General features: G+C 60.7%; 6 protein-coding genes and 1 long non-coding RNA gene across 31 annotated transcripts in view; 3 read left to right on the top strand and 4 right to left on the bottom strand.

The window, feature by feature from the left end:
- The window catches only part of FSTL3 (follistatin like 3), a 7,998-nt gene extending 7,251 nt beyond the window's left edge, over window positions 1-747 (bottom strand). For all 4 annotated transcript variants that reach the window (XR_012428142.1, XM_074025127.1, XM_074025128.1 and 1 more), the window contains exon 1: window positions 614-747. Coding sequence is in view for 3 of the 4 variants with exons in the window: in XM_074025127.1 (XP_073881228.1) it covers window positions 614-716 (103 nt within the window). In the remaining variant the exon portion in view is untranslated. The remainder of the gene's footprint in view (window positions 1-613) is intronic.
- Window positions 748-18,691: 17,944 nt separating this feature from the next.
- On the top strand, window positions 18,692-33,808 carry RNF126 (ring finger protein 126). Of its 8 annotated transcripts, none has more exons than XR_012428145.1 (9): window positions 18,692-18,859; window positions 28,702-28,760; window positions 29,283-29,346; window positions 29,821-30,032; window positions 31,543-31,605; window positions 31,723-31,792; window positions 32,330-32,500; window positions 32,894-33,009; window positions 33,098-33,808. XR_012428145.1 is itself a non-coding variant. In XM_015440341.4 (9 exons), exons 1-9 carry the CDS (start codon window positions 18,785-18,787, stop codon window positions 33,245-33,247), a joined length of 903 nt encoding a protein of 300 aa, XP_015295827.1. In that variant the 5' UTR covers window positions 18,692-18,784; the 3' UTR covers window positions 33,248-33,808. The 8 variants fall into 8 exon arrangements, 3 of the variants coding, with proteins under 3 accessions (XP_015295827.1, XP_015295828.1, XP_005587373.1); XR_012428146.1 differs by having other exon boundaries at window positions 29,788-29,951; XR_012428143.1 differs by having other exon boundaries at window positions 29,788-30,032.
- Window positions 33,809-34,510: 702 nt separating this feature from the next.
- On the top strand, window positions 34,511-37,365 carry LOC141409172 (uncharacterized). The gene is made up of 3 exons (XR_012428150.1): window positions 34,511-34,690; window positions 34,798-35,011; window positions 37,233-37,365. It is a non-coding gene; the product is annotated as an uncharacterized lncRNA (long non-coding RNA).
- Window positions 37,283-40,997, bottom strand: FGF22 (fibroblast growth factor 22). Of its 3 annotated transcripts, XM_074025130.1 has the most exons (4): window positions 40,756-40,997; window positions 40,389-40,404; window positions 38,346-38,449; window positions 37,283-38,246 (listed from the first exon to the last, which is right to left on the bottom strand). In XM_074025130.1, exons 1-4 carry the CDS (start codon window positions 40,967-40,969, stop codon window positions 37,987-37,989), a joined length of 594 nt encoding a protein of 197 aa, XP_073881231.1. In that variant the 5' UTR covers window positions 40,970-40,997; the 3' UTR covers window positions 37,283-37,986. The 3 variants fall into 3 exon arrangements, with proteins under 3 accessions (XP_073881231.1, XP_005587372.2, XP_045235720.2); XM_005587315.5 differs by lacking the exon at window positions 40,389-40,404 and having other exon boundaries at window positions 37,283-38,269; XM_045379785.3 differs by lacking the exon at window positions 40,389-40,404.
- Window positions 40,998-41,148: 151 nt separating this feature from the next.
- Window positions 41,149-67,559, top strand: POLRMT (RNA polymerase mitochondrial). 9 transcript variants are annotated; one of them, XM_074025105.1, is made up of 22 exons: window positions 41,213-41,263; window positions 49,104-49,208; window positions 49,730-49,825; window positions 52,193-52,800; window positions 57,196-57,326; window positions 57,609-57,795; window positions 58,913-59,062; window positions 59,499-59,663; window positions 59,732-59,902; window positions 60,110-60,334; window positions 60,639-61,427; window positions 62,700-62,822; window positions 63,103-63,225; window positions 63,444-63,623; window positions 63,882-63,968; window positions 64,068-64,181; window positions 66,024-66,079; window positions 66,209-66,307; window positions 66,907-67,000; window positions 67,118-67,203; window positions 67,286-67,362; window positions 67,458-67,559. In XM_074025105.1, exons 4-22 carry the CDS (start codon window positions 52,402-52,404, stop codon window positions 67,505-67,507), a joined length of 3,306 nt encoding a protein of 1,101 aa, XP_073881206.1. In that variant the 5' UTR covers window positions 41,213-41,263; window positions 49,104-49,208; window positions 49,730-49,825; window positions 52,193-52,401; the 3' UTR covers window positions 67,508-67,559. The 9 variants fall into 9 exon arrangements, with proteins under 9 accessions (XP_065391223.1, XP_045235717.2, XP_073881206.1 ...); XM_074025107.1 differs by lacking the exon at window positions 41,213-41,263 and adding an exon at window positions 48,489-48,613 and having other exon boundaries at window positions 66,928-67,000; XM_065535152.2 differs by lacking the exon at window positions 41,213-41,263 and adding an exon at window positions 48,489-48,613.
- Window positions 67,560-67,620: 61 nt separating this feature from the next.
- HCN2 (hyperpolarization activated cyclic nucleotide gated potassium and sodium channel 2) lies at window positions 67,621-103,921 on the bottom strand. 3 transcript variants are annotated; one of them, XM_045379783.2, is made up of 8 exons: window positions 103,230-103,921; window positions 86,918-87,341; window positions 83,117-83,278; window positions 80,795-81,013; window positions 77,504-77,650; window positions 71,491-71,731; window positions 71,106-71,270; window positions 67,621-68,973 (listed from the first exon to the last, which is right to left on the bottom strand). In XM_045379783.2, the coding sequence occupies exons 1-8, from the start codon at window positions 103,859-103,861 to the stop codon at window positions 68,297-68,299; spliced, it is 2,667 nt and encodes an 888-aa protein (XP_045235718.2). In that variant the 5' UTR covers window positions 103,862-103,921; the 3' UTR covers window positions 67,621-68,296. The 3 variants fall into 3 exon arrangements, with proteins under 3 accessions (XP_045235718.2, XP_065391225.1, XP_073881209.1); XM_065535153.1 differs by lacking the exon at window positions 80,795-81,013; XM_074025108.1 differs by lacking the exons at window positions 67,621-68,973; window positions 71,106-71,270; window positions 71,491-71,731; window positions 77,504-77,650 and adding an exon at window positions 77,908-77,937.
- A 5,554-nt stretch (window positions 103,922-109,475) lies between these two features.
- BSG (basigin (Ok blood group)) lies at window positions 109,476-121,815 on the bottom strand. Of its 3 annotated transcripts, XM_074025116.1 has the most exons (9): window positions 121,710-121,815; window positions 114,422-114,769; window positions 112,914-113,070; window positions 112,114-112,196; window positions 111,806-111,954; window positions 111,425-111,701; window positions 110,558-110,582; window positions 110,302-110,369; window positions 109,476-110,187 (listed from the first exon to the last, which is right to left on the bottom strand). In XM_074025116.1, exons 1-8 carry the CDS (start codon window positions 121,774-121,776, stop codon window positions 110,306-110,308), a joined length of 1,170 nt encoding a protein of 389 aa, XP_073881217.1. In that variant the 5' UTR covers window positions 121,777-121,815; the 3' UTR covers window positions 109,476-110,187; window positions 110,302-110,305. The 3 variants fall into 3 exon arrangements, with proteins under 3 accessions (XP_073881217.1, XP_005587354.3, XP_073881216.1); XM_005587297.4 differs by lacking the exon at window positions 114,422-114,769; XM_074025115.1 differs by lacking the exons at window positions 109,476-110,187; window positions 110,302-110,369; window positions 110,558-110,582; window positions 114,422-114,769 and having other exon boundaries at window positions 110,629-111,701.
- Between the last annotated feature and the right edge of the window lie 13,040 nt (window positions 121,816-134,855).

Below are 134,855 nucleotides of genomic sequence, written 5' to 3'. Positions count from 1 at the left end.
CACAGCCCCCTTCCCAGAGTGCTCGGTGGTTCACAGACACTGCCAGGGACCAGTTTGGGGAATGCAGCACCTTGGCACCCATCATAGGGGAAACTGAGGCCAGGAGTGGGGCCGTCTCCTGCCTGGCGCCTCCCGGCAAGTCCCAGGTGTGAGTCTCCATGCCTGGTCTACCCAGGATCCGGGGAAGCTCTCAGCCCCAGCTGGAGGGCCTGGCTCCAGACACCCAGCGCTGCCTCTCAGGGCACCAGGACCGACCCAGACGGTCGCGGCTAGAACCCTGGCTTTGCCGCCTACAGTCTGTGTGACCCTGAGCCTCAGTTTCCCCATCTGGAAGAGAGATGAAGAGAGCTCCGGCACTACTGGGATGGCACGGGTTCAGGGAGGGGAGAGGTAGACACTAAGCGCTCAATAAATGTCAGCGGTCATTGTGATTAGGAACCTCTGCTCTGTTGACCTCCTGGTGACCCCCCTTCAGACCCTCCCGGCTCCAGCTTGCGCCGGACACCGCCCTCGCCCCCACCGCCGCCGCGCCCCCCGACGTCCCCCCGGCCGCATTCCGGGCAGCCCCACGTGGGTGGCCCGCCCCGCCCGCCCCTCTGGCCGCCCCACTCACCGGGCGCGGGATCCCCCGAGCCCATGGAGCCCACGAAGCCCACGGCCCAAGCCAGGGCCCCCCAGGGCAGAGGCCAGAGTGGCCCTGGCGCCCCGGGACGCATGGCGAACGCAGAGACGGCAGCGGCACCGACTTCCTAGCGCGCGGCCGGCGCTCCCTATAAAGGTCCCGCGGGCCGCGGGCGGGGCGGGGCACGGGGCGGGGCGCGGCGCGGGAGTGGCGGGGGCGAGGCCGTGTCCCGCGCGGGGTGGGCAGGCGCCGGGCCCGGCCGCTGCGGGGGGCAGCTGGGGGCGCGCGCCCGGGTCCCCTCCCGGAGCCAGAGAATGCATCTGGGGAGATGTGGCTGGACCCAGGGCGGAACTGGGACCGGGGTGTGGGTTCGAGGTGGTGGCAGCCTTTTGGGTGGATGGAGGGGCGGTCTCCAGGAGTCAAAGTGGGTGTGGGGATCTTCAGTTGCAGGGGTGGTGGTGAGCTAGCGGGGACCCACGAGGAGCACGTCTGTGGATCCCTGCACCCCGTTTCTGTGATTTGCATGTGGTCACTTTCATAGTCTGAGCCCCCCAACCCGGCCTCCTTGGTCCCGACCTGCCCCACACACCCAAAACCTCAGCTGGATATGGTTCCCTGCTCATGGCGCAGGCCGCCCACCCGTCCACCTGGCCGCTGGAGCCGGCCTGTGGGTGGGGAGAGGTTGGGTGTGGGACAGAACGGGGTGCGGCCGGGACAGACCCAGAGACACAGCTCCTTCCAGCATCGTGGACAACAGCAGGCCTCGCCCAGCCAAGGTCCCCAGGGAGGCCACTGTCTGTGTGTGTGCGTGTGTGCGTGCACGCCAGGCCTTTGTCCTGGGCCCCTGGGCAACTCTGCCCCCAACAGCCTTCCAAGCCTTTGGGAAGGTTCCCCCAGGTCATATCAACAAGAATGTTTACTAGGTTTTTTCCTCTCCCTCCGAGATTCAGCAAACACTGTTTCAAACACTGTTTCCAGCAGAGGCGTTTCCCACAATTTATGACAGCGACATCTGCGTGGGCCTGGAGGCGCTGTGTCCGGGGGGCTTTGCTGCAGCCAGACACATTTTCTACTTGGGACTGATGCTGCGGTGGAGGCCTCCGGATCTGTCAGGGCGCCCGTGGCGAGCTCAAGGGTTCTGCGGAGCCCCTCTGTTCCCGCTTCTAAGGAACCATCAGTGAACATCTCTTGTTGGCCAGAGGGGCCCTGCAGGGTGCTGGGGTGCCGTGGTGACCAAGGCAGACCCCATCACACGCTCACAGAGCTCCTGGTTTGGAGGGGCCATAGACAGCAAAATGCAGAGACAAATTAATCTGTAACTTCAAAGACTGGTAAATGCTTTCAGGAAAATAAAGAAGGTTGAGGAGATGGAGAGCAGTTGGGTGTCTCCTGGGGATGCCTGTGTCTGGCCGCTGGCTGTTCCGGCGTTGCCCACCCCCCAGGTGTGGAAACGGAGGCGTCCAGCAGCCCCACGGCACAGCCCCTTCTCTGGCGTAAGTGAGACCTGCGCCCACGGACGACGCACCTGTACCTTTTCCTCCACCTCAGCTGCCCAGCCTGACTGTGTCCCCTCGCAGCCAGTGGCCAGGGGCCAAGTTCCTGCCCTAGTGGCCGTGAGGGGGACACCCCGCCGTCTTGACCTGGCCTTGGCCTCTGGCATTCCCCTGGGAATCTCCCCGGGTTGGGGAGCGGGGCAGGGACAGGACCCTGTGTTCTCACTGAGGGTGTGCGGGGGCTGGACAGTGTGACCTTGGCCAAGACCTGACCCCGCTGTGGCTCAGCCACTCCGGCCTGGGCTGTGCGAATCAAAGGGTCATTGTCTGGCTGGCGTGGGTTCCGGCCCTCTCCGGGGAAACCGAGGCCAGCTGCCAGTGGCCTCCTGCTCCCGGCTCTGTCTTCCTCCCTAACCCAGAGGCTCTGTGGGGTGACCTCAAACAGGTCACTGGCCTTTTCTGGGGCACTGCCTCCTCCTGAGACCCCAGTGACGACCTCCCGGCTCTGCCCCTCTTCCTACCCTTTCCAGCCCCGAGGCCCATCCTAGGACCTCCACCCGCAGCCTGGCCCCCGTGGCCACTTCGTACCCCAGCTGCCATTATACTTCTCCCTGGCTCAGACACCCACCGTGGGTGCCGTGGCCTCTGCTCACCCCCCCAGGCTGCTGTCTCCCTCGAGGTAAATCCTGACAGGTAAACAGTAACAATCGGCCAGGCGCGGTGGCTCAAGCCTGTAATCCCAGCACTTTGGGAGGCCGAGATGGGCGGATCACTAGGTCAGGAGATCGAGACCATCCTGGCGAACACGGTGAAACCCCGTCTCTACTAAAAAATACAAAAAACTAGCCGGGCGAGGCGGCGGGCGCCTGTAGTCCCAGCTACTCGGGAGGCTGAGGCAGGAGAATGGCGTAAACCCGGGGGGCGGAGCTTGCAGTGAGCTGAGATCCGGCCACTGCACTCCAGCCCGGGCGACAGAGCCAGACTCCGTCTCAAAAAAAAAAAAAAAACAGTAACAATCCAGTGTTGTTCTGTGGTAGAGGATGCCCAGATAGCAGAGGTGCCCCAGGCCACACCCAGGCCTGGGGGAGACTGAGGAGGGCTTCCCAGAGGAAAGGGATGTTCAGGTTGAGACGAACGTTGGTTGGAACGGCAGGGGTGGGCGCTGGAAACAGACGCTTGTGCTGTGAGTGAGTGGAAGTGCAATTGGGGGTGGTCAGCAGAACGGCGGCCCCAGAGACCACGGGGCCCTCATCCCTGGAACCTGTGGGTGTCCCACCCTTCCCGGCCAAAGGGGCTCTGCAGGGGGGACTGAGTTGAGGACTTTCACACAGGGGCTCATCCTGGGTTATACAGATGGCCCACTGTCTTTGAAGCGTCCGTAGAAGAGGAGATGCCTGGCCGGGCGCGGTGGAATCCCAGCACATTAGGAGGCTGAGATGGGCAGATCACTTGAGGTCAGGAGTTCGAGACTAGACTAGCCAACATGGTAAAACCCTGTCTCTACTAAACATACAAAAAAGAAAAAGGTGCGCATGGCGGCGTGTGCCTGTAATCCCAGCTACTTGGGAGGCTGAAGCAGGAGAATCGCTTGAACCCGGGAGGCGGAGGTTGCAGTGAGCTGAGATCGTGCTCCAGCCTGGGCAACACAGTGAGACTCCATCTCAAAAATAAAAATAGCCGGGCGCGGTGGCTCACGCCTGTAATCCCAGCACTTTGGGAGGCCGAGGCGGGCGGATCACAAGGTCAGGAGATCGAGACCACAGTGAAACCCCGTCTCTACCAAAAAATTACAAAAAATTAGCCGGGCGCGGTTGTGGGCGCCTGTAGTCCCAGCTACTCGGGAGGCTGAGGCAGGAGAATGGCGTGAACCCGGCAGGTGGAGCTTGCAGTGAGCCGAGATCGCGCCACTGCACTCCAGCCTGGGCAACAGAGCGAGACTCCGTCTCAAAAAAAAAAATAAATAAATAAATAAATAAATAAAAATAAAAATAAAAAGAAAGAAAAGGAGACGCCTGCCCTCTATGGTTAGAGATGGGATAAGAGAAGGACTTGGCTGCCATTGCGGGATTCGGAGATGGAGGAAGGGGGCTCGAGCCAGGGAATGTGGGCGGCCTCTAGGAGCCTGGAAAGGCGCAGATTCTCCTTGGAGCTGCCAGAAGGAACGCGGGTCTGCCAGCACCTCGATCTTCCCCCAGCAAGACCCGTGTGGAACTTCTTTTTTATTTTTTTTTGAGACGTCGTCTCGTTCTGTCGCCCAGGCTGGAGTGCAATGGCGCGATCTCGGCTCACTGCAACCTCCGCCCTGCCGGGTTCAAGCGATCCTTCTGCCTCAGTTTCCCGAGTAGCTAGAATTACAGGCGCCCGTCACCATATTAGCTAATTTTTGTATTCTTAGTAGAGACGGGGTTTCACTGTGTTGGCCAGGCTGGTCTTGAACTCCTGACCTCAGGTGATCCACCCGCCTCGGCCTCCCAAAGTGCTGGGACTACAGGCGTGAGCCACCGCGCCCGGCCCCCATGTGGGACTACTGACCTTCAGAACTTGTGCAAGAGAAAAAATTGTGTGTTTTACTTATTTATTATTATTATTTATTTATTTTTTTTTTGAGACGGAGTCTGGCTCTGTTGCCCAGGCTAGAGTGCAGTGGCGCAATCTCGGCTCACTACAAGCTCCGCCTCCCGGGTTCACATCATTCTCCTGCCTCAGCCTCCTGAGTAGCTGGGACTACAGGCACCCACCACCGCGCCCGGCTAATTTTTTTTTGTATTTTTTTTTTTAGTAGAGATGGGGTTTCACCAGGGTCTCGATCTCCTGACCTTGTGATCCGCCCACCTCGGCCTCCCAAAGTGCTGGGATTACAGGCGTGAGCCACTGTGCCCGGCCTATTATTATTATTATTATTATTATTATTATTTTTGAGACGGGGTCTGGCTCTGTTGCCCAGGCTGGAGTGCAGTGGCGCGATCTCGGCTCACTGCAAGCTCCGCCTCCCGGGTTCACACCATTCTCCTGCCTCAGCCTCCTGAGTAGCTGGGACTACAGGCGCCGCCACTACGCCCGGCTAATTTTTTGTGTTTTTAGTAGAGACAGGGTTTCATCGTGTTGGCCGGGATGTTCTCAATCTCCTGACCTCGTGATCCGCCTGCCTCAGCCTCCCAAAGTGCTGGGATTACAGGCGTGAGCCACCATGCCCGGCTATTTATTATTTTTATTTTATTTATTATTTATTTGAGACAGAGTCTTTACTCTGTCACCCAGGCTGGAGTGCAGTAGCACGATCTCGGCTCACTGCAACCTCCACCTCCCAGATTCAAGCGATTCTCCTGCCTCAGCCTCCCAAGTAGCTCAGATTACAGGTGCCCACCACCACGCCTGGCTAATTTCTGTATTTTTAGTACAACACCCGGCCATTTTTATCTTTTTGAGACAGGGCCTCACTCTGTCGTCCAGGCTGGAGTGCAGAGGTGAAATCTCGGCTCACTGCAACCTCAGCCTCCCGATTAACTGGGATTACAGGCGCCTCCCACTGCACCCGGCTAATTTTTTTTTTTTTTTTTTATAGAGATGGGATTTTGCCATGTTGGCCAGGCTGGTCTGAAACTCCTGACCTCAGGTGATCTGCCCACCTTGGCCTCACAAAGTGCTGGGATTACAGGTGTGAGACACCACACCCCGCCCGTGTGTTGCTTTAAACCAGGAAGTTTGTACAGATTTGTTATAGCAACTATGGGTGCCCACTGTGTGCCAGGCCCGGAGACCCTTCTATGCTTGTTTTCTTTTCTTTTTCTTTTCTTTTTTTTTTTTTGAGACAGAGTTTTGCTCTTGTTGCCAAGGCTGGAGTGCAGTGGTGCGACCTCGGCTCACTGCAACATCTGCCTCCTGGGTTCAAACAATTCTCGTGCCTCACCCTCCCGAGTAGCTGGGATTACAGGCATGCACCACCGGACCCAGCTAATTTTTTGTATTTTTAGTAGAGACGGAGTTTCACCATGTTGGCCAGGCTGGTCTCGAACTCCTGACCTCAGGTGATCCAGCCGCCTTGGCCTCCCAAATTGCTGGGATTACAGGCGTGAGTCACCGCACCCGGCCTATGCCTGTTTTCTTATCTGTAAAATGGGCACAGACCCCAGTGCTACAGGTTCCAGGTGGGATGTGGACAGTACCGGGCGCACAGTAGGGCCACAGCACGCATGCGTGGATTCCTGTTAATCACCTAGTTAATAGATGCTCGCCCAGGATGGGAGCATGGTGAGTCCCCTTTGCTGCTTGCCGGGAGGCTGTGAGGCAGGCACCCCATTTATAGGCGGCAAATGAGGTTGGAGGGTGGGAAGTGACTTTCTTGGAGTCACACAGCCCTGCAGAGTCGGGACTAGGGTCAGCACCGAGTTCACAAGCTTCCAGGACCCGTGTACCTCCCATGCACGACGAGGGCCGGCCCAGGGCTGGTTCCCCCCTTCTGCTCCCAGCACCGTATTTTCCTCTGGGGAATCATCTCCAATCATCCCAGCACAAGGGACCCCAGGAGTGGACACCTGTGCACGCCCAGCCAGTGAGTGAGGCTTCTCTGACACTCAGAAAACCAGGCTGGGTGCGGTGGCTCACGCCTATAATCCCAGCACTTAGGGAGGCTGAGGCGGGCAGATCACTTGAGATCAGGAGTTCGAGACCGCCCTGGCCAACATGGTGAAACCCAGTGTCTACTAAAATACAAAAATTAACCGAGCGTGGTGGCACATGCCTGTAGTCCCAGCTACTCAGGAGGCTGAGGCGGGAGAATCGCTTGAACCCAGGAGGCGGAGCTTGCAGTGAGATCGCGCCACTGCACTCCAGCCTGGGTGACAGAGCGAGACTCCATCTCAAAAAAAAAAAAAAAGAAAAAGAAAAAACAAAACAAAACAAAACCACCAGGACGAGTTAGCCCTGGATTTTTTTTTTTTTTCAAGGCGGAGTCTCACTCTGTTGCCCAGGCTGGAGTGCAGTGGCGTGATCTCAGCTCACTGCAACCTCCGCCTCCCAGGTTCAATCTATTCTTCTGCCTTAGCCTTCTGAGTAGCTGGGACTATAGGTGTACGCCACCACGTCTGGCTAATTTTTGTATTTTTAGTAGAGATGGGGTTTCACCGTACTGGCCAGGCTGGTCTCGAACTCCTAATCTTATGATCTGCCTGCCTCAGTCTCCCAAAGTGCTGGGATTACAGGTGTGAGCCACCATGCCTGGCCAACAGCCCTGGAATTTTGCTGGGAGAGGGACAGGGACACCTGCTTCCTGCTGGGGCTGGAAGGGTGTGAGCCTGAAGTTGCAAGTGGCTCTTTCTGATGGCTAGGGAGAGGCCAGCCCCATGGGCCACAGAGCCACAAGGGACAGCAACAATTCTCAGTGACACTGGAGGTCGCTGGATCCAGCTGTGCCTGAACTCCTCCTCCACAGGGAGACGAAGCCAGTTTAAAGCAAGTTTCTGTTCCTTGGAGCTGATAATAATAACCACCTTTGCAATTAGTAGGTTTGCATTTATTCAAGGGGAGCCTTTAGGACCCAGAGCAGCAGGTTCTGTGGGGCTCTAGGGGGGGTCACTTTGCTCTACCACCTTCGGCCTCCAGGATGGGATGTGGATCGTGGCTTGGTACAGAACACTCAGGGACACCCGGTCCCACCTTCCTGAGCCTGAAGATACTTGGCATTGACTTATTGTCCATTGTCTGCAGCCTCTGAGCTAGAACTTGCCAACCCCTGGGCTCCAGGAAGCAAAGCCTTGCTGGCCTCTCTGGAGCCTGTGATGCTGATAACCACGGCTCAGGCCTGAAGATCTGGCCTGGTGGGTGGTGTGGGAACTCTGGGAAGTGAGCTGAGTCCTAAAATATCCCCATCGGCAGGGTGCGGTGTGAGCCGGGGCCTAAAGCAACCCCACTGGCCGAGTGCGGTGGCTCACGTCTGTCATCCCAGCACTTTGGGAGGCTGAGGTGGGCGGATCATTTGAGGTCAGGAGTTTGAGACCAGCCTGGCCAACATGGTGAAACCCTTTCCCTACTAAAAATACAAAAAAATTAGCCGGGCGTGGTGGTGCACGCCTGTAATCCCAGCTACTCAGGAGGCTGAGGCGGGAGAATCACTTGAACCTGGGAGGCGGAGGCTGCAATGAGCCAAGATCACACCACTGCACTCCAGCCTGGGCGACAGTGAGACTTCATCTCAAAAAACAAAACGGCCAGGCGCGGTGGCTCATGCCTGTAATTCCAGCACTTTGGGAGACTGAGGCAGGCAAATCACTTAAGGTCAGGAGTTTGACACCCAGCCTGGCCAACATGGTGAAACCCCATCTCTACTAAAAATACAAAAATGAGCTGGGCGTGGTGCCAGGTGCCTGTAGCCCCAGCTACTAAGGAGGCTGAGGCAGGAGAATTGCTTGAAGCCAGGAGGCAGAGGTTTTGGTGAGCCGAGATCACACCACTGCACTCCAGCCTGGGTGACATAGTGAGACTGTCTCAAAAAAGAAAAAAAAACAACAAAACAGACAAAAAACACCCCCTTCAGAGGTACTTCCACAGCTCAAACACCACCCATGGCTCCCGACGGCCATGGGACCAGTCGAGGTTTATTGGCCTGGGTTCCTTCCTGCTGAACCTGCTCAGTCCAGGCCTCTTCCCACAGCATCTCTCCATGCTGGCCCCCAAGCATCCCCACCCCATAAATGGCTGTTCCCTCTCCCTGATGAGGGACCTGATTTTGTGTGAGATTCAGGCAGCCAGATTTCTCACAAGGGAGCGCCCTGCCTCAGCCCCAGAGGTGAATACTGATTGGTCAAAAAAGATCACAGTGATGTCAGTCATTCCTCTTGCTAGTCATTGGTTCAGGCACAACCATGTGACCCCACTCTGGCCAATGACAGAAGGGGCCGCCTGTAGCTTCGAGGCTTCTGGGAAACCCACAAACACCCAGACTGACTGGGCTCGACTCATTATAGCTTGATGTATGAGCATGCTATCTGCTGCTGTAACAAATGGACCCAGAGGTAGCAGCTGAAAACAGCACAGGTGAATTACCTGATGGTTCTGGGGATCGGAAATCTGACATGTATCAGGGGAACCTGCCCCCAATATTTCTTTTTTTTTTTTTTTTTGAGACGGAGTCTCACTCTGTGACCCAGGCTGGAGTGCAGTGGTGTGATCTCGGCTTGATCCCAGGTTCGTGCCATTCTCCTGCCTCAGCCTCCTGCATAGCTGGACTACAGGCACCTGCCACCACACTTGGCTAATTTTTTGTATTTTTTAGTAGAGATGGGGTTTCACCGTGTTAGCCAGGATGGTGTCGATCTCCTGACCTCATGATCTGCCTGCCTCGGCCTTCCAATGTGCTGGGATTACAGACGTGAGACACCGCGTCCAGCCCCGCCACCAATATTTCAACGTAGGTTCTTTCTATTTTCCATAAGTGTCAGCTGGCTGAGAAATAAAGAGAAAGAGTACAAAGAGAGGAATTTTACAGCTGGGCCGCCAGGGGTGACATCACATATTGGTAGGACCATGATGCCCACCTGAGCCTTAAACCAGCGAGATTTTATGAAGGGTTTCAAAAGGGAAGGGGGTATAAGAACAGGGAGTAGATCACATGCTTCAAAAGGCAAAAAGCAGAACAAAGATCACATGCTTCTGAGGGAACAGGACAAAAGGGCAAAACCAAACTACTAAGGGTCTATGTTCAGCGGTGCACGTATTGTCTTGATAAACATCTCAAACAACAGAAAACAGGGTTCGAGAGCAGAGAACTGGTCTGACCACAAATGTACCAGGGTGGGATTTCTCAACCCTAGTAAGCCTGAGGATACTGCAGGAGACCAGGGCATATCTCAGTCCTCATCACAACCACATAGATGGACATTCCCAGAGTGGCCATTTGTAGACCTCTGCCAAGGAATTCATTTCTTTCCCAGGGTATCAATATTAATATTCCTTGCTAGGAAAAGAACATAGCGATATCTTCCCGACTTGCACGTCCGTTTATAGGCTCTCTGCAGGAAGAAAAATATGGCTCTTTTTGCCCCAACCCCATAGGCAGTCAGACCTTATGGCTGTCTTCCCTCGTTCCCTAAAATCGCTGTTATTCTGTTCTTTTTCAAGGTGCACTGATTTCATATTGTTCAAACACACGTTTTACAACAGTTAACACAATTATCACTGTGGTCCTGAGGTGACGTACATCCTCAGCTTACAAAGATAACAGGATTAAGAGATTCAAGTAAGACAGGTATAAGAAATTACAAAAGTAGGCCAGGCGCGGTGGCTCACGCCTGTAATCCCAGCACTTTGGGAGGCCGAGGCGGGCGGATCACAAGGTCAGGGGATCGAGACCACAGTGAAACCCCGTCTCTACTAAAAATACAAAAAATTAGCCGGGCGCGGTGGCGGGCGCCTGTAGTCCCAGCTACTCAGGAGGCTGAGGCAGGAGAATGGCGTAAACCCAAGAGGCGGAGCTTGCAATGAGCCAAGATCGCGCCACTGCACTCCAGCCTGGGCGACAGAGCGAGACTCCGTCTCAAAAAAAAAAACAAAAACAAAAACAAAAAAAAACAAACAAAAAAAAGAAATTACAAAAGTATTAATTTGGGAACTGATACATGTCCGTATTAAAATGAAATCTTCACAATTTATGTTCCTCTGCCGCGTCTCCAGCCGGTCCGTCCGTTCGGGCTCCCTGACTTCCCACCACAGACATGAGTCTTGCTGGGCAAAAATCAAGTGTGTTTGGGGACTTTATTTATTTATTTTGAGATGGAGTCTAACTCACTCTGTCTCCCAGGCTGGAGTGCAGTGGTGCAATCTCAGCTCACTGCAACCTGTGCTCCTGGGTTCGAGTGATTTTCATGCCTCAGCCTCCTGAGCACCTGGGATTACATGGAGGCACCACCACACCTGGCTATTTTATTTTTTTTTTGTTTTTTTTTTTTTGTTTTTTTTTTTTGAGATGGAGTCTCGCTGTGTCTCCCAGGCTGGAGTGCAGTGGCGTGATCTCGGCTCACTGCAAGCTCCACCTCCCGGGTTCACGCCATTCTCCCGCCTCAGCCTCCCAAGTAGCTGAGACTACAGGCGCCCCCCACCACGCCCGGCTAGTTTTTTGTATTTTTAGTAGAGACGGGGTTTCACCATGTTAGCCAGGATAGTCTCGATCTCCTGACCTCGTGATCCACCCGCCTCGGCCTCCCAAAGTGCTGGGATTACAGGCTTGAGCCACCGCGCCCGGCCTATTTTATTTTTTTTTAATGAGACAATGTTTTGCTCTTGCTGCCTAGGCAGGAGTGCAATGGCGTGATCTTGGCTCACTGCAACCTCCGCCTCCCAGGTTCAAGTGATTCCCCTGCCTCAGCTTCCCAAGTAGCTAGGATTACAGGCGCCTGCCACCACGCCTGGTTAATTTTGTATTTTTAGTAGAGACAGGGTTTCTCCATGTTGGTCAGGCTGTCTCACACTCCCAACTTCAGGTGATCCGCCCGCCTCGGCCTCCCAAAGTGCTGGGATTACAGACGTGAGCCACTGCACCAGGCCTTTTTATATTTGTTTGTATTTTTAGCAGAGATGGGGTTTCACCGTTTTGGCCAGACTGGCCTCGAACTCCTGACCTCAAATGATCCACCTGCCTCGGCCTTCCAAAGTGCTGGGATTATGGGCATGAGCCACTGCTCCTGGCCTTGTTTGGGGCCTTTATTCTTTTGATCATGGTGCTCGATGCCGTTGGGTGGATGGCTGGTTTCGGCAGACGTTTGTGGCACGGGCCCCCCGCTCCTGGCACGCGGCGGAGGCTCCACGACGTTTGATGAAGGAACAGTGGCCCAACCATCCCTGCCAGGATGAGGAGTGGAGAGAGGGACTGTTTCCTTCCCCAGGAGGCAGCCACAGTCCAGCCCCAAAGCTGCCACCTCGGGCAGTTGGCCTCCTCCCCAGGCCTCAGTTTCCTCATCGGTGCAATGGGGACAGTTGTGGTTCTTTCTGCCCAGGGGGTTGGGAGAAGGGAATGCACAGCCACTTGGTCTGCCTGGGACATGGTCTACCTGGGACGTGGTCTACCTGGGCTTGGTCTGCCTGGGACGTGGTCTGCCTGGGCTTTTGGTCTACCTGGGACGTGGTCTACCTGGGCTTGGTCTACCTGGGCTTGGTCTGCCTGGGACGTGGTCTACCTGGGACGTGGTCTACCTGGGCTTAGTCTGCCTGGGACGTGGTCTACCTGGGCTTGGTCTGCCTGGGCTTGGTCTACCTGGGCTTGGTCTGCCTGGGACATCGTCTACCTGGGCTTGGTCTACCTGGGACGTGGTCTACCTGGGCTTGGTCTACCTGGGACGTGGTCTACCTGGGCTTGGTCTGCCTGGGCTTGGTCTGCCTGGGACGTGGTCTACCTGGGCTTGGTCTATCTGGGCTTGGTCTGCCTGGGACGTGGTCTACCTGGGCTTGGTCTGCCTGGGACGTGGTCTACCTGGGCTTGGTCTACCTGGGACGTGGTCTACCTGGGCTTGGTCTATCTGGGCTTGGTCGGCCTGGGACGTGGTCTACCTGGGCTTGGTCTATCTGGGCTTGGTCGGCCTGGGACGTGGTCTACCTGGGCTTGGTCTGCCTGGGACGTGGTCTACCTGGGCTTGGTCTGCCTGGGACGTGAGAATGAGCCGTGTTGACATTCCTTTGAGAATGTCAGGCGTGGCCCATGTCATTCCTTTGAGTCCTCTCAGTTCGTGTTGGCCAAGGCCCCCAGGGTTCATGGGGACGGGATCCTGAATTGAAAAAGGGGCCAGGAGAGCTCATGGAACCAAGCCCACATCTGTTGAGGTCCCTGGTGAGAGGAAATGGGAGAAACAGGGTGCCATGTGTGTGGAACCAGGGGTGGCCAGCGGGGCCCGGGGCAGGGTGTGAGTCTGTGCGTTTGTGTGCGGTGGTGTTGGTGCCCGCTGGTCAATCTGATCAACGTGTTACTGCCTTCAGGGAACAGCAGGCTGCTTTTTGGTGTGTTTGGGATAAAGGTGGGGCCAAGTACTGTGGCTCACACCTGTACTCCCCGCACTTTGGGAGGCCAAGGTGGGAGGATCCCATGAGCCCAGGAGTTGGAGATCACTCTCGGCAACATAGCAAGTTTTTATCTCTACAAAATAAAAATTTAAAAACAAATTAGCCTCACGCCTGTGATCCCAGCACTTTGGGAGGCTGAGGTGGGCAGATCACCTGAGGTCAGGAGTTCGAGACCAGCCTAACCAACATGGAGAAACCCCGTCTCAACTAGAAAGACAAAAATTAGCCGGGTGTGGTGGCGCACGCCTGTAATCCCAGCTACTCGGGAGGCTGAGCCAGGTTAATCCCTTGAACCCAGGAGGCAGAGGCTGCAGTGAGCCAAGATTGTACCACTGCACTCCAGCCTGGGCAAAAAAGTGAGACTCCATCTCAAAAATAAATAAATGAGGCAAATTGTGAATAATGGGGTCAGGGTTCAGGGCACACAGGTCCCTTTGTGGTACGCCTGTAGCTTTTCTGCATCTTGGAAATTATTTAAAATAAAGTTAGTGGCCGGGCACGGTGCTCACGCCTGTAATCCCAGCACTGTGGGAGGCTGAGGCGGGCAGATCATTTGAGGTCAGGAGTTCAAGACCAGCCTGGCCAACACGGTGAGACCCCGTCTCTACAAAAAATACATAAATAAAAAAAGTTAGCTGGGCGTGGTGACAGGTGCCTGTAATCCCAGCTACTCAGGAGGCTGGGGCAGGAGAATCACTTGAACCCAGGAGGCAGAGGCTGCAGTGAGTCAAGATCGTGCCACTGCACTCCGGCCTGGGTGACAGACCTAGACACTGTCTCAAAAAAATATAATAATAAAATAAAACAAAGTTAGCAACACCCAAACAACTGATCAGGAGAGAGGAGAGTCGGGAGATCTCTGCTTACAGATGTGAGCCACCGCGCCCAGCCAAGCATCTGCTTTCATAGCTGTTCCAAGGAAGTGCTGAGAAACTGGGAAACAGCACCCCCATCTCACAGCACCCGGTGAGACTTCGGGGGTCTCTCAGAGCCTCAGAGGGGCCTGGGGGTGTCCAGCGTCCCGCTCCCAGGTCTGTCCCATCGCCGGCAGCAGCAAGGTGACCACTTGGTCGCAAATGGACACTGGAGTGCCCTGGAAGCCCAGGGCCACTGGGTTGCACACAGACACTGGCCTGGCACTTGGGTTGCTCCGGCCCGCACTCCACGGTTAGACTGGGGCCGGATGGCCAGCAGGTGGAGAGCCCAGGGGCCTGGGTCTGATCAGGGGCCGGGTGGCCAGCAGGAGGGGCCGAGGGTCCTGGGTCTGATCGGGGGCCGGGTGGCCAGCAGGAGGGGCCGAGGGGCCTGGGTCTGATCGGGGGCCGGGTGGCCAGCAGGAGGGGGCCGAGGGTCCTGGGTCTGATCGGGGGCCGGGTGGCCAGCAGGAGGGGGCCGAGGGTCCTGGGTCTGATCGGGGGCCGGGTGGCCAGCAGGAGGGGGCCGAGGGTCCTGGGTCTGATCGGGGGCCGGGTGGCCAGCAGGAGGGGGCCGAGGGTCCTGGGTCTGATCGGGGGCCGGGTGGCCAGCAGGAGGGGGCCGAGGGGCCTGGGTCTGATCGGGGGCCGGGTGGCCAGCAGGAGGGGCCGAGGGGCCTGGGTCTGATCGGGGGCCGGGTGGCCAGCAGGAGGGGCCGAGGGGCCTGGGTGTGCTATGTGTTGTTGTGTTGTCCGTTAAATTGTGTCCACGACGTGGAGCTTTTGTGAGAATTAAACTTCAGGCCTGGCACGTGCTGAGCCCTCTGTTCTGTTCTGTTTTGTTTTTAAAGATGGGGGTCTCTGCTGGGCGCGGTGGCTCACACCTGTAATCCCAGCACTTTTGGAAGCTGAGGCGGGCAGATGACCTGAGGTCGGGAGTTCAAGACCAGCCTGACCAACATGGAGAAACCCTGTCTCTACTAAAAATAGAAAAATTTGCTGGGCGTGGTGGCGGGTGCCTGTAATCCCAGCTACTCAGGAGGCTGAGGCAGGAGAATCGCTTGATCCCGGGAGGCGGAGGTTGCAGTGAACTGAGATCACACCACTGCGCTCCAGCCTGGGCGGCAGAGCGAGACTCCATCTCAAACAAAACAAAACAAAACAAAACAAAAAAGATGGGGGTCTCCATCTGTGGCCCAGGGTGGAGTGCAGTGGTGCGACCTCGGCTCACTGCAACCTCTGCCTCCCAGTCAAGTGATCCTCCTGCCTCAGCCTCCTGAGTTACTGGGATTACAGGCGCCTGTCACCACACCCAGCTCATTTTTTTATTTTTAGTAGAGACAGTTTCACCGTGTTGCCCAGGCTGGTCTTCAACTCCTGAGCTCAAGCAATCCTCCCACCTCAGCCTCCCAAGGTGCTGGGATTACAGGCATGGGCCACTGTGCCCAGCCTAATTCTATTTGTGTAGAGACAGGGTCTCACTATGTTGCTCAGGTTGGTCTTGAACTCCTGGTCTCAGGCGTGAGCCACTTCGCTCTGCTTAGTTTGATACAAAATCCCTACGTTCCTTCTCATCCCACTGTGTTTCCAGCACCTGCCTGGGCCCAGCACACAGTAGACACTCACCAACTGTTCATGCATTTGGGAATCTACTGAACACCTACTGTGCGCTGGGCATTGGCCTCACATACGGGGAGACGCCATTAATAACCCACAGATGGGCCGGGTGCGGTGGCTCATGCCTGTAATCCCAGCACTTTGGGAGGCCAAGGTGGGCGGATCACCTGAGGTTCGGAGTTCGAGATCAGCCTGGCCAACATGGTGAAACCCCGTCTCTACTAAAAATACAACATTAGCCGGGCGTGGTGGCACATGCCTGTAATCCCAGCTACTCGGGAGGCTGAGGCAGGAGAATCGCTTGAACCCAGGAGGCGGAGGTTGCAGTGAGCTGAGATCGCACCATGGCACTCCAGCCTGGGCTCCATCTCAAAAAAAAAAAAAAAAAAAAAAGAAAAGAAAAGCAGGGGCAGGAGAGGGGACTTGGGGAAGGACTACCCGCAGAGGGAATGGCCTTGCAAGGTCCCAAGGTGGGAAACTGCTCAACCCACCCAAGGCGGCCAGTGAGGCTGGGGAGGGGTCAGCGAGGGGCAGGTGACTCAGGGCAGGCAGCAGAGCACAGGGAGGGCTGAGGAGGTGCAAGGGGTCCTCACGTCTGCCCCGAGCCAACGGAAAACCCTCAGGTTCTGCCGCCTGCTCAGAGAGGTTAAGCCACTTGCCCAGGGACACACAGCCAGTTCGGGGTTTGGTGTCGTTTTGAACCAGGCCTGCTGCTCCTACACTTCTGCAGCGCGAAGGCTGGTGCGGGGGCTGGGTCTGGGAGGCCTGGTGTTGAATCTGCAAGCCTTGCTCCTCCCCGGCCTGGGGTTTTCCTGGATTCCCAGGGACGGGGCCCGTGCGCTCTCTGGTGGTCAGAGCAGGAATGACTGGATTCTCGCTGCTGAAAAGACGGACAGGAAGGAGGCTCAAGCCCGTCCCCAACCTCCGACATTCAAAACCCTAAATGCAGGGCCGGGCGCGGTGGCTCACGCCTGTAATCCCAGCACTTTGGGAGGCCGAGGCGGGCGGATCACAAGGTCAGGAGATCGAGACCACGGTGAAACCCCGTCTCTACTAAAAATACAAAAAATTAGCCGGGCGCGGTTGTGGGCGCCTGTAGTCCCAGCTACTTGGGAGGCTGAGGCAGGAGAATGGCGTGAACCCGGGAGGCGGAGCTTGCAGTGAGCCGAGATCGCGCCACTGCACTCCAGCCTGGGCGACAGAGCGAGACTCCGTCTCAAAAAAAAACAAAACAAAACAAAAACAAAAACAAAAAAAACCCTAAATGCAGGACGGGCTTGGTGATTCACGCCTGTAATGCCAGCACTTTGGGAGGCCGAAGCGGGCAGATCACCTGAGGTCAGGAGTTTGAGGTCAGCCTGGCCAACATGGCGAAATCCCTTCTTTACTAAAAATACAAAAATTAGCCAGGCGTGGTGGTGCCCGCCCTGTAATCCCAGCTACTGGGGAAGCTTAGGCAGGAGAATCACTTGAACCCGGGAGGCGGAGGTTGCAGTGAGCCGAGATCGTGCCATTGCACTCCAGCCTGGGCGACAGAGCCAGACTCCATCTCTAAAAACCAAACAACAACAAAACAAACAAACAAACAAAAAAACCCTTCAATGCACAGGCTCCAACTCTTAATTCCTCAACAGTCTGGCTCCAATGCCTCATTTTGCAGGAAGTCCAACTCCAATCAAATCCTGTTCATCCCTCAAAACCCTGGTTCCAATGTCCTTTCCCCTCGGAAGCCCTTTCTCTCTCCCGAGGCAGAGCTGGGGTCACCCCTGAGTCCCATACTCCGGTCCAATCTCATGGGGCCGGGGGTCTCTGCGTGCCTTCAGCATAGGGTCTGGTATGCAGTAGGTGCTCAATGAGCGTTGAGTGAATAAAGAAATACATGCATGAGGCCGGGTGCGGTGGCTCACGCCTGTAATCTCAGCACTTTGGGAGGCCGAGGTGGGCGGATCATGATTCAGGAGTTCGAGACCAGCCTGGCTAAATATAGTGAAACCCCGTTTCTACTAAAAATACAAAAATTAGCCAGTGTGATGGCACACACCTTTAGTCCCAGCTACTCGGGAGGCTGAGGCGGGAGAATCGCTTGAACCCAGGAGGTGGAGGTTGCAGTGAGCCGAAGCTGTGCCATTGCACTGCAGCCTGGGTGACAGAGTCAGACTCTGTCTAAAAAAAAAAAAAAACAAATACATGCCATGATTGGGCCAGAACGAACCTCAGACATGATCCTGGCCTGCGCTGGGTGTTGATACCGTGTCTACTGATTAAATTTGGAAGTGGGGATTAGGTTTCCTGCCCTCTCCGCACCCGGGAGGCTCCTGGGCCGTTAGCCTCCGGAGCATCTTGGAAACAGGGCCACAAGCCACGGACCTCAGCCTCTATCTGACCCCACGGGTCCCAGCCAGGCCCAGGCAGCGCCCTGAGCCCCCGTCTGCCTGTATTCCGCAGCGCTGAGGGAATGCCTGCTGTGTGTCAGGCGCTGCTGTGGGTCCAACAATCCCTTCGCTGCGCAGCTGACCTGACGGTGCCACGGGGCAGGAGGGCAGCAGAGGAGCCCTTGTAAGCTGACATTTGAGCAAAGACCTGGAAGAAAGCCACGTGGGGGTTGGGGGAGCGCTGCACCGGGAGGGGGCGGGGAGAGGGCGCCTGGCGAGCCCCAGGAACAGTGGGGACAGTGGGCTGAAGCACCATGAAGGGAGAAGGCGATGAGGTAGGGAAGCACTGAGGGACACGAGGACCCTGGCAGCTTCGGGAGACTAGGAGGGCCTCGGCTCCATCTCGCGCAGGCCCCGCTCCTCGTCTCTTCCGCCGCCTGGACTTGGCCCCGCCCCCGTCGGAAGCCCCACCCCCGCTGGAACCCCGCCCCCGCCCGGAGCCCCGCCCAACGGCCGGGCCTATTTTGTCTCTCAGCGGCCACCGTCGCCCTGTCCGCGGCCGGCCGAGTGCGCAGCCTACGCCGCTCCCGCGTCCGCTCTCCGCCCCGCGTGCCGTGCGTGCCGTGCGTGAGCGTGCGCGGGCGCGTCGGCCGGCGAGGGAGCAGCAAACGGCCGGCGGCGGGCGCCGCGCGGGGGGCGGGCGGCGCGGAGTAGGCGGCGGCGGCCATGGCCGAGGCGTCGCCGCAGCCCGGACGGTACTTCTGCCACTGCTGCTCCGTGGAGATCGTCCCGCGCCTGCCGGTGAGGCCCGGGCCAGGGCGACGGGCGACAGGGTCTGTGCCACAGGCCTGAGGCAAGGCCGAGGCCGCGGCCGGGGTGGGGGTCGCTTGCGCGAGCTGGCCAAGATAGGGAAACTGAGGCTCGGGGCAGCGCCGGCCCAGGCTGGATCCGCGGGGAACCCGGGCGGTGCGGGCGCGAACCCCGTCCTGCACATGCGGGAAACTGAGGCCTGGGCGGGAGGCGGGGCCTGGCCGGAGCGGCGCAGCGGGATCGCGGCTGGGTGACCCCACATCCGCGGCGTTCCCGACCCGAGAGGCCGCGAGGATCCCAGGTGGGACCTCCGAGTCCGGTGAGCCTGGTTTTGCAAACGGAGAAACTGAGGCCTGGCGAGCAGAGAGAGGGTATTGCTCGGTGGCGCGGCGCAGGGCAGGGGCCAGGCCTGGCGGGGCCTGGAGGAGGGGATGGCGGGGCTCGGACCCCGAGAATAACGCCAGGGGACCCCCGCCGAGCGCGTGGTCTGGGGCGCCGGCGCCTCGCTGCAGGTTCGCCTTGTGGAGCCCTGGCCGCCGCCTTGGAGGCAGGCCCAGGCCCGGGAGGCTCCAGGCACCGTCCCGGGGTCCGAGCGCGGCCCCCCGGCGGGGCTTTGTGACCGGAGCCTGCGTTCTTCCCCTCCCGGGGCTTGGCCGGGCAGCCCACTCCTCCTCGAGGTGTTTACAGCCACCCCTCGCCCGGGAGGACCCTGGGCCTAGGCGTTCCGAGTGCTACTTCCTGCTCGTTCAGGGCAAGGTTCCCCACGCGGCCCTGATGTCACCTTGGGGGAGGTGGGAGCTGTGCTGGTCGGACGTGCTATTTCCAGGCCCCTTTTCCAGGGTTTCGGAGTCAGTCGGTGTGGAATGGGCTCAGCAGTCTGTATTTTTAATATTATTTTTAGGAACACGGTGGTGTTGCCCAGGCTGGTCTTGAACCCCTGGGCTCAAGCGATCCTCCTGCCTCAGCTTCCCAAAGCGCTGGGATTACAGGTGTGAGCCACCGCGGCCGGCGGTGGTCTGCATTTTTAACCCGTGTTCCCCTTCCCCAGGCTGACGTGGGAAGTGGTGATTTAGTCGAGCCACGCCTGCTTGATAGATGGGGAAACTGAGGCCTGTGGTGGCTCAGCAGGAAAGGGGCAGAGCCGGCTCAGTCCGGAGCCGCTTGACGAGCTTGAGGGGAGCAGCTGCAGGAGGTGGAGGGGTCTGGACTCCCCACCCCGTGCCCAGGGGAAGAGACTGCAGGCATTGAGGATTTACTGTGCTGTGTGCGTTGCCGCCTGGCTGTTGCTACGCTTTGACCCCTAAGGGGAGCCCAAGCCCCCAACAAGCAGTGCAGAGACCCAGGAAGGGGCTGGAGGGAGTCGGGAGAAGCCGCCTGGCTGGGGTCACAGAGGAGGAACGAGTGCTAGAGTGGGGTATGGCAGGACAGCGGTGCCAGGCCCAGAAATGGAGAGAGAGGTGTGGTTTCCTCTCTACTGAAGCCACCGGGTTTCCCCTCCCCCGCAGGAGGAACAAATAAAGTGAAATCTCGGATGTGGGGTGAAGGCTCTGGGGCTGAGACTGAGCCTTGCCTTGCTCCTCTGTCTCCCAGGGGTCTCGCTCCTGCTGCTTCCCGCTTCCTGTCCCCACTGGCCGTGACAGGAGGGGCTGGTTGCCTGACAGCCTGCCTGCCTGGGTGAGTTGCAGGGCAGCCCCTCGCAGCCGCTGTGAGCCGTGGGACAGGCCCTGGGAGGCCCCCAGGAAGGCCGAAGTGGTGGCTGTGGCGGGGGGGCCAACGCTGCCCTGACCTGGCTGCACACTTAGCTGCTCCTGGAGCCTGCACAGGACTGGTGGCCTTGGACAGGGAGGACCCTGACCTCCTCTGACTGTCACTGGGCCTGGCGAGGCTTTCCTGTGGTCACAGGATCTCAGTGGTGACAGGTAGTTGTGGTCTTTGCCCTCACAGACTTTACAGGCTGGCCAGGGAGCCAGCATGGAACAGTGATTGACAAATATTTAATCATGGACGTTGGTAAATTCCTTAAGAGCAAATAACTACAGGGAGGGCTGCCGCAGGACTGCCTGTCTCCACCCCACAGGTGATCCAGAGGGCACCTGCTTGTGCCTTTGGAGCAGGACGCAACAAGGCGCCCGTAGACAGCGTTGTAGTGTCAGAACTTCTTTGTGCGTGGCGAGACCCTGTCTCTACTGAAACAATTAGTGGGGTGTGTTGCTGCGCGCCTGGAGTCCCAGCTCCGGGCGGGGGCTGCGGTGGGAGGAGCGCTTGAGCCTGTCAGGTGGAGGTTGCGGTGAGCCGTGATGGTGCCACTGCACTCCAGCCTGGGTGACGAGCAAGACGCTGTCTCAAAAACGAGTTTTCTGTGCTGGGAAATGGGCACACCTGGTTCTGGGGCGGGAAGGAGGGAAGGCTGCTCCGAATCTGGTAATGGGGAAAGTCCCCAGCCACAGCCAGCGCCCTCGAAACGGCGTCTCTGCCGATGGGGAGCTTGCGCGGCAGCTGAGTCTGAGGCGGCGGTGCTGCTGCTGAGACACCTGGGCTGGCTGGCAGGACACTCCTGCCTGCCTCTGACGCAGAGGAGACTGGCTGCCCGGCTGCCGTGGGCTGTGTGCCTGCCCACAAGGGCTTCCCCCAGGCAGCTGGGCTGTTCCAGGCCTCCGTTGCCTTCCTGGGCTCTGGGATCAGGCTGAGGCCCCACACGGCTGGGCCGCTCTCCGCTGGGCAGCCTGGGCCTCAGTCTCCTCACCTGCGACGTGGGTTTGGTGGTACGACTCGCTCCCCATGGCATCCGGTGGGCACGTGTGTGCAGAGTGGCCGGCACCTGGCTGCTCTCCTGGTGACTTGTGAGGGTGCCCTGAGCGGGGAGCCACACTCGCAGTCGGAGGCTCAGGCGACGGCACAGGGGCGACAATTGCCCCCACGAAAGGTGGTGACGAGGCCGGGCACAGTGGCTCACGCCTGTGGTCCTGGTGCTTCGGGAGGCTGAGGTAGACGGATCACCTGAGGTCAGGAGTTGAGATCAGCCTTGGCCAATATGGTGAAACCCCGTCCCTACTAAAAATACAAAAAACTGGCTGGGCGCGGTGGCTCACGCCTGTAATCCCAGCACTTTGGGAGGCCGAGACGGGTGGATCACGAGGTCAGGAGATCGAGACCATCCTGGCTAACACGGTGAAACCCCGTCTCTACTAAAAATACAAAAAATTGGCCAGGCGTGGTGGCGGGCGCCTGTAGTCCCAGCTACTCGGGAGGCTGAGGCGGGAGAGTGGTGTGAACCCTGGAGGTGGAGCTTGCAGTGAGCCGAGATTGCACCACTGCACTCCAGCCTGGGCGACAGAGCGAGACTCCGTCTCAAAAAAATAAAAATACAAATACAAAAAATTGGCTGGGTGTGGTGGCGGGCACCTGTAATCCTAGCTACTCAGGAGGCTGAGACAGGAGAATTGCTTGAACCTGGAAGGCGGAGGATGTAGTGAGCTGAGATCGTGCCACTGCTCTCCAGCTTGGGCGACAGAGCAAGACTCCTTCGGGGAGAAAAAAAAAGAAAAAAGAGGCAGTGACGAGAGCGTCTGGGTGTCTAAGGAAAGGAAGCGTCAGCTGGAGTGGGGCGTGTGGTGGCAGGAACCAGACAGGCCAGCTGGAGCTCAGGCCGCAGGCGGCTGCTCAGACCCAGACTCGACCCTGCTGAGGAGGTGCTGAGTGCGGTGCTGTGACAGTAGGGTGTGGGCGAGAACATCCGGTGGGCAGGGACCTGCTGAGGGCACTGAGCCCCCGGGAGCCGGGCGGGCGCAGGGAGGTGGCCCTGGGTGCCGTCCCTGTCCCTGAGCTCCCTGTCTCTGGGTGGTTCCTAGGGTGGTCTCAGCTCTGCCTGCTCAGCCCCCCACCCCTGAGGGCCTCTGCAGTGTCCCCGAGTGGTGAGAAGACAGTGGGGGTGCTGGACCCTGCTGCCCAGGGTGGGGAAGAGGCGGTGTGGGCGGGGAGCCACCGGGAAAGTGAGGGCTGCTGTGGCCAGTGTCACCGATGGTGCCGGTCAGGAAGTCTCCCCAGCTGCCCCCCAGCCCACCCTGTCTTCTCCTCGTCCCTGCAGCGGCCTGGCCCTCCCAGGCCTCCTGAGCAGCCCGGACGCGAGTCTTCCCGGGCTGTGCGGCGTCTGTCTCTGGCCTCCCGAGCAGCCCGGACCTGAGTCTTCCGGGGCTGTGCGGCGTCTGTCTCTGGCCGCTGCTTGCTCTGTGTCTGCGGTTGTGCCAGATGCTGTGACAGTAATAGCCCTGCCTCGCGAGCGTCCGGCCGGCACCCTGAAACGACTCCGCACAGCTGGGTTCTCTGGAACTGGCTCCCTGCAGCACCCTGTGAGCATGGAGCCTGGCGTTGTGATCGGGCACCAGCAATACCCAGGGAACCTGTGGGTGTCGGCTGACCTCTCTGTCCGGCCGGCTGGTGCAGGGGTCTGCCTCAGGCAGCTGCTGGTGCTGAATTTCCTCGCACTCAGAACTCTGCCACCACGAGGACCTTCCCGAGCCTCAGGAGAGCTGCGGCACCCCTGGCACCGGCACGGACGGGCACGTGTGGGGTTCCGGTCCCCAGTGGCGGTGCCTGAAGCCACCTGGGAAGGAGAAGGCAGAGTTCGGGGTCTGGGCCGAGGCACCCGCTGGGGTGTGAGGTGGGGCCCCAGCAGGTCTAGGCAGCGGCTTCGCTCACGCCTCGTCCGCCCAGCTTGTCCCGGGAGTGCGTGGTGCGTGGGGCCCAGGGACAGACAGTGTGAATGTGGGATGTGGTGGCAGCTGCTGAGGGCGGGAAGAAAGGGGTGTAGGCGCCACACGTGTCCGTGCCTCTGCGGCTGTGGGGCCCACACACTGTGGGTGAGCCGGGAAGCTTTGGGCATCCTTTAGGAAAACAGTAGCCCGCACGGGGCTCCCACTGAGGCCGAGGGCCACGCCGTCTTCCTCCCTGGGTCTCCTGATGCGCACAGCTCCTTGAGGGCCCTGCCGCCCACGGGGGCCGAGTCACTGTCTCCAGGCAGTCAGTCCTCTGGGGCCTGCAGGTCCCCAGCCCACTCCCCTCCACACGCCTGGCCCTGGGCCCTCAGGACATGGACCCTATGCAGGCCCTGTGGATGAAGGGCCCCGGCTGCCCTGCCAGGTCCCACCCAGGGATGAGGCCATCGCACCCCTCGGGGTGCACAGGTGGGGCCCGGCACCGGCAGGCTCCCGCCGCCCTTGCTGCCTGGCCAGCTGTTGCTATGGTGATGACGGGGGTGGGGGGGAGTGATCTTACCTCCTGCACGTGTCCTCCGAGGGAGAGGTGAGCAGATTCACAATCCTCAGCTAGGACCAGAGGCTCCAGTGGGGCCTCTGTTGGGGCCCCCAGTGCGTGCTGCCCCCGGAGAAGGTGGGGCAGCTCCTCCACCAGGCCCCCTTGCCCAGGCGTTTCTACCTGTGGCTGCTCCGATTTAATATGAGATCAAGCGACCTCTCGGCTGTGCCCTTGGAGGAGGAGGGTGGCTGGAGACCCCCAGGTCCAGCCCCTCCCACCACCTGAGAGTAGAGGCTCGGCCTCTACCCTGGATATCTGGGATCCACCTGTGACTTGCCTTCGTGACCAGAGCCTCGGTTGCGGCCTTTGGTGGCCCTGGAGGGGCTGGCCAGGGGCCTGAGGGACAGCCCAGAGCCCTGACAACACCCAGGAGCTGGGTCACAGCCCTTGGCGGCCGGATTTCAGATACGAGTGAGTCCTCCATGACAGGGCGGAGGCTTGGAGCAGAGAGGTGACCTTTGAACCACCTGGGGTGGGCATGCCGGCAGCAGGGCCGACACGCACAGGCCCCGACTCCCGAGTGGGTGCTGCAGGGAGAGGGTTCTGGACGGTGCTGTGGCACCAGGTCCCACGGCCGCTACGGGCAGGACAGCGGGGGCCAGGAGGAGGCCAGGGCTGGGGCAGACGAGTGTGTGTGTGGCCGGGTTGGGCTGTCGTGAGCCCGCAGTGTGGGTGGCGGGAACTTTCCGTGCGTTGTGCCCTGGACTGAGATGGGAACCCAGGAGCCCGATAGAGAGCCAGGTGATGCAGAGGGGCTGAGCTCGGCACATTGGGACCGGAGCGGCTGAGCGCTGTGCCGGCCCCCGAGCAGCTGGGATTACCGGCGCCACCACCGTGCCCGGCTAATTTCTGTATTTTCAGTAGAGACGGGGTTTCACCACGTTGGCCCGGCTGGTCTCAAACTCCTAACCTCAAGTGATCTGCCCACTTTGGCCTCCCAAAGTGCTAGGATTACAGGTGTGAGCCACCACACCCCGCCCCCCCTTTTTTTTTGAGACGCTGCCTCACTTTGTTGCTACAATCTTGGCTGACTGCAGCCTCCACCTCCCGGGTTCAAGAGATCCTGCCACCTCAGCCTCCCGAGCAGCTGGGACCACAGTCGCCTGGCCCATGTATTTTAATAGCTTTATCTCAGTGTTTTCACACACCACACAACCCACCCGGTGAAGCGTTTGTGGTATGTTCATAAAGTTGTGCAACCACCACCACAGTCTAATTCCAGAGCATTCTCACGGCCTCAAAAAGAAACCCACCTCGTCCCCGTCAGCCGTCACTGCCCGTCCCCTCCGCCAGGCGCCGGTACTGTCTCTGCGGCTCGGCCTGTCCTGGACATTTCACAGACATGGGATCACACACTGTGTGGCCTTCTGTGTCTGGCGTCTCTCACTGGACATCATGTCCTCAAGATGCATCCCCACCCGCGTGGCCTGGTCTGGGCCTCACTCCTTTCCGTGGTTGAGTCGTGCTCTGAGGTTCCGGTGGGCACTGGAGCTGCTCCCACCTGCCGGCGACGACGATGGACACTCACCTGCTGGTTTTGGCCCCGTGAACGAGGGTGGGCAGGTGTCTTCGTTTCTCTCGGGGGTGGGCCTGGAGTGAGGGGACCGTTCTGGCCCCGTGAACGAGTGTGGGCAGGTGTCTTCGTTTCTCCCGGGTGTGCCTGGAGTGAGGGGACCGTTCGCAGGTCGTGGGGTTGTTCCATCTGGGGGGCTTCTGGGCTCCCAGCAGGCCTGGATGGGGTCTCGCATCTCGTCCTCGCCGGCCCCGGGAAGTGGCGTCTCGCTGGGGCTGGCCGGCTGTGTTTCCCGGTGCGCGGTTTAGAGGCGTGTCCTGTGCCGGTCCTTTGCCCGTTTTCGGCTGGGTTATCTGTTTCTCTTTCCCTTTGTTTTTTTTTAGAGGCAGGGTCTGGCTCTGTCACTCAGGCTAGTGCCGTGGTGGGACCACAGCTCACTGCAGTCTCGACCTCCTGGACTCAAGCCATCCTGCCTCCTGCCTCCCCCTCCTGCCTGCCTCCCCCTCCCTAGTAGCTGCAGCTACAGACCTGCCCCAGCACACCCAGCTAATTTGGTTTTGTAGAGATGGGGTTTGGCCACGTTGGCCAGGCTGGTCTCAAGCTCCTGGCCTCAAGTGATCTGCCCACCTTGGCCTCCCAAAGTGCTGGAATCACAGGCATGAACTGCACCTGGCCTGGGCTGTCTTTTCTTTTTCTTTTTTTTTTTTCTTTCTTTTTTTCTTTTTTCTGAGATGAAGTCTCGCTCTGTCACCCAGGCTGGAGTGCAATGGCGCAATCTTGGCTCACTGCAGCCTCTGCCTCCCGGGTTGAAGCAATTCTCCTGTTTCAGCCTCCTGAGTAGCTGGGATTACAGGTACCTGCCACCACACCTGGCTAATTTTTGTATTTTTAGTAGAGGCGGGGTTTCTCCATGTTGGCCACGCTGGTCTTGAACTCCTGGCCTCAGGTGATCCACCCAAATCACCCAGAAGTCCCCCAGATGGGCTCCCCCTCAACCTACGACCTGGCCCCCTCACTCCAGGTGATCCACTCGGCCTCCCAAAGTGCCAGGATTACAGGTGGGAGACACCATCCCGGCCAGCAATTTTTTTTTTTTTTTTTTTGAGACAGAGTCTCAGCTCTGTCTCACTCCAGGCTGGAGTGCAGTGGCCGCGATCTCGGCTCACTGCAAGCTCTGCCTCTCAGGTTCACGCCATTCTCCTGCCTCAGCCTCCCCAGTAGCTGGGACTACAGGCACCCGCCACCACGCCCGGCCTATTTTTGTATTTTTAGTAGAGACAGGGTTTTACCATGTTGGCCAGGCTGGTCTCCAACTCCTGACTTCAGGTGATCCACCCGCCTCGGCCTCCCGTAGTGCCGGGATTACAGGCCTGAGCCACCGCGCCCTGGTGATGGCGGAGTGTGCCGAGCATTCGTGGGGCCTGGGCTGAAAAGCGTGTGTTGCTTGCCGGCCTCACCAGGAGCCGGCAGCACTTTTTTTATATTTGTAGATGGTGCGTCTTTACTCTGCCCTCACGGTGGGTTCGCGTGCATCTGGCATCCTTCGCTCGCCCTGGCCTTAGTCCCTCCCCACCCAGCATGTGCTTCAGTGGCAGGAGCAGCTGAGGCGGGCACCGTGTGGTGTGGGCAGGGACCCAGCTGTCGGCCCTCCCCTCGAGCACTGCCCGCCAGACCCCCGTTTCTCCCCAGAGTCAGCGGGTGAGGCTGGGATCTTGCTTGCTGGAGAGGGGACCACAGCTGACTAGGTCCTAGCCCCCGCCCCGCTGGGACTGAACAGCCCCTGTGGAACCTGCGTCCCCAGAGCCTGGGGTCTGCATTGGCTCCCCTCACAGCAGTACCCCTTGGACCGTGGGAGTCTCGTCTCCCTGTTTTTGTCGGTGTTACCTGGCGGTGATCTCGGGACCCCCGTGTGAGCCCTTTCCGTGATGACACGTGCCGTGTGAGGCCGTTTTCACGTCGCTGCGGTGGAGTACTTTCCGTGATGACACGTGCCGTGTGAGGCCGTTTTCACGTCGCTGCGGTGGAGTACTTTCCGTGATGACACGTGCCGTGTGAGGCCGTTTTCACGTCGCTGCGGTGGAGTACTTTCCGTGATGACACGTGCCGTGTGAGGCTGTTTTCACGTCGCTGCGGTGGAGTACTTTCCGTGATGACACGTGCCGTGTGAGGCCGTTTTCACGTCGCTGCGGTGGAGTACTTGAGCCCGCGGGGTCGTTTAGAGAGAGGTTGATTTGGCTTCCGGTTTCCAGTTCTGCAGACTGTGCGAGAAGCTTGCATCGGCATCTGCCCAGCTCCTCGTGAGGCCAGGAGGCACCACACGCTTTTCAGCCCAGGCCCCACGAATGCTCGGCCCGCTCCACCATCACCAGGGGCCCAGCCATCCATGAGGGGTCTGCCCCATGAGCCAGTGCCTCCAGCAGGCCCTTCCAGCCCTGGGGATCCCTTTGCAGTGTGAGGTCCACAGGGGATGGCATCCACCCTCGGCATGGCTGTGGCTTGAGGCTGGTGCTGGGGAACCGTGAATGTGGGTTTGGGGCTCACGCGGCTGTCCCCTGGCAGGGTCCTCATTTCTCCTCTGGGACATCACCGTGTTGGCCTCGCATTGTCCTTGGCTCTAGGGGGACCTGGGAATGAGGTCTTGCAGGGGTGTGGCCAGTGTGGACGTGGCCTCCCCCCAGCCAGGGGAACGAGCTGTGTGCAGGGCTGCCAGAGCATTCTGGAAAAGGGATATCGGGGCACCCCTCCGAGTGGTGCCACCTGTGTGAGTAGGTGCCCAGGCGCTGGTGATGCCCGTCATGGTGGGGCATCAGATCGCCGGGAACCACCAAAGGGTCAGCAGGTGGCCGGCAGAGGCCAGGTCCCCTCGGCTGCCCTCCAGGACCACAGGTTGGGAGCCACCCTGGCCAGCCAGAGACCACTGGGTCCGGAGCCCCTCTGTCCTCACCCCTGAGGGGTTTTTGCAGGTCATGCCAGGCGTCGCCGTGACCCGGCCTCCTGTTTTCTCCTACAGGATTATATCTGTCCAAGATGTGAGTCTGGTTTCATTGAGGAGCTTCCGGAAGAGACCAGGTAATGCAGCCCCCCGTTCAAGAGGCTGGGAGAGCCTTCCGGGCCTCAGCTGCCGTAGGGGTGGGGGCTGTGCTGGCGTCCAACCCCCCGGGTGTGTGGCTGGCAGGCCCTGGCGTCCGTGGCTCTGGGAGCCCTTTCCTCTGTGCGGGCAGCAGCGTGCCATTCCCTTCTGTGAGGGCCGGGCCGGAGGGGAGTGCTGGCGACCTGTGCAGCCGCTGACCTCCCTCAGCCTTGGCGACTGATCTGGTGACCCAGGCCCTCCGGGGAAGGGGCCACGGGGGCCCCACCCACATCCTCACGCTCAGGAGGTTGTTGGTGTCTGCACTGGTTTCCAGAGAAACCTGTGGTTTACTGGCGAGGGAAGAAGCGGCAGGTTATGGTACCAAATGCAGGGGCGGTGGCAGGTGGGAAGCAGTGCTGAGGACAGTGCCACTCTCCCAACACAGGCTTTTGAGGGGAGGGAGCGCCTGGCGCATGGGGACACGGGGCAGCCAGTGCTGCTGACACTCACTGTCTTCCCAGGAGCACAGAAAATGGTTCTGCCCCCTCCACAGCCCCCACGGACCAGAGCCGGCCACCACTGGAGGTGAGTCGCCCACCCCTCGTGCTTCCTGATCCTGTCGGCCTTGCTCAGGGCCCCGAGCACCAGCCTGTCCCCACCTTGCCTCCCTGGGCTCTCCCTGCCCGTACGGCAGAGGACATCCATCCCTCCAGGGGCCCGGGCTGGGTTTGGGGTGGCCCACGCTGCTCAGTTGGGGCTGATGAAAGTGAGACTTCGTCAAGGCGGCTCACACCAGCCAGGCAGGCTCTGCCCAATTCCCGCCTCCCTCCCACCCAACACCCAGCAGGGCCCGTCTTGCTTTCTCTTTTGTCTTTGTGCCCTAGTGCCCCCAGCAGACTGCACCGGCCTGAGCCCCGAGGTCACGCCCCCTCCTCTCCCCTGCACCGGCCTGAGCCCTGAGGTCACGCCCCCTCCTCTCCCCTGCACCGGCCTGAGCCCCGAGGTCACGCCCCCTCCTCTCCTCAGCACGTGGATCAGCACCTGTTCACGCTGCCGCAGGGCTACGGACAGTTTGCTTTCGGCATCTTCGATGACAGCTTCGAGATCCCTACGTTCCCTCCTGGGGCTCAGGCTGATGAAGGCAGGGACCCTGAGAGCCGGCGGGAGAGAGACCATCCGTCCCGGCACCGGTATGGCGCCCGGCAGCCCCGCGCCCGCCTCACCACGCGGCGGGCCACCGGCCGGCACGAAGGCGTCCCCACGCTGGAAGGGTGAGGGGGCCCCGGGGGTGGCCGCGAGGGCCCCACGCCGTGAGGTCGGAAGTTCTGGTGCTTAGAATTCAGCAGCACGTGTTCCACGGAAGTGTGGCGTCATCCGAAGGCTCTCTGGAGAGGCCGCCCGGCCAGGTGCTCCAGCCCCGTGACCCCCACACTCTCTGAGAGCCTCGGTCTGTGACCCACTGGGAGTGGGGGCCCCACACAGCCCTTCAGAGACAGAAGTGTGCTGGTCCAGGGCGTGTGCATTGACCACAGAGCGGGGCGCAGCGCGCCTGCCAGGCCCACGTACTTTGGGGACTGCTGTTCACATGCGTATCATCAAACACCGTCCTGCCCTTGGGCCTGGACCAGAGCCTGGGCGAGCCTTCACTGGGCCCCACTGCTGGTGGAGCAGAGCCCGGGCCTCCCCTCTCCTGGCGATTGATCCTTCTATGGTTGTGTGTCTCACCTGCTGGAAATATCATCGTTAAAAGTGGCTGATTTCGCCGCACGGTGGCTCAGCGCTGTAGTCCCAGTGCTCTGGGAGGCCGAGGAGGAAGGATCCTTGAGGACAGGAGTTTAAGATCAGCCTGAGCAACATAGGGAGGTCCCGTCTCTAATTTTAAAAAACTAGGCCAGGCGCGGTGGCTCAAGCCTGTAATCCCAGCACTTTGGGAGGCCGAGACGGGCGGATCACAAGGTCAGGAGATCGAGACCATCCTGGGTAACACGGTGAAACCCCGTCTCTACTAAAAATACAAAAAAAACTAGCCGGGCGAGGTGGCGGCGCCTGTAGTTCCAGCTACTCAGGAGGCTGAGGCAGGGGAATGGCGTGAACCCGGGAGGCGGAGCTTGCAGTGAGCTGAGATCCGGCCACTGCACTCCAGCCTGGGCAACAGAGCGAGACTCCGTCTCAAAAGAAAAAAAAAAAACTAGTCAAGGCCGGGCGTGGTGTCTCACACCTGTAAGCCCAGCACTTTGGGAGGCTGAGCAGGCAGATCACTGAGGTCAGGAGTTTGAGACCAGTCTGATCAATATGATGAAACTCCATCTCTACTAAGAATACAAAAATTAGCCGGGTGCAGTGGCGCATGCCTGTAATCTCAGCTACTCAGGAGGCTGAGACAGGAGAATCACTTGAACGCGGGAGGCAGAGGTTGTAATGAGCCAAAATTGCGCCCCTGCCCTCCAGCCTGGGCAACAAGAGCAAAACTCCATCTTAAAAAAAAAAAAAAAAATAGCTGAGAGTGGTGGAGCTCTCCTGTGGACCCAGCTGCTTGGGAGGCTGAGGCGGGAGGATCACCTAAGCCCAGCAGGTCGGGGCTGCAGTAAGCCAAGATCGAGCCTCTGCTCTCTTGCCTGAGCATCAGAATGAGACCCTGGTTCATAGTAAAGTAAACAAATAGAAGCTAATTTAGAAGTTAATGCTGGTCCTGCCCTTGGTGCTTACCACGGACCTGGGCAGGCCTGGCGCCTCCCTGTGCGTGGGGCGGCCTCACCCCATGACTGGCCCCCTCTGTTCCAGGATCATCCAGCAGCTTGTCAATGGCATCATCACGCCTGCCACCATCCCCAGCCTGGGTCCCTGGTGAGTAGGTGGGGGTGTCTGTCCCCATCCCCAGCCTGGGTCCCTGGTGAGTGGGGTGGGCAGACGCACCTGCCCCAGCTGCCCATCAGCCACTCGAACCCCACCTTCCACCTCCAGGGGAGTCCTGCACTCAAACCCTATGGACTACGCCTGGGGGGCCAACGGCCTGGACGCCATCATCACACAGGTACAGCGTGGCCACGGCCCCGAGTGCCTGCCGGGGGTGGGCTGGGCTGCCCGTCCCTGGGAGCTGCCCCACCGCCCAGACCCAGGAAGCCCACAAAGGTCAAGGGGGATGCGGGCGCAGCCTCCGCGCTCCGGCGGGCACGGGGCAGCTCCGGCCTTCCTCCTGCCATTTCTGAGTCTTGGCACCCTTGGGGGTTCTCTGTGTTCACGCGGAACGTTGTAGCGGAACCGCCCAGAGGGTTCACCCGCAGCCACAGTCCCGTGCTCGGGAGGCCACGCGGTCCCTCTCCCGAGAGGTCGCGCCCCGACCTGCTTCCAGGCACCGCCCATCTCAGCCTTGCTGGGAGCCCTTGGAGTATTTTGTCACTGGCAGGACCTGACCCTCACAGCAGCCCACGAGCCGGAGCGCGGCCCACCCCATTCTGCCGTCCGGGGGCCCAGGAGCGGGGGGCCACGTGGGCTCCGCAGTGACCTCCGACCCGGGGCGGGCTCCAAGGGCCCAGGGCCCGGGACAAATGCGGCCTCGGTGCTTTTGCAGGTCCTGCAGCCTCGCGTTTCAGAGCCCCGGGCCGGGCCCCCGAGGAGCTCCCGGCACTCTCGCCTCTTGTCTTTCAGCTCCTCAATCAGTTTGAAAACACGGGCCCCCCACCGGCAGATAAAGAGAAAATCCAGGCCCTCCCCACCGTCCCCGTCACCGAGGAGCACGTAGGTATGAGAGCTCAGCCTCCCTAGTAGCCAGGATTACAGGCACTCGCCACCTCGCCCGGCTAATACTTGTATTTTCAGTAGAGACGGGGTTTCACCATATTGGCCAGGCAGGTCTCGAACTCCTGACCTCAGGTGATCCTCCTACCTTGATTCCCCAAAGTGCTAGGATGACAGGCTTGAGCCACTGCGCCCGGCCTCCGGCATTTTCCTGAAGGTCGGCTGGGAGGAGAGGGTTCTGTCCAGGTTCCCTCTGGCGGCCCGCGGGGGCACACACATGGCTTTTCTCCCTTCACTGGGCTCGGGTGGCCTCTGACTGAGGCAGTGGAGAAGCCCGCCCTTGAAGGCTCGGCAGGCCCCCTGTGCCCCCTGTGACCACAGCCACACACTCCCGCAGGCTCCGGGCTCGAGTGCCCTGTGTGCAAGGACGACTACGCACTGGGTGAGCGTGTGCGGCAGCTGCCCTGCAACCACCTGTTCCACGACGGCTGCATCGTGCCCTGGCTGGAGCAGGTGAGTGCCCTGCCCACCCGCCCCCCGACCGCGGCCCTCCCGCCTCTAACCTGCCCCTTCTCCCGTCCCCGCCTCTGTCCCCACAAAGCACGACAGCTGCCCCGTCTGCCGAAAAAGCCTCACGGGACAGAACACGGCCACGAACCCCCCGGGCCTCACTGGGGTGAGCTTCTCCTCCTCGTCGTCCTCCTCCTCCTCCAGCTCGCCCAGCAACGAGAACGCCACAGGCAACTCGTGAGCCCGCGTCGGCCGCCGGGAAAGCACGGGTCCTTTCCCACCCATCCGCAGCCGGCGCCACACGGCACCCACGGACTGGTGCCCCGGCGGGCCACGCTTGGCTGGTCAGCGCTGCAGGTCCCGCCTGTTCCAGGGCAGGATCCGGGCCCGGCCCACTGGCCCCCTGGCTCGGGAAGGCGTGGGCCACATGGTTCCCGCTGGGGTGTCCCCAGCCTCCCCGTCCTCTGTCTAACCTCACCCTCTAAACGTTCAGCGGTGGAAAGATTTTTATAATTTTAAATTATTACTGCTTTGAAATAAATGGACGTTTTAGCTCACACGGCGGCCATGCATGATTTGTGGCAAAAGACGGGGCGCAGCTGCCCCACAGTGCTGCAGGTGCCGCCAGGACAGGCCGCGTGGGCCCCCGGCCTCCCCTCGGCCGCCTCCACGACCCGGAGTTCGGGGGCTCGGGACCATGAGGATGACCAGCAAAATTCAAGAACAAAATTGCTCCAACAGACTTTTTTAAAGGAAAAAATATGTGTATCTTGAAAGCTATTTAAAATACACTACTTACAAAGAGAAGCCGGTGTGTGGCTTTCCTTCTGCGCCCATGTGTCGGGAAAGGGCCAAGCCGGGAGGCTGGCTGGGCTCCGCACAGCCCGGTCCTGTCTCCAGGGGCCTGTGCCTCCTGCAGGGCCTGGCGCCCAGGACCTACTAGCAAGCCCGCTCTCCCGAGGTTAAGCCCAGGAGGGCTGCTGGCGAGGTAGGGTGGCGGTGACACCGGGTCGTGAAATATAAAACCAGAAACACCAGTGTTAAAGCACCAGGGCCCAGCACCTCCACCTCACCCTCGGTCGCACCTCAGGCTTCCACCGCAGCCACGCGGGTTCCTGGCCCCTCTGAGGAGCCAGACCCCACTGCTCAAGGTGGCTGGATGCCTGGCCTGGGGTGCAGCCAGCTGGGGCAAGGCCTGGGGACGTGTGGGCTGGGGGCCAGGACGGTGGGTTCGTCTCAGTTGCTGACGATCCACAACCCTGAGACCGAAGACTCAGACGATGGAGACGGATAACGGAGAGGAGGCCAGCAGGACCACCCGTGTCCTTCCACTGCGGACGGCTCCTGCGAGCGGGAGGTGCGTACCCCACGCCCCCACCTGTTCTCCAAAGACTCCCGCCCTCCGCTCCGCTCCACACCGCCCTCTTCACTGTGTCCCGCGACGTGTCTGCGTCAGCCCCCTTGGCCAGGTAACTCGGATCCCACCTGTTCTGACCGTGCCTAGGGCACTTGCTGGACTTCTGCTACCGCAACGCCGTGGTGAGCCCTCCTGGTGGCCGCCCTCCGGGGTCGTGGAGCCTAGAGAAGTGTTGGGACTTCATGGCTGTGGCCGCCAGGGCAGAGTGCCAACCCTGAGGGTGTGCACATCCCAACTCCGGGACCCGCGGACTCGGCACCTCACGAGGTAACGTACCCGGCACCTGAAGACGAGGTTGCATGGAGGCCACCGAGGTGGGGAAGTCACCTTGCATTGTCCTTGATCTCAAGACTAAGAGAACAACTGTGTTTTAGGCCCCAAGTCTGCGCGACAGGCCAGGCCGCCTGCTCTGGGTCACGGTCCCCTGGCCGAGCCGTTTTCCTGTTGGAAAGGCGGAGCCTCGCGCCGTTTTCGTGTTGGAAGATGGAGTTTTGAGTCAGGAGGCGTTCAGCGGGACGACGCTTGGGTTGTGTGTGTCCGTGCTGGTCCTTGGGAGTGGAGTTGGAGCTGGAGGGCAGGGCTGGGCAGGTGAGCTTGCGGTTGCGAGGCCTGGGGCCTCGAACTGGACGGCCGTTGTCAGAGATGCTGCGGGGTGTGTGCCTGCCTGTGAGGCTGGGACTTCCCTCCCGTGGGGTGGCCGCGGTGGCCGGAGGAGCAGGACCGATCAGGTCGCCGCACTCAGGCATGAGCCTCAGGGGCGCTGGGCCCTGAGGACACTGGCACCCTGGTGGGGGCTGTGAGGCCGCAGTGCTCACAGATCAGACAGTGGTGAGAAGTGGCCGCCCTGGTGCCCTCCCCGCCCCAGGAGCCTGCTGTACGACAGGAGGTGGGACGCCCTCTCCCCATCGCCCTGCCTCTCAGGAGTGCTTCGTAAGCGGAAGCACAGTTTGCAACAGTTTGGAGTTGGCTGATTTTCACTGCTGGCAATTTCCTGGAGAGTGGCTGGTTCTGTGCCCCCAGGCCGCCTCTCTCTGTTGTGCAGCCCCCACCTCGCTGCCTGAGGACACCGGGGCACCCAGGCTTGGGCTTGTGAATGAGCTGCTGAGGCCTCTGCGTGAACTGGGATTTCGCTGCCCCGGGGATTTCACTGCCCCGGGACGTGCTGGACTGCCTGCTCATTTCACGCTCCGTTTTAGAAACAACTGCTGACCTGTTTCTTTTTTTTTTTTTTTTGAGATGGAATCTCGCTCTGTCGCCCAGGCTGGAGTGCAGTGGCACGACCTCAGCTCACTCCGCCTCCCGGGTTCAAGCGATTTCCCTGCCTCAGCCTCTCAAGTAGCTGGAATTATAGGCATGTGCCACTACACCCAGCTAATTTTTTGTATTTTAGTAGAGACGGGGTTTCACCATGTTGATCCAGACGGTCTTGATCTCCTGACCTCATGACTTGCCTGCCTCGGCCTCCCAAAGTGCTGGGATTACAGGCATGAGTCACCGCGCCCGGCCTGCTGACCTGTTTCTCTGAGGCACATGTTAGGTTCCTGCGTGGGGTGCCAGCAAGTTCTATTTCAGCCGTGGACCCGTGCGGCCCCCGACAACAGAACTCAAGTGGCAGCGCCCTCTGAGCTGGTCCATGTGTGCAGATCTCCCGACGCTGACAGCCTGGGGTCATCCTGGGTGCAGCTCTGGCCTCCACCTGCTCCATGCCAGCCAAAAGTGTCCCCTGGGGCCGCCTGGTGTCCCCTGGGGCAGGGCCCCCTTCTCTGCAGGGTGTGCAGAGGCTCTCTGGCCGGGCACGACCCTCCCTTCCCAGAAGGGTTTTCCCTGTCAGGCTGCTCAGCGCCTCCCAGCAAGTGCCCCGGCCCAGTTTTCCTGCGTTTATGTGGAAGGCGGCGGCTGGGGGTGGAGCCCTGGCCGTCCCCGGGGACTGTCCCTTTCACCAGGGCTATGGTGCTGTCACCGACACACAGAAGGGGAGACGGGCCCAGGGTGTGGCTGCCTGGCTCGAGGCTGCGGGGCTGGGGTGGACCTGGGCTCTTGGCTCTGCCCTTTTCCCTGGCTGGAGTTTGACTCCCAGTGCTGCAGGCACATGTCCCAGCGGATTCAGGATGTCAGGAGGGCGCTGGGCACAGGTGGGGGCGCCCCCACCCCGACAAGCAGCCCTCCCCACGTCCCGCAGGACAGCGGCATGAAGCCCCAGGCCTGCCCGGCACCCAGCACGGCTCCTGCCCTCAGCCTCTGCCCTTCCCGGGGGATGTGAGGGGCCCTGAGGTGTCAGCCTGTGCCCTTCCCGGCGGATCTGAGGGGCACTGAGGCGTCAGCCTCTGCCCTTCCCGGGGGATCTGAGGGGCACTGAGGCGTCAGCCTCTGCCCTTCCCGGGGTATCTGAGGGGCACTGAGGCGTCAGCCTCTGCCCTTCCCGGGGTATCTGAGGGGCACTGAGGCGTCAGCCTCTGCCCTTCCCGGGGTATCTGAGGGGCACTGAGGTGTCAGCCTCTGCCCTTCCCGGGGGATGTGAGGGGCACTGAGGTGTCAGCCTCTGCCCTTCCCGGGGTATCTGAGGGGCACTGAGGCGTCAGCCTCTGCCCTTCCCGGGGTATCTGAGGGGCACTGAGGCGTCAGCCTCTGCCCTTCCCGGGGTATCTGAGGGGCACTGAGGCGTCAGCCTCTGCCCTTCCCGGGGTATCTGAGGGGCACTGAGGTGTCAGCCTCTGCCCTTCCCGGGGGATGTGAGGGGCACTGAGGTGTCAGCCTCTGCCCTTCCCGGGGGATGTGAGGGGCACTGAGGCTTATTTTGTCATTAAAACAGTTTCAGACACCGTATTTTTCCGACGTCTGCTGTAACGAAGGCCTGCAAACTTGAAGGCTTAAAAGACGACATTTATTTTCTGGTGGTTCTGGAGGCCAGAGTCCAAAATGGGTCCCACCAGGCTAGTATCAAGGTGGGGCAGGGCTGGTCCCTCCCGGGGGCTCCAGTGGGGACCCGTTTCCCGCCTTCCCCAGCACCTGGAGGCACCCACATCCCACATCCCTCAGCTTTGGGCCCTTCCTCCCCTTCCACAGTGCAGCCCGTCCCCGTCTCTCTGGCTCTCACCCTCCCGCCTCCTGTCGTGAGGACCCTGTGAGGACACTGGGGCCCTGGACCCCCCACCCCGGATGCTCCCCCATCTCTGTCCCACCTGCGGGTGCCTTGGTCCTCACAAGGCAGTGCATTTGCAGATTCCCGGGACGGGACCGACTCCGAGGCTGGTGTTCTGCGGCGTCTGTCACCGTCCCCCCAGCTCCTTCTTCGCCCCCCTTCCCCTCCCCTCCTCTCCTCTCCTGGCCTGCCCCACAGCGTGCTCCCAACCCTGAGCCCTTGCCTCTGCAGGGCCCTGCCTGGGACATCCCCCTCAACCTTTCGACGTCCGCATCCTTCAGCCCAGGAGGTGCCCTGTTGGGTCCTCGAGGTCGCCAACTCAGGATTGGACCTGCTTGGTGGCCGCCGTCCCCTCAGGCTGGGGTCCCCCTGGGGGGCTCCTGTGCTGTGTCCCCAGCGCCCGCACGCCGTGGGCACTCAGCGCTTACGGGGCCAGCAAGGGGAAGAACAAGCATGGCTGGGCCCTCGCCACCAGCCTGGGCACCTTGGGGAGCCGCCGGCCTCTCGGGGCCTCAGGAGACCAGGACGGGCAGGAAGTGGGCGGACAGGTGGTACCGCCGCGTCCGGCCGCCTGGCCGGGGCCCCCCCCTCCTGTCCAGTGCCAGGAACATGGGCTGGCCGTGGCGGTGCCAGCGCTGGGAGGCGTAGGTGTTGTGGCCGTTCTCTTCGATGCGCTCCCGGAACCTGCAGTCCACGGTGTAGAGCCGCTGCGGGTGGGGGTGGGGGTGAGGCCGGCCGACCCCCCCACCCCGCCCGTGCCGCCCGGCCCTGCCCGGCACTCACCGACCCGTAGAGGCGGCCCCGGCGGTCCATGGCCACGTAGAAGCCTGAGGACACTGCTTTGATGACCACGACGCCCACGTGTACAGAGCGGATCTCCAAGATGCCTGGGGGAGGCGGGGGTTGGGGGAGGGCCTCGCTGGCTCACAGCCGCTCACGCTGGCACTGGCTCACCCCCCAGCACCGCTGCTGTCCACCGTGCTTCGTGCAGGACCCTCAGGACCACGACAGACACCAGGAAGACCCCCCAGGACCACGAGTCCCCTCCCGACCACAACAGACACCAGGAGCCCCCCCAGGACCACGACAGACACCAGGAGCCCCCCGCCCCCGACCACAAGTCCCCTCCTGACCATGACAGACACTCGGGAGACCCCCAGGACCACGATAGACACCCAGGATCCCCCCAAGGCCATGACTGACACCAGGAGCCCCCCAGCATGTGAAGGAGGAGCGAGGAGCAGGCAGAGGGAACGAGGAGCAGGACGGCCCCCTCGTGCTGGAGGGAGTGCAGGGATCGACGAGGACCCGTGGGAGAGTCCACCAGGCCAGGTCAGCGCTGTCCCTGCAACCCAGTGCGAGGGCAGCATCCGTGTGTGTGTGTTGCGGGGGGAGGTCCCAGACATCCAGGGGGACGCCAGGGGCAGGAACACCACGAGGAAGGTTGGCAGAGGGTTCCTGGGATGTGGGAGTCAGAGCGGGCAGGGCCCGTCTGGGCCGCTGTTGACCATAAATGAGCCAGCGACAAGCACCACCCCAGGGAGCCCCAGCCCCGGCCCTCACAGCTCAGCGGCTCAGCCCACGCACAGTCACTGGGACTCAGAGCTCCGGACTGGAGGCCAGACTGGCAGTGGCCTGGAGTGGGACACCACAGACATGCTTGAGTGCCGACTGTATGCCAGCTGTCCTACCAAACCCACTCCGCAGCCCACATCACAGAGAGGCCAACTGAGGCCAGCGAGTGGCAGAGCCAGATGCAGACCCCGTCGTCTGTGGGTGGCCCAGGGCTCACCCTGCCCCACCCTGAGCCAAAGTGTCTTGTCCAACAAGGACCTTGGGCCCGGCCGCCACTCCTCACCCACACTTGCCGACCCCAGCCTGGGTGCCTGCCGCTTCCTCAGCCGGCTGCACAGTTCCCCGTGTGCCCGGCCAGCTCCCTGTCAAAGTACAAGCTCCTCGGGGCGGCCTCCAGGCCCGACCTTCCAGGGCACACGGGAACGTATTTGAGGCGGTTGTTGTGGGGTGTCTGTGTCACCATCTCCCCTGGCCCCTTCCTCGCCCTGCGCCTCCCCGCCCCTGGCAAGGCGTCTCCCAACACCGCTGTTCACTGTTCTGCGCACCCACCTGGGCCCTTGTTCCTGTGTCTAACTGCTGCGCGCCTCTGCTCTGGGAGCCCCGGGAGGGTGGGCATCTCTGTCGCCACTGGGTCCCCCGTGCCGAGCACAGCACCCACAAGGTGCCCGTTAGTGACCGGCGAATGAACGAAGGGCAGGAGAGCCCTCGGCTAGCCCTCACCCCCATCGCTGTCCAGCTGGGGAAACCAAGGCTCAGAGAGAGGTAGCAACTGTCCCAGGTCACGCAGCAGAGCCAGGCCTCTGCCCTGGCCCGAGGCCACCCCGCCTGGCCATGCCCGCCATGGAGGGACCGGCCCAGCCAGTCCCCCGTCCGCCCTCGTCGCGTGCGGCCTAATGAGGGCCTTGGCGCCCAGATGAAAGCGCTGGGAAGGGCAGGGGTGATTATCTGCCCTAATGGTAGTGATTCAGGCGGCAGCCAGCAGCCCAGGCCCCCTCCCCAGTGCCCCCTGCCCGGCGGGGACACCGACTCCCCTGGCCTCCGGGTTACCCCCACATCCCCTGCTGTGCCCGGCCTCTCCTCTTGCTCCTGACATTCCACAAACGCTGAGGGCCTACCGTGTGCTGGGCAGGCCCTGGGGATGGAGACGCCCGCTCCGTGAGGTCCTGGGCCCTGTGGGGACCCAGCTCTGCCACCCCTGTCAGTGCGACCCCGGGCAGGCCCCATTCCCTCTGTGTGCCTCCTTGTCCTCACCTGCCAGATGGGGTGTCTAGGAAGAAGCAGAGGGGCCCGGACTCAGGCAGCCCTGACTCGGTTTTGTGATGTCAGGAGTCCGGCAGTCAACCCCCTCCTTCCGCCATGCAGCTGGGCCTGCCCCAGCCCCTCTGGAGCCTGTTTCCCACCTGCAGATGGGTGACCCCACCCACAGGGCTGTTCCACACCGACCCTTCCCTGCCCCTGAGCCGGGCCCCCCCTGCAGTCTTCGTTTTAACAGTCCAATCCTCCCAGCAAGAGGGCTGCACCCATCGCACAGTCGGGGGAAACTGAGGCCAAGGCTGCACAGAGGAGCCTCCGCCATCACTCGCCGCCCCCCGCCCGGGCCCCGCCGCCCCGCACTCACTGTCCTGGCCGTGGTGCCAGCGGGTGCCCTGCACGCGGCCGCCGGGGTCCACGCGCAGGAAGAAGTGAGTGGAGGAGAAAAGGCGCCGCCAGCGCACGTCGCCCTCCAGGTGCGGGTAGCTGCGCGTTCTCTGCGGCGCACTCGGGGTTCCCGCGGCGTCCGGCGCCCGCGCCAGCAGCAGCCAGGCCAGGCCCAGCCACAGGCGGCGGCGCATGACCCGGCGCCCGGTTCGCCGCGCGCTCTTCGCTCCCGGGCGCCGCAGCGCTGCCTTCGCGCGGCGGGGCCAATGGGGCGCCTCGGGGGCGGGGCCGGGGACGCCGGCCAATGGGGTGCCTCGGGGGTGGGGCCAGGCTGGGGCGCCGGCCAATGGGGTGCCTCGGGGGTGGGGCCAGGCTAGGGCGCCGGCCAATGGGGCGTCTCGGGGGCGGGGGTCAGGTGCACGGGGGCGCTGCCGTGCAGGACTCTGCGCTCGGCCTCCGCGCGTGTGTTTGTCTCGCGGGCTGTGTCGGTGAGTCAGCCGAGTCCCCGGGCGGGCTAGGACCTCGGGCTGCGGGGGCGGGAGTGTGAGACGCGGGCCGCAGAGACCCGGAGGGAGACAGAGACAGAGAGACGGTGGCAGTCAAGAGACACAGGGAGAGACGAGTGAGACAGCGAGTCGGGCAGAGGTGGAGATGCGGGGGGACAGAGATGGACACGGGAGGTCCTGCCGCGTGCGTCAGCCCCGCCAGCCGGGCTCCGGGGCCTGCCCTGGTGGGACTGCTTTCCCCCCAAATTGTGATTTCCCGAAAGCCAGGCCCACAAGGGTGTGGGGATGCGCGGGTGGGTGGGCAGGTGACGGCTGGGGACGTGTGTTTGGGCAGGAGGGAGGATAGCCACGTAGACCTGTGGGTGGCCGGCCGGCGGGGCACGTCGAAGGCGGCAGGAATGGGGCGGTCCCGTTCACACCCACACCTGCTCTCCCTTGAGCCACACCCCAGGTCCCACGGGGAACCACCCAGCAAGGCGGCTGGCCCCCACTCCTCCTTGGCCTGCCTCATGCCCTGGGTCCCAAAAGGTGAGCACAGTGACCCTCGCAGACTCACAGCCAAGTGAAGGCATTGACAGGTGGGGAAACCGAGGCCTGACAGGGGCAGCGACCTCCGGTGTGGGGACACAGCTCCCAGCAGCCGTGTCCTGGTTCCGTGGCCACAGCCCCAGGTGGCACGCACTTTTAAATAGCACCAGGGTGAAGACACGGCGACCGGCCTATCCAGCCAGGGAGCCCTCTGGAGGGATAACCGGTCTGGCTGGACGCCGGATGCCTTCCTGGTGGCTCAGGCATCTCCTGGCCCTCTGTTCCTAGCTTAGGCGGGTCACACAGAGGCAGGTGCCACAGTCTCAGGGGCCCGCTACTGAGATTGGGCCAGGGGTCCCCAGGGCTGAGGTCCAGCCTGGCCTAGCTTCCCACACTAGAGCCCTGTGGCCAGCACCCCAGGGGCCCTGCAAGCCTCGCTTCACCTCCCCAAGCTTGGGTTCCGCCTCTGTCAAATAGGCCAGTAAAGAGACGTCTGGAGGGGCTGGGCGCGGTGGCTCACGCCTGTAATCCCAGCACTTTGGGAGGCCGAGGTGGGCGGATCACAAGGTCAGGAGATCGAGACCATGGTGAAACCCCGTCTCTACTAAAAATAGAAAAAAAAAATTAGCCGGGTGCAGGGACGGGCGCCTGTAGTCCCAGCTACTCGGGAGGCTGAGGCAGGAGAATGGCGTGAACCCGGGAGGCGGAGCTTGCAGTGAGCCGAGATTGCGCCACTGCACTCCAGCCTGGGCGACAGAGCGAGACTCCGTCTCAAAAAAAAAAAAAAAAAAAAAGAGACGTCTGGAGGAAGACAGTGAGACCCTCCACAGAGCACGCTGGGCAGAGGGTGCAGCACCAGACACTGAAGAAATGTCCTCCGACTTCTCGCCAGCAGGAACCCAGGTCTTGCCTTCCTAGGGTGTCTGCTCCGCACCGCAGAAGGGTGGTCTGAGGCCCTGTGACAAAGGATGGGGGATGGGACACACAGCTGGGAGGCTGGCCCCACCCCAGGCGTCTGAGTTTCTTTAACGACACCTCGGAAACTTCAGTCATATACCACACAATTCACCACTTACACCACACAGTTCAGTGATTTTATTTTATTTTTATTATTATTTTTTTTTTAGACGGATTCTCGCTCTGTTGCCCAGGCTGGAGTGCAGTGGAAAGATCTTGGCTCACTGCCATCTCCGCCTCCTGGGTTCAAGCGTTTCTTCTGCCTCAGCCTCCCGAGTAGCTGGGATTACAGGCGCCTGCCACCATGTCCAGCTAATTTTTGTATTTTTAGTAGAGACGGGGTTTTACCATGTTGGCCAGGCTGGTCTCGAACTCCTGACCTCGTGATCTACCTGCTTCTGCCTCCCAAAGTGCTGGGATTACAGGCATGAGCCACCACGCCTGGCCAGTTCAGTGATTTTAGTACCTCACAGAGTTGGGTAACCACCACCACTGTCTAGTTCCAGAAAATTCCATCACTGCAAGAAGAAGCCCCATTAGCCGTCACTCCCCATCCCCTCCGCCAGCCCCCGGCACCCACACATCCCCTTCCTGCCTCTGTGGATGGGCCCGTCGTGGACACTTCATATAAAGGGGATCCCACGCTATGTGTCCCTCTGTGTCTGACGTCCTCAAGGTGCGTCCATGCTGTGGCCAGATCAGAGCCTCGCTCCTTTTCATGCCAGTAATCCCAGCTACTCAGGAGGCTGAGGCAGGAGAATCGCTTGAACCCAGGAGGTGGAGGTTGCAGTGAGCCGAGATCGCGCCACTGCCCTCCAGCTTGGGTGACAGAGGGAGACTTTGTCTCAACAACAACAACAAACACCCATCAGGGCTGGGCTGGCGGATGCTTTGTATTCAGTGGTCTTTTCCTCTTTGTGGCCTCTGTAGTTGGCCCAAAGGTAAGTACACACCCTGATCCCCAGAACCTGTGACATTTGCCTTATTTGGAAAAAGAGTCTCAAAAGACACCTTGAAGATCTGAACGAGATGCAGATGATTGTCCTGGAGTGTCCTAAATGCGGTCACAATAGAGAGGCAGGAGGAGATTTCACACAAGCAGACGAGGTGGCTGCAGTGCGACCACAGAGACGAGATGGGAGCGATGCGGCCACAAGCCAAGGATGCCTGGAGCCTTCAGAAGCTGGGAGAGGCAGGAAGGAGCCCGGGGACCTCTGGAAGGAGCGAGGCCTCCACACACCTTGATTTCAGCCCTGTGGTCCTGATTTTGGATTTTTCTTTTTTTTTTTTTTTTTTTGAGCCGGAGTCTGGCTCTGTCACCCAGGCTGGAGTGCAATGGCCGGATCTCAGCTCACTGCAAGCTCCGCCTCCCGGGTTCACGCCATTCTCCTGCTTCAGCCTCCCGAGTAGCTGGGACTATAGGCGCCCGCCACCTTGCCCGGTTAGTTATTTGTATTTTTAGTAGAGACGGGGTTTCACCGTGTTAGCCAGGATGGTCTGGATCTCCTGACCTCGCTATCCGCCCGTCTTGGCCTCCCAAAGTGCTGGGATTACAGGCTTGAGCCACCGCGCCCAGCCAGATTTTGGATTTTTGATTTCCAGAAATGTAAGAAAATGAACGTTGCTTTAAGGCACCAAGTTTGTGATCATTTGTCACAGGGCCTGCGGCCATCCCCTTCCATCTAGTGATTCTTGACTTTCTGGGGTTTGGTTGCGTTTTGTTTTGTTTTGTGTTTTTTTAGACAGAGTCTCACTCTGTTGCCCAGGCTGGAGGGCAGTGGCACGAACTCGGCTCACCGCAACCTCTCCCTCCCGGGTTCAAGCAATTTTCCTGCCTCAGCCTCCTGAGTAGCTGGGATTACAGGTGCCCATCACGCCCGGCTAACTTTTGTGTTTTTATTCGAGATGAAGGTTTTGCCACGTTGACCAGGCTGGTCTGGAACTCCAGGCCTCAGGTGATCTGCCCACCTCGGCCTCCCATAGTGCTGGGATTCCAGGCATGAGCCACCGCGCCCGGCCAGACATACGGTTTCCTGCTTTTGATGGTGATATTGTCTCTTTGTAAAACTTAAGCAAGCAAAATATTAATATTGTATTAATTAATTAATTTATTTATTTATTTTTTTTTTTTTTTTGAGACGGAGTCTCGCTCTGTCCCCCAGGCTGGAGTGCAGTGGCCGGATCTCAGCTCACTGCAAGCTCCGCCTCCCGGGTTCACGCCATTCTCCGGCCTCAGCTTCCCGAGTAGCTGGGACTACAGGCGCCGCCACCTCACCCGGCTAGTTTTTTTGTATTTTTTAGTAGAGATGGGGTTTCACTGTGTTAGCCAGGATGGTCTCGATCTCCTGACCTCGTGATCCGCCCGTCTCGGTCTCCCAAAGTGCTGGGATTACAGGCTTGAGCCACCGCGCCCGGCCTATTAATTTATTTTTGAGATTGAGTCTCAGCTCTGTCGTTCAGGCTGGAGTGCAGTGGTGAGATCTCAGCTTACTGCAACCTCCATCTCCTGGATTCAAGCATTTCTCCTACCTCAGCCTCCCCAGTCACTAGGATTAACAGGTGCCCGCCACCACGCCCGGCTAATTTTTGAATTTTGGTAGAGACGAGGTTTCACCATGTTGGCTAGGCCGGTCTCCTGACCTCAGGGGATCTGCCGGCCTCAGCCTCCCAAAAGTGCTAGGATTACAGGCGTGAGCTACCATGCCCGGCCAATATTGTATTTATTTAATACATGAGTGGTGGAGACAGATATAGTTAAAATAAATGGCAAGGCGGGGGCGATGGCTGCAGAGTTGCCAGGCTGGAATTTGGGCAAGGACCTGTTTCAGAAACTGTTGTCTTATTCGAAAACCAAATTAGGTTTTCTTTTTTTTTTTTTTTTTTTTTTTTTTTTTGAGATGGAGTCTGGCTCTGTCATCCAGGCGGGAGTGCAGTGGCCGGATCTCAGCTCACTGCAAGCTCTGCCTCCCAGGTTTACGCCATTCTCCTGCCTCAGCCTCCCGAGTAGCTGGGACTACAGGCGCCCGCCACCTCACCTGGCTAGTTTTTTGTATTTTTTTAGTAGAGACGGGGTTTCACCATGTTAGCCAGGATGGTCTCGATCTCCTGACCTCGTGATTCGCCCGTCTCGGCCTCCCAAAGTGCTGGGATTACAGGCTTGAGCCACCGCGCCCGGCCACTTTTTTTTTTTTTTTTGAGACAGGGTCTCACGTTGTCGCCCAGACTGGAGGGCAGTGGCTCAGTCACAGCTCACTACAACCTCCGCCTTGTGGTTCAAGCAATTTTACATCTTCCCACCTCGGCCTCCCAAGTAGCTGGGGCCACAGGCAGGCACCACCACACCCAACAAAATTTTTTTGTGTTATTTGTAGAGATGGGGTTTGGCTACATTGCCCAAGGCTGGACTGCAGTTGTGCGATCTTGGCTCACTGCAACCTCCACCTCTCAGGTTCAAGTGATTTTCCTGCCTTGGCCTCTTGAGTAGCTGGGATTGCAGGCACAGGCCACCACGCCCAGCTACTTTTTGTATTTTTAGTAAAGATGGGGTTTCACCATGTTGGCCAGGCTGGTCTCAAACTCCTGACCTCACGTGATCCGCCCGCCTCGGCCTCCCAAAATGCTGAGATCACAGGTGTGAGCTACCACGTGCGGCTGAGGGTAACTTTCTTGCTGCTAAGATTTGGGAACCTGACTCCTGGGGAAACACTGGTTTAGGGGGTCTGATGTCTCATCAAATAGAAGAAAAGACTAACGCAAAAGGAATGGTGAAATAGTTCAGAAGTCTTGGTTTCCTGCAGGGGTGCAGGGAGCGTCTGTAGGTCTTGGGACACCAGGCCCGGCTGATTCAGGGCCAGGCAGGTGACCCCAGTAGTGAGTGAGGTCTGAGGTCACAGCCTGCTGGGGCACCCTGGGGCGGACTGAGGCAGGTGAGGGAGGATGCTGCTGTCGAAAACATTCCCAGCCGGTGGCATCAGTGCGCCCAGGCAGGCGTGGGCAGTAGCGTCTGGAATGTGTGTAAGGAGGCTGCCAGGCCTTTCCAGAGTGAGGCCCAGTCCTCGTTCTGGGCTGATGGGGAAATTGAAGTGCTAGGGTTTGGGAACTGGGGACAGTTTGAGCTGAGGCCCCTGAGCCCGTGTGGTCAGGCCCCAACCTGAGTCCTAGCTACATCTTTGCTCCCTCTCCCCAGCCTCACTCTGCTCAAATTGCTCCTCTGTCCACACTTGTTCCTGCCTCGGGGCCTTTACACTTGTTTTGAGACAGGGTCCTGCTCTGTCACCCAGGCTGGAGTGCAGTGGCGCCATCTCGGCTCACTGCACTCTCAACCTCCTGGGCTCAAGCAATCCTTCTGCCTCAGCCTCCCGAGTAGCTGGGACCACAGGTGTGCACCACCATGCCTGGCTAATTTTTCTTTTTTTTCCCTTTGGTAGAAACTGGGTCTCACTATCTCAGTTGCCCAGGCTTGTCTGGAACTCCTGGGCTCAAGCGATCCTCCCGCCTCAGCCTCCCAAAGTGCTGGGATTACAGGCAAAGTGCTGGGATTACAGGCCTGAGGCAGTGAACTGGCCTCCCTTTGCACTTTGTTTTTGAGACAGATTCTCGCTCTGTCACCCAGGCTGGAGTGCAGTGGTGAGATCTTGGCTCACTGCAACCTTCGCCTCCCGGGTTCAAGCGATTCTCCTGCCTCAGCCTCCCGAGTAGCTGGGATTACAGGTGCCTGTCACCACACCCGGATAATTGTTGTATTTTTACTGCAGATGGGGTTTTGCTCTGTTGCCAGGCATGTTTGCATATTTGCCGGGCTGGTCTCGAACTCCTGACCTTAAGTGATCCACCCGCCTCGGCCTCCCGAAGTGCTGGGATGACAGGCCTGAGCCACCAAACCGGCTCCCCTTTGCAACTGTGACATCAGCCTGGAACAGTTACCCCCAGATATTCCTATTCTCACCCTTCACAAGCCTGCTGCCCCAGCTGAACGACACACGTGGGCACGCCTTCCAGGTTCCATTCTAAAGCTCCCGCCCTGCTCCTCTAGGCAGGATCACGCGGAGACCAGGGCAGGTTCCAGGCTCCCGGGTTTATTTCATTCCCTTGACCTCGCCCCACGTAGCAGGCGAATCCAAACCTGCGGCTCCATTCCGCCCCTGCCCCTGAGGGCTTGGGGACTGGAGGGTAAACTGACGCTGGAGGCTGGGAGTCTCGTGGACTGGGGCTTTCTCTCCTTCCAGCCTCCCTGAGGTCGCGCGTGCGCTGTATTCCGGCAACTTGGCCCTCTCTGAGTCTCAGCTTCCTCCAGGACGGACGGCATCCTATTAGCTCACACCCAAAAGTTGTCGTTGGAACAATGAAGGTTGCAGACAGGAATCTCTAAATTGCAGATGCTGTCCTCATTATTAGAGTATTCCTTGAAAAGAAAAAAGAAAAAAGAAAAAGAGAAAAAAAAACGTCCAGGTTTGAGGTTCCTCCTCGGGAAGACAGCCTGCGTGTCCCCCCCAGTTGCCACGGCAATAGCTCTGTCCCGCCCCCCTCTTTGAAAACAGCGGGAGGAGCCAATCAGAGCGTCCCATCGGCGCATGCCTTCGCGACTCCGGGTGCCACTGCATCCTGGGAGTTGTAGTTCCGACAGTGCACTTCCGGCTGGGGTGTCCCTTCGCAGCCGCCGTCGACCATGAAACTACAACTCCCGGCAGGCGGCGCGGACGCTTGCGCAGGCGCTAGGCGGTGAGGGGGTGGCGGCGGCGGGGCGCGGAGCGGCGTGCGTGATGTCGGTACTTTGCTGGGGCCGCGGCGCGGCGGGGCTCAGACGGGCCTTGCAGCCTTGCGGCTGCCCGGGGCTCCTCGCCAAAGAAGGTAACGCGAAGGAAGACGGCCAGGCAGCCCGGGGGCCACGCCGCGGCCCGCGCTCTTCCCCGCGCTCCCGGGGCCTTTGGCGCTTTGACCTTTGCCCGTTTGCGGCTGCATGTGCGGAGCCCGCCGACCCGGCCCCGCTTTCCACTCGCCCTTGCCCGCTCTTCCGACGGAGGCTCCTCAGTGTACTCTGACCTTTGACTCCTGGTTTCTTATGGAGCCTCCTGACCCCAGGTGTGGAGTTTAGGGCTCTTAACCCTTGACCTGCTGCACCTGGAGTGCGGGGAGCCGTCTCCGCGGTTCCCGCCCATGTTCACCGTGGCGGGGCCCCTTCCACCTTCGCTCTCTTAGTTTTTATCCGACTTAAGCCCGTGCTCAGAGAGTTTCCGCCGCGTTTGGGGCTCCTTTGACCTTCGACCCTGCGGCATCTGCCCTTGCGGACACCCCCGCCCACACGCCCGGCCCCCTTCAGCCGCCCTCGCCTCTCCCGCAGGGATCCTCGGTGGCGTCTGCGGCCCCAGGAGAAGCTCGTCCGCCAGCCCCCAGGAGCAAGACCAAGACCGCAGGAAGGACTGGGGCCACGTGGAGCTGCTGGAGGGTAAGCGCGACCCCCACGGCGGCCCGGGAGAGGAGAGTCCGGTCCCTGCTGCCGGGATAAAAGGCGGAAGCTCAGATTCTGAGACAGGTTGAGGGTGGTCTCCACCTCTCGGGTCCCAGGACCCGCCCAGACGGCGTTACTGGAACGTCTCTTGCGCCGCTCATGGGCCCCGTCCTTGCCTAGCAGGCTCCTTCCTGGACCTTTCGTAATTTCCCCTCCCAAGAACCCCACCAGGTCCTCCCACTTTCCAGGGACACAGTGAGGCTCGATATGATGTCTGGAGAGACCCCCCAGGCCACATGTGCAGAGCCAGGACGTGAACCCTGAACTGACTCAGGTTGCCTGGCTTCGCTCTGGGCGGTGGGCGACTAGTGGACACTGGATGACTGGGAAACTTGGGAGGGACAGCCCAGGCTCCAGCGGTGGCAGGTCCTGGCTGGCGGTGTCGGAGGGTGGTGCCAGCTTCTCTGTGCTTGCTTCCCACCGCTGCTCCTGCCCCACATCCCGTCTGCATCCATCAGCCAGCCGGAAGGGAGAGACAGAACCTTTATAAAGGGAAGGAACCTGACCATGCGCGGTGGCTCAAGCCTGTAATCCCAGCACTTTGAGAGGCCAAGGTGGGCGGATCAAGAGGTCAGGAGTTCAAGACCAGCCTGGCCAACATGGTGAAACCCCGTCTCTACTGAAAATGCAAAAATTGTCGGCCGGGCGCGGTGGCTCAAGCCTGTAATCCCAGCACTTTGGGAGGCCGAGACGGGCGGATCACGAGGTCAGGAGATCGAGACCATCCTGGCTAACACGGTGAAACCCCGTCTCTACTAAAAAATACAAAAAACTAGCCGGGCGAGGTGGCGGGCGCCTGTAATCCCAGCTACTCGGGAGGCTGAGGCAGGAGAATGGCGTAAACCCAGGAGGCGGAGCTTGCAGTGAGCCGAGATCACGCCACTGCACTCCAGCCTGGGCGACAGAGCGAGACTCCGTCTCAAAAAAAAAAAAAAAAAAAAAGAAAATGCAAAAATTAGCTGGGCGTGGTGGTGGGCGCCAGTAATCCCAGCTACTGGGGAGGCTGAAACAGGAACATTACTTGAACCCGGGTGGCGGTTGCAGTGAGCAGAGATCGTGCCACTGCACTCAAGCCTGGGCGACAGATCAAGATTCTGTCTCAAAAAACATAAAAATACAAAATTAGCCAGGAGTGATGATGTACGCCTATAATCTCAGCTGCTTGGGAGACTGAGGCAGGAGAATCACTTGAACCTGGGAGGTGGAGGTTGTGGTGAACCGAGATCGTGCCATTGCACTCTGGCCTGGGCAACAAAAGAGATACTCTATCTCAAAAAAGATAAAAAAAATCTCTCACCTGTTAATACTAAAAGTATCTCCTGAGTTTTGGAGCACACTGAAGGCGGACACCACACTTGCCTTTTTATTTCAGTAATCTTTTTTTTTTTTTTTTTTTTTCTTATGACGGAGTCTCACCCTCTTGCCAGGCTGGAGTGCAATGGTGTGATCTTGGCTCACTGCAGCCTCTGCCTCCCGAGTTCAAGCAGTTCTCCTGCCTCAACCTCCTGAGTAGCTGGAACTGTAGGCGCGCACCACCACACTGGGCTAATTCTCTGTATTTTTAGTAGAGACGGGGTTTCACCGTGTAGGTCAAGATAGTCTTGATCTCCTGACCTTGTGATCCACCTGCCTCGGCTTCACAAAGTGCTGGGATTATGGGTGTGAGCCATCGCACCTGGCTGCCTTTTTTTTTTTTTTTTTGAGACAGAGTCCTGCTCTGTCTCTCAGGCTGCAGCACGGTGGCCTGATCACAGCTCACAGCAGCCAGGAACTCTTAGGTGCAGGTGATTTTTTCACCTCAGCCTCCGGAGTAGCTGGGACCACAGGTGCGCGGCCCTATGCCTGGCCTATTTCAACAGTCTTTTTTTTTTTTTTTTTTTTTTTTTAAGATGGAATCTCACTCTGTTGCTCAGGCTGGAGGGCAATGGCGCGATCTTGTCTCACTGCAAGCTCTGCCTCCCAGGCTCAAGCAATTCTCCTGCTTCAGCCTCCCAAGTAGCTGGTACTATAGACACATGACACCATGCCCAGCTAATTTTTTGGATTTCTAGTAGAGACGGGGTTTCACCATGTTGGCCAGGCTGGTCTCGAACTCCTGACCTCAGGTGATCTTTCTGCCTTGGCCTCACAAAGTTCTGGGATGACCGACGTGAGCCCCACGCCCGGCCAGCGATAGGTTTCCAATAGGGCTTCCTTAGACACAAAACATTTAGGCATTGATTGGTTGGCAAAAGTGCAACCTGAGGCAGCACGAACAGGAGCCCTGTTTTCCCTGGAAGCAGCGGCTCAGTGTTTACTAACTCAGCATCCACCAGCTTAGGCCATAGGAGCCTAGGAGTGTGTGTGTGGCAGCTCCACCAGCTGGGGGGTCTTGCTGAGGCAGGGTGGAAACTTGCAGGCCACGGTTGAGCCGGGGAGCGGGTGGCTCAGGGTCCCGGGAGCCTTTGCAGAGGTCCTGAGGTAGACCGTGAGTGGGAGGGGCAGGGGAGGCCGGGGAGGCGAGGGGCGACCTGGATAGATTCTGGAGGCAAGCCCGGAGGAGGTACTGAGAGATGGACAGAGGGAGTTGTCAGAGACCCCGGGGTTCTTGGTCTGGGCACCTGGAGGGTCGGAGTGGCCCGTGACCAGGGAGAACCTGGAGGGTCGGAGTGGCCTGGGACCGGGGAGATGCAGTGCAGCGGGTCTCGGTGGGAACTTGTTTGGGCTGCTGAGTTTTGTGAGGCCCGGGACTCGGATGGGGAGGTGCGTGTGTCTGGAAAGGAGGGGGCGGACCTTGTGGCGTTGTTGGCAGATACGAGGAATTCATGCCTTGGGTCCCAGTGAACTCAGCCACCTGCACCTCCTGGCCCGGCTCGGGGTCCAGAGAGATGGGTGCTTGAATGGGGGCTTCCTCTGATGTCCTCGCCCTCTGCCTCTCACAGTGCTCCAGGCGCGGGTGCGGCAGCTGCAGGCTGAGAGCGTGTCTGAGGTGGTGGTGAACAGGGTGGATGTGGCGCGGCTCCCAGAACGTGGCAGTGGAGATGGTGGCCCCCAGCCACCCAGGAAGGTCCAGAGGGGGGCCACGGGTGCCAGCCCGGTGCCCCGTAGCGGCTGGGCACAGAGACTGGAGAAGGATAAGCGGATCCAGCGGATGCACATGCAGCAGTTGGAGGTGAACCTGCAGATGCAAGTCCAGAGCCAGAGCGAGGAGTTGAAGGTGTGGCCCAAGCACCTGCAGGTGGAGCCCCGGCTCCTGAGCAAGCAGCTGGCCGTTTTCCTGGCCCCTGAGAGCTCCTGGGAGGAGCAGCTGCCCCGGGTGCTGCAGGAGGCCCCTCGGAAGCTGAGGCTCGCCGTGGGGCGGGCCCCGTCCACGCAGGCCCAGCTCTCAGGTCAGCAGCAGAAGCTCCTGGCCTTCTTCAAGTGCTGCCTGCTCACCGACCACCTGCCCCTTGCCCACCACTTGCTGGTCACCCACCACAGCCAGCAGCGGAAACAGAAGCTGCTCACTCTGGACATGTACAACACCGTCATGCTTGGCTGGGCGCGGCAGGTGAGTGTGGCGGGAGCCAGGACACCTGCCCTGGTCGTTGGAGACAGGAACTTGCCCTCGTTTAGACTGGACTTTTATCTCTTAGCCCCCAAGTTCAAGTCCTTTGTTTTTTATTTTAATTTTTTCAGGCTTTTCAAATACAAATCACATGTGATTCTCAAATTTTGAAAATGACCAAAAAAGCAGGGAGAAATTCTTATAATGTCTTTGGCATTTTCTTCCGGTCTTTCTCAGGGCCCGTGAACCTGTCTGGGCAGGGGGTGCTTTTGGCCTCCTCGGGGGGCAGCCTGCAGACCCCTGGTCAGGATGAGACTTTGATGTTGGGGTTGACTTTGCTCCTTTCTCTGGTTTCCTGAGGTGGAAGGTCGGGCGACTGTGCTGAGATCCTTCTGTGTGAAACATGGGCGTTCACGACCTCTGAGCATGGCTTTAGCTGGATCCCACCAATGTCTTCTTTGTAGTTCATCTGGAGTATTTTCCAACTTCCCTTGCCGTTTATTTATTTATTTATTTACGTACTTAGAGACAGAGTCTCCTGTCACCAGGCTGGAATGCAATGGCGTGATGTCGGCTCACGGCCGCCTCTACCTCCCAGGTTCAAGTGATTCTCCTGCCTCAGCCTCCTGAGTAGCTGGAATTACAAGCCCGGCTATTTTTTGTATTTTTAGTGGAGACGGGGCTTCACCATGTTGACCAGACTGGTCTGGAACTCCTGACCTCGTGATCTGCCTGCCTCGGCCTCCCAGAATGCTGGGATTACAGGCATGAGCCACCGCGCCCGGCCAGAGTTTCTCCTTGGACCCCTTGGTTGTTTTGGAGGGTGGTGTTTATACATTCTTTCAAGGGAGCAGACGTTCCCAGCTTTCTCCCACCCCATGGTCCTTCAACCCTAATTTGAGAAACAGCAGTAAAAGCTTGGCTTAATATTTGGGTAAACATGGGATACTATTATGTTAAAATACAGCTATCACAGCATTAAGACCAATTCGTGGTAGAGAACTTGATATGCTTGTTTATTAATGCATCAGACAGCGAAACTCAGGATCAGATGGAGCCACTCTTGCAGCGAAGTCTGCAGTCTCCTTACCACACGGTCGAGGGGGCTTGCTGCCTCGTTCACGTAGCTGTAGTGGTACTAAACTCCAGGAAGACTGAGGATGAGGGTCGTGTATTTTCCCCTCCAAGGTCACAAGCCCCCTGAATTCCCTCAGAGAGAGCCCACACTGTAACAGGGCGCTTTTGTGGTCAGCCTGGAGCTGTAACGAAGTGGCACAAACCTGGTGACTTGCATAGCAGAAACGCAGTCTCAGCACTGGAGCCCACAAGTCTGAAATCAAAGTGTCTGCAGACCCGAAGTTTCTCCAGAGGCTCTAGCCGGGGCTTCTCCTGCCTCTCCTGGTGTTCAGGGGTGGCCAGCAGTCCTCGGTGTTGCTCAACTGTGAGCTCAGCCTCCTGAACAGCTGGGATTACAGGCGTGCGCCACCACCCCGGATAATGTTTTTCATTTTTATTTTTATTAGAGGTGGGGTTTCCCCATGTTAGCCAGGCTAAGGTATTACTTTTATCTTTGTTTTTGTTTTTTTTTTTTTTGAGGTGGATTCTCTCTGTTGCCCAGGCTAGGTAGGGTGCAGTGCCATGATCTCGACTCAGTGCAGCCTCCGCCTCCTGGGTTCCAGAGTTCTCCCTGCCTCAGCCTCCTGAGTAGCTGGGATTACAGGGACTCATGACCACGCCTGGCCAATTTTTGTATTTTTAGTAGAGACGGGCTTTTGCCGTATTGGCCAGGCTGGTCTCAAACTCCTGACCTCAGGTAACCCGCCCGCCTCAGCCTCCCAAAGTGCTAGGATTACAGGCAGGAGCGACCGCGCCCAGCCACATGCTCTAACCAGCACCATCCAGTAGAACTTTCTATGATGCTGGGAATTTTCCACATCTGCCAACAGCTGTGTGTGGCTACTGAGCACTTGAAGCTGGTGAAAGGGAAGAACTGAATATTTTAATTTAAGGACAGTAGACCTCACTGGCCACATGCATGGAAGTCACTGCCCCAAAACTACCCGAGTGCGGTGGCTCGCGCCTGTAATCCCAGCACTTTGGGAGGCCGAGGTGGGTGGATCACAAGGTCAGGAGATCGAGACCATCCTGGCTAACACGGTGAAACCCCGTCTCTACTAAAAATACAAAAAATTAGCCAGGCGTAGTGGTGGGAGCCTGTGGTCCCAGCTGCTCAGGCGGCTGAGGCAGGAGAATGGCGTGAACACGGGAGGCGGAGCTTGCAGTGAGCTGAGATCCGGCCACTGCACTCCAGCCTGGGCGACAGAGCAAGACTCCGTCTTAAAAATAAAGAAAAGAGAGAGAGCCTCCAAGTCTGTGTCGACAGTGCAGTCTGTCACCCAGGCTGGAACGCAGTGGTGAGATCCCAGCTCTCTGTAACTTCCGCCTTCCACGTTCAAGTGATTCTCCTGCCTCAGGCTCCCAAGTAGCTGGGATTACAGGCATGTGCCCCCACACCCAGCTAATTTTTTTTTTTGTATTTTTAGTAGAGACGGGGTTTCACTATGTTGGCCTGGCTGGTCTTAAGCTCCTGAACTCGTGATCCACCCGCCTTGGCCTCCCAAAGTGATGGGATTACAGGCATGAGCCACTGTGCCTGGCCAAAAATTAGATTAAAAAAAAAAATTGCAAGGGAAATTTAAGGATACATGGCCAGGCACGGTGGCTCATGCCTGTAATCCCAGCACTTTGGGAGGCCGAGGCAGGAGGATTGCTTGAGCCCAGGAGTTTGAGACCAGCCTGGGCAACAGAGCAAGACACCCCTCTCTCCCAAGAAAAAAAAATCGGGCCGGGTGTGGTGGCTCATGCCTGTAATCCCAGGACATTGGGAGGCCAAGGCAGGTGGATCCCCTGAGGTCAGGAGTTTGAGACCAGCCTGGACAACAGGGCGAAACCCCATCTCTACTAAAAATACAAAATAATTAGTTGGATGTGACGGTGCATGCCTGTAATCCCAGCTGCTTGGGAGGCTGAGGTAGGAGAATCGCTTGAACCCAGGAGGTGGAGCTTTCAGTGAGCCAAGATTGCGCCACTGCCCTCCAGCCTGGGCAACAGAGCGAGACTGCATCCAAAAAAAAAAAAAAAAATTCCAAAGAAGAAGTAAAGTATGAAATTTGAAAACACTTGGAGATAATGAAAATGAAAACATCACATACCAGAAGTTCTGGGATGCATTGCTCAGAGAGTAATTTGTAGCCATAAAATGCCTATATTAAGAAAGGTGATGGCCCGGCATGGTGGTTCACACATGTAATCCCAGCACTTTGGGAGGTTGAGGCTGGTGGATCACGGTATTAGGAGTTCAAGACCAGCCTGGCCAGCATGGCGAAACCCTGTATCTACTAAAAATACAAAAAATTAAGTGGCGTGGTGGTGCATGCCTGTAATCCCAGCTACTCAGGAGGCTGAGGCAGGAGAATCACTTGAACCCAGGAGGCAGAGGTTGCAGTGAGCCGAGATCATGCCACTGCACTCCAGCCTGTGCAACAGAGCAAGACTCCGTCTTGGGAAAAAAAAAGAAAAGGTGAAACATCTCAGACGAAATACTTCACCTTTTACCTTAGGAAACTAGAAAAAGAATTTCTCACTAAACCTAAAGCAAGCAAATGAAGTTACAAAACTGAAAACAGATAAATGAAACGGAAGGCAGGAGCGGTAGAGAACAGTGAAGCCAAGTCCTTCAAAAAGATCACGTAGGCCGGGCATGGTGGCTCACGCCTGTAATCCCAGCACTTTGGGAGGCCGAGGTGGGCGGATCACAAGGTCAGGAGATCGAGACCATGGTGAAACCCCGTCTCTACTAAAAATAGAAGAAATTAGCCGGGCGCAGGGGCGGGCGCCTGTAGTCCCAGCTACTCGGGAGGCTGAGGCAGGAGAATGGCGTGAACCCGGGAGGCGGAGCTTGCAGTGAGCCGAGATGGTGCCACTGCACTCCAGCCTGGGCGACAGAGCGAGACTCCGTCTCAAAAAAAAAAAAAAAAAAATCACGCAGTTGGCAAACCTTGAGGTTGGCTGACCTGGAAAGGATCAATTTCAAAACCCCAAAACTGGGCACATTGGTGTTCTCAAAATAAGAAAATTTAAAAATACTGACAAGCCTCCTCCCAGAGGAACGTGCACCTCACACAGTCCCACCTGGCAGGCCATGTGGCCGCCTCTGTAGGTAGAGCCTGTGTGTGAGAACCCCAGGGGGACGCATCTGTCTGCCCAGCTGGCCACTCCTGCTTGGTCACCCTGTCCCCTGCTGAGCTGGTGGCTACAGAGAAGGGGTCTCCAGGGAGCAGTGGGGAATGCAGAGGTTGGGCCATCCCCCCAGACCCTCACCCTGGCTTGGTCTCCCAGGGGGCCTTCAGGGAGCTGGTGTATGTGTTGTTGATGGTGAAGGATGCTGGCCTCACCCCAGACCTGCTGTCCTACGCGGCCATCCTCCAGTGCATGGGGAGGCGGGGCCAGGACGCTGGGACCATTGAAAGGTAGGTGGTGTCGAGAGGGCCCCACCGCTACCCTCACCCCTACCCCCACCCCCCACCCCCCACCCCTACCCCCCACACCCCAGCCCCCAGCCCCCACCACGTTCCTGCCAGGGTCTTAAGATCTGGGACAGTGCCTAGGCTGGGGGCTGGGGACCCCTGGAGGGCCTGACGGCTGCACTGAGAACTGCAGGCTAGCAGGAGGTGGCCACGAGGTGCCCCTGGGCTCTGTGGAAGCCCAGCGTGGGGCTGGCCCATCCCTCAGGCAGGCCTGCTGCCCCACAGGTGTCTGAAACAGATGAGCCAGGAGGGGCTGAAGCTGCAGGCGCTCGTCACCGCCGTGCCGCTGTCCGCGGAGGAGCAGGCCACTGTGCTGAAGGCCGTGCACAAGGTGAAGCGCACCATCAGCCTCCCGCCGCGGCCGCCGCCCGCGGTCAACACCTCGAAGCTGCTCAGGGCCGTGTATGCCAAGGTGAGCCCATGTGGGGTCCGGCAGACGGACTTCAGTCCTCAGAGCTGCCCTGAGGGGTCTCTGGAGCCTCAGCTCAGACCAGTGGGCCTCCCTGGTGCCCGGGGCTCACCTGGGCCGGGCCCTGGATTCGTCCCTTCCTCCTCCCAGAAGACTGAAGGAGCCAGAGCTGGGAGGGTCTTGGGCGTAAGGGTGTGGGCTCTGGGCGGATGAGGTGGTCGGGCGCCCCAGGGGCAGGGTGGGGTGACAGGCGAGAGCAGCGCCTTCGAATGGGGCTGCCAGGGGCACGCAGTGTGCTTGTCTTTCACTGAGGGGTAATTCACCTGCCATAAAACCCTCTTAAAGGTGTAATTCAGCGATTTTAGTGTATTCACAGTTGTCTAATTCCAGAATGTTACATCACCCCAAAAGGAAGCCTCATCTCCATCACCCGTCACTCCCCATCCCCTCCTCATCTCTGTGGCTGAGTCTGCCCTGGACATTCCATAGAAATGGGACTGCACACTGCGTGGCCTTTAGTGTTTGGCATCTCCCACTGAGCGTGACGTCCTCACGGTGCATCCGCGAGGCGGCCTGGGTCAGGGCTGAGTCATGCTCGGGTGCGTGGATGGCCGCACCGTGCTGGTCTGTTTGTCCGTTGATGGACGCTTGGGCTGTTTCTACTTCTCGACTACTATGAGTCATGCGGCTGTGAACGTTTGTGTACAAGCTTTTGTGTGGACCTGAGCCTTTGATTCTCAAAGGGCTGGGCTTTAGTTATTTTTAATTCATCTATTTCTGGATGGGTCACATTCACACAGTTCCAAGTTTGAGGAGAAAACAGCAAACATCTGGGGGCGCAGTGAATGGTCTCCCCAGGCTCTGCCGGCTCCCAGCACCACTGCCCCCCACCCCACGACGATGCCCACTGTCCCATCTAGAGGGCCCGAGGTCAGGAGGGGCCAAGGCCTCTGGTTTGGCCACTGGCACTGACTACCTGCAGCCCGCTTTTCCCCGTCAGCGATGGCGGTCAGCAATTTGCACGAGACGCAGAAACGCGTGCACCCGTGCCTTTTCGGGGTCCTAGGAGGGCAGGTCTCCCTCCGGCTGAGCCCCCGACCTCACTACCCCATCCCTGCAGGATGGGCCGGTGTCCTACCCGAAGCTACACTTGCCCCTGAAGACCCTGCAGTCGCTTTTTGAGAAGCAGCTTTGCGTGGAGCTGGCCAGCAAGGTGTGCGTGGTGTCTGTGGAGAAGCCTGCATTGCCAAGCGAGGAGGTCACGCACGCGGTAGGAGCTGAGCCGGGGTCCCGTGTCCGCCGCGGGGGCTGAGCCGGGGTCCCGTGTCCGCCGCGGGGGCTGAGCCGGGTCCCGTGTCTGCCGCGGGGCTTAGCTCGGTGCATGTGGTTGAATTGCTCATGCCCTGGTATGGGCATGCAAGGCCTAGGATCTCAGCTTGGCTGCCGCTCAGGGGGAACTTGTGGGGTCCCGAGGTTAGGTCCTGGCCTGTGGTGCTGCGCACTCTGCGGCTGGGTTTGTGCTCTTGGCTGCCTCAGGCGCACCGAAGCCGGCAGAGGGCGCAGGCCGGGGTGAGGAGCTACCTGGAACACACAGCAGGGACCTTGAGGGCCACGAGGTCTCCGCAGGGAGCTGTGGTGACCCCCGTCCTGTGAGCCTGGGTCCCGCCAGCCGCCACGGGGCTCACCGGGCCCTTCGTCCCTCGCAGCGCAAGACCCTGCAGACCCTGCGGGACCACTGGGAGAAAGCGCTGTGCCGGGTGCTGCAGGAGACCAAGAACCACCTGGAGGTCGAGGTGCACAAGGGCCGGTTCTCACTGTACCCCTTCCTGTGCCTGCTGGACGAGCGCGAGGTGGTGCAGATGCTGCTGCAGGTACGTCTTCCTCTGCGCGGCCGGGTCCCCGGGCGGGGTGGGCGGGCACTCACGGCCTCCTCCTCCAGGTCCTGCAGGCGCTGCCCGCCCAGGGCGAGTCCTTCACCACCCTGGCCCGGGAGCTGAGCGCACGCACTTTCAGCCGGCATGTGGTGCAGAGGCGGCGGCTCAGTGGTCAGGTGCAGGCGCTGGAGACGTACTACAGGAAGTACCTGCACCTGCTGGCCTCGGACACCAAGGTGAGGCGCGCACCCCCTCTCCTCCTGGCCGGGGCCAGTGGTGGGCGGGCGCGCTCCCTCTCTGGGGCAGCCGAGTTTGCCCCCAAGCCTCAGCCTCTTTCTCTGTACCCTTGGGCTGACAGGGCACCACCGGGGGAGCAGGCACGGGCGGTGGGGCGTCTGGTCGGAGGTCCCGATGCCCAGCTCTCTGACCGCCCTGTCCCACAGGTGCCCAACCCCTGCCTGCCGCGGCAGTACTGGGAGGCGCTGGGGGCGCCCGAGGCCCTGCGGGAGCAGCCCTGGCCCCTGCCAGTGCAGATGGAGCTGGGCAAGCAGCTGGCGGAGATGCTGGTGCAAGCCACGCGGATGCCGTCCAGTCTGGACAACCGGCACGGCTCCTCCCGGCTTGTTCCCGTGCTCTACCACGTGTACTCCTTCCGCAACGTCCAGCAGGTGCCGGACAGCAGTGTCCTCCTGAGCTGGGGGGCATCCTGCTGGGGGGACAAGGGACCCCATGGGGTTGGCGCCTCTGGGTGGTGCCTTGATCTCAGCGCAGCCATCAGTACCTCCCAGGACTCGAGACACACCGTGGGTGTCCGCGCAGCTGTCCAGCCGTGTCTAGAGGTGGCTTCTGTTCGTGGGAGGCCACACTGGTTTCTTGGTGGTGGGGGAGCCCGTCTCTCTCACCGAGTTTAAAGGGCGGCAGTAGGAAGTCACCGGCAGCGGGGCCCTGACCCGTCTGCCTGTCGCACCGCAGATCGGCATCCTGAAGCCGCACCCGGCTTACGTGCAGCTGCTGGAGACGGCCGCGGAGCCCACGCTGACCTTCGAGGCGGTGGATGTGCCCATGCTGTGTCCCCCGCTGCCCTGGACCTCACCGCACACGGGCGCCTTTCTTCTCAGCCCCACCAAGCTGATGCGCACGGTGGAAGGCGCCACGCAGCACCAGGAGCTGCTGGAAACCTGCCCGCCCACCGCGCTGCACGGCGCTCTGGACGCTCTCACCCAACTGGGCAACTGCGCCTGGCGCGTCAACGGGCGGGTGCTGGACCTGGTGCTGCAGCTCTTCCAGGCCAAGGGCTGCCCCAAGCTAGGCGTGCCGGCCCCGGCCTCCGAGGCTCCCCAGCCGGAAGAGGCCCACCTGCCGCAGAGCGCCACGCCCGCCCGCAAGGCTGAGCTGCGCCGGGAGCTGGCGCGCTGCCAGAAGGTGGCCCGGGAGATGCACAGCCTGCGGGCGGAGGCGCTGTACCGCCTCTCTCTGGCGCAGCACCTGCGGGGCCGCGTCTTCTGGCTGCCGCACAACATGGACTTCCGCGGCCGCACCTACCCGTGCCCGCCGCACTTCAACCACCTGGGCAGCGACGTGGCGCGGGCCCTGCTGGAGTTCGCCCAGGGCCGCCCGCTCGGCCCGCACGGCCTGGACTGGCTCAAGATCCACTTGGTCAACCTCACCGGGTTCAAGAAGCGCGAACCGCTGCGGAAGCGCCTGGCCTTCGCGGAGGAGGTGATGGACGACATCCTGGATTCGGCGGACCAGCCCATGACGGTAGGGGAGGAGCCCCTGCGCCCCCGGGTCCCCTGCCCGCCCTCCTCCCCAGGTGCCCCCGTCCTCCCTCTCCCTCCCTCCCCCTGCGCCCCCGGGTCCCCTGCCCGCCCTCCTCCCCAGGTGCCCCCGTCCTCCCTCTCCCTCCCTCCCCCTGCGCCCCCGGGTCCCCTGCCCGCCCTCCTCCCCAGGTGCCCCCGTCCTCCCTCTCCCTCCCTCCCCCTGCGCCCCCCGGTCCCCTGCCCGCCCTCCTCCCCAGGTGCCCCCGTCCTCCCTCTTCCTCCCTCCCCCTGCGCCCCCGCGCCTTCTATCCTCCCCCTCTGGTGCCTCCGCGTCCTCTGCCCGCCCTCCTCCCAAGGTGCCCCCGTCTTCCCTCTCCCCTCTCCTCCTGCATCCCCGCGTCTTCCATCCTTTTCCCTCCCCTGGTGCCCCTGAGTCCCCTGCCCGCCCTCCTCCCAAGGCGTCCCCTCCCCCCTCCTCCTGCGCCCTCATGTCTCCCGCCCTCCCCCTCCCCCTGCGCCCTCGTGTCTCCCGCCCTCCCTCGTCACCCCCACGTCTCCTGCCTGCCCTCCTGCTCAGGTGCCCCCGCCCTCCCCCTTCTCCCTGTGTCCCGTCTCCCGCCCTCCCCTGGCACCGCCACGTCCACCGCCCGCCCTCCTCCCCAGGTCCTCTCGCCTTCTCCCTCCCTCCTCCTCCTGCGCTCCTGTGTCCCCTGCCCGCCCTCCTGTTCCCTTTTTCCCCCCGCCTGGCCTCCCTCCTCTCCCCCGGCACCCCTGCCTCCCCCATGCTCCCTTCTCCACCCCCGCTCTCCCTCCTCCCCAGGCGCCCCCACATCCCTCGCGCTCCCTCCTCCCCCACCGGCGCCCCTGCCTCCCCCATGCTCCCTCCTCCTCCTCTGGGGACCCCGCGTCCCCCGTCCTTCGCCCCCGCTGCTCCTCCTCCCTAGGCGCCCCCCCATCCCCCGCGCTCCCTCCTCCCCTGGGTGTCCCCGCGCTCCCTCCTCCCCAGGTGCCCCGGCGTCCCCCGCCCACCCTCCTCCCCTGGTGCCTCCGGACACACTTGTCTCAGCCCCGTCCACCCGCAGTCCTCACCCTCCATTTGTGGCTGTAGAGGACTCATCCAGTCAGTGCCCCGTCTCTCGCCCACATGGGTTCCGTGTTCACCGTCGGGCGTGTGCGTCTCCTCCCTATGTTCCCACCCCCTGTACCACATCCCCCCACTGGCTCAGGAAGTCCGCCCGGGCCTCACTGCCCGCCACACCCCCTGTCCCCGCAGGGCCGAAAGTGGTGGATGGGCGCTGAGGAACCCTGGCAGACGCTGGCCTGCTGTATGGAGGTGGCGAACGCCGTGCGCTGCTCCGACCCTGCTGCCTACGTTTCCCACCTCCCCGTCCACCAGGTGAGCCCGCGGGGTGGGCCCCCGAGGCCATGCCGTGCACTTGGTCTGGGGCTCGCCTTGAGGTGGTGAGATTTCACCTTCTCTTGTGGTGTCTTTTAGAGGTGGCCCTAGAGGGTCCAGGAACCGTGGCTCCTGGCCTTTCCTGGGAGCGTGCAGGGCTCAGGTGCGCTTGGCTGGGCGTGCACAGCCTTAGGAACAGCTCGACCTGGGGGGTAGTTTGGGGCCCCACACGTCTCTGCCTCCCTGAGTCTCTATCTCCCGTTTGCGGCCCCTCCCTCAGGACGGCTCTTGCAACGGCCTACAGCATTATGCTGCCCTGGGCCGCGACAGCGTGGGCGCCGCCTCGGTTAACCTGGAGCCCTCGGATGTGCCCCAGGACGTGTACAGCGGCGTGGCTGCGCAGGTAGGGCGTGCCCTGTTACCTGCTGCCCGGGGGCATCTGGGTGTGGGGGCAGTGTGGGCCCTGAGTCCCAGGCGCCCTCACCTTGGCCTGTCCTGAGGATGTGGTGGGGCTGGGGCAGGGCCTTCCCAGGCAGATGTTGCCCGAGGGCTTCATGGGTGCTTGGTGGCCCCTGGGATGCTGGCAGGGCTGACTCGCGCGCCTGCCCTCCCGTGGTGCAGGTGGAGGTGTTCCGCAGGCAGGATGCCCAGCGGGGCACGCGGGTGGCACAGATGCTGGAAGGCTTTATCACCCGCAAGGTGGTGAAGCAGACGGTGATGACTGTGGTGTACGGGGTCACCCGCTACGGCGGCCGTCTGCAGATTGAGAAGCGCCTCCGGGAGCTGACCGACTTTCCCCAGGTGCGCCAGGCCTGTAGCGCTTGGAACATGTTGGTTTCGCTGCCGTTTAAAAGTCGGACGATTTTGCCGCAGACCCAGCCTCCCAGCAGAAGACCCAGCTGGTCCGCCTGCTAGGGCTTGGGCATTTCTCTCCGACTGTGGGAGTGTCAGGCCCCATCCCTGCCGGGCCCTGGGCCTCAGTTGCTCTGAAATGGGGGGGGAGTAGGGCATGAACGGGCCAGCCCCTGAGGACCCGCAGCTGCCGCCCGTCTTCTGCAGGAGTTTGTGTGGGAGGCCTCCCACTACCTCGTACGCCAGGTCTTCAAGAGTCTACAGGAGATGTTCTCAGGGACCCGGGCCATCCAGGTACGTCCTGTGCTGTCCCCGCTCGGCCAGGGCTCTCCGAGCAAGTGGATGGGAGCCCCGGCTTGAGCCCCCAGCCCTGAGACGGCCTGTGTCCCACAGCACTGGCTGACCGAGAGCGCCCGCCTCATCTCCCACATGGGCTCCGTGGTGGAGTGGGTCACACCCCTGGGTATCCCCATCATCCAGCCCTACCGCCTGGAGCACAAGGTCAAGGTCAGTGTACCTCCCCCTCCTGTCCCAGTGTGCCCGTCCCAGTGTACCACCCCATCCCGTCCTAGTATACCACCATCCCAGTGTACCCCCATCCCAGTGTACCCCATCCCAGTGTACCACCCCATCCCGTCCCAGTATACCATCCCAGTCTACCCCCATCCCAGTGTACCCCATCCCAGTGTACCCCCATCCCAGTGTACCCCATCCCAGTGTACCACCCCATCCCGTCCCAGTATACCATCCCAGTCTACCCCCATCCCAGTGTACCCCATCCCAGTGTACCACCCCATCCCGTCCCAGTATACCATCCCAGTCTACCCCCATTCCAGTGTACCCCATCCCAGTGTACCACCCCATCCCATCTCAGTGTACCCCTGTCCCAGTGTACCACCCCAACCCATCCCAGTGTACCCCCATCCCAGTGTACCACCCCATACTGTCCCAGTGTACCCCCATCCCAGTGTATCACCCCATACTGTCCCAGTGTACCCCCATCCCAGTGTATCACCCCATACTGTCCCAGTGTACCCCCATCCCAGTGTATCACCCCATACTGTCCCAGTGTACCACCCCATACTGTCCCAGTGTACCCCCATCCCAGTGTACCACCCCATACTGTCCCAGTGTACCACCCCATACTGTCCCAGTGTACCCCCATCCCAGTGTACCACCCCATACTGTCCCAGTGTACCCCCATCCCAGTGTACCACCCCATACTGTCCCAGTGTACCCCCATCCCAGTGTATCACCCCATACTGTCCCAGTGTATCACCCCATCCCAGTGTATCACCCCATACTGTCCCAGTGTACCCCCATCCCAGTGTACCCCCATCCCAGTGTACCCCCATCCCAGTGTACCACCCCATACTGTCCCAGTGTACCCCCATCCCAGTGTATCACCCCATACTGTCCCAGTGTACCCCCATCCCAGTGTACCACCCCATACTGTCCCAGTGTACCCCCATCCCAGTGTATCACCCCATACTGTCCCAGTGTATCACCCCATACTGTCCCAGTGTATCACCCCATACTGTCCCAGTGTATCACCCCATACTGTCCCAGTGTATCACCCCATACTGTCCCAGTGTACCCTCATCCCAGTGTATCACCCCATACTGTCCCAGTGTATCACCCCATCCCAGTGTATCACCCCATACTGTCCCAGTGTACCCCCATCCCAGTGTATCACCCCATACTGTCCCAGTGTACCCCCATCCCAGTGTATCACCCCATACTGTCCCAGTGTATCACCCCATACTGTCCCAGTGTATCACCCCATACTGTCCCAGTGTACCCCCATCCCAGTGTATCACCCCATACTGTCCCAGTGTATCACCCCATACTGTCCCAGTGTATCACCCCATACTGTCCCAGTGTACCACCCCATACTGTCCCAGTGTACCCCCATCCCAGTGTATCACCCCATACTGTCCCAGTGTATCACCCCATACTGTCCCAGTGTATCACCCCATACTGTCCCAGTGTACCACCCCATACTGTCCCAGTGTACCCCCATCCCAGTGTATCACCCCATACTGTCCCAGTGTATCACCCCATACTGTCCCAGTGTACCCCCATCCCAGTGTACCACCCCATACTGTCCCAGTGTATCACCCCATACTGTCCCAGTGTATCACCCCATACTGTCCCAGTGTATCACCCCATACTGTCCCAGTGTATCACCCCATACTGTCCCAGTGTACCCCCATCCCAGTGTATCACCCCATACTGTCCCAGTGTACCCCCATCCCAGTGTATCACCCCATACTGTCCCAGTGTATCCCAGTGTACCAACACTGTGCTGGGCCTCGGGCGGGACTCACCCGCTCCTTCCCTTTTTAGCAAGTACGAGGTGGGATTCAGAGCATCACCTACACCCACAATGGAGACATCAGCCAGTGAGTGGGGGGCCCGGGCTGGGGGGCTGGCCGGGGGAGCAGCCACAGTGGAGACAGTGGCCAGTTAGGGGCGTCTCTGGGCTGGGAGTGCATTCTGGCCCCCCCACCCGGCACCTGTCCTGTTCCTAGGAAGCCCAACACGCGTAAGCAGAAGAACGGGTTCCCACCGAACTTCATCCACTCGCTGGACTCCTCGCATATGATGCTCACTGCCCTGCACTGCTACAGGTGGGCACCTCCGGGTGGCAGGGGTGCTGCTCGCTTCCTGGGGTCCTCTGTTCTGGCTACCAGGGCACAGCTGGCAAGGCAGGGTCCAGCAAGGGACAGTGCTGGGTGCAGGGTCTGGGCAGAGTGGATCTGCTGTGTTTGTGGGGCCTCTGTTTCCCGAATATGAAGGTGGTCCTGTCAGCTCCCGCCACCCCCGTGGCCTGACGGGGAGAGCCAAGCATGGGCTCTGCCCCTTTGTGGTGGGCATTTCTTGGTGAGCACCGCAGTGTGTGGTTAGATCTGGGGCATGTGGAGGTCGTCCCAGCAGCATCTACCGGCCACGGGAGCTGAGAACACCCCGGACGTGGGGTGGTGGCCCTGGCAGGAGGGGACAACGCAGCTGCCCTCGAAGCTGAGGCTCCCACAGCAGCCTGGGGGGCAGCAGGTGTGGGGCAGGGCGGCTTCCCAGAACATTTCCTCCGCCTGTGCTGAAGCCAAACCCAGGATGTTTGGGCGAGGCCTGGAGGAGGGTGGGCTTCCCTGGGCCTTGAGTGGAGAGGGCTGAGCACAGGGCCGGGATGCCCGTCGCGGGGCGGCCCTGTGGGCTCCCTTCCCTTCAGGAGCCGTCCGCTCTGCCGCAGGAAGGGCCTGACCTTCGTCTCTGTGCACGACTGTTACTGGACCCACGCAGCTGATGTCGCCGTCATGAACCAGGTGCCCCCGTCTGAGCCTTAGTGCATCCATGGGTGGGGCCTGGCACACCGGGGCATTGGGTAGGGGTGGTGCCCAGACCCTGCCTGATCACGCACGGGGACTCTCTCTCCTGCCCAGGTGTGCCGGGAGCAGTTTGTCCGCTTGCACAGTGAACCCATCCTGGAGGACCTGTCCCGGTTCCTGGTCAGCCGGTTCTGCCCTAAGTAAGGCACTCCCTTACCTAACTACCCTACCTGGACACCCCCCACAAAACCTGGCCTCAGCCTCACCCCACCCTACTTCCAGCCCCACACCCCGGAAGATCTCCCAGTGCTGGGAGGCCAGCCAGCTGAAGGAGACCCTGCAGGCAGTGCCCAAGCCAGGTAGGCGGGTGGACGGCCTTTCAAGGGTGCCTCTAACAGCGGGCCAGGGCCGGGCCTTCGTGCCACCCACGCTGTCCGCTCTGCTCACTCCGCAGGGGCCTTCGACCTGGAGCGGGTGAAGCATTCCACCTACTTTTTCAGCTGACACCCGGCGGGCCTTGTGCCAGTATGTAAATAAAGCTCTGTTGCCACCTCCAGGAACTGTTTTCCGTGAGGGTGCGCGCCCCGTGCGTCCCGAGCAATCATACGCGGCCGGGGTGGGCGCCAATGCTGTCGTTTATTGCGCGGAATGGAGTGTGGGGGTTAATGGGGCGTGGGGGCCACGGTGGGGGCACTGCTGCCTCGGCTCTTCAGTACATTCATCACGGCGGCGGGACCCCAGCCTCGCCCCCGTGCCCTGCGCAGCCAGGCCCGCCCCTCGGTGCCGGTGCTGGAGGGAGCCGGGGGTGCTGCTCCCGGAGGTCACCGCGGGACGCGCGTGGATGGGGGCCGGGCCGGTTATTGCGTGAGCGCGATGGGGGCAGCGGGAAGCTGGCGGGCCAAGTATTGCACTTAAAAAACAATCCTCATCGGACGGCGGGCCACCTGGAGGGCGGGGTGCGGGCGGGGCTCCACAGCCGGCTCCTCTGGGCCACCCCGTCCCTGTTTTACAGCTGAGGGAACTGAGGCACCGAGGTGAAGGGAGCCCCCTCGCACGCGAGGCCGCCGCCGGGGGCAGGGGCGATGGGGGTGGGCGCAGGGCGATGGGGGGGACGGCCAGGGGCGCGGAGGGGGCTGCCCCACCGGCCCGGCCCGTCCGTCCGACTACGGCTACCTACGTCTTGTCTATGGCTTCTGGGCGGGCTGGCGGCCGGGGCAGCGCAATGGCATGGCTTTGGTCTGGATGACGGCCCCGCCCCCGGCCCACCCGGGCCCGCGGGGCGGTTGGCGAGGGTCACAAGTTGGACGAGAGGCGCGAGCGCGCGGAGTCCTGGGGCTCCAGGCCGCCGGCGGCGCCAGGCGAGGCCGAGTCCCTGCGGTCCGGGCTGGGCGCGGCGGCCCGGGCAGCAGGCGTCGGCCCCAGGCGTGGCGTGGAGCTGCTGGCCGGGCGCGCGGAGGCCGCGGGGCCGGGCGCGCCATGGGGCAGCGAGGGCTGCGAGGCGGACAGTGGGCGCGACGCGCGGCTCAGGCGGCGCGCAGGCAGGGCGGGCCCAGCAAGGGGGGCGGCGGGCGAGCCGCCGTAGGGCGAGGTCCGCGGTGCCCGGGGGCTGGCGGGCACGCCCGGGGGGCTGGCAGGAGGCGGGGGCCCCGGTGAGGCGGCGGCAGGTGCGGGCCCCGGGGGCGGGCGGCGGACGAGGCGCGGCGAGCCGAGCGCCAGCGGCCCCACGAGCGGCCGCGCCACCTGCGGGCAGAAGCTCATGGCCACGGCCTGCTGCAGCGTGGCGATGGCCGAGGTGACCTGCGGCGGCGGCGGCGGCGGGAAGAGGCCCACGCGCTGACCCAGCTCGGCCTGCTGCACCATCTCACGGTCGTACTTGACGATCTCCTGGATGATGGCGTTCTCCTGGTTGTTGAATACGCCCGAGTTGAGGTCATGCTGCACCTTGTGCAGAAGGATGGAATTCTTCTTGCCTGCAGGAGAGGGGGCGTCAGCGCGTGCACAGGGAGCACTTGCTGCATACAGCAGGCACCGAGCACCTACTTACTGTACGCGGCACGCATACATGGAGCACCTGCTGGATACAGCAAGCAGGCACCGAGCACCTACTCTATACAGCGGGTGCGCATGGAGTGCTTGCAGTGTAGAGCAAACATGTGTTTAGTACCTACTGTATACAATAAGCACACATGTAGCCTCTCTTGCCTACGGTATGGATATTGAGTACCTGCTGTATACAGGCACCTGCTATGCACAGCCAGCATGCATGAAGCACCTGCATACAGAAAGCAGGTTTTTTGCTCTTTTTTTTTTGAGACACAGTCTCGCTCTATCGCCCAGGCTGGAGTGCAGTGGCGCCATCTCAGTTCACTGCAAGCTCCGCCTCCAGGGTTCACGCCATTCTCCTGCCTCAGCCTCCCATGTAGCTGGGACTACAGGCGCCACCACCACGCCCGGCTAGTTTTTTGTATTTTTAGTAGAGATGGGGTTTCACCGTGTTAGTCAGGATGACCTCAGGATCATGATCCTGACCTTAGTCTCCCACAGTGCTGGGATTACAGGTGTGAGCCACCGCACCCGGCAGCAAGCAGGTATTTAATGCTTGCTGTGCACATGGAGCAGGTATCACTGTACAGCAAGTATGCATGTGTATCATCTGTATATGCTGATTATGTAATGAGTGCCTCCAGTGTGCCACAGGCATACCGAGAACACCTGCCTGTAAACAGCCCGTGCTCAGCGCCTGCTGTATACAGAAGGTATAACCTAAACACCTGGAATGTGTTGCATAGTCGCTGTATAAAGCGTTGTGGAGTGCTTCCTACTGTATGCTGGGGAGCTCCCTGACACCACTCCATCGCACCTGTCCTGCGTTTCCGCCATGGTCTTCATTCCCATTCCCATTCCCACAAACAGCAGCAGGAGCCGCGATCTCCCTGGCGCCTACATCCAGTCATCAGGGCTCTGCCCCTCCCTGCCCCGGAGACTGCCCCCTCAGAGGCCAAGTCAGTCTCCCTCCTGGACACGGGCCGCCTTGATGGATACTATCTGACCAGGTCCTCTGCCCACCTAGAACCCTCCATGACTCCCGGATGCTCCTGATTTAGTCAAAACTCTCCCTGCCGCTCACTGGGCCCTGTGTGTCTGGACCCCCCTTCCTCCCCGACCTCCTCCAGGCCTCCCTGGCTCTCTGGACTCTAGGCCTCCTTTCGATCTCAGGGCCTTGGGACGTGCTGTGTCCATTCCAGGAACACACCTTCCTCCCCCTTTCCACGTGGCATCCCTTACCCTGGTCTTCACTCTGCATTCCCAACTCAGGGAGGCCCACCGGCCCCACCTGCCCTGCTGGCACACAGCCCGGTCGTGTGTGATTTGACCACCAGTCCATAAGCCTCCCTGGGAGTCAGAGTGGGCCGACGGGTCTGCCCCTTGCCCCTCCAGCACACAGCAGGGGCTCACCGAGCATTCAGCACAACCGAAAACACCCCGTGCATTCCCTTCCTTGGGAAATAGCTGCCCCTGGCCAAAGTAGGACAATAGGTCAGAAAATCAGCCTGTAGACCCAAAAGGGTCCCAGGAGCGGCCAGCCACTGCCCCTGCCCGAGCCACACCCCTGCTGCCTTGGCCACGCCGCTGCCCCAGCCATGCCCCTGATGCCACAGCCACGCCCGTCCCCCATTGCACCGTCGAAGCCACGCCCCTGGTGCCTTGGCCACGTCCCTCAGGCCTCAGCCACACCCCTCCTGCCCCGGCCACGCCCCCGACCCTCAGCCACACCCCTCTGGCCCTGGCCACGCCCCTGACCCTCAGCCGCGCCCCCGAGGCCTCAGCCACACCCCTCCTGCCCCGGCCACGCCCCCGACCCTCAGCCACACCCCTCCTGCTCCGGCCACGCCCCCGGCCCTCAGCCACACCCCTCCTGCCCCGGCCACGCCCCCGACCCTCAGCCACACCCCTCCTGCCCCGGCCACGCCCCTGACCCTCAGCCACACCCCTCCTGCCCCGGCCACGCCCCCGACCCTCAGCCACACCCCTCCTGCCCCGGCCACGCCCCCGACCCTCAGCCACACCCCTCCTGCCCCAGCCACGCCCCCGGCCTGCTCACCGATGCGGTCCAGGCGGTCGATGGCCACCGTCTCGAAGGCGCGCCGCATCATGGGGTACTCCTCCAGCACCTCGTTGAAGTTGTCCACGCTCAGCGAATAGAGGCGGCAGTAGGTGTCGGCCCGCACGCTCGCCGTGCGCCGGCCCCGGGTGAGCAGGCAGATCTCTGCACGTGGCGGGCAGGGGCGTTGGACGGGGCGGGCACCGCGGCCCTCCCCGCCCAGGCACACGGCCCGGCCTCTGCACCTTGGCCAGCGGGGGCGCTTCCCACCCAGGCTCTCCCTGGTGCCTGCCCCAGCCCAGCCCGCAGCCCGCAGCCCCCCGGCTCTGCATACCGCGGGGGGCGCGTGCCCCCCCCCCACCAGGCGCGCCCCGCCCCAGCGCACCCCCGAAGTAGGAGCCGTCGGACAGCTTCATCTCCTTGTTGCCCTTGGTGAGCACGCTGACCACGCCGTGCTGGATGAAGTACATCTTCTTCCCGATGGTGCCTTCGCGGATGATGTAATCACCCGGCTGGAAGACCTCGAACTTGAGCTTGGTCAGCATGGCCGTGACGAAGTTGGGGTCAGCGTTGGCGAACAGCGGCATGGAGGCCACCAGCTTCCGGCAGTTGAAGTTGACGATCTCCTGCAGGGGGGAGGCAGGGCTGGGTCCGCTGCAAACCCCACTCCCGCTTGCCCCTCGCCCTGCCTCTGGGACCGGCTCACCTCTCGGGCCCCAATTTCCTTGTCTGAGAGACGGGCTCGGCCCCGCAGCCGGACCGAGCTGCTGCCGCCAAGGACGGGAGAAAGCAAAAACGCTCCCTGCTCCTCGCTATTGGACATCATATGGCGACATCTGCCAATCCAATCGGACCAGGAGGGGCAACTGTAGACATAAGCACTGGAAAGGAGGCCAGGTGCGGGGGGCCTCACGCCTGTGACCCCAGCATTGTCGGAGGCTGAGGCGGGAGGATCGCTTGGGCCCAGGAGTTCTAGACCAGCCTGGGCAACATAGTAAAACCCCCGTCTCTACCAAAAAAAAAAAAAGCCAGGAGTGGTGGTGGGGCACCTACTCTCAGCTACTCAGGAGGCTGAGGCTACAGGATGACTTGACCCCAGGAAGTGGAGGTTGCAGTGAGCTGTGATCCCCACACCACTGCACTCCAGCCTGGGCGACAGAACGAGATCCTGACTCTAAAAAAAAAAACAGGCCGGGCGCGGTGGCTTAAGCCTGTAATCCCAGCACTTTGGGAGGCCGAGACGGGCGGATCACGAGGTCAGGAGATCGAGACCATCCTGGCTAACATGGTGAAACCCTGTCTCTACTAAAAAATACAAAAAACTAGCCGGGCGAGGTGGCGGCGCCTGTAGTCCCAGCTACTCGGGAGGCTGAGGCAGGAGAATGGCGTGAACCCGGGAGGCAGAGCTTGCAGTGAGCCGAGATCCGGCCACTGCACTCCAGCCTGGGGGACAGAGCGAGACTCCGTCTCGGAAAAAAAAAAGGCCGGGCACAGTGGCTCACACCTGTAATCCCAGCACTCTGGGAGGCCAAGGTGGGTGGATCACCTGAGGTCAGGAGTTCCAGACCAGCCTGGCCAACATGGGGAAACCCCATTTCTACTAAAAATACAAAAAATTAGCCGGGCGTGGTGGCACGTGCCTGTAATCCCAGCTACTCGGGAGGCTGAGGCAGGAGAGTCTCTTGAACTCGGGAGGCAGAGGTTACAGTGAGCCAAGAGCCTGGGCGACAGAGCAAGACTCCATCACACACACACACACACACACACACACACACACACAAAATCAGGGGAAAGCTACAACATTTGGTCAAACTATTAGGTGATTTTTGAAAAATCAACATAAAAACCAAGGGCCTTGAGATGAATAGATGTTGTTAAGAGCGAGTTCCGGCCGGGCGCGGTGGCTCACGCCTGTAATCCCAGCACTTTGGGAGGCCAAGGCGGGCGGATCACAAGGTCAGGAGATCGAGACCACGGTGAAACCCCGTCTCTACTAAAAATACAAAAAATTAGCCGGGCGCGGTTGTGGGCGCCTGTAGTCCCAGCTACTCGGGAGGCTGAGGCAGGAGAATGGCGTGAACCCGGGAGGCGGAGCTTGCAGTGAGCCGAGATCGCGCCACTGCACTCCAGCCTGGGCGACAGAGCGAGACTCCGTCTCAAAAAAAAAAAAAAAAAAAAAAAAGAGCGAGTTCCCCTTAGCAAGGCAGCTTCTAAGGATGGCAATGTTCCACTTTTGCTCCATGTTCACTTTAGGAACCAGCTATCGAGCTGTGCCCTTATGACGTGCGCACTGTTTGATACCTTTTTTTTTTTTTTGAGACGGAGTCTTGCTCTGTCGCCCAGGCTGGAGTGCAGTGGTGCCATCTCGGCTCATTGCAAGCTCTGCCTCCCGGGTTCATGCCATTCTCCTGCCTCAGCCTCCCAAGCAGCTGGCACTACAGGTGCCCACCACCACGCCCAGCTTTTTTTTTTTTGAGATGGAGTCTCACTCTTTCGCCCAGGCTGGAGTGCAATGGCACAATCTCGGCTCACTGCAAGCTCCACCTCTTGGGTTCAAGCGATTCTCCTGCCTCAGCCTCCCGAGTAGCTGGGATTACAGGCGCCCGCCACCACTTTTTGCATTTTTAGTCGAGATGGGGTTTCACCATGTTGGCCAGGCTGGTCTTGAACTCCTGACCTCAGGTGATCTGCCCACCTCGGCGTCCCAAAGTGCTGGAATTACAGGTGTGAGCCACCACGCCCGGCAACAGCTGCCATTTCTAACCCAGGGAGACTGCACCTTCCTCAGCCAGGCGCAGGTGACCCTTGCGGTCAATGAGCCTACAGAATGGCGCAAGCTCTCAGAAGGAATCAACCCAACCCAGTGAATCTGGACAGCCGGGCCCTGGTTTAGCACCAACTGGAGCTCACCTCACAAAAGACCAGAAGCGCAGAGAGGAGGCGCCAGATGCCCCAGCCAGGAGGACACAGGGCAGTGGGTATCTGCGTATGTTTGTTTTACCTTAAAAAGAAAAATAGGGCCGGGCGCGGTGTCTCAAGCCTGTAATCCCAGCACTTTGGGAGGCTGAGACGGGCGGATCACGAGGTCAGGAGATCAAGACCATCCTGGCTAACACAGTGAAACCCCGTCTCTACTAAAAAATACAAAAAACTAGCCGGGCGAGGTGGTGGGCGCCTGTAGTCCCAGCTACTCGGGAGGCTGAGGCAGGAGAATGGCGTGAACCCGGGAGGCGGAGCTTGCAGTGAGCCGAGATCGCACCACCGCACTCCAGCCTGGGCGACAGAGCGAGACTCTGTCTCAAAAAAAAAAAAAAAAAGAAAAGAAAAGAAAAGAAAAGAAAAGAAAAATAGGCCAGGAATGGCGGCTCATGCCTGTAATCCTGGCACTGTGGGAGGCTGAGGCAAGCAGATCACCTGAGATCAAGAGTTTAAGACCAGCCTGACCAATATGGTAAAACCCCGTCTCTACTAAAAATACAAAAATTAGCTGGGTGTGGGGGCACACGCCTATAATCTCAGCTACTCAGGAGGCTGAGGCAGGAGAATCTCTTGAACCCAGGAGACAGAGGTTGCAGTGAACAAAGATCGTGCCACTGCACTCCATCCTGGGTGACAGAGCAAGACTATCTCAAAAATAAATAAATATAAAGGCCAGGAGCGGTGGCTCATGCCTGTAATTCCAGCACTTTGGGAGGCCGAGGCGGGTGGATCACAAGGTCAGGAGTTCAAGACCAGCCTGGCCAAGATGGTGAAACTCTGTCTCTACTAAAAATACAAAAAAAAAAAAAAAAAAAAAATTAGCTGGGCGTGGTGGCAGGCGCCTGTAGTCCCAGCCACTCGGGAGGCTGAGGCAGAGAATTGCTTGAACCCATGAGGCAGAGGTTGCAGTGAGCCGAGATCATGCCATTGCACTCCAGCCTGGTGACAGAGTGAGACTCGTCTCAAGGGAAAAAAAAAAAAAAAAAAAGGCCCAGGCCCGTCGCAGTGGCTCACGCCTGTAATCCCAGCACTTTGGGAGGCCGAGGCGGGTGAATCACGAGATCAGGAGATCAAGACCATCCCGGCTAACACCGTGAAACCCCGTCTCTACTAAAAATACAAAAATTAGCCAGATGGGGTGGTACATGCCTGTAATCCCAGCCACTCAGGTGGCTGAGGCAGGAGCATCACCTGAGGTTGGGAGTTCAAGTTTGAACCCAGGAGGTGGAGGTTGCCATGAGCCAAGATTGCGCCACGGCACTCCAGCTTGGGTGACAGAGCGAGACTGTGTCTAAAAAAAAAAAAGTTGGCCGAGTGCGGTGGCTCACACCTGTAATCCCAGCACTTTGGGAGGCCGAGGCAGGCGGATCACTTGAGGTTGGGAGTTCGAGACCAGCCTGGACAATATGGTGAAACCCCGTCTCTACTAAAAATACAAAAATTAACCAGGCGTGGTGACGCTCCCCTGTAATATCAGCTACTCAGGAGGCTGAGGTGGGAGAATCGCTTGAACCTGGGAGGCGGAGGTTGCAGTGAGCTGAGACTGCACCACTGCACTCCAGCCTGGGCAACAGAATGAGACTCGACTCCGTTTCTAAAAACAAAACAAAACACTAAAGTGGAAATGTCCAATGCAGGAAACTGGGTAGAGGGACAGGGACAGGACAGAGCCAGGCTTCTCTGAATATACGCTGTTGTTTTTGTTTTTTTGAGACCGAGTCTCTCTCTGTCGCTCAGGCTGGAGTGCAGTGGCGTGACCTTTGCTCTCTGCAATCTCTGCCTCCTGGGTTCAAGTGATTCTCCTGCCTCAGCCTCCCGAGTAGCTGGGATTACAGGCGCCCACCACCACGCCCGGCTATATTTTGTATTTTTAGTAGAGACGGGGTTTTACCATGTTGGCCAGGCTGGTCTCGAACTCCCGACCTCAGGTGATCCGCCCGCCTCGGCCTCCCGAAGTGCTGGGATTACAGGCGTGAGCCACCGCACCTGGACATATGTGGGTTTAAAGATTTGACTTTGCAACTCCTAAGCACCTAAATAATGACCAAGTAGTGTAGGTTGCCAAGGGCTGGGGACGGGGAGCCAGGCTGGCGACTGACAGCCTAGGTCTCCTTTTTGAGAACGTTCTGGAGTTGGTTGTGGCGTCGGGTGCATCACTCTGTTAATACTAAAAGCCACTGCATTTTATGCATTTTGTGGTCTGTGAGTTATCTCTCTATAAATGAATGAATGAAAATCATAGTCATCAAATGCAATTAAACATTTTCAGCAAAGCGAACCGCAGTGTATGCCTCCTGGGAGGCAATGCGTGTAAATGCCCCCCAGAAGCATTCCCGGGGCCCGCGGTCCCGAGGGTCAGGCCCGTCCTGTCCGCCTCCTCGCCCAGCTCCTCCAGCCCCTCCTCGGGGCCTCTGCCCAAGCCAGGTGCTCCCCCCGGGACACCCTGCCCGGCTCACACGTGGCCGTGCTCTGACGTTGCCTCCCCATCCTCATCCCTCCCCACTTCCCAGAGCTGCTCTCTGCTGCCTGTGTGATCACAGCCGCCTTCCCTAGGCCCTGCTTCCTTAGGGTAAGGCCTTCGAGCACAGAGCAGGGCATGCAGTCGGCGCTCAACCACTGCTTGATGGGTGTTGTGGGTTGACCTACATCTCCCAGAATCACAGGCTGACATCCCGAACCCCGGTTTCATGTGGAAACAGGGTCTTTGCAGACATGACCCAGTTAAGGAGAAGCCACGAGGAACCGGGTGGGCCCTGATCCAACGTCGTCGGATGGATTTGCAAGAAGAGACAGAGACGCACAGGGGAGAGGGCTGTGAGCAGATGGAGGCGGAGACCAGGGAGATGCATCTGCAAGCCGAGGGCGCCTGGAGCCGCAGACTCCGGAAGAGGCAGGAAGGATCCTCCCGGGGGGTCCGGGGAGGGTAGCGCGGCCGGCCCACGCCTTGATTTTGGGCTTCTGGCCTCCAGGACCGTGGGAGGCCGAATCTCTGCTGTTCTAGCCAGACTGGGGGGGTTTGTTCCCGCAGCCCCGGGAAACTCGCCCAGGGTCACCCAAGCTACAGAAACAGCTGGGAGTTAAACCCCCTCCTCATCAGCCTGTGTGCCCCCAGGCCCTGGTGCTCAGCGGGGCCTCTGCAGCTCCTCCCTCCCCACCCTGCCCTGCTTCTGCCCCGCCCTGTCGGGCACAGACCCCGGCAGGTCTGCTAAGGGGGCATCGGGAAGCAAGGCGGGGGTGGCGGGGGTCCCGGGGGTGCAGAGGCTCACGGCGGGGGAGGGTGCGTGTACAGGTCTAGCTCAAGTCCCTCCTGGGGCAGCTGAGGCTCCGCGCCTCCTTCAGGGACCGGCTCCTGGGCGCCAGGAGAGGGAGGCCGGCCCTGTGCCCGAGGCTGCCTCCCGCCTGCCCGGCGCCCGCCTCACCTCCCGCAGGGGCCCGTTGAGCTCGCCCAGGATGCTGTCCTCGTCGAACATCTTGCCCTGGTAACGGTGCTCATAGTAGTCGTGGATCTTCTGGCGGAAGTCGGCCGGCAGCTTGTGGAAGGACATGTACTGCTCCACCTGCTTGTACTGTGGGGAGGAGGCGAGGCTGGGTCAGACACCACCCCGGCCTGCAGCGGGCACACGGGCACCTGCTTGTACTGTGGGGAGGAGGCGAGGCTGGGTCAGACACCGCCCCGGCCTTCAGCGGGCACACGGGCACCTGCTTGTACTGTGGGGAGGTGAGGTTGGGTCAGACACCGTCCCGGCCTGCAGCGGGCACACGGGCACCTGCTTGTACCATGGGGAGGAGGCGAGGCTGGGTCAGACACCGCCCCGGCCTGAGGCAGGGAGACAGGCCTTCACACCTGCTTGTACTGTTGGGGGTCAGGGCTGGGTCAGACACCGCCCCGGCCTGAGGCAGGGAGACAGGCATCCGCCACACACGGGCCGCCAGATTCCACAACAGCAAATAAACATGCTTCTATTTAAATCGGAGTTGAATTCGTTTCAATGATAAACTCAATTTTTTTTTTTTTTCTGGGAGAGTCTCACTCTGTCGCCCAGGCTGGAGGGCAGTGGCGCGATCACAGCTCACCGCAGCCTCCACCTCCGGGCTCAAGCGAGCCTCCCACCTCAGCCTCCTGAGTAGCAGGGACTACAGGTGTGCGCCACCACGCCTGGCTGATTCTTTGATTTTTTGTGGGGATGAGGTCTCACCATGTTGCCCAGGCTGGTCTTTAACTCCTGGGCTCCTCGGCCTCCCAAAGTGCTGGGATTACAGGTGTGAACCACCGCGCCTGGCCAAGTCGATTCATTCTTAACATTCTGAATAATTGATACTGATATCCTAAATAATAATTCTAAAATAATATTAAATTAATTGTCGGGGCAGGGTTGGCGGATAAAGTTCAGGATCTCCATTTAAAGTTGAATTGCAGGCTGGGAGCGGGGGTTCACGCCTGTAATCCCAGCACTTTGGGAGGAGGAGGCGGGTGGATCACTTGAGGTCAGGAGTTCAAGACCAGCCTGGCCAACATGGTGAAACCCCATCTTTACTAAAAATACAAAAGTCAGCCTGGCGTGGTGGCAGGTGCCTGTAGTCCCCGCTACTCGGGAGGCTGAGGCAGGAGAATCGCTTGAACCCAGGAGGCGGAGGCTGCAGTGAGCTGAGATCATGCCCCTGCACTCCAGTCTGGATGACAGAGGGAGACTCCATCTCAAAAACAACAAACAAACAACATAAATAAATAAGTTGAACTGCAGAAAAACAAGAACAATGTTTAGTTTAAGTTATCCTTGTAATATCTGAAATAAACTAAAAACCTTATTTGGCGTTTCTCTGAAATTCAGATGTAACTACGTATCATGAATTTTTTTTTTTTTTGAGCCTCTGGCCTCAAGCAATCCTCCCACCTCAGCCTCCTGAGTAGCGGGGATTACAGGTGTGCACCACCACACCCTGCTAATTTTTTTTTTTTTTTTTTTTTTTTTTGAGACGGAGTCTCGCTCTGTCGCCCAGGCTGGAGTGCAGTGGCCGGATCTCAGCTCACTGCAAGCTCCACCTCCCGGGTTCACATCATTCTCCTGCCTCAGCCTCCCGAGTAGCTGGGACTACAGGCGCCGCCACCTCGCCCGGCTAGTTTTTTGTATTTTTTAGTAGAGACGGGGTTTCACCATGTTAGCCAGGATGGTCTCGATCTCCTGACCTCGTGATCCGCCCGTCTCGGCCTCCCAAAGTGCTGGGATTACAGGCTTGAGCCACCGCGCCCGGCCCCTGCTAATTTTTTTATTTTTTGTAGGGATGAGGTCTCGTCATGTTGCTCCGGCTGGTCTTAAATTCCTGACCTCAGGTGATCCCCGTCTCGGCCTCCCAAAGCACTGGGATTGCAGGCGTGAGCCACTGAGCCAAGCCCAGTGCCCTGAATTTTATCTGGCAACCCCACCCCTGAGGAATGGGTGGGCACCTGACTCTATGAGGAGAGGGCCCAGGTACCCTGACACACAGGACCCCCGTCCTAGGGCCTCCAACCCTGCAGGGGCTCCGACCCCTCCCTGATGATCTCTCTAGAAACCGCCGGGTCAGCCCCTCCTGAGCAGGGAAGGGAGCGTGGGTGCCAGGCAGGGGTGCCAGGCCCTGCTGTCCCCAGGACGGTGCCCCCCGATGGCTCCAGCCTCACTTCCGCCCCAGCCCCGCCCGGCCACAGCTGCCCTGAGCTCAGCGGAACCCGTGACGGCGGGCGGGTGGTGGCACCAGCTTATGTTTGGGTGCGAGGCCCGTGGCTTCCGGACAGCCGGGCGCCTGGCACGGGGCCCAGCTGACCCAGCCGATCCTGCCAGCCACTGCTCGGGGGGTGGGGAGAGGGGGCACTTGACTCCCAGCCAGCCGCTTCACAGAGAGAAACTGAGGCACAGAGCGGAGCATGAGGCCCAACTCCAGGGGCCGCCCATGGGGCCAATCCTAATCTCCCTCCACCCCTCCTGGCTCCCCTGTGTCCCCTGCACGGCCAAGCCTAGGATTAGCCCGGTGGACGCTGCAGGCCAGAGGCCACATCTGAGCAGTGGGGCAGCCTTGCTGTCCCTGAAGCCTGGCCCTGACTGCCGGCCACCGGCGTGTCCTCAAGTGACCCCAGGCCTCTCTGGACCCGCCAGGCCCCTTCCCACCCCAGCCCCATCCTGAGCCGGCCTAGAGACCCCCAGGTGGGCCCCGCCTCCTGGCAATGCCTGTCTCTCACTCCAGGCTCCCCCATATCCTCCTTCAGCCCCAGGGGCTTCCTACGTCCAGTGACTGACCCTGACCTGCCCTGACCCCAACTCAGCCCCTTCCAGCCCAGCCTGAGTCCCCTCCCCAGCCCCTGCCCCAAGTCCATCTCCAGGCTCCAGACCTCCCTCCCCATCACACGGCCAGCGCTTCTCACCGCCGGCTGCAAGGGTTTCTGTTCCTCCTAATCACAGCCACGGACCCCCAGGGTCCCTGACCTCCCCATCACGCTGTCTGTGCCCTGAGCATGCCACTTGGAGCTGGGTGGAGGGCCAAGTCTGCCTCTCGCCTCGGACCCCAGGGCTGGGCCTGCCTCTCCCCTCGGACCCCAGATCCAGGCCTGCCTCCCCCATCGGACCCCAGGGCCGGGCCCGCCTCTCTCCTCAGACCCCAGGGCTGGGCCTGCCTCCCCTATCAGATCCCAGGGCCGGGCCTGCCTCCCCCATGAGATCCCAGACCCGCCTCCCTCAGACCTTCTCCTGGTACTGGCGCCGCGAGGAGTCCAGCGACTGGATGAGGGCAGTGGCGTGGCCGATGAACATGGCGTAGCAGGTGGCGCCCACGATCATGCTAAGCATGGTCAGCCAGATGTCCGTCATGCTCTCGGGCGCCTGCCGGCCGTACCCAATGCACAGCATGTGGCTCATGGCCTTGAAGAGCGCGAAGGAGTACAGTTCGCTCCACGAGTGGTTCTGCAAGGCCAGCAGGAGGGGTGGTGGTGGGCAGGTGCTCTCGCCCCGGGAGCCCCTGGTCCTCAAGGGCCCACCGCCCGCCCTCCCCCAGGCACTGAGCTCCCCATGCTCAGAGGTAACCAAGAGAAACGGAGACCCAGGTAGATGACATGGTTTGCACACTTGTCACGGTGAGTCGGCAGTAGGACCAGGGCTGATGCTAGCTGCCCACTTCACTCCTGGGGAAACTGAGACCCCAAGGCCAAGAGTCTGGACCCCGACTTTTGCAGCCTCTGAGATCAGAACATTTGTGAGGTCAAGAGGGGGCGAAAGTTCCAGGGAGCACCTGGGCCAGAGCAGAGGGGCAGGGCGGGCGGACACACCAGGCCGGCCCAGGAGGTCCTGTCCCACCAAGTCCTCAGTTGACCCGGCCGGGAAAGGGGGGCTGCGGGGCTCTGTCCAGGAAATGGGACCACATGCGCGGGCGGCAGCCAGACAATGGACTGCCTCAGCCCGGGCAGCTGTGCCAGGCTCTGGGGAGGGGCACTGGTGGGTTTTCCCTCTGTTGCTCCTTACCCCATCAATGCCCACCTGCTCTGTGTCCAAACCAAACACATCCCAAGCCCTATATGCACCTGGAAGCTGGGGCCCATCACTCCCCAGGCGGGGACAAAGGCTCGCTGGGGCACTAACCTGACTAACGCCCAAGGGCTCCCATCACTGACCCTTCTTAACAGTCAGCACATCTCAGCCAGGAAGCACGGGGAATCTGGGACTGCCTTCATTTATTATTCCTTTTTTTTTCTTTTTAGATGGAGTTTCGCTCTTGTAGCCTAGGTGGGAGTGCCGTGGTGCGACCTCGGCTCGCTGCAGCCTCCGCTTCCCAGGTTCAAGCGATTCTCCTGCCTCAGCCTCTCAAGTAGCTGGGACTACAGGCGTGCACCACCACGCCCGGCTAATTTTTGTATTTTTAGTAGAAGTGGGGTTTCACCATGTTGGCCAGGCTGGTCTCAGACTCCTGACCTCGGGTGATCCACCTGCCTCGGCCTCCCAAAGTGCTGGGATTACAGCCGTGAACCACTGTGCCCGGCCCATTTACTGTTTCTTTGGCATGTGATACCACTTCCCCATTTCAGGGCTATGATGTAAATTGTTCTTTAGTTGTCAGAGATCAGGTCTGGCTCTGTGGCCCAGGCTGGAGTGCAGTGGTGCAATCGTGGCCCACTGCAGCCTAAACTTCTGGGCTCAAGGGATCCAACCCCCTCAGCCTCCTGAGTAGCTGAGACCACAAGTGAACACCACCATACCCAGTTCTTCAATTGTTCTTTGAATTAAATGTATGTAAATGAGGCCAGGCACAGTGGCTCACCCCTGTAATCCCAGCACTTTGGGAGGCCGAGGCAGGTGGATCACCTGAGGTCAGGGGTTTGAGACCAGCATGGCCAACATGGCGAGACCCTGTCTCTACTAAAAGTACAAAAATTACCCAGGTGCGATGGCGGGCGCCTGTAGTCCCAGCTACTCGGGAGGCTGAGGCGAGAGAATCGCTTGAACCCCGGGAGGCCCAGGTTGCGGTGAGCAGAGATCGCGCCACTGCACTCCAGCCTGGGCGACAGAGTGAAACTCAGTCTCAAAAAGAATAAGCAAATAATAATAATAAATGTAGGTAAATTAAAAAGGGAAATCCACTGGAAAAAGCACTAAGCAGAGGTCTGGGTGACAGATCTCATCATAATCACACTCGGCTTCTCTCCACGGACGATCCCAGGCCTGAAAGGCTCCAAGTGGCTGTTTCAGCCCCCAGGGGCACTAACAGGTCAACCCCGGGGCTGCAGTTCTGGGTCCCCCTTTGTAAAGAGGCCTGAGTCCTCCCCTGTATAAGGGGGGTCTTGTCCCCATCTCGGTAGGGGCCTGGGTCCTCCCCTCCGTAAGGGTGGGGTCTTGTCTCCACTTCTGAAGGGCTTGGGTCCCCCCTCTGTGTGGGAGCCTGGGTCCCCCCTCTGTAAGGGGGATAAGGGGGCCCGGGTGCCCCCTCTGTAAGGGGGATAAGGGAGCCTGGGTCCCCCCTCTGTAAGGCGGATAAGGGGGCCCGGGTCCCCCTCCGTCAGGGCCCGCGGTGCTCACCACCATGCCGTTGATGGACACCCAGCAGTTGCGCGGGAAGTCCTGCAGCATGGGCACCAGGAACTGCAGGCAGCCGTCCCAGTGGCAGAGCAGCAGCATCATGCTGATGAGGTTGCAGATGCGCATCACCGCGCTGGCCAGGTCATAGGTCATGTGGAAGATCTGCAGGAAGGCGCCGTGAGCCCCCCACCCCCACCCGCTGCCCCCCGGCCCCACCTCAGAGCCCCAGTCCCGAGCGCCCCCCACCCGCTGCCCCCCACCCGCTGCCCCGCTGCCCCCCCGGCCCCCACCTCAGAGCCCCAGTCCCGAGCGCCCACACTGCAGGAGCTCCTGGCCCCGCCCTCAAATCCACGGCTCTGCCTCAGGCCCCCTGCCCCACCCTGCAGACCCCACCCCAACACCCCTGCCCTCCAAACACACAGAACCTACCCCAGGACCCCCACCCAAATCCATGGCCACACCCCAGGACCCCCACCCCACCCTGCAGCCCCACCCCCAAATCCACAGCCCCCACCCCAGGACCCCTGACCCCAAATCCACAGCCCCCATCCCAGGACCCCTGACCCCCAAGTCCACGGCCGCCACCCCAGGACCCCTGACCCCAAATCCACGGCCCCCACCCCAGAACCCCTGCCCCCAAGTCCACGGCCGCCACCCCAGGACCCCTGACCCCCAAGTCCACGGCCGCCACCCCAGGACCCCTGACCCCAAATCCACAGCCCCACCCCAGGACCCCCACTCCACTCCACGGCCCCCATCCCAGGACTCCCGCCCCCAAGTCCACGGTCCCCACCCCAGGACCCCTGCCCCCAAGTCCACGGTCCCCACCCCAGGACCCCTGACCCCCAAGTCCATAGCCGCCACCCCAGAACCCCTGACCCCCAAGTCCACGGCCGCCACCCCAGGACCCCTGACCCCAAGTCCACGGTCCCCACCCCAGAACCCCTGCCCGCAAGACCACGGTCCCCACCCCAGGACCCCTGACCCCAAGTCCACGGTCCCCACCCCAGAACCCCTGCCCCCAAGTCCACGGCCCCCACCCCAGGACCCCTGACCCCAAGTCCACGGTCCCCACCCCAGAACCCCTGCCCCCAAGTCCACGGCCCCCACCCCAGGACCCCTGCCCCCAAATCCACAGCCCCCACCACAGAACCCCAACTCCACTCCACGGTCCCCATCCCAGGACTCCCGCCCCCAAGTCCACAGCCCCCACCCCAGAACCCCTGCCCCCAAGTCCACGGTCCCCACCCCAGGACCCCCACCCTGAAATCCACAGCCCCCACCCCAGGACCCCCACTCCACGGCCCCCACCCCAGGACCCCCACTCCACGGCCCCCATCCCAGGACTCCCGCCCCCAAGTCCACAGTCCCCACCCCAGGACCCCCACCCCACTCCATGGACCCCATCCCAGGACCCCTGCCCCCAAATCCACGGCCCCCGCCCCAGGACCCTCACCCCACTCCATGGTCCCCACCTCAGGACCCCCGTGCCCAAATCCACACCTCCCATCCCAGGACCCCAGCCCCCAGCCCCCCACCTCCAGCCTGCGGTGCCTGGAGGACACGGGACAGTCACCAGGCCCCTACTGGTGGCCGTGGGTGACAAACTTGGTCCAGGACGGGATTGTGGCGGGGTCTGGAATTAGGGGGAGGGTGAGTGACTAGGCTTGGCTTCTCTGACCTCAGTTTCCCCAGAGCTTGAACACAGCAGAATGAATAATAGGGACATGGATGTGTCCAAGGGTCGGTGCTGCGCCCGCACCGCCCTGGTGACACCATTCCCTGGCCCCCATGGCCTCCCCGGACACCCAGGTTCTGCCCCAGCAGCTCCCACGCCCCCACCTGGGGCTCCACCCCCGCAGAGCAACACCCTAAGCCCCACCCCCCAGCCTTACCCCGGCAGCCCGAGGCCCGCCCTGTGTCCCGCCCCTGCTGGGACCCTTAACTCCGCCCTGTCCTTCCCTGTGGCCCCGCCCATTCGTGTCACGACCAAGCCTTACTGACTTCCGTGGCCCTGGCCACAGTCCCTGGGGCCCTCATAGCCCTGCACCCCACAGCCCTGCCCCCTGCTTCCCCTGGAGACCTCATAGACTCACCTCCACCCCTGTCCCAGTGCCCTGTGCGCCCCCGCCCTTGTAGCCAAAGCCACACCCCTACAGCTATGGCCCCGCCCTCCTCATGGCCACACCTCTGCAGCTGTGGCCTTGACTCTCACCCACGGCCCGGCCCCTGTGGCCAAAGTCCTGACCCTGTGGCTATGGCCCCACCCCTGCAGTACCCTCACAGCCTCACCCCTGAAGCCACAGAGCAGCCACACCCCTCATTGCCCCGCTCCTGCTCTGCAGCAGCCTCATCCACGACCTGGAGCCCCTCGTGGCCTTGGTCCCACAGCCACAGCCCGACCACTACAGGCTTGGCCCCATCCAGTACCCCTCAGCCCTGTATCTGCTGCTTAAAAGCACCCCAGTACCCTCATATCCCCACACCTGATGTCTGACCCCGCCCAGCACAATCCTCAGAGCCCCGCCCCTGCTGCCTGACCCCTCCCAGCACAACCCTTATAGCCCCGCCCTTGCTGCTTGACCCCTCCCAGCACAACACTTATAGCACCGCCCTTGCTGGCTGACCCCGCCCAGCACAACCCTCATAGCCCCGCCCCTGCTGCCTGACCCCTCCCAGCACAACCCTTATAGCCCCGCCCTTGCTGCCTGACCCCTCCCAGCACAACCCTTATAGCCCCGCCCTTGCTGCCTGACCCCTCCCAGCACAACCCTTATAGCCCCGCCCTTGCTGCCTGACCCCTCCCAGCACAACCCTTATAGCCCCGCCCTTGCTGCCTGACCCCTCCCAGCACAACCCCTATAGCCCCGCCCTTGCTGCCTGACCCCTCCCAGCACAATCCTCAGAGCCCCGCCCCTGCTGCCTGACCCCTCCCAGCACAACCCTTATAGCCCCGCCCTTGCTGCCTGACCCCGCCCAGCACAGCCCTTACAGCCCCAACCCTGCTCCTTCACCCTGCCCAGAAAAATCCTCATAACCCCTCCCTTGCTGCCTGACCCTGCCCAGCACAACCCTCATAGCCCCGCCCCTGCTGCCTTGACGCCACCCCAGCACAACCATCACAGCCCCGCCCCTGCTCATTGACCCCGCCCAGCACAACCCTCATAGCCCCGCCCTTGCTACTTGACCCGGCCCAACACAATCGTCACAGCCCCACCCCTGCTCCTTGACCCCACCCAGCACAATTCTCATAACCCCACCCTTGCTGCCTGACCACGCCCAGAAAAACCCTCATAGCCCCACCCTTGCTGCTTGACCCCACCCAGCACAACCCTCATAGCCCCGCCCCTGCTGTGACTCCGCCCAGCACAACCCTCATAGCCCCGCCCCTGGTGCTTACTCCACCCCAGCAGCATCATAGCCCTGTCCCTGCTGCCTCAACCCTGCTCAGCACCCTGAAAGCTCCACCCCTGCTGCCTTGGCCCTACCCCTGCACCGTTGTATCTCCACCCCAGCATCCTCAAAGCCCCGCCCCTGCACTCTCATAGTCCCACCCCTGGGGCCTGGACACCACCCAGATCTCTCATAGCCCCTCCCCTGCTGCCTTGGCCCCACCCCTGCACCACTGTAGCTCCACCCCAGCACCCTCACAGCCCTACCCCTGATGTCTGACCCCACCCCAGCACCCTCGTAGCCCCGCCCTGGTGGCCTTGACCCCGCCCCTGCACCATTGTAGCTCCACCCCAGAACCTTCATAGCCCCGCCCCGGCGGCCTTGACCCCGCCCCCCGCCCCACCTCACCTCCTCCCACTGGTGGATATAGCGGATCAGACGCGAAAGGCGCAGCAGCCGCAGGAGGCTGAGGATCTTGGTGAAGCGCACGATGCGCAGGGCGCGCGCAGTCTTGTAGACCTCGGAGTCGATGCCCTTCTCCACGATGAGGAAGATGTAGTCCACGGGGATGGAGGACACGAAGTCCACCACGAACCACGTGCGCAGGTACTTCTTCTTGATCTTCTCGGGGTCCAGGATGATCTCCGTGTTGTCCTCGATCACGATGCCGGTGCGGAAGTTCAGCACCAGGTCCATGAGGAAGAAGGTGTCCGAGACCACATTGAACACAATCCACGGGGCGGTGGTCTCGTCCTTGAAGAAGGTGATGCCCACCGGAATGATGATGAGGTTTCCCACCATGAACAGCAGCATGGTGAAGTCCCAGTAGAACCTGGGGGCGAGGGTGCCCACACCTCAGGCCGGTGCCTCCCCGGGGCACCTGCGGGACCAGCCCCGGGCCCTCCTCCCTGGGGACAAGGGGCGCCCACACCTCAGGCCGGTGCCTCCCCGGGGCGCCTGCGGGACCAGCCCCGGGCCCTCCTCCCTGGGGACAAGGGGCGCCCACACCTCAGGCCAGTGCCTCCCCCGGGCGCCTGCGGGACCAGCCCCGGGCCTCCTCCCTGGGGGGTGAGGGGTGCCCACACCTCAGGCCGGTGCCACCTCCAAGGAGCCTGGGGGACCAGCCCCGGGCCTGCCTCCCTGGGGGGGCGAGGGGCACCCACACCTCACACCGGTGTCTTCCCCCCAGGTGCCTGCGGGACCAGCCCCAGGCCCTCCTCCCTGGGGTCAAGGGGCACCCAAACCTCAGGCTGGTGCCTTCCCCCAGGCACCTGTGGGACCAGCCCCGGGCACTCCTCTTTGGGGGACAAGGGTGCCCACACCTTAGGCTGGTGCCTTCCCCAGGACCGGCCCCGTGCCCTCCTCCCTGGGGACCAGGCTCCCACTCCAGGAAGGCTGCCCAGACCCGAGGAAGCCCAATGCCCACTGCGCTGCCCTAGCCCAGGTCCCTTCCTCAGGCCCAGCTCTGACCCTGTGTCCAGCTTTGACCCCGTGTCCTTGAAGATGCAGGAGACCTCACAAGGCCCAAGAGGTGGCTCAAAATAGATTAAATGCTTCACATGACCAGAGAGGCACAATGTGCCTGGCACAAGGTTGGCATTGAAAAACTAGACAGGACAGGACAGCAGACGAGCAGAGAGGAGCTGGGGTGCAGAGGGGCAGCAGGAAGCAGCAGGGCCAGGCAGGGCGGCGGGCACAGGGAGAGCAAAGGCAGGAAGCCAGTGTGGGAAATGAATCGTGCTCAGCTCATGCCGGGAGGTGAGGGCCCCAAATGCCTTACTGAGAAGTGGGAGCCTCCACAGGGGCCACAGGAAGGCTGAGCCAGGGCAGCACTGGCTGCAATTCCAGAGGAAATGAGGCATCCATGCAGGAGGAGAGAGGAGGAAGTGAGGCGTCCACATAGGAGAGAGGAGGAGGAAGTGGGGCGTCCACGCGGGAGGAGACAGGAGGAAGTGGGGCGTCCACATAGGAGAGGAGGAGGAGGAAGTGGGGCGTCCACGCGGGAGGAGAGAGGAGGAAGTGGGGCGTCCACGCGGGAGGACAGAGGAGGAAGTGGGGCGCCCACGCGGGAGGAGAGAGGAGGAAGTGGGGCGTCCACGCGGGAGGAGAGAGGAGGAAGTGGGGCGTCCACGCGGGAGGAGAGAGGAGGAAGTGGGGCGTCCACGCGGGAGGACAGAGGAGGAAGTGGGGCGTCCACGCGGGAGGACAGAGGAGGAAGTGGGGCGTCCACGCGGGAGGACAGAGGAGGAAGTGGGGCGCCCACGCGGGAGGACAGAGGAGGAAGTGGGGCGCCCACGCGGGAGGAGAGAGGAGGAAGTGGGGCGCCCACGCGGGAGGAGAGAGGAGGAAGTGGGGCGCCCACGCGGGAGGAGAGAGGAGGAAGTGGGGCGCCCACGCGGGAGGAGAGAGGAGGAAGTGGGGCGTCCACGCGGGAGGAGAGAGGAGGAAGTGGGGCGTCCACGCGGGAGGACAGAGGAGGAAGTGGGGCGTCCACGCGGGAGGAGAGAGGAGGAAGTGGGGCGTCCACGCGGGAGGAGAGAGGAGGAAGTGGGGCGTCCACGCGGGAGGACAGAGGAGGAAGTGGGGCGTCCACGCGGGAGGACAGAGGAGGAAGTGGGGCGTCCACGCGGGAGGACAGAGGAGGAAGTGGGGCGTCCACGCGGGAGGGAGGGAAGTCAAGCAGAGTCGGGGCTGGTGCCACAGGGGAGGCCGACAGGGTGGGAGGAACGGGCCAAGCTGGACCTGGCACCGTTCGGACGTTCCACATGATAAATACCCGTGGACAAGAGACCAGAGGGCACATCCACTCCCAGATACACCCGGCCAGAGTCCAAGTCCCCAGCGTGGATTCCAAAACCCTCCCCAGGAAGCTCTGGCAGAAAAGGGCGTGTCTGCTCGGGGCCTGCGTATGGCGGGCCGGGCTCGGTGCTGTGAGAGCTGCGTCCACACGGGAGGTCATAGAGAGTCAGCGAACGGCTCCATGGACAGGCGCCTGGCCCTTTCGCTATCGAGAAAATGCAAATCAAAACCACCCTGAGCAAATACGGGCGGCTCCTTAAACAGACATAAAATTACCGGTACTTCCCCGCCCCGAGATTACACCCAAAGAAATTAAAACAAGGATGCGGACGGACGCCCACTCCGCCGTGTCCACACCAGCTCGACTGCGGACGGACGCCCACTCCGCCGTGTCCACACCAGCTCGGTCAGCGGACGGACGCCCACTCCGCCGTGTCCACACCAGCTCGGTCAGCGGACGGACGCCCACTCCGCCGCGTCCACACCAGCTCGATTCACACTCGAATCACAGCAGCCAAAAGGCAGAGGCAGCCCAGGCGCCCATCACCAACAGAGGGACAAACACAGCATGACTCGTCCATCACAGAACAGGACTCAGCCACGAAAAGGAGCGAGGCTCTGACCCAGGCCACGGCGCAGATGCCCCTTGAGGACGTCACGCTCAGTGAGAAACGCCATTTCTTTTTTTTCTCTGAGACGGAGTCTCGCTCTGTCGCCCAGACTGGAGTGCAATGGCGTGATCTCGGCTCGCTGTAACCTCCACTTCCCAGGTTCAAGCGATTCTCCTGCCTCAGCCTCCTGAGTAGCTGGGATTACAGGTACCCACCACCACACCCAGCTAACTTTCGTATTTTTAGTAGAGACGGGGTTTCATCATGTTGGTCAGGCTGGTCTCAAACTCCTACCCTCAGGTGATCTGCCCACCTCAACCTCCCGAAGTGCTGGGAGTACAGGTGTGATCCCATTTCTATGCAATGTCCAGGACGGGCCAATCCAGAGAGACAGGAAGGAGATGCGTGGGTGCGGGGGACCAGGGGCTGGAGGGACGAGGAGTGGCACATGCGGGGTGCAGTTTCTGTCTGGGGGATGAGAAAGGTATAAACATGGGTAGTGGTGATGGTTGTGCATTATGAATGGGCTTAAGGACACTGATTCATAGGTTTTAAAACAGTTAAGTGGAAAATTGATAAAAGAAAAAGCCGGCCGGGCGCGGCGGCTCAAGCCTGTAATCCCAGCACTTTGGGAGGCCGAGACAGGCAGATCACGAGGTCAGGAGATTGAGACCATCCTGGTGAACACGGTGAAACCCCGTCTCTACTAAAAAGTACAAAAAAAAAACTAGCCGGGCGAGGTGGCGGCGCCTGTAGTCCCAGCTACTCTGGAGGCTGAGGCAGGAGAATGGCGGGAACCCAGGAGGCGGAGCTGGCAGTGAGCCGAGATCCCGCCACTGCACTCCAGCCTGGGTGACAGAGTGAGACTTCGTCTCAAAAAAATAAAATAAAATAAAATAAAATTGGCCGGGCGCAGTGGCTCACACCTGTAATCCCAGCACTTTGGGAAGCTGAGGTGGACGCGTTACAAGGTCAGGAGATCAAGACCAGCCTGGCCAACATAGTGAAACTCCATCTTTACCAAAAATACAAATATATATATATATATATATATATATATATATATATATATATATATATTAGCCGGGTGTGATGGCATGTGCCTGTAGTCCCAGCTACCTGGGAGGCTGAGGCAGGAGAATCGCTTGAACCAGGGAGTCGGAGCTTACACTGAGCTGAGATTGCATCACAGCACTCCAGCCTGGGCAACAGAGTGAGGCTCCATCTCAAAAAATAACAATAATACAAAAATTCGCCGGGCGTGGTGGCGGGCGCCTGTAGTCCCAGCTACTCAGGAGGCTGAGGCAGGAGAATTGTTTGAACCTGGGAGGTGGAGGTTGCAGTGAGCCGAGATCGCGCCACTGCACTCCAGCCTGGGTGACAGAGCGAGATTCCATCTCAAAGAACAAAACAAAACAAAAAACCAAACGTTTGGGCTCTGAGGCCAAGGGCTCTTGACGAAGGGGAGGTCCCAGAGTGGGGTCTGAGCCCACATGCCCTGCACATGCCTGACTTAGGCAAGGGAGGGTCTTGAATTTCCACCACAATGATTCATTTTGTCATTAACACTGGGGGTCGGGGGATACGCCAAACACGCTGGCTCATGCCTGTAATTCCAACATTTTGGAAGACTGAGGTGGGAGGATCGCTTGAGCCCAGGAGTTTGAGACCAGCCGAGCAACATGAGACCCTGTTACATACACACAAAACCACTGGGGGGACCCCCCACCCCCAGATCAACTCAGCCTTCTTAGTTCTTGAGGTTTGGTTTTTTTTTTTGAGACGGAGTCTCGCTCTGTCGCCCAGGCTGGAGTGTAGTGGCCCGATCTCAGCTCACTGCAAGCTCCGCCTCCCGGGTTCCCGCCATTCTCCTGCCTCAGCCTCCCGAGTAGCTGGGACTACAGGCGCCCGCCACCTCGCCCGGCTAATTTTTTGTATTTTTAGTAGAGACGGGGTTTCACCGTGTTAGCCAGGGTGGTCTCGATCTCCTGACCTCGTGATCCGCCCTCCTCCGCCTCCCAAAGTGCTGGGATTACGGGCTTGAGCCACCGCGCCTGGCCAGTTCTTGGGGTCTTATCTCCACCCCAGGCCCAGCTCCTCCCTATCACGGCCAGGGTCCCCGCATCCTGTCGGAGGAGAGGCCGAGACGCTGGAGGGACTCCCCAAAGTTAGCACCAATAAAGGAAACCCGGGAGCCCATCGCTGGCATGGCTGCCCGGAGCTTTGTTTCAGGAGCCGCCGAAAGTTGGCTCCTTGTTTCTGGATGACTCCTCGAGGGAAAAGCCGTTAACACCACGTCTGCCGGGTGACCCGGACGCTCCACTTTAGGGAAATGATCCCGAGGAAACCTTCCAAAAGGAAGAGAAAAAAATTAAAAAGCCATTTGTACCAAGATGTTCACAGCCGCTCGGTCTGTGAGAGCCAAAGGCTGGAAGGGACCCAATGTCTCGCAGGGCGGCGGCATCAGCCAGACCCGGGCTGGCTCCCGCCTGCTGGCACAGCGACCTTGGGCCAGTTCCTGCAGCCCCTGAGAATCTCAGTCTCTTCTTCCAAGCACCCACCGCCTGGGGATGGGGAGGGGCTGAGCCTTTGGGACAGGCCCCCAGGAACCACCTGGGCTGGGGATAAAACCTGAAGAGACCTGAGAAAGGCTGACTCAGGGCCAGGCACAGTGGCTCATGCCTGTAACCCCAGCACTTAGAGAGGCCGAGATGGGCGGATCACGAGGTCAGGAGATCGAGACCATCCTGGCTAACACGGTGAAACCCCGTCTCTACTAAAAAAAAAATACAAAAAAAAAAAAAACAAAAATTATTTTTGTGTGTGTGGTGGCAGGCGCCTGTAGTCCCAGCTACTCGGGAGGCTGAGGCAGGAGAATGGCGTAAACCCGGGAGGCGGAGCTTGCAGTGAGCCGAGATGGTGCCACTGCACTCCAGCCTGGGCGACAGAGCGAGACTCCATCTCAAAAAAAAAAAAAAAAGGAAAGGATGGTGAGGGGCTCGTGCCTCTAATGCCAGCACCTTGAGAGGCCAAGACTAAAGGATCACAGAAACTCAGGAGTTCAGGTCCAGCCTGGGCAAGACAGTGAGATCCCATCTCTACAAAAAAATACAAAAACTAGGCCAGGTGCGGTGGCTCAAGCCTGTAATCCCAGCACTTTGGGAGGCCGAGGTGGGCGGATCACGAGGTCAGGAGATCAAGACCATCCTGGCTAATACGGTGAAACCCCGTCTCTACTAAAAATACAAAAAACTAGCCGGGCGAGGTGGCGGCGCCTGTAGTCCCAGCTACTCGGGAGGCTGAGGCAGGAGAATGGCGTTAACCCGGGAGGCGGAGCTTGCAGTGAGCCGAGATCCGGCCACTGCATTCCAGCCTGGGCGACAGAGCAAGACTCCATCTCTTTTTTTTTTTTTTTTTTTTTTTTTTTTGAGACGGAGTCTCGCTCTGTCACCCAGGCTGGAGTGCTGCTCTGTCACCCAGGCTGGAGTGCTGTGGCCGGATCTCAGCTCACTGCAAGCTCCGCCTCCCGGGTTCCCGCCATTCTCCTGCCTCAGCCTCCCGAGTAGCCGGGACTACAGGCGCCCGCCACCTCGCCCGGCTAGTTTTTTTTTGTATTTTTTAGTAGAGACGGGGTTTCACCGTGTTAGCCAGGATGGTCTCGATCTCCTGACCTCGTGATCCGCCCGTCTCAGCCTCCCAAAGTGCTGGGATTACAGGCTTGAGCCACCGCGCCCGGCGACTCCATCTCAAAAAAAAAAAAAAAAAAAAAAAAATACAAAAATCAGCCAGTGTGGTGGCGGGCACCTGTGGCCCCAGCTACTTGGGAGGCTGAGGTAGGAGGATCACTTGAGCCCATGAAGCCGAGGCTGCAGTGAGCCAAAATTGCACCACTGCACTCCAGCCTGGGTGACAGAGTGAGACTCTGTCTAAAAAAAAAAAAAAAAAGGTGACTTGATCTTGAGGTGGGGAGGGCCCCTCACAAGCTTGAAGGGTGAAATCAAATGACTTGAAATGTAAGGCCTTCCTTTCCCTGCATCTAGACAGGGCGTGAGGGCTCAGGCCCCCAATCTGACACATCTGCTCAGCAACGAGACCCCCAGGGCCCCAGCACCGAGTGGGCTGAGGGGATGCCACCTGCCTGCCGCTGGCTCCCTGCCCCTCCGTCCCAGTCTCTCCCTCTGCATTGAGACCTGCCTCCCGCCTTCGAGCACCAGCCTTGGGACAAAACAGGTAGGAAAGATCAGTTGAAAAGGCCACAGTGGCCGGGCGCGGTGGCTCAAGCCTGTAATCCCAGCACTTTGGGAGGCCAAGGCGGGTGGATCACGAGGTCAGGAGATCGAGACCATCCTGGCTAACATGGTGAAACCCCGTCTCTACTAAAAATACAAAAAACTAGCCGGGCGTGGTGGCGGGCGCCTATAGTCACAGCTACTCGGAGGCTGAGGCAGGAGGATGGCATGAACCTGGGAGGCGGAGCTTGCAGTGAGCCGAGATCACGCCACTGCACTCCAGCCTGGGTGACACAGCGCGAGACTCCGTCTCAAAAAAAAAAAAAAAAGAAAAGGCCACAGGACCTAGAAATCTCCCCCACAAGGAGCGGGGACAAACTCCCAGGGGGCTCCAGAGACCTCCAAGGGGGACCTAGAAACCACCAAGGAGACCTAGAAACCACCAGGGGGACCTAGAAACCGCCAAGAGGGACCTGGAAACCACCAAGGTGGGGGCCTGGTTTTAAACGGCCATATAACATAAGGGCCTCCTTTCCAGGTGACAATTAACAGACGTTCTCCCCTTTATTCTCGGGGTGGGCTGGGGGCAGGGACCACACCTCCCCTCTGATGTAAGTGGGGCTGCAGGATGAGACCCCAGGACTGTCCTCTTGTCTACGGCCCACACTGTCTGGAAACCTCCTCCCTCGAGCCTTCTGTTCCTGTGTCCCGGGGAAAGGACTCCTCAGCCCATCTTGCCCAGCAGGGCAGTATTCCCGGGGATTACAGGGGTTGCAGCAGAGGGGCCTAGGAGAAGGCACAGGTTGGGTGACCACCCTGAGGGTCCCTCGTGGGGCTGGGCCTGCCCGTTCCAACCGCAATGCCTCCAAGCAGGGCTTGGGGCCACAACCCTCATCGTCACCAGCCAGAGGTCAGAAGGAGGAAGGGCGTCCACACATGTCCCTTACCAAGGGAAAACCAAGGCCTGGGGCAGAGGGGACCCCAGAGCCCTGCAGGGCGCCACCGTCCCTGCCGGTGCACCCCAGCCCTCTCCTTGCCCAGCACTGGAACGAGTGACGTTGGGAGTCCCTCTCGCCCTGGGGAGGGGGAGCCAGCTCCAGGAGACAGGACCCCAGAGAGAGGACCCGGGGCGGGAGGAAGGCCCAGAGCCACCCCGACTCCCCCTCACACTCTGCAGGAGTGTCCGGCAGCCCATTCCCCATCCAGCCGCCATCGGGACGCAGGCGGGCGCCAGCAGCCCCCGGGCACCCTGTGCCCTCCTTTCCCAACCCCAGTGCTGAACACGGACGGGCCCCCCTCAGCTGTCACGGGAATGTCAGGCACCATCATTAAATCCTGTACTTAAAACCCATCCCCAACAGGTAACAGAGAGGCCTCTGCAAGGGCCCCTTCCTCAGAAATGTGGGGGGGTCCTGCCACTTGGTCCAGCCCAGCCCTCGCAGGCAGGGAGGGAGACTAGCTCCAGAGGCCGGGGATGAGGCTGGGTCCCTGGGGAGACCTTCCGGCCTCAGCTCTCACGCCTGGGGGGCTGGAGGAAGCCTCAGACCCCCTCCCACTCACAGAGGGCTTCAGTGGGGCCTCCAGCACCTGACACCAATGTGAGCTCAGCCCAACTCCAGCAGCCACCCGGCCTCTCTCTCGGCTCAGACAGGGAAACTGAGGCTCTTCCAGCCATAAGCGAAACAGTGGGATGGACACCGAGACAGACCACGCGTCACTCGCCTGCCCCGAGCTCAGGTTCTTCCCCTGGAAGTTCCCAAAGCCGCTGCAGGGTTCCGTCTCTCTAGGACTGGATGACGCTCGGGAGACGAGGCCTCTGACCCGGCTCCCAAACCCCACAAGGCCCCCAGGTCTCCTGGCAACAGAAGGCCCAGGACCCTCAGCCCCTTGGACCCCAGGGGACGGCCGGCCCAGGGGGCCTTCAGCCCCTGCTGGAGCCTGACTCCCAGGTTGGGGAACGGGCGAGGGCAGCCGGGCCCTCCCTGCAGGAGCCCAGCCTTGGCCCGAGGCCAACAAGGATTTACAGATGGGGCAAATCCGGGAGAGGATTAGGGGCTGGAGGTCGGTGATTAAGGGAGAGCCTCGGGCGGGGGGATTAGGAGAGAGCTCTCAGCTGTGGACTCAGGGACAGATCTTTTTTTTTTTTTTTTTTTTTTTTTTTGAGACGGAGTCTCGCTCTGTTGCCCAGGCTGGAGTGCTGTGGCCGAATCTCAGCTCACTGCAAGCTCCGCCTCCCGGGTTCCCGCCATTCTCCTGCCTCAGCCTCCCAAGTAGCTGGGACTACAGGCGCCTGCCACCTCGCCCGGCTAGTTTTTTGTATTTTTTTAGTAGAGACGGGGTTTCACCGTGTTAGCCAGGATGGTCTCGATCTCCTGACCTCGTGATCCGCCCGTCTCAGCCTCCCAAAGTGCTGGGATTACAGGCTTGAGCCACCGCGCCCGGCCAAGAAAGGGAGATGCTACGGGGGGTAGATCTCAGGTTCCCGGGTGATCCCAAGACGGGGCAGACGTTTACAGAGCTGTGCCGCCGGGCGCTGGGGCACACGATGACCACAGGCCCAGCCCCAAGACAGACACAGGGGATGCCCTGGGGGGTGCCACAGGGAGACCGACCTGGGGCGCCCATCAGCTCCGGGCGGCGGGAGGGCTTCTCAGAGGTGGCGTGTGGGTGGATGAGATGGTGAGGGGAGGGCAGCGCCTGAGGAGGGGCAGCAGGTGCGGAGGTTGATGCCCCGGGTTCCCTTCAAGGCTGGTGGGCAACCTCGGGACGGGGGACGTGGGTGGACGTGACGGGGAGGGCCGGAGCCAGGGAGGTAGAGGTGACAAGGAAAGGAGGACCGACGTCTGGAGAAGCCCATGCTGGCAGCCGGGGGGCCAGAAAGGGAGCAGGGAAGCATCTGGCCGGAGAGAGGCGGTCAGTGCTGTCTGGGTGTGAGGCTGAACCGTGGGGTGGGGGGGCGAGCCAGGGCCTGACCCAACTGAGTGGGGGGCTGATAAAGGGGGCTTGAAGATGTGGGTTTTTAGGGATTTTTATTTTTATTTTATTTTATTATTATTTTTTTTTGAGACGGAGTCTCGCTCTGTCGCCCAGGCTGGAGTGCAGTGGCGCGATCTCGGCTCACTGCAAGCTCCGCCTCCCAGGTTCCCGCCATTCTCCTGCCTCAGCCTCCCGAGTAGCTGGGACTACAGGCGCCCACAACCGCGCCCGGCTAATTTTTTGTATTTTTAGTAGAGACGGGGTTTCACCGTGGTCTCGATCTCCTGACCTTGTGATCCGCCCGCCTTGGCCTCCCAAAGTGCTGGGATTACAGGCGTGAGCCACCGCGCCCGGCAGGGATTTTTAAAAATTTTTGAGACAGGGTCTTACTCTGTTGCCCAGGCCGGAGTGCAGTGGCACTGATCATAGCTCACTGCAGCCTCAACCTCCTGGGCTCAGGTGATCCTCCTGCCTCAGCCTCCAGAGTAGCTGGGACTACAGGTGCACACCACCAGGCCTGGCTAATTTTTTTCACTTTTTGTAGAGATGAGGGGGGGTCTTGCTATGTTATCCATGCTGGTCTCGAACTCCTGGGCTCAAGCGATCCTCCCGCCTCTACCTCTCAAAGTGCTGGGATTATAGGCGTGAGCCACAGTGCCCGGACAAAGATGTCCTTTTTCGAGCAGGGAACATAGGGAAGGCCCTGAAGAGAGTGGGGAGGTCTTGGCCACCCCAGTCCCTGACCCCTCCACGCAGACCAGAGGGCAGGCCCCGGGTGTCAACTCTGCCACCGGGCATATGGGTCCGTGCACACCCCACGGTCCTGCGCAGGCTGGGCCTTCCTGTCGTGACCGGAGCCAGAGAAACCCTCGCCTCGCCCCACCCCGCCCCCGGAGCCATCCCCCCCTCACCAGGATAATGGGGGGTTTATTCCCAGGCCCTAATGCACGGTTTCATCACCGTGGATTTGCAGAGCTGCACCCCCAGGCTGATCTCCCACTGACCCGCTCAGCCATCTGGGGCGGGGCCCGGGGGCCGCCTGTCCTGGTGGGTCTTGGAGCAGCCCCTCCCCGGACTGTCCTCTTGGAGACATAACAGAACCTGGCTTTGGGGAGCATCTCGTCTGTCTCCCCTCACACGGGGCCTCCCCAGCTGAAGCTGACTCAGGAACATGGACCAGAAAATCAGCAGCAGGAGACTGCAGGCCGGCCACGGGGCACTTAGCCCTGCAGCTGGACTGAGGGCAGTCAGGAAGCCACCAGCCTCTCTCCACCCGACACCTGCCCTGTGCCCCCCAGAGCTCCCAGGGCACAAACCTCGGATCTGCCCCCGTCTCCACCCTGCCAGGCCTGCCCAGCCCCTGGGTGACACCAGGGACGGGGAGTGGATGACAGCAAGCCTCGGACAGACCGCCCCTCCCTGGGCCTCCGTGTCCCCACCAGCCCCAGCCCCTCTCCTGCAGAGACGCCCCCCAGCCCCAGCCCCCCGATGCAGAGACGCCCTCCAGCCCCAGCCCCCCTCCTGCAGAGATGCCCCCCAGTCCCAGCCCCCCTCCTGCAGAGACGCCCACCAGCCCCAGCCCCTCTCCTGCCGAGACGCCCCCCAGCCCCAGCCCCTCTCCTGCTGAGATCTCCCCCAGCCCCAGGCCACCTCCTGCAGAGACGCCACCCAGCCCCAGCCCCCCTCCTGCTGAGACACCCTCCTTTGCACGACTCAGGCTTTCCCAAGTGGACCTGTGTGGCCTTTAGAATCAGCGGCGGTTGGGGTGAAGGGAGTAGGAATGAACTATACTTATTTTTAAACTAATTTTGCTCTGGGAGGCGCAGGAGACCCTGCCGCAGCTCTGGGGGTTCCATGAGGCCAAACCCCTTCCTTCCTTGGTTTTCACGCCTGTTCCAATTCAGGCACGAACCGTAATCACCTACAAAGACGGCAACTTGAACCTCCGGAACTCAAAACCTTGAACTTGGGTCCTTGAACCTGCTTTTCCACCAGCACCCCAGGGAAGCGTGCGGCACGCCTCTGCGGACTTCCAGACATCAGGCCTGGGTCTAGACACCTCCACAGCCCCAGAGGCCTCATGAATGAACCAACTGTACTTTTTTTTTTCTTTTTGAGACCAAGTCCCCACTGTGTCATCCGGGCTGGAGCGTAATGGCACGATCTCGGCTCACTGCAACCTCCGCCTCCTGGGTACAAGCGATTCTCCTGCCTCAGCTTCCCTATTAGCTGGGATTACAGGCACCCGTCACCATGCCCACCATGCCCGGCTAATTTTTGTATTTTTAGTGGAGACGGGGTTTCACCATATTGGCCAGGCTGGTCTCAAACTCTTTACCTCAGGTGATCTGCCCAAAGCGCTGGGATCACAGGCGTGAGACACCCGGCCTTGGCACCAACTGCACTTCCGAAGGGGCCAACTGCCCAGCCTGAGAGCTGAAATCCGGACCCACGTCTGCCCAGGACCCGTGCTCTGCCCCTCAGCAAATTCAGCAAATATGTGGCGCCTGCTGTATATGGGAGCTGGGACGAGAGGCGTGTGAGAGGCCACTTCCGAGCACAGAAGCAAGGCAGACTTGGGCGTGATGGAGACAGCCCTCTCCCTCATACCACCCCCACCTTGCATTTGGGGGAACTGAGGCAGAGGGGCCCAGTGAGGAGCCAAGACACCCAGCCAGGTACAGGAGGCCTTGGGCCTGAAGCCAGCTGGGGCCTGATTCCTGAGTCAGTTGCAAACGTAGAGGCCCCTTCGCTTGCTGTGAGCTGCCCCAAAATGCCCTACACAACAGGGTCCGGCCCCCAGACGCTCCACGATGCTACCTCCTGGCCCGGCTCCATGCCCAGCTCCGCGCCTGGCTCTTCCCTCGGCTGGGCCACCTTTCTGCACACATCCCCATCACCCCCCCGGCCACCTCAAACACCTCCTCCCGTCCAGGGCTCCCCTGCATCCTCCACACCTCCTCAGCCCAGCCGAGTGGGGGCGGTTCCGGTTCACCAAACACTAATGATCCCCTTCCTGGTGCCAGGCGGCTCGGGCCAATTTCCCGGGATGGGATCCACTGGCAAGAGACAAGGGGAGTTCAAGGAAGGGAGACGCTGCTGGCCTCTGTGCGGGGACCTGGGGGCTGGGGCAGGAGCTGCCCCCTCCTTCTTCCTCTTAAATCTCACTGCAGATGCTGCTCCAGCAAGAACAGTTACTACACCCCCAGGCTGTGAGGAGAAAGGGCAAATGTGAAAAGGCAGACACAGAAAGGCCCCTCCCAGCACTGCATACATGGCTTCAAAAAGTTAATATTCACAGGCCGGGCACGGTGGCTCACACCTGTAATTCCAGCACTTTGGAAGGCCGAGGCAGGAGGATCACCTGAGGTCAGGAGTTTGAGACCATCCTGGCCAAGATGGTGAAACCCCTTCTCTACTAAAAATACAAAAATTAGCCGGGCGTGGTGGCGGGCACCTGTAGTCCCAGCTACAGGGGAGGCTAAGGTGGGAGAATCCCTTGAACCCGGGAGGCGGAGGTTGCGGTGAGCCAAGATCACACCACTGCACTCCAGCCTGGGCGATGGAGCCAGACTCCGTCTCAAAAAAAATAAAAAATTAAAAATGAATATTCACACAGATATCACCCACCACCCACCCCTAGGCGCCCCCAGAATGCCTTCTTTCTCCCCTTGGTCTGCATGGGACCTAGGCAGAGGCTGGCCGCCTGCCGGTCAGGAGTGTGGACACCTGGGCTGTGCTGTGCAGACAGATCCGGCCCTCAGGAGCTGTGTGTCTCTGACCAAATGACTTATGTGGGCCTCTCTTTCCTCCTGGGTAAAACAGGTTAGCAACAGCACCCTCCTCGCCCTTACAATAATTAATATTATTAAATTAATCCTCAGAGGTGCTTCCAACAGCCCCCGGCCCAGCGGGGGCTTAGGGAGCTTTTGAGATATTTCTGGGGGTCTTTTTCCACACTGATTCAGGACAGTCGAAAAGGGGCACAGGTCCCAAGCCTGGGGAGGGTCATAGGGGCCGCGTGCACCCAGCTTGGCAACATCGAAATCCTTTTTTAAAATCTGACTGCTGTAACTCCCCTAGTCCTGAAGACAGGCCCCGCTAACCCCATTCCCTGCCTGCTCAGTTCCACTTCAACACTCGTCTGCCTGGGTGACGCCGCACTTGGCCCACACAGGGGGCCTCTGAGCCCTCAACACCTCACAGCACAGAGCGGGGCCCCGGCCTGCCCGGGCCTCCAGGTGACTGCGTGCAAGGTGGGTGGAAGGATGAGGGGCTTCACTCCTCCTACCGGCCTTCCCCCCAAGCGCCAGGATCAGCCATCAGCCCACCTGCCCCCCAGGACACCGACTGCCCCTCTGCAGCCAGGGGGTCACTGGAACTGCCCAGGGGAGGGAGTGGTTAACGTGGGCCTCCACCTGCCAGCCCTTGCACTGTGGTGCACCCATCGTTGTCGGCGGTCATGCTGGAGGGGACGAAGAAGGGGAGTGGGCGCTCTCTGCAGCTCCCTCCCCACCACGTCCCTCTCCGGCCAGGCGGTGCCACTGCCCGACTGGAAGTGGGGCCAGGCCGACCAGCAGCCCTGGAAGTCCAGTCCTTCCTGCTCACTGTCCGCATTTCACAGGCCAGAGCCCAGACGCTGACCAAGCTCTCCCAGTGGGGCACGGAGGCGGGGTGGGAGGGGCCGGACACAGCCCTTCTGGGGGTTTTGGGGCTCCTCCACCCCTGGCCGGTCTCGAAATCCAGGCTTCTGGTCAAAGCTGTGTTCTCTCAGGAAGACCTGGGGTGGGAGGAGGATTCCAGGGCCTTCCTCCAGGCTGTCCAGGACGTGTGTGCCCCAGGCCTCAGTTTCTCCAGCCAATCACTAGGGGTGCAGAGAAGTCAAGGGAAGAGAGATTCCCACAGCCTCCCTGCCCAGTTCTGGGGGTCCAGGGTCCATGGGGGCCGTTCAGGGGTGCCCAGGCCTGGAGGAGGAGAGACAGGCGGGAAAATCGCAGCCTTCCCAGGCCCGGCGCGCTGTCCGTGGTGCTGAAACCGCGCCCGCCCGGCGGGCCCCATCTACACCCTCCACAACCCACCTCACACCCCACTCGTGGACAAACACACACGCAGCCGTCCACGGTCGCGCGTGTGAGACCTGCCTACGGCTCACACTACTGCCCACCGGTGCACACCGGCCCCGGGCGCACAACGCACGCCCGCCACCTGGTCCCAACACATACGAACCACACGTCCCACCACGATAAAACCACCCGGGGCACACACGCCCGAGACCACCACGCAGACACACGCTCGCGACCACCACGCAGACACACCCCTGGAGACACACCTCCCGGGCCACAGGCTTGCGCCCCGGGAACCCCGCCGCCGTCACGCGCCCCTGTTCACACACAGCCCACGGGGACACGCGCCGGTCTCACTCTCCGGCCACAGCACGCACAGCCCGGGAACCAGGAACGCAAACATCGGCGGCGGTGGTCTCGCGCCGGCCCTGCTCCGAGCCCTCCACGCATTAGCCGGCTGATCCACAGCGGTATCTACACACCCACCGCCACATGCGCGCACCGCCCGCGGCTCGGGTGGAGCGGCTCCTGGAGACACAGCTTGGGGACCCGCACGCTTTCCAGGCCCGCGGCTCCGGGCGCGCCTCCTCGCAGGCGGGGCGCGGGTGGACGCCGTGGGAGCCGCTTAACCCCCTCTCCCCCGGCCTCCCTCAGGCGCGTCCTTCCCGGGCGCCCTTCGTTCCTCCTCCCTTCCGCTCCGCCGCCTCTCTGGGGCCCACGTTCCCCTCTATTCGTCCTCTGCGCCCCTCGGCGCTCAGACCCTGGCCCTGCGGCCCACCCCACCCGCCGCGCCGCAGGGCGGAGTATGTCGGGGTGCGTGGGAGGGGGGCGCTCCGGGGTCACCCCGGGAGCCCCCCAGAGGCGGAGCCTCGCGCGCCGGGGTCACTCCGGGGCGGGTCCTGGACACGCCCGAGGTCACCGAGGAGCCCCGAGGTCACCGGCCGGGCGCGCCGCCCCGCCCTCCCCAGGCGCTCCAAGGACGGCCCCCGCGCGCCGGCTCCCCGGGCCCCCTCGCGCCGACCGGCCCTCCCGGAGGCGGTACCTGAAGTCGCTGTACGGGTGGATGATCCAGGCCCCCGCCGACTTGACGCGCTCCTGCTCGCGTTCCACGGCCTTCTGGCTGCCGAACATCCGCAGCGAGAACTTGTTGACGCCCGGCTGCAGGAGCGCGCCGAACTGGCGCTGCATGAAGCTGGCCTGGCTGCCGCGCGGCTCCCCCGCCGGGCCCGCCTCCTCGCTGCCCGCCTCCTCCGCCGGCCCCGGCCCCGGCGCGGGCCCCGAGGCCGCCCCGCGGCACGAGAACGACACCTTGGGCCCCCGCGCCGGGCCCTCGGGCCCCGCGGGGCTGCACTGCGGCTCGCCGCGCCCGCACTCGCCGTTCGGGCTGCCCTTGGCCGTGCTCGCCGCGCCCGGGGTGCCGGGGCGGCCGCACGAGCTGTCGCGGCTGCGGAGCCGGCCCCGCGGGCCGCCCTCGTCCGCCGCCTCCAGGGGCAACGCCTCGGCCCGGGGCGGCTGCTGGGGGGGCGCGGGCCCGGGGCCCGGGGGGGGCGCGGGCGGCGGCGGCGGCGGCGGCTGCTGTTGGGGGGGCGCGGGCGGCGGCGGCGGCGGCGGCCCCGGCGCGGGGGTCGCGCCCGGGCTCTCCCCGGGCCGCCCGCCGCCCCCGCGCGCGTCCATGGCGAGGCGGCGCCGGGCAGTGCGGAGCGGAGCCGCCGCCGCCGCCGCCGGCCGGAGCCCGAGGGAGGGGGGAGGCGGGGGCGGGGTGGGGCGGAGCCGCGGGGGGCGGAGCCTCGCGGCGGGGGAGGGGCGGGGGCGGGAGTCCCGCCCGGCTGCGCCCCCTCCCCGCGCGCCGCCTCCGCCCGGCGCCGGGAAACTCGGGCCGCGGGGTCCGGGGCGCCCCAAGGTCACGCGGCCCGAGGCCTCGGAGCCCCGCGCGGGCCTCTCCCCAGGAGGGGAAACTGAGGCCCGCGACGTGTAAGGACGCGCCCAAGGTCACGGAGCCCCGCTGCCCGGCCGAGGCCGCCTCTCCCGCGCCGCGGCTTCCACCTCTGCCCGGAGGGCACCGGCGCGGGGAGGGTGCACGCGGGCCTGGGAGACGGGAGGCCGCCACGGCCAGCGCCTCCTTGCTTTCCGTAGGTTTGAAGACTCCCACAATGAAAGCGTGTTTCTAAAGGTCACAGGAGCCCTTGCTGGGTCGCCCGTGGGCCCTGGACAGGGACCCCTGAGTGCGTGGGGAGGGGCCGGCCGGCTTGGGGGCCGTTCTGGGAGACTCGGGCACTCCTCTCCCTGGTCTGCATTTGAGGAAACTGACAGGGAAAACTAGAAGAGGCACCCGAAGGTGTGGGGCTCCCACCCACCCTCAAACCGTGCCCTGGGGAGCAGTGTGGGGTGGGGGGGTCTCCTCTAGGTCTGGTGGGCTTTAGATTGGGGTCACAGGGAGACCCAGAGCCCACTAGTGCCTTCGCACAGGCACCAGAGCCCTCTGCCCCGGGGCTGCCTCCTTCCCCGACCCCTCAAGCTTCGGGTGCGGCTGTGCCCCCAGTGCCCCCAGTCTCCGGCTCTGAGACAGGTGCTTCCCAAGGCTCTGCTTCTGGGCCACAGCCAGGCCGAGTGTGGGGGCTGCTTGGTGCCAGGTGACATGAGGCCTGTGTCCCTAGCCACCCAGCCCACCCAGCCCACCAGACAGCCGGGATGGGGTGGGTGAGAGAGTTGGCAAGTGAGAGAGAGGAGAGAGACAGTCACACACGAAGAAGTGGAGGCTGAACATCCCCACCCTCATGGCACTCTCCTGGGACCCTCCTGGCACCCTCCTGAGATCCTCCTGGGACCCTCCTGAGATCCTCCTGGGACCCTCCTGCCCTCCTGGGACCCTTCTGGCACCTGGCCTGACGTCCTCTCAGCCATGATGCCCTGTGTGTCGGGTGCCGCCTGCCCACCTGCACCTCGGGGCCACCGGGGCAGAGATGGCCCCCTTCCTGCACACAGGAGGCACTCAGTGGTACTTGAGGGAGGGCCAGCATGCCCCCGGTTGACACTGGATGGGCTGAGCCCGACCGAGTCTCTCGCCCCGGCCAAGCTGCCCCACACCCTGGGGATCCCTGTGCCCCCACGCCGGCCACCTCCGCACAGGCGGGCAGGACAGCTGTTCGTCCCAAGGTGTCGCGGGAGAGGCTGGGCTGGTGGCACAGTTGGCAGTGCCAGGCTGTGGCCCGCCCCGAGGCAGATGCGTCCTCCAGCTGAAGGGGGATCTTTTATGTTCACCCTGGGAAGATGTCAGGCTGGGCAGGTCGCCAGAGCCCTGGGGCTCGCGCTTGGGAGCAGGGAGGCGGCGGGACCCGCACGGCATGAGAACCGCCCATGCCTGGCAGTGGGAGAAGCAAAAAGGCGCCTCCTCCAGGCACCGGCAGAACCTGCAAGTCACTAGGGAGGCTGGCTCGGGGTCCTTCCCACCAGATCCCGGCGACTCCCCCCAGCCCACAGGCTGACCCGGGCCAGTGCCTGTCAGTGTGAGCAGGGCCCTGCCTGGCCTCAGCACACTCACTCTGACCCCTTGCCCAGGCTGGAGTACTCTGCATTTGTTAATTAATTAATTTTCAGATGGAGTCTCGCTCTGTCGCTGCCCAGGCTGGAGCGCAGGGATGTGACCTCGGCTCACTGCAGCCTCCGCCTCCCGGGTTTAAGCGATTCTCCTGCCTCAGCCTCCAGACTAGCTGGGATTACGGGTGCCTGCCACCACGCCCGGCTAATTTTAGAGACGGGGTTTCGCCATGTTGGGCCAGGCTGGTCTCAAACTCCTGACCTCAGGTGACCCACCCGCCTCGGCCTCCCAAAGTGCTGGGATTACAAGTGTGAGCCACCCCCCTGGCCGTGCTTATTTATTTTAATTTTAAAAATATTTAAAGATCGAGACCAGCCTGACCAACATGGTGAAACCCCGTCTCTACTAAAAATACAAAAATTAGCTGGGTGCGGTGCGTGCCTGCAGTCCCAGCTAGCCTGAGGCAGGAGAGTTGCTTGAACCCAGGAGCGGACGTTGCAGTGAGCCGAGATCGCACCACTGCACTCCAGCTCTTGGTGACAGAGCAAGACTCCATCTCAGAAAAAATAAAATAAAATAGGCCGGGCGCGGTGGCTCAAGCCTGTAATCCCAGCACTTTGGGAGGCCGAGACGGGCGGATCACTAGGTCAGGAGATCGAGACCATCCTGGCTAACAGGGTGAAACCCCGTCTCTACTAAAAAATACAAAAAGCTAGCCGGGCGACGTGGCGGGCGCCTGTAGTCCCAGCTACTCGGGAGGCTGAGGCAGGAGAATGGCGTAAACCCGGGAGGCGGAGCTTGCAGTGAGCTGAGATCCGGCCACTGCACTCCAGCCACGGGACAGAGCGAGACTCCGTCTCAAAAAAAAAAAAATAAATAAAATAAAATAAAATAATAATAATAATAAAGTTGGCCGGGCACAGTGGCTCAAGCCTGTAATCCCAGCACTTTGGGAGGCCGAGGCGGGTGGATCAGGAGTTCGAGACCATCCTGGCCAACATAGCAAAATGCTGTTTCTAATAAAAATACAAAAATTAGCCAGGCATGGTGGCGCACGCCTGTCATCTCAGCTACGCAGGAGGAGGCTGAGGCAGGAGAATCGCTTGAACCTGGGAGGTGCAGCGAGTCAAGATGGCCCCACTGCACTCCAGCCTGGGCGACACAGCCAGACTCCGTCTAAAAACAAACCAAAGACTAAGCACCTGCTCCAGGGGCCGAGCATTCAGAGTGTGGCTGACTCAGAGCCAGCCAGGGGAGAAGCTGGTTATCACAGTCAACTGTAAGAGTAGCAAATAAGATACTGTCCAGCAGAAGGTGGTGAGCGCTGTCCAAACACTCGGGGTGGGGAGAGGGGCGAGGTGCCGGGAGAAGGCCTGAAGGAGGGGGTGCGGCCCGGGAAGCCGCAGGAAGCGTGCTCTGGACAGGCAGCACAGCCTGTGCAAAGGCCCTGAGACGGGACCACACCTGACACCTGACTTGTGTAGGGAGCATGGAGACCCAGGGCCTGTCTCCTCAGTCACGCTGGTCTGTGGCCTACAACCACCCACGGCTCCCAGTGCCTTTGGCAGAAAGCCCTGCAGTTTGTACTCCTCTGCCCACGCCTGGCCTTTGTGTGCCTGGGTCACTGGGCCCCGGACCCCCAGACCCCTCCTTGCTGAGCCTCCCCAGACCCTGCCGTTCCCTCCCCAGGGTTTTCCCCACCTCCCCGCCGCCTGCAGCCTCTCTCAGCGTTGTTTACCGCATTTACCAACCTCGGACCTGCATTTCCCACTTGGTCAGGACAGGTCCAGGTCGGATGCCCTGAAAGCTTATACAATTTGGGGGCTTTGGAGTGAAAAGCAGTGTAAGACCAGGAAGACAAAATCAGGCCAGGGCAGGCACTGAGCCCGCCTGGAAAATCTGCAGTTTGACTAAATACTAAATGAGCCAGGCGGAGTGGTGCGTGTCGCCTGCGGTCCCAGCTTACAGCTGAGGAAACAGAGGCTTAGGAAAGGGGGTGGCATCCCAGTCTCAGCCACACACCCGAGCCCCATCTCTGCACACCTCAGTGCTCACTGGATGCTTGTCGATGAACATGGACACCAAATGCTGAGGGCAGGTGCACAGAGCTACATGCTGAGCGGCTATACTTTTGCGAATCAGGCTTATATTTCTGTGTGCAAAGAAAAAAGACGAAGGAAGCACCTATGGGTGAGTGGCTGCTTTCTCGGGCGGATGACCCTGCAGGGACCCAGGCCCCCCACCTGCTGGTCGCCACCCCAAGAAACCCATCCATCTCCCAAGGCTGGCCTGACCTGCAACTCTCACACCTACCACGCGGTGCAGAGCATGAGGCGTCCACAGGCACTGTGGGCCCACGCCTGGGGCTGGGGTGCGGCAGAAAGATGGACAGAGCCTGGGACCCTTGAGGGGGACAGAGCCCAGGCAGGGAGGTGAGGGGGAGACCCGAGCCAGGGGCCCACTTGGGCCGTGTGCCCGGCGATGCCCCCCAACGCGCCCCTTCCCATCATCCTGTTGGCAGTCTCCATCCCACTGGACCCTTCTGCCTGTTGTCCACGCACAATCTCCAGCTCCAGGTATACCACAGGCGCCTAATCAATGAAAGCAGAACGGGCATCCCTATTCGCGGGTCACTGAGCATACACTCAGTGGGTGATGCCTGGGACTCCGCGGTCTCAGCCCAGGAGGGGCTGCCAGGCTGCCCGGGCACAGGGGCTCCAGGACCTGCCACCCTCCCCACGGGCATGTGGTGCCGCCTGGTGGCAGCAGCGGGGAGGGCCCAGCTGTGGAACTGGCAGGGCGGTCACTGCCAGGGACCCTGAGCCGGCCTCAGCTGTGCGGCTCCAGGCCGAGGGCAGCTCCGGATGTGGGCCCCGCGGTTCCCCGCTGGCCCAGCACACAGGATCAGCGCCGGGAGGGGCTCCCGCCTGAGCCCCTCACTGTGTTGACGCAACGCCCGCTTTGCATAGCTGTGAGGTGAGGCTGTGGGTCACGTTTCTTGGCTTCTGTGGCATTAAATGCTGGATTTCCCCACCACAGAACACACTGCTCTCCCACCTGATTCCTGGCTTCTCTGGGAACCCACCCAGGCTCCCTAAGCCCCTACTCAGCCTCTTCTGCTGACCTCCACCCCGAGACCCCCGCTCAGACCAGCAGGAGGCCCAGTGCCTACAGGGCTGACAGCTGCAAACCTCCCTCCACACCCACTCACTAGCCCTGTGCCTTGCAACCTCCACGCTGTAAGCTCCTGGTCCCCCCCAAGTTCTCCAGCCCTGCAGCCACGTCTGTTCCACGTGCTGGGCGGACGGGGGCTGGGCATCCCTCAGCCCCCAGGAACCAGCTTCACACACCTGCTCTCCAGGAGCCGCCAGGACCACGCCTGAACCTTGCCCAAGCAGCCTGCCCAGGAGGGTCGGTGCGGGCAGCTGTGGGGCAGGCAGCCGAAAGCCTCGGCCTTTGTCAGGCCCAAAGCACGCCGAGAGGAGCAACAGGCTCAGAGAAGACTCAGGTCAGTGCCAACCCTCTGCTGTGTGGCTCTGAGGCACGGGGTCGGTCCCAGCTGCCTTCCAAGTTCCCAGTCCAGCCCATGCCCCCAGGCCCCCAACACCCACTGGGGTCTCAGCAGACCCGTCCTCACACGTGAAGTCCTGGCACCGGACCCACCCCTGCTGTGGTCACCAGAGCCCAGGGTGAACATGCTCTCGGGCGACCCAAGCCCGTCAGGCACAGACAGGAGCCAGGAGAGGGTGAGGGTGGGGGTGGGGGCGATCTTTATTGTGGCGGTGGGTGGGACAGGGGCTCCCACTGAGTCCTGGTGCTGTGGAGAGTGGGCCGTCCTCGAGGGGCGAGCTGGGGAGGGGCGTCCACGGTTCTGGAGTCCCAGCGACGGCGCCAGTTCCCCAGCAAACCCTCTAAAGAGCTGCCCCCGGATGCACAGGCAAGGAAGGGGCTTGGGGGTGCCTTGAGGCCGTGACGGGGTTGCCCTCAGTGTGGGCAGGTGAGTCCTCTGTGGCCAAGAGGTCGGAGTCGTCCCTGAGGCTGAGTCAAACACAGACCTGTGGCCTTCATAAAATTAAACATAAAAGCGCAAAAATGGCGCAACCAGACAGCATTGGCTTCAGACAGGCAGGACGCGGGCCCCTCGTGTGACCTGTGACCTTCCGCAGCCAGTGGAGGAGGCTGCGCCGCCCACCCGCCGTGACTCAGACCCAGAGGTGGAAAGCCACAGGCGGGCCGCGGCGCCGCAGCTCCCGGGCTCTGAGAAATACTCACAAAGGAAAAAACCTAAGGAACAGAATCCTGAATGCAGAAAGAAAACCCTACTTTTTTTAAAAAGACGAAAGCGTATGATGGGAATCTATGGGGTGGGTTTTCTTTAAGAGGCGAGAACTTGGAATCTTGCAAGCACTGGGAGTGGACTCCAGCGGCGACGCAGACGCGGGGGCGGGGAGCGTCCTCGGGCCACCTGGGGACAGGGAGGGGCGCTCAGACTGGACCCACCTCCCAGCGGCCCACAGGCGGGACCCAGGAGCCCACTGCCCCGGCTCAGGAGGAGCTCCCGCCCGCCCGCCCGCCGCACCTGGCTAGGAGGAGTTCCTCTGTCGGACTTTCTTGCCTTTGTCGTTCAGGTGCTGCCCGGTGCTCTTCCTGGGGCATGAGGGGCCGGGTGAGAGGGTGTCTCCGACAAGTCACCCTCTCCAAGTCACCCCTGCCCACCCCGGCCCCCAGGACCCCAGAATACTGAAGCCGGGGGACTCTGCCTTTGTGTTTTAAAGGCCTGGGGCAGCAGGAGCAGGCAGCTCCTTGGGACCCCGAACCCCACAGCTGGGACTTACAGGGGAGCAGAGCCCGCGTCGTCATCTGAAGGAGGACCGCCACCATGAAAGAGAGGACGAGAGAACAGCCTGTCAGAGCTGGTCCCACTCAGGCCCCCGAGCAGGGACGTCTGTGCTGCTGGCCCCGCCCTCAGTGACCTCCAGGTGGCTCAGGGCAGCGCATCAGCCCCGGCCGTGTGCATCTTCTGAGGCCGAATGGTGCGGGGAAAACCCGCCCTCCCCATCTGCGGTGTGTTCCCCACAGAGAGCTGTGCCCCCCACGGCGAGCTGTCCCCCCCCCCCAAGGTAAGCTGTCCCCCCCCCCCAAGGTAAGCTGTCCCCACGGCCTCATGGGCCTCACTCCTGTCCCCCAGTGCTTTCCAAGAGCCGCCACGACAGGCCCACACAGGCCTCGCCCCAGAACACGCAGCCTGAGGAGCAGAAGAGCCAGGCGCTGCCGGAGCCGAGCACGGCTGACCTCAGGTTCCCGAGCCCGATCATGCAGAGGCCAGGACTCCCTGATACCATGGCCCTGGGCTCTTCGCAGCTGCCACGAGGTCGGGCGGAACAGCAAGGGCTGGCTTACCACGGAGGACACTGGCTTGCAGCCACGTGAGGGGGAGGAGGGGGAGGGAAGGGTTGGGTGAGGCTGTGGGGTGAACTGCTGCCTCTTCCTCCTCCTGGGGTCTCGCTGCCCACTGAGTCGCAGCTGCCCAGGGACGGACCGGACGCTCCATCCCACACTGGCTTTCAGGGTGCTATCAACTCCCCGCCCGGGGCTCCTTGCTTCCGAGCTCTGGGTCAGCGGTGGGGCTGGCAGGGACTGACCAGGAGTGGCCCCGGACCACCCAAGAGCGGGGCGTGTGGGCAGGAGGGCAGACGGCTCACCATCCAGGACGTCCTCGGGCTTCCGGCGCTTCTCATAGATGAAGATAATGGTGACCAGCACCAGCACCTCAGCCACGATGCCCAGGAAGGGCCAAAGGGCGGCCAGGTGGCTGCGCACGCGGAGGGTGACCGTGGCCTGGTCGGTGCCCTCGGAGCTGGTGCCATTGCACCCGTACTTGCCGGGGTCGGCCTCCATGTTCAGGTTCTCGATGCGTAGCTCCGACCGGCCCTGCGAGGAACTCACGAAGAACCTGCCCTGGGAGCCGTTCACGATGACCTAGGGGGACCAAGGACAGGGGCTGAGCCCGGGACCCCGGACCTAGGCCCCTCCCCCGGTCCTGAGGGCTGAGCCCGGGACCCCCGGCCGCCCTGGCTTCTCACCTGGTCCCCAGAGTCAGTTATCTTGTACCAGACCCAGGTGGTGACGGGGGGCAGGGACTCTGACTTGCAGGCCAGCACGGCCGTCTCCCCCTCGCTGACGTGTTCTGACGACTTCACAGCCTTCACTCTGGGGGCACCTGACAGGAGGGCTGAGAGAGAGAGGAGCCTGGAACCGCAGGGCTCCCCGCAGCGCGAGGGCTGTGCCCCTCCAGGGAGCAGGGCAGGGCTCCGGGATGTGCCGGGTGCTTCAGGCCAACCGCTTCCCCCGATAGTCGGCGGCGCCCGGCACCCCTGGCTGCAGGACTCACCGTCGAGCTGGATGTCGGCCCTGCCCGTGGGCTCGGGGAGGAAGACGCAGGAGTACTCTCCCCCGAGGTCGTCGGAGTCCACCCTGCAACCACAGCAGGCGGTGAGCTGGGCCCGGCTCTGCAGGACGCCTCCCAGGACCCAGGGCTCTCCAGGGGCCCAACCACAGCACAGTGAAAAAGTCAAACTGTCCCAGTCAAGTCTGAACCTCAACAAAACTCCCGGTGTCCCCATACGGCCCCAGGGACAGAGCCAGGCTGCCAAGACCCTCCAGGTGAGAGAACCAGCAAACAGGACCCTCTCCCTGACGGCGAACCCGTCACCTGTGGTCCCTGCTCTGCACCCCACACCCTGGGGCTGTCTTCCCAGTGAGCCTCAAAACAAAAGGCTCTGTGCTCCCAGGGCCGTCCCAGCTCCAGTGATGACGAGGCTCTGGCCATGACAGCGTCTGGGGGCTGAGCCGGGCAGGCCTCCGTGTGGCGCCCTCTTGTGTCAGGAGCACAGAGCCCGGGAGGCCTGCATGTGTGCCCGGGGCCTGGCAGTGTGGCGCCCTTTTGTGCCCGGGACCTGGCGAGGGAGCAACAGGGACGCCTGTCAGGGCTACTGGAGCCACCCGGCTCCCAAGGGCGCCCTCGGACCCCTCCCTGGGGTTTCCCTCTGGGGGTCCGAGTGGAGCTGGTCCCTAACTTCCGCCTGGATCGAGCCTGGCGACCAGTCTTTTGTTCTCACGGACCACAGGCCACTCGCGGCAAGAGAGCTGTGAGAAGGGGCACGTGGTCGCGTTCCGCGGTCCGGCACTCACTCGAAGTCCGTTTTCTGGCCGGGCAGCGTGTCCTCCTTCAGCACCGCGCCGCCTTTCAGCCAGCGGTGCCCGGTGACCTCTGTGGAGCTGTCGTTCAAGGAGCAGGTGAGGAGTGTCTTCGAGCCAATGTTTTCTACGGAAGTGGAGACTGTGCCGGCTGCGAGGCCCGGCGAGACGCGGTCAGCAGAGTGGAGGAGCACGGCCGCGCTGCCTGCCTGACCCCCAGGAACCTGTGGCTCCTCCCGGGAAGGGCTTGTTTTCACTCCCGAAAACACCGTGGCCCTGACACCCCGAAGACTGGAAACCCAGGGGGAACTCTGACCGCGCCTCCGGGAAGAGAAGAGCCACAAGCGCCTGCTGGGGAGGCCCCTTCGGGAAGGTGGCCTTCGCCGGCAGCTGGCGGGCCCTGGGCTAAGGCGCTGGCAACCGAGCGGCCCCGCCTGGTGATGTTCCTGCCCGGAGACACACGAGGCTGGGACCGGGGTGTGGGGACAGACAAGGCACCACTCACGTCCCTGAGCCAGGACCGGGGCATCAGGCTCTTGGAGCAGCCCTAGCACAAACTGGAAATTCCTTTCTAAAAACGTAGCCGGCCGGCGCCGTGGCTCACGCCTGTAATCCCGGCCCAGCACTTGGGAGGCTGAGGTGGGCGGATCACAAGGTAGGGAGTTTAAGACCAGCCTGGCTAACATGGCGAAACCCCGTCTCTACTAAAAGTACAAAAAAATTAACCAGGCGTGTTGGCTCGTGCCTGTAATCACAGCTACTTGGGAGGCTGAAGCAGGAGAATCGCTTGAACCCAGGAGGTGGAGGTTGCACTGAGCCTATACCGTGCCACTGCCCTCCACCTGGGCAACAGAGCAAGAATCCATCTCCAGGAAAAAAAAAAAAAAAAAAGCCACAGCACCCCCTGGCCAAGGCTCCCATGCCCTTCTCTAGGCAGCATCCAGGTGGCTCCACACCCCCCGACCCCAGGCTGACAGCACTCCAGCAGTGCTGGGAGCACCCGTTCTTCTGCCAGTCCCCAACCAGCAAATCTCTTGGTTCTTGGTCAATTTACAATATTCCCACTAGGAACTGAAATGTGAAAATCCCTTAGAACGAGACGCTGCGAAGGACACAGAAGGTTCCGAGACCTGCAAGCCTGGGCTGAGCTCGGAGGCCCCTCAGGCTTGCAGCACGGACGCAAGGGAGGGAGCTGGGCAGGCGCCCAGGGGAGCAGAAAGGAACGGCGGAACAGACGGCACGAGGAGGGTCGAGGGGAGGACGAGGACCCACGTGCTGGAGGGCAGAGCCCTGCCCTCCCCAAGCCAGGCTGCCAGCACTGGTGGTCAAGCAGCGAGCCCACCCTCTTCAGATCCGGGCCCCTCTGTCCAGGTGGTGGGCCCATGGGGCACAGCGGGACGGAGAGGGGAGGAGGCGTCTGGGTTCTACGGAGCAGGAGCCGGGAGGCGAGCGGCACAGGAGGGAAAATGAAGGAGGCGGGGAGGGCGGTGCCCGCCACTCACGTTCCAGGACTAGCACGACTGCCTGGGCGCGGACCCACTTGACCCTGGGCGCCCGGGTCAGGTGGTTGCGGTCCGGGTCGTTGCTGGCCCGGCACTCATAGGTGCCCGTGTCCTCCTCTGCAAGCGTGTCGATGGAGATGGTGCTGGCCGCGTGCTGGTGGTAGGTGGCGTGGATGTGGACGCGGTCCAGCCGGGCGCCGTCCCAGAGCTGGGAGCAGGTGTCGTTGGGACCGTGCCCTTCAAACCACCACTGGATCTCGGGCACCGGGCTGCCCACGGCCTCGCAGTGCAGCTCCACACTGCCCCCCACCCACCTCTGCTGGGACAGCGGCGCCTGGACGAAGCCGGCTGCAGGGAGAGTGCGGGGGCCTTGTTAGTGCCCAGGGGACTTGGGAGGGCAGCCCCTGGGGAAGGCCTTGCCACAGGACTCCCGGCCAGGACGGGTGGGAAGCCACTTCCTTTCCGCGTGTGGGGGAGTGATGGGGCCCGGCTGGAAAGAGCATGGCACGGGAAAGACTGGGGGGGCCACCGTGGCCGTCCAGTCCACTCCTACCTCATGGCAGCCACGGCGGCTTCTGAGGGCACAACTGTGGGACCACACACGGTTTCAAAACACAAAACACATGAAACTGTGCAAAACAGCCAGGAGTCCTGAGCCCCGAGGGCTGCCGGGAGCTCAGCTCCCAAGGGCAGCGTCCTCTGCCTTCTGCCCAATAGCCCCACCCCAGAGACCCGGGGAGCTGCTGAGAAAAACAAACCCCAAAGCCAAAGGGTCAGGCGGCCTCTGTCCAGGAGCCCCTAGCCCGGCTCCTTTAGGATGGCCCGTGGGTGGAAAGCTGGTGTCCTCAGCAGTCTCTGAGGGCGGTGACCCAGAGAGATGGGGCTTTGGGAAGCTGGGAGCCAGGCAGGGCCTCAGGGCCCCTCACCTCTGGCCACTCGCCACCCCTTCCTTCGAAATGCAAGGGAAGGTCCCCAGAGCTGCGAAGGAGCACAAGGGAATCCACACAGACCCTTCACGCTGTGCCTGGCACCCGCCTGTCAGAACAGCCCAGCACAGCCCAGGGGAAGCATGGGGAGTGTCTCCTCACCCTGGGACCTTGCAGCCCCCCCCCACAGCAGCCTCTGAGGTCAGGCTCCCCAGGCACCGCCACCACACACACGGATACAAGGACACACATCTGCAGACACACACGCCACAACACGTACACGTGTACACGCATGCTCATGGCCTCAAGGCTGCGTGGCAGTGCACAGGTCACAGGCCCCAATGCCACAGGGACAGCAGATGTTCACCCCTGACCGCCGAAGGCGAACCCCAGGCAGGCGCAGTTAACAAGTTCCGGCACTGCCATTTTCTTTTTTTTTTTTGAGACGGAGTCTCGCTCTGTCACCCAGGCTGGAGTGCAGTGGCAGGATCTCAGCTCACTGCAAACTCCGCCTCCCGGGTTCACGCCATTCTCCTGCCTCAGCCTCCCGAGTAGCTGGGACTACAGGCGCCCGTCGCCTCGCCCGGCTAGTTTTTTTGTATTTTTTAGTAGAGACGGGGTTTCACCATGTTAGCCAGGATGGTCTCGATCTCCTGACCTCGTGATCCGCCCGTCTCGGCCTCCCAAAGTGCTGGGATTACAGGCTTGAGCCACCGCGCCCGGCCTTCTTTTTCTTTTTTTTTTTTTTTGAGACAGTCTCACTCTGTTGCCAGGCTGGAGTGCAGTGGCACAATCTCAGCTCACCACAACCTCTGCCTCTGGGGTTCAAGCAATTCTCCTGCCTCAGCCTCCCGACTCCTGAGTAGCTGGGATTACATGTGACCACCGCACTCAGCTAATGTTTTGTATTTTTAGTAGAGACGGGGTTTCACCATCTTGGCCAGGCTGGTATTGAACTCCTGACCTCGTGATCCACCCTCCTGGGCCTCCCAAAGTGTTGGAATTATAGGCGTGAGCCACCGTGCCTGGCTGGCAGTGCCATTTTCACAAAGGGATCTCCTCCTGGTAACCTACATTTCTTGGGAGTTAAGATTTCCCAGACTGCAAAACCGGCAGCTACATGCAGAGCTGGGCGAGGTGAGTCAGGGCAGGAAGCACAGCCAGAGGCGGCCCAGCTGGCAAGCCCCTTCCTGCCGTGCAGCAGCCCCTCTCCTCATCCTCTGCCCTGCAGGGCTGCGCTCCACGTCCTCCTCACCCAGGGCTGCTAGGAGAGGCTGGCTCCTGAGTCACCACACCCCACCGCCAGGCCGGGCAGGGCACACAGGGCAGAGGAGGACCAGGCGGGGGCCCCACCCGCCTTCCCGGGAGTCCCGGGCTCCCAGGGACCATCTGCACCGGTCACGGTGCTACCGCTGGGTCCACCACCTTCTCAGCGGGCGGCGTCCCTCCCAAAGGGACCAAAAGGCTTTGGACAGAACGACCCTGTGGCCCCTCCAGATGCTGATGGCGTTTGTCTGTACTGAAATGTCACTGGGTGGGCTGTCTGGAAGAGAAAGCCTCCACAGAGGCTCCTCAGGGGCAATGAGAGCCCCCCACCCCACCCGCGACCCCACCTCGCTGGCCGCACCAGGAGCCTCCACCCACGAGCCCAGGAGGACGCGCAGCGCCTGACACTCGGCCACAGCCCCAGAAAGGTTAGAATTCGATTCTGGCCATATGAGCTGCAACCCATGTTCTCAAGTAAAGTCACCTTCATCTAAAAACAGCCACCGCCTCCTTGCCCACTCGGCAGCCAGGCCAGGGCTCTGGGCCAGGCAGGCCGCGTGGTACTTGTACACAAGCAGCCCTGCAGGATAAGGCTGCCGGCCCCCACCCACCCCCACCCGCCCTCCTCCCCACCCACCCCCACCCACCCTCCTCCCCACCCACTGCAGTGCTCACACAGGAGCCAGAGAACAGCTCTGGGAAGCGGCCTCAGGCACCTCCCCTACCCGCCCCCACCAGCCGCAGCCAGGCGCTCCCACTCCTCTCATCTGAAGCTCGGGGATGAAGCCCTCCGCCCTCCGGACCCAGCTGGCATACCCGGGCCCTCCCGTCCCTGACAAGCCCGCAGGAGACGTGGACAGCCAACCTTGGGCACTCACCACACCCAGCCGTGCCCCACCAACCCATAGACGCCCCGAAGCAAGTTTCAGGAGAGGCAAACACAGTCCCGAATTCACAGAGCAAACAGCAGTGTCCACCCCACACAGGACAAGGCTGTGTGGCCCCAACCTTCTGGTTTTCACAAGTCAGTCCCCAGCAAAATTGGGGTTAAAAGCACAAACATGCTCCACGGACATGGATCCACTTCTCACCACACACACACACACGCACACAGACCCACTTATCACACACACACACAAACCCACTTCTCACCACACACAGACCCACTTCTCACCACACACACACACACACACAGACCCACTTCTCACCACACACACACACACACACAGACCCACTTCTCACCACACACACACACACACACAGACCCACTTCTCACCACACACACACACACACAGACCCACTTCTCATCACACACACACACACACAGACCCACTTCTCACCACACACACACACACACAGACCCACTTCTCATCACACACACACACACACAGACCCACTTCTCACCACACACACACACACACAGACCCACTTCTCACCACACACACACAGACCCACTTCTCACCACACACACACACACAGACCCACTTCTCATCACACACACACAGACCCACTTCTCATCACACACACACACACACAGACCCACTTCTCACCACACACACACACACACAGACCCACTTCTCATCACACACACACACACACAGACCCACTTCTCACCACACACACACACACAGACCCACTTCTCACCACACACACACACACACAGACCCACTTCTCACCACACACACACACACACACAGACCCACTTCTCACCACACACACACACACAGACCCACTTCTCACCACACACACACACACACACAGACCCACTTCTCACCACACACACACACACACAGACCCACTTCTCACCACACACACACACACAGACCCACTTCTCACCACACACACACACACGCACACAGACCCACTTATCACACACACACACAAACCCACTTCTCACCACACACATACACAGACCTACTTCTCACCACACACACACACACGCACACAGACCCACTTATCACACACACACACAAACCCACTTCTCACCACACACACACACAGACCTACTTCTCACCACACACACACACACACACACCCACTTCTCACCACACACACACACACACAGACCCACTTCTCATCACACACACACACACACAGACCCACTTCTCACCACACACACACACAGACCCACTTCTCACCACACACACACACACAGACCCACTTCTCACCACACACGCACACACACACACACACAGACCCACTTCTCATCACACACACACAGACCCACTTCTCATCACACACACACACACAGACCCACTTCTCACCACACACACGCGCACACACACACACACACACACACAGACCCACTTCTCATCACACACACACACACAGACCCACTTCTCATCACACACACACACACACACACACACAGACCCACTTCTCACCACACACACACACACACACACACCCACTTCTCACCACACACACACAGACCCACTTCTCATCACACACACACACACAGACCCACTTCTCACCACACACACGCACACACACACACACACACACACACTTCTCATCACACACACACACACAGACCCACTTCTCATCACACACACACACACACACACACAGACCCACTTCTCATCACACACACACACAGACCCACTTCTCATCACACACACGCACGCACACACACGGCTGCACAGCAGCGCTGCCACACTGCGGACTCCACATGCAGCTCTGGCCAGTAAGCCCCGGGCTAAGCTTTCTGCTGAGGAGAAACGCTTCTCAGTCCCCTGCACAAGAGGAACAAAACCGTGACCCGCGCTACCCGGCAGGGATGGACCAAAGGTCTTTCACCCACTGAGCTGTCCAAATTAGCTCAATGTGGGAGCCTCGTGCTGGGCTTGAAACCCAGTCAAGCCTGGCTGGCTCCCACCACTGAGGCTGTTTCCACAGGGCTGAGGCGGTGGCTTATCTCACACATTCACCTGGCCCGGGGGCTCTTATCTGTGTCTCCCCCACAGAGCTGGTCCAGTGCTGGGGCCAGGTCCTTGCCCAGGAGACATTCGATAAAGGGCCACTTCGGTTACCAGGAAGAGAAATCTCAGACGTGGGTCAGGAGTTAGCTGGCAAAGCCTCTGGAAGAAGGAGCTCCCTCCTCAGCCTCTGCCCAAGGCCCCCTATGGCTCAATGCCCAGGAGAGAGGCTCCAAGCCCTTGCTCTTGACCCTTCAGCTCTACACCTTGTTCCCAACGCATCAGTCACTATAATTTTTTTTTGTCTGAGACGGAGTCTCGCTCTGTCGCCCAGGCTGGAGGGCAGCGGCGCCATCTCGGCTCGCTGCAAGCTCTGCCTCCCAGGTTCACACCATTCTCCTGCCTCAGCCTCCCTAGAAGCTGGGACTACAGGCACCTGCCACCACACCCAGTTAAGTTTTTGAATTTTTAGTAGAGGCGGGGTTTCACCGTATTAGCCAGGATGGTCTTGATCTCCTGACCTCGTGATCCGCCTGACTCAGCCTCCCAAAGTGCTGGGATTACAGGCGTGAGACACCGCGCCCAGCATTTTTTTTTTTTTTTTAAAAAAAGACAGAGTCTCCCTCTGTTACCCAGGCTGGAGTGCAGTGGCCCAATATCGGCTCACTGCAACCTTCACCTCCTGGGTTCAAGCGATTCTCTTGCCTCAGCTTCCCGAGTGGCTGGGATTACAGGCGTGCGCCACCACGCCCAGCTAATTTTTGTGTTTTTAGTAGAGATGGGGTTTCACTATGTTGGCCAGGCTGGTCTTGAACTCCTGACCTCAGGTGATCCACCCACCTCAGCCTCCCAAAGTGCTGGGATTAAGCCTCACTATAAATCTTTAATCCAGAACCAAATGGGGGTCTCAATAAAGGAAGAAATTTTCTATCAAGCAAGAAAGGCTGTCATGCTTTTCTCCCGGAAAAACACACCTCAATCCATTTCCCAAATGCACTCTCCAAACCGCGTCTGCCCACCCCCACACGGCCCCTCCTAAGACAGCACTGGAAACCTAATGCCCGGTCAGAGTCTCCTAAAAACGACTTTCTCACTATTTCCTGCGCTGAATGGGGTGGCCAAGGCCCCTCATTGTGACCTTGGAACCTCGACTCCCCACAGGGCTCAGCTTCCTCGCCTGTAAAGGAAAAGGGGCGTTCAGAGACCACCACATTCTGTGCCCTGAAGCAAGGCAGAATCAGAGAGAAGGCTGGCGCCACTCGAGGGACATTCTGCCTTCCCTTCCAGGCAGGGCGCCTCGAGGGAGCCTGCGAGGGCTTAAGAGTCTGGGAGAACACCCGGGGGCAGGTGCACGCCCGAGGCAAGACGCCAGGGCTAAATCCCCCGAAGAACGGTAATCCCTTCCCGATCCGGAAGGCTGACCCACTCGGAGCCTCCGTGTGCGCCTGGAGGACAAAAGCCCCTTTTCCAGGAGAGAGCGCCAAGACGATCGCCCCGGCAGCGCGGGGCCTGGCGGGGACCCCAGACACTCCGGGCAGGGTTTGTGACCCTAACACGCGCAGGCAGGGTGGGCCCGTCTCCAGGCTCCACCCTCAGGCCGTTCTCCCCCGACCTGCGGAGTCCAGCCCCAGCAGGACAGGTCGGGCAGCCACCAGCCCAGCCCCTGCCCCGACTCCAGGCCAAAGGGGACGCTCACCCAGGCTCTGGGTCTCCCTTCTCCTGGCCGGAGGGACGGGCGGGCGGGCCACCTCCAGCCGCCTTCGCAGACGCCCTCGCCCAGGGATCAGGCGAGAGCCTCCACCTCTGCCGGGGAACCCCCAACCCCAGGCCACCGAAAAGCAGGACGCCCACCTCCCCCGACCGAGACCGGCCTGGCCAGGACCCCCAGGCTCCCGCCCCCAAGCAGGGGCTTCACGCCCACACACAGAGGGCGCGACGCCCGGGGGAGCCTGGCAGGCAGCGCCGGGAGGGACCCCCAGCCCCCCTCAAACCCTGGGACTTCACCCCCAAGCTCCAGGCTGGCGCGGGAAGCCCCCGGGGCCGGCCTTTCGCACCCCAGGCGGCCCCGCGCCGAGGCCCCACGCTCCCGTTGGCTTCCGGTCCGGACCGCAGCCTCGGCCGCGGCCTCCATTCCCGGCCCCTGCAGGACCGCACCCCCGCCCCCAGCCCGCTCCTCACCAGCCCCGTAGGCTCCGTGGGCGCCCAGCAGCGCCAAACCCAGCAGCACGAACAGCGTAGCCGCCATGATGTCTCCTCCTCGCCGGCCCCGCAGCCGCCAACCGCCGCCGGAGCCGCCCGCGGCCGCTATAAAAACCGGCGGGGGCGCGGACCGGGCGCGCGCACGCACGGCGTCATCGCGGGGGCGGGGCGCGCGCGGGGCACGCCGGTCGCCCCCGCCTGCGCATGCGCACACACGCACGCACGCGCCGGCTCCCGCAGGCTCCCGCTACGGAAGCCGGGCGGCGGCGCACGTGACAGGGCGTTGCTAGGAAACGGGAGCGCTGCCCGCGGGGACGCGGCTGGAGCCTGCGCATTTCTTCCTCCGGCTTTCAAAGCTGGAATGAGCGCGGAGCGGTGCGGCCGACGAGGTTGAAACATTCGGAGGGTATTACCCAGATTTGATCAGAGTGAAACACGGGCCGGCCGCTGTGGCTCACGTCTGTAATCCCAGAGCCTTGGGCGGCCCAGGCGGGAGGATCGCTTGAGCCTGGGAGCTCGAGACCAGCCGCGGCAACATGGCGAGACCCACCTCTCTGCCTGTAAAAATGTACATATCTATGTGAACAGATTAATAAATTAGGCGGGAGGAAGCGACCTCCTCCGCCCCAAGTAAAAATACTTCAAAGGCACTGGAATCTGGATCTCAGAAAATGAATGATGTCTCAGTATAAACGTCCTGTTCGCCATTTGGTTGGGAAAACTGAGTTAAGAAACTCAACTTCCAGGTCAAAAGTTGTAAATCAGCCCTACCCGCTTCTTCCCCGGCCCCCTTGTTCTCTCGCAGGGGGCGCGTTTACCCTGTTTTTAAAAAGTTCTGAGTCTCAGCCAACCGCGGTCCGCTTAGATGGCGGCAGAGGCCAGAAGCCCCGACAGGGGCAGGACAGAGGCCAGAAGCCCCGACAGGGGCAGGACAGAGGCCAGAAGCCCCGACAGGGGCAGGACAGAGGCCAGAAGCCCCGACAGGGGCAGGACAGAGGCCAGAAGCCCCGACAGGGGCAGGACAGAGGCCAGAAGCCCTGCCTTTGTCGCGTGTGCTCCGGCGGCTGCACCCCGCACAAGTAAAGGGGTCTCCGAGACGTTTCCAAAGTGCAGGTTTCTCTCTGCGGGGCCGGCTCGCCGCCCCCAAACTTCCCATTTGGATCCCATTCTCTTTCGGGACAGGCAGGCGGTCACCTTTTTGGCGAGACGCGTCCCACTGCTTCACTGGGGGCCCTCAGGAGCGGAGGATCGGGTCCCGCCCGAGGTGATGAGTGAACCCGGACTCTCAGCAACGCGGGTGGGAAGGACCCGGGAAGTTCCGGGGCGGCCAAGGTGAGACAAGGCAACATTGGGGCGACCGAGGCGGGGGTGAGACAAGGCAACATTGGGGCGACCGAGGCGGGGGTGAGACAAGGCAACATTGGGGCGACCGAGGTGGGGGTGAGACAAGGCAACATTGGGGCGACCGAGGTGGGGGTGAGACAAGGCAACATTGGGGCGACCGAGGTGGGGGTGAGACAAGGCAACATTGGGGCGACCGAGGTGGGGGTGAGACAAGGCAATATTGGGGCGACCGAGGTGGGGGTGAGACAAGGCAACATTGGGGGACCGAGGTGGGGGTGAGACAAGGCAACATTGGGGGACTGAGGTGGGGGTGAGACAAGGCAACATTGGGGGACCGAGGTGGGGGTGAGAAAACTCAATATTGGGGCGATAGAGGTGGGGGGTGAGAAAACTCAATATCGGGGCGACAGATGAGGGGTGAGACAAGTGGCTATTGGGGCAACAGAGGTGGGGGGTGAGAAAAGTCAATATTGGGGCGACCGAGGTGGGGGTGAGAAAAGTCAATATTGGGGCGACAGAGGTGGGGGGTGAGACAAGTCCCTTCCCACCCACCCCTCCATCCCTCCCCCACCCACCCCCCTCCCCCATACCAAACAGTCAGTCCCTTCCACACCCACCCCTCCATCCCTTCCACACCCATCCCTTCTCCCCAAACCACTCAGTCCCTCCCCCACTCACCCCTCTATCCCTCCCACACCCACCCTCCTCCCCAAACCCAACACTCAGTCCCTCCCCCACCCATCTCTCCGTCCCTTCCCCCCTAGAACCCTGCCACCTGGACCTTGCCCCCCACATCCCCGCTGGACAGCCACTGGCACATGCCCCTTCTTCAGGAAAGCTCCAACAGGTAGTAGAACAATGCCAAAGGGATATTCGAAACTTTCGACCAAGCGCCCTGGCTCACGCCTGTAATCCCAGCACTTTGGGAGGCAGGGGTGGGTGGATCACGAGGCCAGGAGTTCAGGACCAGCCTGGCCAAGATGGTGAAACCCCATCTCTAGTAACAATATGAAAATTAGCCTGGCGTGGTGGCGGGCGCCTGTAATTCCAGCTACTCGGGAGGCTGAGTCAGAGAACTGCTTGAACCCGGGAGGCTGAGGTTGCAGTGAGCCGAGGTTGTACCACTGCACTCCAGCCTGGGGGACAGAGCGAGACTCCGTCTCAAAAAAAAAAACCCAGAAAATTTTCCTTTTCCCTCCCCCTCAAAAAGCCTGCCCCAGCCCTTTTTTCCTTAAGGGAAGGACCACGGAAAGGAAGGGATATTGGCTTGGTAAACGTCCCTTTAACCAGTTCAGAGGTTAGAAATCTAAAAAAAGAATGCACACCACTGTCAGATAACCCTTTTGGAGTCACGGATCAAACTGACCAATTTCTGGGGCCACAGCCGCACGCTTGGGTTGAATTAATGTCTATCCTCGGTACTCTCATCTAAGGAGAAGACAGAGCCATGATTCTCAGGCCGCTGTGTTAGTCCGGGAGCGTGAACACCCCCCTGGTCAGAATGTCCTTGCAGCAGAGCGTAAATTCCCGGCCGAGGACCCTCGGTGGGATGACAACGTGACCCACCGAGAAAACACGAGCGATCTTGGAGGTGATCATTAAAGGGATTCGGGAATCAGATCCGCGAACCCAAAATACTTCCCGAGCATTTAACATACAACAAGGGAAACATGAAGGGCCTGTGGAGGCTTGTTTTTTTTTTTTTTTTTTTGAGACAGAGTCTTGCTCCGTTGCCCAGGCTGGAGTGCAGTGTCACGATCTCGGCTCACTGCAACCTCCACCTCCCGGGTTCAGGCCATTCTCCTGCCTCAGCCTCCCAAGTAGCTGGGATTACAGGAGCCCACCACCACGCCCGGCTGATTTTTTTGTATTTTAGTGGAGACAGGATTTCATCATGTTGGCCAAGATGGTCTCGATCTCCTGACCTTGTAATCCGCCCACCTCAGCATCCCAAAGTGCTGGGATTACAGGTGTGAGCCACCACGACCGGCCAGGCCCACGGAATTCTTAAACAGACTTAAACAGATAAGAAAATATACAGCTGCCGGCTCAAGCCTGTAATCCCAGCACTTTGGGAGGCCGAGGCGGGAGGATCACGAGGTCAGGAGATCGAGACCATCCTGGCTAACACGGTGAAACCCCGTCTCTACTAAAAATACAAAAAAACTAGCCGGGCGAGGTGGCGGCGCCTGTAGTCCCAGCTACTCGGGAGGCTGAGGCAGGAGAATGGCGTGAACCCGGGAGACGGAGCTTGCAGTGAGCCGAGATCGCGCCGCTCACTCCAGCCTGGACGACAGAGCGAGACTCCGTCTCAAGAAGAAAAAAAGAAAAAGAAACTAGTCACAAACCTTTTGGAAGGCTGAAAGGTTCCATAGCTTGTAATAATTGAACAGGCTGAAGGCAGCCAGTTCTTTTTTTTTTGAGACGGAGTCTCGCTCCGTCTCCCAGGCTGGAGTGCAGTGGCGCGATCTCGGCTCACTGCAAGCTCCGCCTCCCGGGTTCACGCCATTCTCCTGCCTCAGCCTCCCGAGTAGCTGGGACTACAGGCGCCCGCCACCGCGCCCGGCTAATTTTTTTTTTGTATTTTTAGTAGAGATGGGGTTTCACTGTGGTCTCGATCTCCTGACCTTGTGATCCGCCCGCCTCGGCCTCCCAAAGTGCTGGGATTACAGGCTACAGCCACCGCGCCCGGCCTGGCAGCCAGTTCTTACCTTAGAGCTTTAGTTCATCCGGTAAATACGAGGGACGACAAAGGCTTCTCCGTTAAGTCTGTTTACCTCACGACCTCCATTAACTAACCTTGGAGCCCGACGGCCCTCTTCTGGGCAAGTTGACCAAAAATGTTGCCCCAACGGTATTTACCTTAAACCGTGGTACCTGAGCTTTAATCTTTTTCTTTCTTTCTTCCTTTTTTTTTTTTTTTTTTTTGACGGAGTCTCACTCTGTCTCCCAGGCTGGAGTGCAGTGGCTGGATCTCAGCTCACTGCAACCTCTGCCTCCTGGTTCAAGCATTTCTCCTGCCTCAGCCTCCGGAGTACCTGGGATTACAGGCACCTGCTACCACGCCTAGCTAATTTTGTATTTTTAGTAGAGACAGGGTTTCTCCATGTTGGTCAGGCTGGTCTTGATCTCCTGACCTTGTGATCCACCCGCCTTGGCCTCCCAAAGTGCTGGGATTAAGGCGTGAGCCACCGCGCCCCCGGCCATCAGTATACGTTTTATTCATCCATCGTTTGGGTCAGGGTCTGCGCGCAGAGCCCCGCAGCTAATGCCCTCTTGTGAGAATCAATACCTCAGCTGGTGCCCTGTGTGAGAAACTACTGCCATTCCCGCCATTCCCGTCCTGTGCTTCTTGGGAAAACGTTCTCCGCAGCACCCAGCGTCCCGGCTGCACCTCTGCACAGGCTCCCTGCACCGCTCTAAGGCCCCACATCCACTTTGCCAAAGGAATCACCCCCTCTAATTGCCAGCTCCAACCACGTAACCCTGTGCAAATCTCTATTCACGTCCCCACCGCTACCGATTCTAATCCCGCTCGGAGTCGCTTCTGCGGCTGGGGAGCCGATGTTGGCGGGACCCTGGAGGCTACTTTTAAATGCACATCATAGCCGGGCACGGACGGCGGCTCACGCCTGGAATCCCAGCAACTTGGGAGGCTGAGGCGGGTGGATCACGTGAAGTCAGGAGTTCGAAACCAGCCTGACCAACATGGGGAAACCCCATCTCTACTAAAAATACAAAATTAGCCGGGCGTGGTGACGGGCGCCTGTAATCCCAGCTACTCAGGAGGCTGAGGCGGGAGAATCGCTTGAACCCAGGAGGCGGAGGTTGTAGTGAGCCGAGATCACACCACTGCACTCTAGCCACGGCGATTAAGAGCGAGACTCTGTCTCAAAAAAAACAAAAACAAAAACAAAAAAAAGCGCATCGTTACTTTGATCCCAGATAATACAGGCCCTGATGCGACCATCACGACAGCCTGACAGGGCTTTACCAACCTAGCAAATGAATTCGCCGTAAACTCTGGAATATACGGCCCCTTGATGGGCCTGATGGAATGGTGGTTTGGAAAATGGAAGGGACTCATAACCTCAATCTTTTTCTTCTCTTTTCTTTACTTTTATTGTTTCTGAGACCGAGTCTCATTCTGTTGCCCAGGCTGGAGTGCAGTGGCATGATCTTGGCTCACTGCAACTTCTGCCTCCCGGGTTCCAGAGATTCTCCGGCCTCAGCCTCCCAAGTAGCTGGGATTACAGGCGCTCGCCACCACACCCGGCTAGTTTTTTGTATTTTTAGTAGAGACGGGGTTTCACCAGGTTGGCCAGACTGGTCTCAAATTCCTGACCTTGTGATCCACCCGCCTGGACCTTCCAAAGTGCTGGGATGACAGGCTTGAGCCACCGCGCCCGGGCTGACCTCAATCTTTATCTCCCTCGCAATTGTTCAGGCGGACTCATCTTGTGGGCTGCCGTGTCAGACCTCGTCTTCGCACGTTAACCCAAAGAGTCACAGAAGCAGCTCTCACGAAAACCTCCCCTAAATGGCCGGGCGCGGTGGCTCAAGCCTGTAATCCCAGCACTTTGGGAGGCCGAGGCGGGCGGATCACGAGGTCAGGAGATCGAGACCATCCTGGCCAACCTGGTGAAACCCCGTCTCTACTAAAATACAAAAATAAGCTGGGTTTGGTGACGGGCGCCTGTGATCCCAGTTACTTGGGAGGCTGAGACACGAAAATCGCTTGAACCCGGGAGGCGGAGCTTGCAGTGAGCCAAGATTGCACCACTGCACTCCAGCCTGGGCTACAGAGCGAGACTCCGTCTCAAAAAAAAAAAAAAAAAAAAAAGAAAGAAGCCGGGCGCGGTGGCTCAAGCCTGTAATCCCAGCACTTTGGGAGGCCGAGACGGGCGGATCACGAGGTCAGGAGATCGAGACCATCCTGGTTAACACGGTGAAACCCCGTCTCTACTTAAAAAATACAAAAAATTAGCCGGGCGCGGTGGTGGGCGCCTGTAGTCCCAGCTACTCGGGAGGCTGAGGCAGGAGAATGGCGTGAACCCGGGAGGCGGAGCTTGCAGTGAGCTGAGATCCGGCCACTGCACTCCAGCCCGGGCGACAGAGCGAGACTCTGTCTCAAAAAAAAAAAAAAAAAAAGAAAAAAGAAAGAAAGAAAAGTAAATAAATTTGAAGAGGAAGAAGTATAAAACAGAAAAGGAGTAAACTGTTGGGACGATTAAGTTCCTCTTACAAAACTCAACTTCCAGGTCATAAGCTGTAAATCCCCTTCTTCCCCCCACCCTCCTTTTCTCGCAAATCTTGCCTTTATCCTATTTAGAGAAAGTTTAAGTCTTAGCCAACCGGGATCAGCTTAGACTGTGGGCGTCCAGCCCCAGCCAGTGGGGGAAGGACAGAGGAACAGAAGCCCCCATCCTTCCTGTGTCCCGTGTGCTCTGGCGGCCCCCTTCTGTAAAGTTGTCTCGCTGAGAAATTTTATAAGCGCTGGTTTCTCTTTGCCGAACCGAGCACTTATCTCTAACAATTTAGACACAGATACACAAATAAAATGGTTGTTTTTGGGAGGCCGAGACGGGTGAATCACGAGGTCAGGAGTTTTGAGACCATCCTGGCCAACATGGTGAAACCCCGTCTCTACTAAAAATACACAAATTAGCTGGGGGTGATGACATGCGCCTGTAATCCCAGGAGGCAGAGGTTACAGTGAGCTGAGATCGCGCCACTGCACTCCAGCTTGGGTAACAGAGGGAGACTCTGTCTCAAACACAAACAAACAAACAAAGAATGAATGGACGGAGACAGCACGGTCCCTCCACGCAATGGGACACGACTCAGCCGTGACTCAGCCGTGAACGGGAGCGGGGCTCGGACCCAGCCCACAGCACGGATGCACCTTGAGGAAGTCACACTCAGCGAGAGACGCCAGACACAAAAGGACACACAGTGTGTGATCCCATGACTATGAAATGTCCAGGACAGGGCCATCGACAGAGACAGGGAGGGGACGCGGGGGCGCTGGGGGGCTGGGGAGGGGCTGGGGTGCGGTGGCTCACGCCTGGAATCCCAGCACTTTTGGAGGCTGAGGCGGGCGGATCACCTGAGGTCGGGAGTTCGAGACCAGCCTGACCAACATGGAGAAACCCTGTCTCTACTAAAAATACAAAAAATTAGCCGGGCGTGGTGGCGGGTGCCTGTAGTCCCAGCTACTTAAGAGGCTGAGGCAGGAGAATCCTTTGACCCTGGGAGGTGGAGGTTGCAGTGAGCCGAGATCACGCCACTGCAGGGACAAGCCTGAGGGACAAGAGCAAAACTCCGTCTCTAACTAACTAACTAACTAACTAAATAGGGTGATGTGGGTAACCGAGGGGCTGGCACACGGTGGGCAGGGGCAGAAAAGCCCCATCCAGGGAGAAGGCTGGGCCCAGCCAGGGTGGGGAGAGGCTGGGGGCAGAGGCTGGGGGCAGAGGCTGGGGGCAGAGGGCCAGGATGGGGCTGAGGGCTTCACTCTGGGAGATCCCCTCTCGGGGATGGCTTTGGATCAGGGGACTTGGAGCCTCAGAACTGCCCAGCGCCAAACAGCTCCCAGCTGGGGGGTCACAGGCTTCGAAAGTCCTCATGGGGGCAGGGGGTGGGGGGGGAGGGGAGGGTCCAAAGCTACGTGCAGAACGAGGACGAGGACGCAGAGGGCGGATGAGGCCCAGCGGGGCCCGTTGGCTTCAAAGCCCCTCCAGGGTTGTAAACAACCCCAGGGCCTGGCCCCAGTCCTGCCCCCTCCCCAGTCCTCCCCTGGCAAGCCCCCAATCTGGCCCGAGGTCAGTTCTCCTGGGAACTTGGTCTTTGTTTACGACCCTGTTTTCTGGTCCCTTCCCTGGAAAGCCTTCCCTGACCCTCAGGCAGAACCAGGGACCGGCCCTGCCCCCGCCGCCCCCACCCAAAACTCCCCGAGCCTGCTCTGCTCAGTCCTGGCCCCAGAAGCAAGAAGGTCCCAGTCCCCTTCTACCTCCCAAGGAGAGGGCCTTCAGGACCACCCCCTGTAGGGCCTGATTTAGCAAATAAAAATACCCAGTTAATTTAAATTTGGGGGTTTATTTTATTTTATTTTGAGGCAGAGTCTCGCTCTGTCGCCCAGGCTGGAGTGCAGTGGCTCGATCTCGGCTCACTGCAGACTCCGCCTCTTGGATTCAAGCGATTCTCCTGCCTCAGCCTCCTGAGTAGCTGGGATTACAGGCGCACGCCACGCCCGGCTAATTTTTGTATTTTTAGTAGAGACGGGGTTTCACCATCTTGGTCAGGGTGGTGTCGAACTCCTGACCTTGTGATCCACCGGCCTCGGCCTCCCAAAGTGCTGGGATTATGGGCGTGAGCCACCGCGCCCGGCCCAGCTCTTCCCTCTTTGTTCCAGCAGCCAAACTCCTCCCAGCTGCCCTCAGGTCTGGCCCCACTGCCTCCATGGGCACTTGTCCACGGGCAGTTTCCCGGCTGGGCGCCTTTGCCTGGACCGTGCCTGCTGCTGAGTACCCCCCTCCCCCACTCTGGGCCAAGCCTGCCGCCGGGTACCCTTCAGGCTCTCGGCCACCTCCCTTCAGCCTCTCCGTCCTGTTCCCATTCAGCGTGCGTCATTCTCACCATCCCTAATTCTTCGTTTTTGTTTGAGACGGAGTCTTGCTCTGTCGCCCAGGCTGGAGTGCACTGGCGTGATCTCAGCTCACCGCAACCTCTGTCTCCCGGGTTCAAACGATTCTCCAGTCTCAGCCTCCTGAGTAGCTGGGATTACAGGCGTGCGCCACCACACCCGGCTAATTTTTGTATTTTTAGTAGAGACGGGCGTGAGCCACTGCACCCAGTTCTTCATTCTTTAAAAAAACACATTTTTTTTTTTTTTTTTTTAGAATCTTGCTCTGTCGCCCAGGCTGGAGTGCAGTGGCCCAATCGCGGCTCACTGCAGCCTGGACCTCCTGGGCTCAAGTGGTCCTCCCATCTCAGCCTCGGAGCAGCTGGGACCACAGGCGTGTGCCACCACGCCGGGCCAACTTTTATTTTTTAGTAGAGATAGAGGCTATGTTGCCCAGGCTAATCTCAAACTCCTGAGCTCCAAGGGTCGGCCTCAGCCTCCCAAGGTGCTGGGATTTCCAGCGTGAGCTGCTTCGACCGCTTCCTGAATTTTGCATGTGCATTTTTCAGAGGGACGGTGACTTGAATTTCACCCACTTTCCGGGTGGTTGAGACACTTCCCCAGTGACTGGTGGGTGGAGTGCGGGTGTCACCCCGGGGGCACCGCAGGCACTGTCACGTGACCGAGTGGTGGGCGTGGCCAGGCCGGAGACAGTTCAGCAAATACAGAGATGGGTGTGGTGGGCGGGACGGTGCGCCCCAGTGACCCCAGAACCTGTGAACGTGAGCCTGTTTAGAAAAAGAAAAAAACAAGGCCGGGTGCGGGGCTCACGCCTGAAATCCCAGCGCTTTGGGAAGCTGAGATGGGTGGATCACCAGGTCAGGAGTTCGACACCAGCCTGGCTAACATGGAGAAACCCCGTCTCTACTAAAAATACACAAATTGGCCGGGTGTGGTGGCGGGCACCGGACATGGTGGCGGGCGCCTGTAGTCCCAGCTACTCGGGAGGCTGAGGCAGGAGAATGGCGTGAACCCGGGAGGCAGAGCTTGCGTTGAGCCAAGATTGCACCACGGCACTCCAGCCTGGGCGACAGAGCAGGACTCTGCCTCAAAAAAAAAAAAAAAGAAAGTGGCCGGGCGCGGTGGCTCAAGCCTGTAATCCCAGCACTTTGGGAGGCCGAGACGGGTGGATCACGAGGTCAGGAGATCGAGACCATCCTGGCTAACACGGTGAAACCCCGTCTCTACTAAAAAATACAAAAAACTAGCCGGGCGAGGTGGCGGGCGCCTGTAGTCCCAGCTACTCGGGAGGCTGAGGCAGGAGAATGGTCTAAACCCGGGAGGCGGAGCTTGCAGTGAGCTGAGATCCGGCCACTGCACCCCAGCCTGGGCGACAGAGCAAGACTCTGTCTCAAAAAAAAAAAAAAAAAAAGAAAGAAAGAGAAAGAAAAGAGGGGAGGGGAGGGGAGGGGAAGGGAGGGGAGGGGAGGGCAGGGGAAGGCAGGGGAGGGGAGGGCAGGGGAAGGCAGGGGAGGGGAGGGGAGGGAATCCATGCAGATGGAGGCAGAGACTAGAGTGATGCAACCACAAACCCAGGGGTGCTGGAGCTGCCCAAACCTGGGAGAGGCAGGAAGGGTCCTCTGGGAGCCTTCAGAGAGAGCAATCCTACCCCATCCTGATTTCGAATTTCTGGCCTCCAGAACTGACCGGGAACGGCCCCTCCTGTGGAGAAGAGCTGGGATGGCAGATTCCTCACCTCCCAGACGATGGAGGAAATGATAGGGGGGTCCGCGGGTGAACGTGTGGGTTGGGGGCAGCCTGTCTCAGGGCAGGCAGTGGGGGCTGGGAGTCCCGGCGACCCCGGAAGCAGGGAGCAGGGTCATCTGTCCAGCCAGCCGGGCACGCCCTGGCAGAGGGAGCCGCCTTGCCAGGGTTTCAGAAGCAGCTGCCCTGTCTCCTCCGGAGCCCAACTGGTATTTTCCCAGAAAAGTGACCATTTCTACACGTGGAGCGGAGGCCTCCACCATCCTTGTCCCCGAACCTTTGTGGCCGCAGACACGTGGGTCCTGTCTTCACGGGACCCTGAGAGTATGACCTTTCCTGTGAGCCAACAGACAGGCCGTCTGAAAGGTGAAAACAAAGCAAAAAACTATAAAAAAAAGGAAGGTAACTCGGTCTTCCCCAAGCTTCACCAGCTGAGCTCGCTTTGTTGTTACTATGGATAACTTAGAAAAGTATCTTTTTTGTTTTTTCTTCTTCTTTTTTTTTTTTTTTTTGGTGTGTGTGTCACCCAGGCTGGAGGGCAGTGGCCCGATCTCTGCTCACTGCAAGCTCTGCTTTCTGGGTTCAAGCGATTCTCCTGCCTCAGCCTCCCGAGTAGCTGGGACTACAGGCGCCCGCCACTGTGCCCTGATAATTTTTGTATTTTTAGTAGAGACGGGGTTTCACTGTGTTAGCCAGGATGGTCTCGATCTCCTGACCTCGTGATCCGCCCGTCTCGGCCTCACAAAGTGCTGGGATTACAGGCGAGAGCCACTGCACCCGGCCTGGCTTCTGGTTTTTAAGTCACCTAGCACCTGTGGTTCCACAGGCTGGATTACAGGCGAGCCACCGTGACTGGCCTCGGCATCGTGATTCTTCAACCCTAAATCCTCCAGTGTCAAGCTCCCGGGTGACACTCGTCCAGTTTAAACCACCTGAGACCAGAGCTCTGCCCACCGGCCACCCGGAGATGCTCCCTTGGCTGTTCCCTCTTACACCAGGAGGAACCAGGGAGGGCTGGCAGGACGCAGCGGCTCACGCCTGTAATTCCAGCGCTTTGGGAGGTCCAGGCGGGAGGATCCCTTGAGCCTAGGACTTTGAGACTAGCTTAGGCAACATAGTGAGACCCCATCTCTGCAAAAAATGCAAACATGAGCCAGGCGTGGTGGTGCACACCTGTAGTCCCAGCTACTCAGGAGGCTGAGTGAGGAGGATCGCTTGAGCCCAGCAGTTTGAGGCTACAGTGAGCCATGATTGCAGCACTGCACTGCAGCCTGGGTGACCCTGTCCCAAAAAAAAAAAAAAAAAAAAACAGAGGAGTGGAGGCTTCCAGGGCACTGCGTGTCCCACACAGGGTGTTGGCCTCCTGCTGGTGGCCGGTCCTGTGTCTCTAAGTCCCCAGTCACTCACGGGGCTGGGGTGGGGACGTCCCAGCAGGACAGAAGGGAACCACTGAGGCGGCACATTTGGGCTCAGAGATAAGCTCTCTCCCCGGGGCGTGGCTCCAGCTCGCCAAACACCGGCCTGGCCTTCACTGATCTCCGTCCAGCTGGAGTCACCCCAGGACCCAGTGGGTGGGGTGGGTGGGGGTGGGGCGGTGCCTGTGACCTCTGAGGGAGGCTGGAGAGGAAGCTCAGACCCTGCCTTCGAGCATTTCGTTTTTTTTGAGAGAGAGTTTCTGCTTTGTCACCCAGGCTGGAGTGCAGTGGCACGATCTCGGCTCACCGCAACCTCCGCCTCCCGGGTTCAAACGATTCTCCTGCCTCAGCCTCCCGAGTAGCTGGGATTACAGGCACCTGCCACCTCGCCTGGCTAACTTGGTATATTTAGTAGACATGGGGTTTCTCTGTGTTGGTCAGGTTGATCTCGAACTCCCGACCTCAGGTGATCTGCACACCTCAGCCTCCCAAAGTGCTGGGATTACAGGCACTTTGTGCCAGGATTACAGTGCTGGGATTACAGGCACTTTGTGCCGGGATTACAGTGCTGGGATTACAGGCACTTCGTGCCGGGATTACAGTGCTGGGATTACAGGCACTTCGTGCCGAGATTACAGTGCTGGGATTACAGCCACCACTCACGGCCACCTCTGAGCATTTCTGACGGGTCCACCCCACTGGGCTGGATGCTTCCTCCTTCCTAGCCTCCCTGCCTCTAAATCAGGGTCTCCCTTGAGGATGTCAAGGAACAGTAAACATCGCAGCTTCCACTGGGCGCGGTGGCTCACACCTGTCATCCCAGCACTTTGAGAGGCCGAAGTGGGCAGATCACCTGAGGTCGGGAGTTCAAGACCAGCCTGGTCAATATGGTGAAACCCTGTCTCTATTAAAAATGCAAAAATTGGCCGGGCGTGGTGGTCGGCGCCTGTAATTCCAGCTGCTTGGGAGGCTGAGGCA

Source organism: Macaca fascicularis, chromosome 19, assembly GCF_037993035.2.
Source record: "Macaca fascicularis isolate 582-1 chromosome 19, T2T-MFA8v1.1".
Taxonomy (NCBI): Eukaryota; Metazoa; Chordata; class Mammalia; order Primates; family Cercopithecidae; genus Macaca; species Macaca fascicularis.
This window is presented reverse-complemented; position numbering and strand designations above follow the sequence as displayed.

What these genes read in the sequence shown, in the direction of transcription:
- RNF126 (XM_005587316.5), top strand. Translation starts at nt 18,785, where the DNA reads ATGGCCGAGGCGTCGCCGCAGCCCGGACGGTACTTCTGCCACTGCTGC. An exon ending in TGGACGCCATCATCACACAG is followed by an intron (nt 31,793 to 32,406) that starts GTACAGCGTGGC and finishes CTTGTCTTTCAG; the next exon opens with CTCCTCAATCAGTTTGAAAA. An exon ending in CGTCACCGAGGAGCACGTAG is followed by an intron (nt 32,501 to 32,893) that starts GTATGAGAGCTC and finishes ACACTCCCGCAG; the next exon opens with GCTCCGGGCTCGAGTGCCCT.
- FGF22 (XM_074025130.1), bottom strand. Translation starts at nt 40,969, where the DNA reads ATGCGCCGCCGCCTGTGGCTGGGCCTGGCCTGGCTGCTGCTGGCGCGG. An exon ending in GGGGCCGCCTCTACGGGTCG is followed by an intron (nt 38,247 to 38,345) that starts GTGAGTGCCGGG and finishes CGTGGACTGCAG; the next exon opens with GTTCCGGGAGCGCATCGAAG.
- POLRMT (XM_045379782.3), top strand. Translation starts at nt 41,164, where the DNA reads ATGGGGCGTCTCGGGGGCGGGGGTCAGGTGCACGGGGGCGCTGCCGTG. An exon ending in TGCTTGGCTGGGCGCGGCAG is followed by an intron (nt 52,801 to 57,195) that starts GTGAGTGTGGCG and finishes TTGGTCTCCCAG; the next exon opens with GGGGCCTTCAGGGAGCTGGT. An exon ending in GACGCTGGGACCATTGAAAG is followed by an intron (nt 57,327 to 57,608) that starts GTAGGTGGTGTC and finishes GCTGCCCCACAG; the next exon opens with GTGTCTGAAACAGATGAGCC.
- HCN2 (XM_045379783.2), bottom strand. Translation starts at nt 103,861, where the DNA reads ATGGACGCGCGCGGGGGCGGCGGGCGGCCCGGGGAGAGCCCGGGCGCG. An exon ending in GGCGCCAGTACCAGGAGAAG is followed by an intron (nt 77,651 to 80,794) that starts GTCTGAGGGAGG and finishes TCCTCCCCACAG; the next exon opens with TACAAGCAGGTGGAGCAGTA. An exon ending in CGACCGCCTGGACCGCATCG is followed by an intron (nt 68,974 to 71,105) that starts GTGAGCAGGCCG and finishes CCTCTCCTGCAG; the next exon opens with GCAAGAAGAATTCCATCCTT.
- BSG (XM_074025115.1), bottom strand. Translation starts at nt 121,776, where the DNA reads ATGGCGGCTACGCTGTTCGTGCTGCTGGGTTTGGCGCTGCTGGGCGCC. An exon ending in GGCCAGAAAACGGACTTCGA is followed by an intron (nt 112,197 to 112,913) that starts GTGAGTGCCGGA and finishes CTGTGGTTGCAG; the next exon opens with GGTGGACTCCGACGACCTCG. An exon ending in GGCCGACATCCAGCTCGACG is followed by an intron (nt 111,955 to 112,113) that starts GTGAGTCCTGCA and finishes TCTCTCTCTCAG; the next exon opens with CCCTCCTGTCAGGTGCCCCC.